The sequence below is a fragment of the Leptodactylus fuscus genome, chromosome 9, assembly GCF_031893055.1.
Source record: "Leptodactylus fuscus isolate aLepFus1 chromosome 9, aLepFus1.hap2, whole genome shotgun sequence".
In the NCBI taxonomy this organism is placed as follows: domain Eukaryota; kingdom Metazoa; phylum Chordata; class Amphibia; order Anura; family Leptodactylidae; genus Leptodactylus; species Leptodactylus fuscus.
This window is the reverse complement of record NC_134273.1, coordinates 68509960-68614581: the sequence shown is the minus strand read 5'-3', so window position 1 is coordinate 68614581 and position 104622 is coordinate 68509960. Positions and strand designations below refer to the sequence as shown.

Genomic DNA, 104622 nt, shown 5'->3' with positions numbered 1-104622 from the left:
CACTTGAATTGGAGCAGGTCTGCTACCAGCCATCCAGTGATGGAAATAATTTGGGCTCTTGCTGATTTTGTAAGTTTCCCCACTGACAGACATGAACGCTCTATAATTTTAAGGGTGGGTCAATTTTAACAGTGAGAGATAGAAGATGAAAAATAAAATCCAGAAAATCGCACTGCAAATAAATTTATAAAATTAGTACATTTTGCATAGAGAAATAAGTATTTGATCCCTCGGACAAACAAGACTTAATACTTGTGGCAAAACCCTTGTTGGTGCGCACACAACAGACACATTTTGTAGGAATTTTGGGCCTCTTTCCAGATGATCATCTATATCATTAAAGGGATTCTACCACTAAATCAACATTTTTTTTTTCTAATTACCACGTCGGAATAGCCTTTAGAAAGGCTATTCGTCTCTTACCTTTAGATGTGGTCTCCACGCCGCCGTTCCTTAGCAATATCGGTTTTAACAGGTATGCAAATGAGTTCTCCGCAGCAATGAGGGTGGGGGGTCAGTGTACTCTCTGTGAAATACACGTATAGTACACTGATCCACAGCACGGTTGTCTGCAACCGGCCTCACTCTTAGCCCTGCACGTTCCCCTGTAATGAAATCACAGGACACACATGGCCTGTTTTGCAAACTATCCCTTCCTGGGGTCTTTGTTGTCAGATTTCTTCAGTCTACATATCTGACCAGATAATAAAATCACTGCAATATCTGAGGTCAATATAAATTGCTTCATGCAACAGCAAAGAGCTCAGCTGTGAGATTGTGTTTGCTGGCTGAACTGCTCACAGGGAGTGTTTAGGGAGCTAGTCAATAAAATGTTAGCTGTTGTCAAATTATACAGGATATATGAATTGGTGTTTTGTATTCATCTAGTTATTTGGCCCATATTTTTTTTTTAACTGGATAACCCCTTTAATTTGACGGGGGGGGGGGCTAGAATTTATTTTTAAGCAAAGTCACAGCCCTAGATGAAACCATTGCTGCAGGTGTCTCCAATTCTTTGGATGTTGTACAAGCACTTTGGATGCCTACACTTTGGATGCCTACAAGCACTTTTTAGCCCAGAAAATCAGAGACCCATGATGGCGCTTATTACAGTCAATGTGATCTCTCCAGATCCATTCTTCTGTTCTGTAGAAAAAGAAAACTAGTACAGGGCCCTTGTGAAGGATCGACTGATTCCAGAGACAGTCTGCGAGAGGAAAGGTCACAACTGGATCCTCAATTACTGGAGTATCAAAGGTAGAGGTGGATACTTGGTGTATCTCATAGCCAAGCTTGGAAAAACGATCCTTGAGGGTTCAGGACCTGTAACTTGTGATATGATAAATTGCAGGTCCTAAACCCTTAATCCAACCAGCAGATTATATTAAACGAATGTGACGAGGACACCTAAGTGACTAATCTGCTTTTTTATCGGCATAAGATCTGTGGTTTTTATTGTATAGTACAATATAAAAAAAAGTGCTGTGCATTTGAACAGACTGTGTTGTCTTCTTATAGAATAGAGCAAATTGATACAACTGCACTTTGGAAATCACCACGTGTCCACAGTTTTTACTAGTGAGCATGCTCAGTACTCCTCAGAACTATAGGGACATACTGCACCTGCGCAGTAATCAAATAAAGATGTCTGCCGGAGCATGCGCAGTCAGCTCTGCCCAAACCCATAGTGGCAGAGCCGACAGCGCATGGGATCGATGCTGAAGAGGTAAGTACACCAAGCAGGGAACCTCATAAATAACAGAGGTGGGGGCTCAGCGTACAGGGGGAACACTGCGCCTCTCCGAGCATCAGTTACATAAAGAGAAAAACTGGCATCATTGGAAAATGGCAGCAAAGACCTAGAAAATAATGGAAGGAGATGAATGGCCTTTATAAAGTCTATGCCAACATGGTGGTGTCACTTAAAGAAGACCGTTCATGGTTTAGGGCACAGGCAGATCTATATACTGCTGGAAAGCCGACAGGGCGCTGAATTCACAGCACTGTCGGCTTTCCTGATCTGTGCCCCGGGTGAAGGGCATTTCTGACAGTCAGTCAGGTACGTCCTTCTCCACAGCAGCGCCTATAGCACTGTACAGTGTGAGCGGGGAGGAACGCCCCCTCCCTCTGCTCACAGTGCTCGTCCATAGATGAGTTATCAGGAGGGGAGGGGGCGTTCCTCCCCGCTCACACTGTACAGCGCGATAGGCACTGCTGTGGAGAAGGACGTACCTGACTTGACTGTCAGGAACGCCCTTCTGACTGTAAAGCGCTACGGTACCAACACCGATAGCTCTTCACCCGGGGCACAGATTGGGAAAGCCGACAGTGCATTGAATTCAGCGCCCTGTCGGCTTTCTAGCAGTATATAGAACTGCCTGTGGCCCAAACCATGAAAGGTCCTCTTTAAAAAAAAAACCAAAAAAAAAACCCCACAATATATGCAATGATAGACTTCCTTCAGTGTATATCCTAGAGATGATATATCAATTTTATCCTGGAAATGAAGGGGAAGGAGGCTAAAAAAAATAAAATAAAGCACTATACTCCTGTACACAACCCCCAGCCCTTCACCAAATCCCCCATTCTGTGCCTGCTGTGAACAGTCACTGGCCTCACATACCGTACATCAGAGATGTCACTGCTGGGGCCAAGGACTGTGGGTGTAGGCACAGAAAGGAATGGGGGTAGGAGAGTTTCACTATTTTTTTTACATAGATTGGTAGCCCCATATAGGGACCACAATGTACATTTTTTTCCCTATCAGTATGTCTTTGTAGGACGGGAGGAAATCCATGCAAACACGGGGAGAACATACAAACTCCTTGCAGATGTTGTCCTTGGCAGGATTCAAACCCAGGACTCCAGCGCTGCAAGGCTGCAGTGGTAACCACTGAGTGTTGCCCCCAAGAGTGTCACTGTATTTAAACCTGGAAAATTAAGATGATCCTATAGATTTATCACGTACATCTATCAGTCATGAGATGTTAGTTACCCTTACCTCATCACCACCTCTAGGGCAGGTTATCCACCAGGGATAAAGTCAGCGAGGACTCTCCGAGTGTGGTGTTAGATTACCCTGCACACATACCCATTCTCCATCTTAGCTCTCGCTCACACAAGGTCCTGCAGAAATGACCCGCACGCCACAAGATCTATTTGAAAGGTTTTAATTTGTGCATTCATATGACTTAATGACTGCAAAAACACTCTGTTGTAGAATGACATTTCTTAAAGGCACATGTAATATCGATGCATAGTGTACCATCCTAAAAATACTCTAATATCCTTACAAAGTGCTTTAGCAGCCACTTACAGCTATAGCAAAATATATTTACAATCTAGAGTTTAAAATCATAATTTGCCTAAAAATAGTTGAAATTTATAAAAAAAACAAAAAACACAACAAAAAACATTCTAAAATTAGTGCTTGTCTTCAGCTTACATGGGTGACATCCCCTGGCTTACAATGACTAGTGATTCCATGAGACGAGCGGTTATGTACATGATGTGGTTTAGCTTGATAATCGGTCAGTTGTGATACTAGAAGCCTTGTTTGCTCGCTGCCGTCTGACTACATAAAACAATCAAATAGAAAAAAATGCACCTCAAAAGCAAAAAAAAGGATCTAAAATAAACATTTAACACGGTCCAAGACGCCTGCTCAGATTTCCTGCGCACATGGAACATCCTCGAGTGGGTCGGGGCCATGCCCAGCATGCAGGCTTCAAGCTAGATAAAGCTGGTTATGGTATTGGTGGCAGCCATTGTTATTAATGGTTCAACACAATGGCTGACCGTCATTTCTAGCAACCAGTGACCTCACGGAGGTCTGAAGGACCTGGTTTTATAGTAGGACATGAAGGACCTAGATTGGATCTGAAGGACTTGTTTTTATAGTAGGACCTGTATCGGATCTGAAGGACCTGATTTTATAGTAGGTAATGAAGGACCTGAATAGGATATGAAGGACCTGCTTTTACAGTAGGACGTATATAGGAGGACATGAAGGACCTGAATAGGATATGAAGGACCTGGTTTTCTAGTAGGACACAAAGGACCTATAGAGGAGCTGAAGGTCCTGCTTTTATAGTAGGACCTGTAAAGGATGTGAAGGACCTGCTTTTATAGTAGGACCTGTATAGGATGTGAAGGACCTGCTTTTATAGTAGGACCTGTATAGAATGTGAAAGACCTACTTTTATAATAGGACCTGTATAGTAGGACATTAAGGACCTGAATAGGTCCTGAAGGACCTGGTTTTCTAGTAGATTGTCACGTGTTGCTTTCTTATTAAATTTGGAATTTGATCACTAGGCCAGGGGCATATTACCGATGCCCTAGAGGGCACAATGGGGCTACTGAACCAGGCCGCACCCCCAGCAAGCCATTTTTATTTTCCTACTCTAATTCTAGGCAACTATTTCTATCTACAACAATTTTTTAGTTTTTTGCACAAATTTGCACCTTCATGATAACAGACCACGAACCAAAGCCTGTGTAATTTGAGCAGTTATACCCCCGTCTAGCTTCTACTTCTTTGTAGACATTCAATAGGAAGTCAGATGGAAGAGTATACGACTGCCAGACTACAAATGGGTTGTGTGTAGTCTGTTTGCATTTTGTAATAAGACCATTCGCACAGTTGCATTTTTTTTTTTAAGAGGATTACAATATGCTGTTAATCTTTTAATGTGACTCCTAAAAGAGATGGGACATATCTGGTTAGTTATATTCCAACTTGAGTCTTTGTTTCAGCACGGCTGCGAAGGGTTACATACCTTCTACCTTGTGATGGTTTCCAAAAAATTTAGCTTTTTCATCTCCTAGCCTGGCCCTATTACAGTGGATGTAGTGGGTATAGCTGTGCCCTATAGATCAGCATCGAAAGCCCTAATAGAACTGCAGCCGGTCCCACTAACGCGTTTCCCTTCCCAATGACTTACTTGGTCGTGTGGAATTTTTTTTTACGCGGTTGCGAGGTATTTACTATGCGTCACAGCTACATTTAGGACAGTCCATATACACAAGGAAATCTGAGCGCAGATCTGGCCGGACACAAAACATATTTACTAGTATTTGATCTCAAAGATGAACAAAAAATAAAATACATGACATGAATCTTTTTCCTGCTGGAAGGGCCTGAAAATCCATGAGCAGAGCCCGCACCAGCCAGGAAAAAGGCTGAATTTTTTTTTACATTTTTTTTTTTTTTAAACTCTTCAGACTTTGAGGTACGGCTACAATTAGTGTTACAATAGGATTATAAAATATACAATATTATCAAAAATATTTATACATTCTGTTACACCATATTGCATTTCACCTCGGATGCGCAGGGTTCAGAAATCCAGTGGCCCGCCTGTTAGTGTATGCTTGTCGCTCACGTGGTCAGTTGAAGGTGGCCACGTGAGCGAAGTCTTATAAATACGTATGAAGGGCATGCATTAGAAGAGCATGGCGGCAGCGGGTATTCCCAGCATAGGTAGGAGCCCCTTCTCAGAGTATAGGGGGCGGTCTAGAAAACACTTCATTTAGGGTTTCTTAAAGGAACACTGTCATATAAGAGGTCGGGATTAAGGGGAATAGTTGTGTAAAATTAGAAAACCACCATATTTAATGTCGACCAGCGAGGAATCTTCTGCCCTGGGATACAGCCTATAGCTTTCCACCATGAGGTCAGGGATACGTAGACAAAACCTGCATTTATAGGGCAGCTGCCTATTTACAATACACTGAAGACCCCAAAGGGGTGGTGTGCAGAAAGCTGGTTGCGATGGGTTACCGCACATGGCGGCGTATTCTGTAATAAGGCATCTAGTGCAGCATTGGTGACCTATATGTGAAATGGACTGGTCAGCTACATAGGTAAGGTCAATGAAATCATGTCGAGGTGGCAGGGCCGTCCCCGTCCAGACCTGGCTCCTAGGATGCTAATGGTGGAGAAAGCTTCACATTACAGAGCTGTATTCCCCATATAAAAGACAATGACAACAAATAGGTGTTTATGGGGTTTTACAGGTCGTAATGGATGACCTAGCCATAGGACAGGTCACCAGTGGAGAATCAGTAGAGGTTTGAGACCCAGGACCCAGCGGATCAACTGTCATTAGAGATGAGCGAACACTGTTCGGATCAGCCGTTCCGAACAGCACGCTCCCATAGAAATGAATGGAAGCACCTGGCACGGCGACCGGCCGCCGGCAAAGTGTACGTGCCAGGTGCTTCCATTCATTTCTTTGGGAGCGTGCTGTTCGGAAAGGCTGATCCGAACAGTGTTCGCTCATCTCTAGCTGTCATGTCCCATTCATTGAACATATGGGCTGTTTGCAGCGCGGTCCAATTTAAGTGAATGGGCTGAGCTACGATAGCAAGCACAGTCGCCGTACAAATGTATGACACTGCGCTCGGTAAGTAGGGAAGAGGCTTTAGGCCCGGGTTCACATCTGCATTTAGAGAGTCGGTTTGGAAACTTATAGCGGTTACCTAAGGAAACCTGCGGACCCCATATATAGTCTATAATATGGTCAGTGTGGTTTCCCCATGAAACATGCAGAGAAGAGTGTTGCTTGCAGGACTTTTCTCTCCACGTTTTGTGCAGAAACCACACAGAGCCCGTTACATTCTGTATGGGGAGTAACCGCTTTTTTTTATGCATATAGGTTTCTGTTCAAGGGGTCCCCGAATAGATTCCCCGAAAGCAGATGTGAACCGGGCTCTTCAAATAACCAATTGGTGGTGGTCCTGAGTGGCAGGTCACTAGTTGAAGATCACTGGGGGTCTCTCTTATCAATAGGTCATCAATTAGACCTGGAAAATGAACAGGTAATGAAATAAGCACAGCTGTCATTGGTACTGCAGCGATGACATCCCGGACATCATTTATGTGACCACTCGGCCCCTCACCCCAATAGGGACACTTACAGTCCATGGGAATGCTGCTAGTGGCTGCAGGACTCATAGGGACCACTTGATAAGGGATTTAACAGGCCAATACCTGCTTCAGCGCCTTTGAAGTTCAGCCTGCATTGTCTTGTAAGGGGAGGAATACGGCTCCATAATAGGATATTGGTTTAAGCAAATTTAGACATATTAACTCCCCCATAAAGTTTCCACAAGAGGCCACGAAGCCCTGACGCAATCATCGGCATAGGAGCCAGAATGCCACTACCGAGCTACGCGGCGTCTAAATCGGGAATGCTACAAGGCAAAGTATTTGGCAAGTGACTTTGGTACGCGGTGTGTGATTCTCCGCTGGAAGCTCACAGTTGTCCAGTTAAGGCATTGCTAGGACATGACAGTGGAAAATGCGTTCGGGGACTTTCATGAAGACAAGGCATCTGTTGCAGTAGATGACAAAACCATGCACAAGATTTATAGGGTGAACTAGGTGGCCCAGGCCGGAGACGATGCATACGAGTAGTGACGGGTGTAACGCAGAGTAGAGTAAAGACCCCATTATGGATTGAAAAATTATTGAAAAAACAAAATGAACATGATGCCCAGGACACAGCACAGCGAGCCATCCTGCAATGGTCGACACAGCGCCCCCTGTAGTGTGTTACCCAATAGCAGTGACTTATGAAGGCACCAGGAGGATTAGAATAGTGTTAGAAGGCCGATGGGTAAAGCGGACAGGATGCGTTAGCCGATCTTACAAAATCAAGACCTTAATAGCAGACATTCTTGTATTGCACCATATTTTACCCAGAATCCCTGTTCTAGAGAACGCGCCGACTGCAGACAGAGACGCGACGGATATAAATAGGAAAAGGCCCTCCCTTAGAGCAAACACCAACATCATGGCTGTCCTTAGAACTGAACTGACCAAAAGTCCGGACTAAGATTTTGTCTCCCCCCCCCCCCCCCCCCCCCCCCCGTTCTGATTTTCGCCCCCCCGTATGACCTGATGAGCTCCGGCGTCGAGAGCTTTAGTGTTGTGAGTGACCAAACATTCCTCACCATACAGATGAATACAAATTTAACAGTGTTCTATTTCTCCGAAAAAAATAAAATCTTATCTACCAAACGCGGGAATCTTGAGCCGCGAGTATCTTTAAAGGATCATTTCATGTCGCCAAATAAAATTGCGGACTCGGCGGGCGGCGTCACCATGGAGGACAGTCTGCAGGCCCTGAATCCTTGTGTTCAATGACCAGGTGTGAAGTTGCGTTCCAGTGCTCAGTTATAAAAATAATATGGGCGTATGTTGGATGTGGCCGCTCTCGTAAGGAGTTCACGTACATACATACACATATATATATATATATATATATATATATATATATATATATAAAATGAAAAGTACTTTAAAAGAATCTTCATGTGTTTTCAAAAATAAAATTAATCTGGAACTGAAGATGGCACAAAGCGGTGAAGATTGATTTTGCTTTTCTGTAGTCATCTTATCGGCCAGTTCTCTCCAGTTTCACAGTGTCCCCCTCCCCCCCTCAACACCAATCTGCAATATAGTCAAAATCTCTGAATGCTTCCTGCTCCTCTTCTGTCAGTAACCTGGGCTCCCGGGGAGGGGTAAGGATGGGGGCTTCTGAGGTAAATTCATCATCAAAATTGCTCACGTCTTCTCGGCCTTTGATTGTGGGTACAAAAGGAGGCTTCACTTTCTTTGCCAACAACGTCTGCCAGTCTATATGCTACAGAAGAGAGGAGGAAAGCGTGTTACTATCTACAGAACGGCGGGGCCCCTACTGACCAGTATCAGGGCAAGGAAAGGGGCCACCACTCGGTTGTCTTCTAGTAACAGGACACGTGCAGATCATCGCTATCTGCTCTTAAAGGGGTTGTGCAGGACGCCAAAAACATGGCAACTTCCTTCCACATTTGTTGGTCACGTGACCATGCTGCAGCTCAATCCCATCCATTGTAATGGGACAGAGATGTGGCTGTGGAACCAACAGATGAGATATCCATGTAAAGTTCTGCACAACCCCTTTAATAATTCCCAAGAGGCTCCTTCCTGAATCTGGCACAGAAAGGAGCGAACAGAGGATACAACAAGCTTTTGGAAACATGGGGTTTTCCAGTCTTATTAATTCATGGCCTATCCTTAGGATAGGTCATCCATTAAAGACTGGTAGAGGTCAGACACCGGCTAGAGAAGAAGAGACTGCAGCGTCCAGGTCCGCACTGCAACGCTTCCACACATGCTAATCCCGGCGCTGTGCACATGTATAGAGGCTGTGCTCAGTATTCACTACAATAGGACTGGGCTCCGATCAGGCCATGTGACATTACATCACACAATGGGCAGGCTTGGGGACTTCTGCAGCTACTTCAACCTACAGATTAAGGGGGCCCAGAAGCTGTACCCCTAAGAATAGGCCATCAAATTAGAAGTCCTGCCAAACCCCATTAACCAGTGAAAGGAACAGTATCCCTGAACACCCCCCCCCCCTTCCCTTTCATGCTCCCAAAAGATAGACACCAATGATTGAGCGAGGCGTTTGTCAACCGGAGGGGCGCTGATCGGGGTTCTGCAGAACGCAGCAACAATATCTGTCCCCGGCAGATAGTAATGGGCAAGAATTATACAGAACTTTACCATAAGCCTAGCTTTCTATGAGGCAGGGCTGACATTAGAGGTGGACAGGCAGCCATATTACATTGAATGCCTGGATCAGTATGAACTGGGGAGTTATTACAGGAGCTACATAGAAGGTTTTGGTGGGACACGAGGCACACTTACCCTAAAGAACGCGTGCTTCTTTACATCTTCTGCGTCCCTCTCACTTGCTCCCAACCTGCGTTCAGGATTTCTTCTCAACAGCTACAAGACGAGATTTAATTACAAAGGCTTGTATACACACAGCATGTATGCACATAGATCTATCTATCAGTATATATAAGTATATGTTTAATGTAAAATAAATATGTTTATATTTATCATGTCACGTCACGATCATTAGTTTCAGCTTTGCGACATAACATTTGGAATTATAATATCACACATCCAGAAACTCAATCTTGTAAATACACCATTTATATCTTGATTTTATCCGTTTAGTCCCACAACATAAGGACCAGCCAGAGGCAATGACTTCTGAAGGGATAAAGCCCAGCCCCATATAAGCAGGACCAGGCATTCTGGATGGCATGTTGTGTGGTTATACCAGGACAATAGTCACTTACTCTTCTCATAATAGAAATCGCTTCTGTAGACAGGAACCGCGGGTATCGGACTTCATCATTCACTATACTGTCAAAGACTTCCTCTTCATCATCTCCAGGAAAGGGGGACTAAACAACAAGATGGCGAGAAGACGGGCTCAGGAAATAGCATTAGGAGCACAAAGTAACATTGCTTAGCATCTATATCTGTAAGTAATATTGGTCCTCACCAGACATGTGAACACTTATTTGGATTTTTTTGCATTTCCCATTCCTTGTGCTGTCTGATCACTGGGAATAAGACAGCAAGGACCCTACTGATCCTCACAATGAACCAACATGGAGTGTCCTGCACAGTCTGTGATCCTGTCCATTTACAGTGTATAGATCGGAATCACAGCTGAAAGGAGCGATGTGGCGATTCCCTGTGCAGCCAATGGCGGTAACCAGCAATGTGCAAAGGAAAAAGCTGAAAGATCCAAAGACTGTTCAGGTCGCCAGGGAATAAGTCTCCAATATTTAAGTCTGAGTCGCTGTTTGGCCTCCCAACTCCACAGACTCTGATCTTGACACCTTCTGTACAATACCATTAAACATAACTAATAGAGATGAGCAAGTACTATTCGAAACGGCCGGAATGAATGGAAGCGGTCGGCACAAAGACTTTGCCGGCGGCCGGCTGCTTAACCCCCTGCGTGCCGGCTACGTCCATTCATTCCTATGGGTGCGTGCTATTCAAAACGGGAGTTTGGAATAGTACTCGCTCATCTCTAATAACTAACAGTTTTATTTTGAAGTCGGCATCGGTAAGTTTTTCTTCCCCCGACGCCACCTAAAAGCCTTGCTCGGAAACCCCTTGTATAGGCCGCATTTGGCCACGCGCTTCATCCCTTGGAATAAAGCTACATTAGGATTCGACTTTCTGTATTGAATTCCTCGATTGTGTCACCTACCTCCCCAACCAGCATCTCGTAGATAAGGACGCCGAGCCCCCACCAGTCCACCGCTCTGGTGTAGGATGTTTCTGTAAGGACTTCTGGGGCCAAGAACTCCGGCGTTCCACAGAAGGTGCTTGTTCGATCCCCAAATCCCATTCCTAAAAGTAGGAGAAGACACAAAACTGCTTTAGATTTGAGCGGTATTTTCTCACAACTCCATCTATGCCATTAACAGTGTAGACGAATATACATGTACGCCATCCTGTAGGCTGAGCCTTGAAGGACTTCATACATTCTGTAAGGGAAGTGAACATAACATGGTATAATACCTGATACACTATGTACTGACCTTACTGTCTAAGAACTAGAAAATTCAAGGGAACTTGGCTGCAGAGCTTACAATCTGAAGATGCAACATAACATTCTCACTGATCCTTAAAGCGCTTTCTGGTAGGATCCCCTGGACATTGGGGCATCACAGGGGACCCGCACACCTTACGCCACTGGGAACATTGTTGTTTTTTACCTTCTTTGCAAAGACCGAAGTCAGCGATCTTCACAAATCCTTCTGTGTCCAACAGCAGGTTATCCAACTTCAAATCTCTGTATTATAAAAAAAAAAACCCCATTGTGATAAGTGAGAAAAGATGCAAATAACCATCTGACATATCTTCAGGAAGAAAACAGCGCACTGTAAAGCTCCTATGGAGTCAGAGATGGCTGCTTATCAACCATAGATGTATAAATCCTACAAAACTCTATAATATACAATATATAAATTATATTCTAAATGAAATCTTATATCCTCAGAATTATACATTTACACCATTTTTGTGACTATTTGCCTTATGAACACATCACATGTACAGAGACTGTACAATATAGCTCAGCACTACGGAGCCTTACACTAAAAATGGAGGTTTTCACCCCCAAGCAGCAATATAAGGGATTCCTCCATAGAACAACATCCAGCGACAGATTATAGACTGGCCCCACATATGGTTATGCACTATGGGATATAGTTCTGTGCAAATAGAGGTTGTAGGACGTTGTAAACCAGTTATGTGCCTGAGACCGAAGAATAACATTATCCCTCATACTATATACAGAGCTATCTCTATATACACATATATACCGCTCTAGCCTCCATGTATCATGCAGTTGTAACTTACCGGTAAACAATCTTGTGCTCATGTAAATACTGAAGGCCGAGAACCACACAAGCTGCATAAAACCTGGTAACAAGAACACAAACATCAACCTGATACTTCAGCAATAGGAAGGTCTTGCCATGGCGGTAAAGCTGCCCGACTAGCGCTCCGATGAGCCGAACTTACAGCAACATCATTTCCATAACAATGCTATTTCGGTCATTATGCTGCAATATTACAGATGCTAAATCTCTGTAACATTACTGCCATCTGACAAAGGACTTAGAATGCAAAAAATCTGGCAAAACCTGCGTTCGGTATTCTGTTTGGGGAGTCTGCTTGACAAGCAGTGAGCTTATGAAAGCACATGGACCCCATAGACTATAATGGGGTCTGTGTGTTTTCCACATGCACCACGTGGATAGGAAAGCAGTTCATGAACCACTTCCCTCTCCGCGTATTCCGTGCAGACACCTTGCCGAAACCACATGGACCCCATTTATAGTCTATGAGGCCCGTGTGCTTTCATAAACTCACCGCTTGTCAATGCGTTCAGTATTCCATTCCCTAAGCGGACTCCCCAAATGGAATACCGAATGCAGATGTGAACCAGGCCTGACATGTAGCTTATGGTGAAGGGACAACTTTGGCAGAGCACTGCAGCTTCCATAGGATTGTATAAAGTTAACTGCGACAGTAAGATGTAGAAGTTACACCAACATCAATGCCAGTAGGGGCTGATGCACGACAAGGGCTTATACACAAGGATTTATAAGACAAATGGTATTGAGCCTGGACTACGCTGAGATTTCCTAACTTTCGACAGGTAGGTGCAGTCTACAAGACTGCATGCAATGTAAAACAGGCATAGATGTGGTATATCTGTATGTATCATTTTTCTGGCCCTTGCACCACTTTAAGTGAAAAGTGGGTGGAATAAGATGGAGATCAAGGCGGACTAGGGGGTCAACTCACCTGTATATACTGGCACAAATGAGATCTGAAGTCTACAACAGTTTCTGACTAGTGTAGATTTCATATCTGGCGCAAAGGACCCGCTGTGATGCACCAGAGCCTCGTACCAATTCTGACGCCCCTCTGTAACCAGTGCATCTGTCTCAAATTCCCCCGACAGATTTCTCTGGACTGCAACTGTGGCTTCATCATCTGCTAGTCATATCCTATCTATGATCTCTACATATTGGTAGGCATTTTGTACATTAGGCAATGCATAACAGATAAGAGGTACCCGGCGGACAATCCTAGGTCACACCGGAGGACTTACACAGCTCTAGGTTCAGAGAAGACATCAGTGTGGATGTGCATCATGAGATCTCCTCCAGCGGCGTACTCCATGACGAAACACACGTGATCTTTTGTTTGGAAACAGGCAAAGAGATTCACCAAGAACGGGTGCCGCACGCTATTCACAGTTTCAAAAATGCGCTTCTCACACATAAGGCTGAAAACGAGGAGGAAAAATAAGAAAATGGTGACGGCGTACGGTGAAAAGAAAGAAAAAGGAAACTTATAAAGAATCGTGCGCAAATAAACCTGTAACCACAAGCAAATCCCAAGAATACTGGGAGGCTTAAAGGGGATTTCAGGGGAAATTTTTTTTTACAAGTGGTTCAGAATGGGTTACAAATTTAGACAGCGCGCCTCATTTACTCCCTCACTGTTACTGTTCTAAGAAGCCTCAAAACACAGGAAAAGACGCAAAAATTTGATCGGTTCTTTCTCTTGGGTCAAGAGGGACTAAGAAGCAAATCGGCAGAAAAGGAACGGGAGCAGAGGGTCAATGGCTTAATTCCTTTAACCCTTTTTTGCACCATTTGCAAATCATTTCTAAAATCCACCCTTAAGCTAAAAGGAACATGTAATAAAACCAGGAAGGAGAAGCCACCAGGTCAATAAGACATATATTAGATTACATTATATTATTATATATATATCTATATATATATATATATATATATAGATAGATAGATAGATAGATAGATAGATATACACACACACTATTCCCCCCACATATGCAGCTTTAATTGCTGATACAAGTCCACAATGTGATTCTTTTTATAATCTCGTCAATTACTTTTATACAACAATTTTACATCTAATGAAAATCCCTTGAAACAACAATATTCAGTTTACAAGCGTCTGTAAAAGGTCTTACTGCAGCCAACACTGAAAAACCAGACGTCCACAAGGGGGCAGTATGCCGAGCGTCTATCATTTCCCTGATATCGCTCAGAACTATGTTTCTATTCTTATAATGCAGTGACATACGATGATACAGCTGGTGTATGTGGTTATTTTTCATGTTTAGACCCAAGTATAACATAGATACCTGTCCACTTCATCGCGGGCTACAATGTCTCCTTTCTTTAAGGCTTTGATGGCAAACATTTCATTGGTGTTCTTATACTCTGCCAGAAGTACCTGGAAGGTGACAAGGAAAGTAAATCCACAATGTACATGTAATAGGTGGAGAGGGAATCAAAGGGAGTCTTAATGTCAACGTACTTTGCCAAAATGCCCTCTGCCCAATACTTTACAGCAGCGGAAGTCCTGGAGACTGAACTGAAAGCGCTGCTGCACTCTGCAGAGAAAGGAGCGAGAAAGCCATAAATATACAGACAAGAGGGAAGGACGGCGAGATTGTAAGACAGAAATGGCTTTACCGTCTGTCCTCTGTTTCTTGCATTGCACTGTATTCCAGATCCGACCCTGTGATCTGCCCTTCATTTGTCAGGTCGGTCGTGGGTTTGGAAGCTACGCTGTTCCTGGTATTTGAAAACTCATAGTTTGGTCCCGTGTCCTGAATGGGAAGAAATAAGAGCATTAAAGATTCATCGAGCGTGGGGAACCGCACTGTGCTTGGCTATTTTTACAAGCACCTATAAAAGTGAATGAACAAAGACCTGTATGGTGGTCACCTATTAAGTCTCAGCAGCCACAAAACAGAGATCGCGACCCCCACTCTGAAACAGAGGCAGGTCCTACAGGGCATTTATTGTGTATAGCCCTTTAATAAGATCTTACTGTACGGACCAATAATAGAGAGGATAAATCCACTGGCAAAATGACTGCAAATGTGGACACCTGATGGCCCCATCATAGTCAGTAGGTTCTGTTGGGATCTGTTGTTGGCAGTCATTAGATTGACCTGTTCTAAGGTTGTTCTGTTCCTACAAAGCAGTGGCGTAACTACCGCCATAGCAGCAGAGACAGCTGCCACAGGGCCCGGGACAATAGGGGCCCAGCCACAGCCGCTACGATTTTTTATTTTTTCTTAATATGCCGTTACCGGGTAACGGGCCCTATTTACTTACCGATCCTGGCAGGGCCAGGATCAGTAAGTGACACCGTGGGCCCCACAAACACTATCATTATACTCGGGGGTCTTTTCAGACCCCCAAGTATAATGATCGGAGGCCTGGGAGAGGTAAGAAACATAAAAAAAAACACTGTTACTTACCTCTCCACGATCTGGCAGGCTTCAGGCCTAGTCATCTCATGACCCCGGCCTGTGTCCTGGGTCATGTGACGTCTGACGTAATTGAAGATGGACTACAGCGGAGGCCAACAGTGTAGGAGCCGGGAGATAGGTGAGCAACAGAGTGTTTTTATGTTTTTCTCCCCCGGGTCTCCGATTATTATACTCTGGGGTCTGAAATGACCCCAGAGTATAATAATTGTTTATAGGTGTCCACAGTGGGGCATAATACTTTGTGCAGAGGCCACTATGGGGCATAATAGAGCGCGCAGGAATGCGTAGGAGCACGTCGGTTGAGGTCTTCGGTGTTGGTCAGGGCCATGTGAAAAGTTCACCATGGGGCCCCGCCATTCCTAGTTACGCCACTGCTACAACGGCACATAAGAATGGACATAAAGGACCTAAGTGTGAGTGTGTCCTTTGCCAAGCTGCCTGGTCTGTCTTCCTGAGAGTGTTTGCATGCTGTAGGTCCTTACCTGAGCTGGTATACTTGGCGCTTTAATCTCTGCCGGTGATGGATACAGATCCAGGTCTAATGAAGATGCCCGAGGTGGAGCAGTCGGTGGTTCTGGTTCTATTTCAAAGTTCAACTTCCCTATAGGAGACTCACTGAAACAAAAAAAAAAATTACATTTCCAGGTTACTTATGAAGCTATCTATGGTTTTATACACTAAAGTGCTTTGCTGACATAAGGAAAACTCGTTCAGTATAAAGAAACTAAAAGACCCCAAGTATTAAAACTTCTTAGACAGCAGATTTCCCTCGCAGTCACACTTCCCTAAGTCTCGAGCTTCTCCGGCATCGCCTCAGGTGACAAAGAGCTTTCTCCTAGCACCCTACCCGTGTCACTGACAAGTATTCAGGGACTGTCTGTCTGACTCAGATCATTAGCTAAGACGGTCCCTTTCTGTCTAAGCTGTCTCTTACAGGAGACGTTCTGAACTTCTGGGACTGAAAATGACAGTACATTAGTAGGAGATCATGTTACATTTGTGAACCACTGAACATGTTTATCTGCAGTCAGATGAACACATTAATACAAGGGGGAGGGGGGGAGGAAAAAAAAAAAGGGGGGGGGAGGGGGTCAGGCAAACCATCTGATCTGGAAATTTTAAAACAATATGCCTGGTGTCTAGATATTGCTGTTATATACATTTTATAGTGACTCTTGATGTATTTTCACTCCCTCTAATCCGACCGATGATCGTGGTCGCACATGCTAAGGGGGCCAAAGCCTTGATCCTCTATGCAGGGACTTTAAATCGCCACATTTTTTCCCATGGTGTTCCATAGTGCGGTGTTCATGCCATGTGGGGTCCCAGCCTTACATGGCTTTTTCCCCCCAGGATAGATTTTGCAAAAAAAATAAATAAATCAAAAATAAATAAAATAGAAAGTCTACAAGTGAAGGTAGCCTTAGGGCCTCGATCTTGACAAAACTCCCTAATTCCATTCAACTGGGCCTAATCAACCGTGTAAAGCTGCAGCTGAATGCCTATGCCCGGCATCAGTATCCCGTCATGGATAGCCAATGTCCAGAAAACGGCAGTGAAAAATTAAGTGGAATCCTCTTCATTTTGAGCCGACAGAAGAGCCATGAAAAGATGAAACTGTTCATTAGCTACTACGTACCCGACTGCTGGAGATAATTCTACATTCCGTGTGTCCACCACTGGTACAGAGGCCGGCACAGACACCTGGGGGCTATAGGTGCCCGAGTGATTTACTGTGGGGATCGCTCTTCTTACTAGTCGCCCCCAAGTGGCAATGTTGATGTTCATCTGTGGGGCTCGGAGGAATGTTTTGCCTGCAAACAAAACAAAAGCAATTTCTAACCAAGTAGAGGAGACAGGGAGCAAATAGCCCAATTTCCTTGAAAAGGCAAAATCGTTTTACCTTGTTGTTTTGAAAAGATCTTCTTTTGCCTCTGAAGTTTTGGTCTTCTCTCAATAACTGGATTGAAAAAGGTAACCTGAAAAACAGAAAACAAGAAAGTTATGCCTACCTATACAACACTAATGGTGATCCTGGCAATGTCAAATACGTCAATGTCAAACTTCTAGGCCTCAGGCAAAGCAGACTGCGCATGCCTGCCGGCCACAAGAAAATGGCCGCTTACACAGTATTGTAAGCGGCCATTTTTCTTGTGGCTGCAGGCATGTGCAGTCGGCTGCCCGAGGCCTAGAAGTTTGAAGCCACTGCTGGAAGAGACGCAAAGAAGACCCGTTCCTGAAGAAGATGGTGGTGGCGCTGGAGAGTTCTCTCGCAGCATTGGGGATGGTTTTTGCATACCGACAAAAACCGAGATTTCAAGTGAACGGTGGGGCAGAGAAGACATCTAAAGGTAGGAGAAAGATAACCTTAAGAAAGGCTATTCCTATGTGTTAGTGAGAAAAAAACATGTTTGAATGATAGGATCCCTTTAGGTACTTGTATCAAGTGTCCGTCTAACTGTATGACCAGGACTCAAGAACCCTACTGGGGTAGGTTCACATGTGGCAGAATTGTTTCAGTAACTTCTGGGACCGAAAAATCTATTCCACCGATGTGAATGGGGTTGTGTACATAGATTTCTGCAAACCCTGTTCACATGAATGGAGAAGTCAACAACATTTCTACAACAAATTGCCAAGTGTGAACTTGCCCTAAGGGACATCTGCCTCATATTCCTTTGCCTACGTCGGCTCATGAGAAGTGTTAGCCGTGGAATCTGTGGCAAGATGGAACACCACACATTTTTTTCCGTAGACTGTTTCGATCTTTGCCTCCTATCGAAATCAATAAGAGGCAAAATCAGGTTGGAATCCACTGCCCACTTTTAGGCGGAATCCGCCCTGAAACCAGCCGTGGATTTGTCCATGTGAATGGGCCCTCTCAGTGACTGGTGGGTCCTAGCAGTGATCCCAGACTAACCTATGGAAGAGCGATACATGAATTTTGAGGAATAACCCCACTAAGTGACTTATGACGTTTATCACACAGGTCTGATCTCTTCACTGAAATCCCCACGTCCTAAATGTCACCTGTGGGAAAACACCTCGAAATATTTCCTACATGTACAGTCCCTTCATTTCAATAGCCTGTATTGGTGTAACTGGCATATTTTGATGGATTTCCTTAAATGAGTCACCTTTCATAGTGAAAGAAACTTTAGGAACAGAAGAGAGAACCATTTGGTTTTGTTTAGTCAAGGAAAAGCTTTAAGGAAAAAAAAATCCCTTCTAAAAAAAAAAATAAAATAAAAATAGTGTCACATTCTCACCTCTGCAAAGAGCGTGCCCTGCGGCTCCAGGTACAGACACATGCCATGCCGCTGGTTGTCCAGAAAGTCTTCTAACCTCAGGAACTTGACTGCACACAGGGATCTCCAATCTCTCCAAAACACGGAGATCTCAAGTTCTCTGGACTGAAAGGGAAAAGTAACAAGATAAGAGAAGACTCTGCAACTATGTGCTAGGTTCACCGTAAGAGTTGTCCAAGGTTTGGCAATTCCTTCAAAAGAATATTAAAAAAAAAAAAAATTGGATTGTACTCAATGTCCTGGTTTTAATGGGATTATACACAGAAGTCTTCAGAGTTTTCTGTTCCTTCCTAATGATGGAGTAAAATGCAAAGTGGGAGGTGGAAGACGCAGAGCCCAAGTGACCACATCTTACTGCTCTCCTTACATGTGTGCACACTGCCCAAACTGAGGAAGCCACAGGACATGCTAGGAGGAATACTCTGAAGCACCAGGTCTGTGATCTCCACAAATTAAGGACATATAACCTGATCACAATCAGAATCCAGTACTAGCTTGTAAAGCATATAGCTCAATGCCTAAGGCCCAGTTCACATCTGTGTTCGGGTCATTCCGTTCCCCTCTCCACATGAAAAATGCAGAGAGAAAACGCCTACAAGCAGAACTTTTCTCTCCGCATTTTTGTGCGGAAACTGAGCGGACTCCATTATAGTCTATGGGGTCTGCGGGTTTCCCGCTTTTTTTGTGCAGATTAGGTTTCCGTTCAAGGGGGTCCCCAAGTAGACTTTCTGAACAGAAACCCATGTGCAGATGTGAACCAGGCCTTAGAGTTCTTCTTAGCATTTCAGAAGTCTCATTCACCAACCAGGAAGTTATCGCCGTCTGCCATGGTATGGATGTAGTGGAGCTGCAGTCTACAAAATCGCTAGATTACAATACAGTTGTGACGCTGGGTGCACATCAGTGCCTGAACTCCGTTTTCAGGTTTCCGTAAACCTGTCATGCAGAGTCTGGCCGTGAGCGCCGGTGAGCGTTTTAGGCTCTCCGCGGCGAAACATTTTTTTTTTAAACCAGACAGAGTCCTGCATGTCCAACTCTGTGTCCAGTTAAAAAAAAAAAACGGTTTTGCAGCGGAGAGCATAAAACACTCACCGGCGCACACGGCCAGAGACTTTTCAAGCCCATACAAATGACTGGGATTGAAACATGCCGGCAGGTTTCCGTCTCCTGCCCCTGTTTTGTGCAGGAAACGGAAACCTGCAGAACGGAGACCGGGCGCAGATGTGAACGAGCCCTTACTCCGTCCCCTATTTTCCAGACATTGCTTGCTATCAAACAATAAAAATGATGCAGATGCTGCTGTAAGCACATGATATTATCTAGGAAATTCCCTCTACAGACAGCTTGCAGTTCTTCCCTTGAGTATAAAACCCCCCAAAAAGAAACAAAAAAAAAAAAAAAAACCACTTAACTTATACCTCTTTATCACTATGAACAGGGAGAAAGTAAAGGGCACTGCAATGATTTTTTTTTTTTTTTTTATAAACTTCACTCACAATGTTCACACTTCTTTCAGTGAACAGCGTCTTCTCCACCGATTCCAGCACAGCTGCAATTTTTCCTCTAGCCCCACCCTTTATTGACCAATCAATGCTAATATGCTATTTAGACTCCGTACTGTCAGGAGGGCGGTGTCAGGCAGGAGCAGACAAGGGGTGTGATTCTCAGATCTGACTGTAGCGGTCTCCGAATCACACCCCCTGCCTGACCCTGCCCTTCTGACATTACAGAGCTTACATAGCACATCAGGCACCAAAACTAAGTGCACGTGTTGCTCAGGAACGGTGGAGGCTAGAGAGAAACTTCCAACTGCGACAGAAACAACAGAACAGCGCCTATTAACAGATACTAAGAAAATGAATTAGTGAAGGTGGTGAAAGGTCCTCCTTAAAGATAACACGTCTTGAGAGATCTTGTCATACAATATTAAGTAGTTACTGTTTTTGTGTAGGGGTGGTGCCAATATACAGAAGAATTTCTGCTTCCTTGCCTGAGATGTGGTCTACTGTTTGTGTGTCCAATTGCAGGATGTAGATTACATTTTAGAGGGAAAAGACTTATAGGATTAGATAGGAGCTGAAGGCCACAGCACTGCAGTAAGATGTATTACTGATAGTAATGTCACTCTGTTCTACTGTTCTGTGCTCGCAGCCTACTAACAGACCCTGTATGTAATCTTCCCCTGCAGTCATGTATTGTTCGCTTCCATCTGCCCCTATTCCTGCTGACCTGACCTACTATCTGTAGGGTTAATCACAATGCATTTGCAGGGTATGTCAGGGGGATGTCCTGATCTATACCACTGACGGTATTATTATATAATAGGTCACCAACCTGACAATGGACAAAAGGACTCTTTTGTCCTCCATCAGGTTGAATGGGGCCTATGGATACAACTGATGAAGCTTTCCTGGCACTGCAGACCCAGAATGAATACACCCCATTTGATTCAGCAAGTGTGAGCAAGGAGTTGCATCCTCTAAGTAGATGCCAGCACTACATACAACCATGCTGTCCTATTCTTAGTGATGACGTAACGCACACAGGGTGTAATGGGCACATTCAGCCTCTTATATCCCACAATGTAATTAATGGCACATCACGTTATTGACCCCTGACAGACGGCGTCTGCTGCGTTCACTACTATACATACTCTGTCCAGCTCTAGTGTAAACTTCTGGTCCCATGACTGGTTCGAAATAGGTTTCCAGTTGGTCTGACCGACCACGGTATTGTCCAGCTTCAGCACAGCACAGACCTCATCTGTAAGGAAATTACACCAACTCAGCTTAAAAGGCTTAAGAGGATTGCAGGAAACAAAAAGCCCCTCTGTTATCCCCCCCCCCCCGACAACAAAATATCTGCTTAAGAAAAGATTAGAGATTTAGGTTCTCTCTTGTAAAGGGCCCAATGTATGAACAGACCAATTGCTTTCGGATGAACCAGACAATTGTAGGGCGAACTAAGCGGCATTTACTATGGATTGTCTTTAAACCCTTAGTCTGTGAGGACCTCAAACATTAAAATGGAGCTTGTCAGGGTATAAGGGGAGGGGGGGAGGAGAAACACATTGGGAGAATTGACTATAATATGGAGTAGATGCAGCACATCCTTGGTGCTTCACTTTTTACCGACAGTGGTCGAGGTGAGGCAAGGGTCAACGTAGCCCAGGATGGGGACACCAGATCCTGCTCTTGCCCTTCTTACTTACAACCCGTAGGTAAGAAGGGCAACACCAGCCAGCGCCTCCCAACACATTTCAAGGCTAAATCAGATGACACAACGTGGAAACTTGAAGGCCTTCTACGAGAAACGTTTTTCCATAAACGTAGCGATCACGAGACGTTCGTTTGCCAAGATCGTGTAAATGGAAGGAGACAATAACAAACAGAAAGTTACTGAACTGGAAAAGTCATCCGTCTTCAGGAGATTCCGACTGCTGACACTTTTAGTTTTACTTGTCCTGCTCATGAAGGACGATCTGGTTTCGCTTGGACTCCAGCCTGGAAGGGTAGCGGTGGCTGCCTTCGACCTGCCAGGGACATTCTCAAGAATGTCCTGGCAGCCCATAAGTCGGACTTCGAGGGTACCTGAGGAATATAGACAATGAGAAAAATGACAGCTACTCCATCCTGATCTATCAATGACTGGAGGTTCAGACTAAACATTGGAGTCAACACTAGGATGAGAATAAGTCATGCAGGGTGGCCTGAAGGCCTTACAGTGTTCACGTGCAGTTCCTTGGGCTACACTATGAAATACATATCTGACAGTAGTATAGTTTCCCAAACCTCAATATACCCACAAAAGCATAGGCCAAACAGATCTGCAGCCGCAATAGATTTTAAAGGGATCTTATCATTTGATACCCTTTTTTCTGACTAACACGTAGGAATAGCATTAAGAAAGGCTATTCTTCTACCTTTAGATGTCTTCTCCGCACCGCTGTTCGGTATAAATGCTGGTTTTCTTGGTATACAAATGAGATGTCTCGCAGCACTGGGGGCGTACCCAATGCTGTGAGAGAATTCGCCAGTGACGCCTCTATCTTCTTCTGCAACGAAGTCTTCATAGCGTCTTCTTACTTCTAGGCCTTGGGCAAGACAATTGCACATGCCCAAGGCCACAAGAAAAATGGTCGCTTCCACAGTATTGTAAGCGGCCATTTTCTCATGGCCAGCGTGCCCTAGGCCCAAGGCCTAGAAGTAAGAAGACGCCGCCAAAAGAAGATGCGGTGAAGACATCGTTACAGATGAAAATGGAGGCGGCGCTAGAGAGCTCTCTGGCAGCATTGGAAACGCCCCCAGTGCTGTTTGAGCGCTGGGGCCTGCCCCCAGTGCTGCGAGAGAGTTCATTTACATACTGACAAGAACTGGGATTGCAAGCGAACGGTGGCGCGGAGAAGAAAAGGAAAGGTAGGAGACAAATAGCCTTTCTTAAGGCTATTCCGACATGTTAGAGAGAAAAAAAAATGTGTTTAAAAGATAGGATCCCTTTAAATCATGCATTTGTGTGTGGCATCCTTTTATTTTTGTTTCACGGACCCACTGACTTTCAAAAAGGTTGAGCTGGTGTATACAGCTCCGCGTTTCCAATGTGTCAAACAGGAGAGCGGCTCCACTTTTTCTAAGATGGCCAGCACTTGGGCTGTATTCACACTACTGAGGTTTATGGCCAAGTCAGCCCTAATAACGTGTATGGGACAAAGCTTTAGTACCCTGCACGGACACTACAAAAAGCATGACGTGGCTCTGAACTCTGCTTGTATTGGGAATGTAAGCAATGAAAAAGCTGCATCAATGGTGCACGTTGTTCTACCGTCATACGAATCAATGGGGGTGAGGAAAGTCAGACCCCACCGATATTACATTGATGGTTTATCCCAAAAATAAGCTACTAAGAGTAATAATGTGCGACTACAATATGGGCAACATCCATTACAACAAACAAGCCAAACAACATTTGCACATAAAATTATTAACAAAATTTGCAAACGACAGATTTTTGTTTTCACAATAGGATACAGTGAACAGTCTGCTTTCCTCGTATATGTGTCGTCCCATAAAATCAGAACTTGACTGAAGAACATCCATTGGGGTCCCAGCGGTGCTGACAATCTACGCCACCCACCAGGCACATGAATACATGCACCAGGACTAATTTAGTCAGACGCCAATTAGAAGCCAATTAACCTACATAGTCTGTAAATATATTACCCACAGCGTACACACTCCGCTGGAGAAACCGCATGAAGCTGCTTATGTCTCTAAAGGCAGATAAGCGGCGAGGAACACGCTGGGTAGAAGCGAAGGAGAGAATTTCTGATACGGGTCAAAACACATTAAAAACAAGCTTTAGACCATTGAGGAGACCAAAGGCGCAATGGCAAAGATTGCTTGTTGCTCAAATACAAGAAAACAAATATATTATTTAGGGCCGTTGATGTCGGATTATTCAGGAGTAGAACAATCTGCATTTATCTGGAGATTTGCAGCCTTGTCAAAACCGTATAAAGTGCTCATACAAACGCGCTGAATTCCAGTCCCAACCACAGATTATGGCGGGGCCGACTAGTCATCTAATGTCAGACGGAGGGGGCATGCCGGATTTCAATGTGCTAGGACCTTTCGTTCTCAGGGAATAGAAGGGGTGTCTGGCAGTTCTTTACCCCTTTATCCATATTTTGCAGGTGATGCTTTCCCTCCCTACCCACAGCACACATGTCCGCCATGACGTTTACCTGTTAGAGCGGCCGGCTTGGATAGGGTACTGTATTGGTTCTGTGTAGAGATCATACTTTGCCGTGGGCTCAGCGTTGGAGATGCCACCATGGAGAGCTCTTCTATGATGATGTTACTTTTCGGGTGATTTTTTGGCAGTTCGCTGAGTCTTTGTTCTAGAGAATATTTTAGTAGGTCAAGCTTCTGACTGGACTCATTAAATCTTGACTGAGCCTGAAAAAACAGAGAAAACCCATTAGAATAATTCAGATTTATGGGGCAGCCAAATAGATTAGCAAGACATATGACAGTGGAATGGCTGTGTACAGATGGCTTTAGATTTTTAACTAAGTATTTGGATCTAAAAGATTTTTTATTATAGGTGTTTATTAGTAAAAAAAATTAAAATAAAACAAAAAGTCTGGACCATTGGCCTCTGCAACCTGCATGTATTAGGGCTCGTTTACACGGGGAAAGAGGGGGCAGATTGTGACGCTGAATCCACCCCCTCACAATGGAGGTCTATGTAGACCGCTAGACTCCATTTTTCCGTGAGCAGTATGTTCCAGGCTCATGGAAAAAAGAAGCGAGCTGCCCTTTCTTCAGGCGGATTCTGTGGCTGAGTCAGCCCTGGCGTCCGCCTCGCGACAGCACCCTCCGGACTAGGCCCATTCATTTAGGCCTATTCCAAAGCGGAAAGTCGCGACTGACGGAAGCTGCAACAGTCGCATTTTTATGAACAAATTCTTTACAACTCGGTGGCTCCCACCTTTGTGCACAAACTGTTTCAGTAAATTAAAGGCAAAAACACAACGCCATGTATTTGACAATTTCCCAATTTCTGGGGGCTTCCTGCATGTGCGGCTTTTTTTTTTTTTATGCTGGGTCTCGCCATGGGGGGGTCTTAGTCTAACTTTAAAAGCGCCAAAAAGGTTGATACGTGATGACGCATTTTAAGCTCCACCCCCTTTCAGGTGAGCCCATCCCTTTTGTGACAAGCCCCTCCCCCACTGGAGGTGTAGCAGTAAGTGTCAGAAACGGTTTACCAAACTTAATGTAATGTAACGCATATAGGCCAGAAGACAAGCCAAAGCTCTATCCGTCACATGCAATAACTCTAGGGGCAGAATGTATTAGTTTCTTTCTCTTTAGCATTATATATATATATATATATATATATATATATATATATATATATATATATAAAAGTTCCTCTGAATATGACATCATGGTCAGTACAATCATAGTCTCCAAATGAAGACATGAACACTATAGCACATAAGTAATAGCCGTGACTGATGTCTCTACAGGAGCCTGGCACCACACCCATGGGGCTGACAAAACGCAAGGTGCACGGAGGCCGATGACTCGGAGATTAGCAATGCAGTAGGCAGGACAAGCTCCCATGTACTGCACAGAAGGTGATGCTACTCCTATAAATAGTAGTTTTACTAGAAGGACATAACTTACTGCCTCTATAGGCATGACCTGAAGAAATGCTGAGGAATCGGATTTCCAATGTAACTTGTCTACATTTCCTCAAGTAATTACATAATGCTTTCTTCTTCTTCCGTGCCGTTCCAGCGAGATGTAAGCGATGCAACCCAGCATTACACCCGTTTCAGTGTATTACCAGCAGGGACCTATAGTGCTGACCAGCAGGACACTTATTCTACTAACATGAATCCAGCCTTACACAGATAATGCCAATAGGGCATTTTTGGTTTCATGGAAAACTTGTGTATTGCCCTCATTTGTCTTTAAATAAAATAAATAAATAAATAAATAAATTGGAGGGGGGAAGGATTTCTGAAACTACAGAAGCTTTAACATGGACTTTAGAAGAAAAATACACGAGAACCCACAGATGAAAGCCTTATGTGCGGCTTCTACATGTGATGCTCCACACGTTAATGCAACTAAAATAGTTCAAAGAACATTCCTACAGCTATTTTTATTTAACAAGGGGCTCTGCATTTGCCTAAAAAACCTGGCATAGAAGACTGTAATTGTAGGATGGTGCACGAGAGTGTATAAACGTTACCCAGGAGTCGATGAACACATATGTGCCCCAGATAGAGTGTACAGGAGCTTTCCCAGGTCTGTAAAACTGAGGACTTAACCTTACAAAGGTCATCAGTTTCAGATCACCGGGGCCTACTGATCAGCTGACTGAGGAGCCGGCAGGGCTCCAGGACTAGCACAACATGTAGTGGCCACGACTGGTACTGCAAGGACAGACCTGTGCAGGAGTTAGGGATGGTAAAAACATTCTGTGCATTAATATTTACTCGCCGGATAAGGACCAGATAAACTAAATACACGTAAAGCCCAAAAACGTGTTTATGCGACACTGAGCGGCTTTCATAGCACGGATTATTTAAGCCTCCTTTTAAAAGATCTTTATCATATGGCCTTCTATAAGAAATAGGAGGGACCTCACCTAGAATAAACTTGAAAAATCAAACACTACTCCACCCAAGAAAACCGCCAAACCCTACTGCACCTGAGCCGTCACACTGACATATCGTGTGTTAACCATGACTAAACCATTCTGTCTCAGGCGGGATGCTGACTATAGAACTATATATCAGGAAAGGCGAGAAGGCTGCAAGATTATAGGGTTACGTCGTCATCTTATAAACAGGAACTTGTCATATCGTATATACAGTTCTATCTGCGGGTAGCCCGTTATAGAGCAGTGCAGATTTATTATTAGTATTAGTTTATATTTTCAATGCCAGGCTTCATATCCCCTGTGCAGCAGTGTGCACCTAAATAAGATGCCGTCTCTGCTGGATCATCATAATCTAGATTTCAGGCAACATTTACCGCAGTTTTCTGGGGTAAATGATAAATTTAGCTGGCCCACGCCATCGGAAAGTGGTGCGGGCAGCACAAAAACGCCAGTTATGACAATTTAAGCACCAACTGGTGTCTAAAACCATTGTAAAATAATAATAAATCCCCCCCCTTCCCCCAGTATACCCAGAACTCACTTCAGAGAGGGCTTTTCTGTCTGTAACCTTCCCAGATCCTAGCAGCTTCATGACGTTTTTTGCACCTTCCGCCACTGCGAATTCTATCCTAAAATGATGCCGTAATTCTTCCATTCGGAGCTCAAGTGGACTAATGACAGGTTTTGCTGGGAAAAAAAAAAGTCAGATAAATGGTAAATAGCCCAATTCCTAATTTACAAGGATTACAAAAGATATATACACACACAAACCCCGAAACTATAACAAAGCTGGAGCACAGTATACCAATCTATCAATTCCTGCAAGCAAGAGGTTACCCCAATCCTCCATACTGATACTTAAAGGGATTCTATCATTAAAATCACATTTTTTTTCTCGATCACATGTAGGAATAGCCTTAAGAAAGGCTATTCTTCTCCTACCTTTAGATATCTTCTCCGCGCCACCGTTCAGTAGAAATCCCGGTTTTCGGTGGTATCCAAATGAGTTCTCTTGCAGTATTGGGGTGTCTCCAATACTGCGAGAGAACTCTCCAGCGCCGCCTCCATCTTCTTCAGGAACAGCCTCTCTGCGCGTCTTCTTTTGCAGCTGGATTCAGACTTCTAGGCCTCGGGCAGAGCCGACTGCGCATGCCCGCCTGGTGTAAGCGGCCACAAAAAAATGGCCGCGCACATGTGCAGTTGGCTTTGCCCCCAGTGATGCGAGAGAACTCATTTGCATACAGACGAAAACTGGGATTTCTACCAAACGGCAGTGGGGAGAAGACATCTAAAGGTAGGAGAAGAATAGCCTTTCTTAAGGCTATTCCTACGTGTGATCGAGAAAAAATGTGATTTTAATGATAGAATCCCTTTAAAAGCAAGTTTTCTGTGACTTTACCATCCTGATCAATATCAAGCTTGGAGCGGAAGCGAGATTCTGACTCCTGCACCCTCACCGGTCACATGACTGCAGGGGCCAATCGCTGCAGACTTTTCATTTCACATAAATGAGACTATACTACGTGTCTAACAATATACTTATGTATACTGCTAGGAGTCGCTACCTCTTGGCTGCATACTGTCCTGTCGTTATCATAGTATGTAATGGAGAGAGAACTAGGATGTTTGGCGTCCATGCCCCAGCATAGATTACAAGCTTGTAAATTGGGGTTTCACACTGCAGAGTCCCGAGACCGAGTCTGGATACGTTGGACACAATACCAGTGGATTTGGTCGGCCATGACCAAACAGAATCAAATCAAACATGGCCACCGATTCTTCAGATTATGGAGACCACTAACACTTGTCATTTTATTCATGCAAGAATCGGGATTATTTTTTGTTTACCAGAAATGACATTTGCTTTACACTAGACTAGAAGCGACACCACATGTTTCTAAAGCTTTACCATTGTCAAAGGACATTTCGTTGGTCTGCTGCATGGCCTGAAGGATCTGCATGCGGATGACTTCAATTTTTGTTTTGCTGTCTTGAAGCATTTGCTGGGCGGTACCGAGCAATTTTCTGTCCTGTAGGGAGAAGTACACACACATTTTACACATTGAAGACACATTTTGTCTTTGTATACTTATGTTGCATCTATTGCTTCATTGATGACGGTTTATCATAATATGGAGATAAGCCGGCCACACAAGAGGCCACTGACCGCCTGGCCCAAAGGACACTAAAGATATCACTTCCGAATATCGATTCATCTTTCTGTATACTAAACCCCCATCTTGACTTACTTTTGAAGGCCCATTGGAGTAGGTCTGGATCATATTTTCCGCTCCTTGCTTCACTTTCAGCTCAATGTCTAACTGCTTCTGTAAAGCGATCAGCCTGCCATTGCTTGCACATGAGCCGGAGTCACTTTTTGGAGTGTCTGGTGTCTTGGGACAATCTGTAAGGATCAAACAAATGTAAGAATGACCATTAAAGTTTCTGTTTGTGGATTCTACGTTACAGACTTTACATTTAGCAGCTGAAGAGGTTAATAAAAGCGTAAAGCGAGTGGAACAAAAAAGAAAAGAAACTGCTAAGTAGAAAGTAAACATGCTCAATGACCTGTTAAGATTTGCCCTACAAGGAGCAATGGACTCTAAACGGACGGCTTAAATCATACAAGAGACAGGTAAGAAAGTGCCCCGGGGAACTAAAAGAGAGACAGGAGCAGGTGCGGGCGATGGGCCGCAGAATAATGGAAGACGTCACCTGCTAGACAGGTAAGGAGAAGGTCACCAGGTGGGCAGAGGAAAGGGAAAGCCTAAAGGTGCTCAGGCATCGTAGACGAATGTCATCCAACTATCTCATGTGTACAAAGCTGTCCTGACGCTCCCCTGACACCAAATAATGGGGGAGGGAGGAATAGTTGGAGATGGGCGCGTGGATTTCAACATTCCCGATGTTTTCAGGGAAGACGAGCTGCAGCTTTTGGAGTCTCACAGTTAGGGCTCGTTCACACGGGAACAGAGGGGGCGGATTATGGTGCGGAATCCACGTCATAACCCGCCCCCTCACAATGGTGGTCTATGTAGACTGCTAGCGGAAAAAAAGAAGCGAGCTCCCCTTTCTTCAGGTGGATTCATTTGGGCCTAATCCGGAGCGGAAAGCCGTGAAGGGATGCCGTGCACTGCCGCGACGGAACATGCACACGTGGATTTTGCTTGTGAATAGGGCCTTACTTACCCTTCTCCCCACTGAGAACACATGCACACACCGCTGAATGCCACGCAGAGCATGTATGTGTATGAGGAGTCTGTAAATAAGTGTCAGAAGATGGGAACAACTGCTGCAGATTTCCCCATGCTGACAATTTCCCCAAATTCTGCAGCAGTGCAGTATTACTGACATAGGTGATGTTCACTGTCACATTCACGGCTTGTTTTTCGAGGGGTTAAAGCAGTGACAAAAACTGCGGCAACTACAGCTTTTAAGCAGCTTTAATGATACCAGATTGTAAAAGGGGGGGACTGACAAATGCAAACTGTGTAGGATGAACGATCCACTGACTGCTACAGTCCGCAAAGCTATAGATAGTGGCTCGCACCGCGGGTTCTGTGGTTGAATCAGCTGCAAAATCTGCAGCAAGATCGAGCCGGACACTATTTATCCAAAACCATTGGAGGAAGAATCGGCACCAACTGATGTGTTATCTGCCTCAATATTAACACTAAGTTTCACTGCGTAAACAGGCCCGAAAAGGACCTTTAATGAAGATGCCAGTGATGGATTTCTATTATCTCATGATAGACCAAAAAGTTGCGTTACTAATAAAAGTCTATAATAAAAAAATAAAATGGTTCAGTCTCATCCTGAAATCCTAGGAAACAAAGGCAAATCTTAAGTATCCACTCATTGATTTCCTCTTAAAGTGAAGGACAGGCATTACCGTGTAAACAGCAAATGAGTCATTTGTACAGATGGCCGAGCTTCATCCAAGGATAATCAACATGTACACAAGAAGGACCTCAGTGTACAGGACAGTATACCCCGGCCAACTATCCGTACTATCTGCTAGAGTCAGGAAAGTCTGTCTAAGATATTGCTGGTCTCCAATTGTGCTGCAATGAAAACACTAGCAATAGCCGTGTGTTCACACCACACACACAGATCAGGCTGAGCTTGCATGTGCTGTCAATTGGAAGAGTCATGTCAGCCGCTGCTAGAGGTCAGCCGCACCGGAGACATCAGACACATGCAACATGCCCGGTCCTTAATTCCCCCAGCCATCTCCACTTATGTCTATGGGGGCACCCTGACTCCTCCTTAAAATAGTCATATTGGTCTGGCCACAAAAAACAGCTATTTAGATTTTTTTTTTCCTCTTCTGTATATGGCGGCCTCTTCACAGGGCACTGCTACCTAGCACACAGCTCTTACAAGAACAGTCTGGAAATGGCCTATCGTCATTTTATGATCATTGATATGAGACATCATGGCTGACGGCTATATCGTGAGAAGAAGAACGTATCTGCTTTCTATCCGTTGTCTAGGACTTGTGTGTAGTTTTGCAGCTCAGCTCTATTCACTTCAATAAAGTTGCAATACCAGACCTAACCCATAGACAACGGTGGCACGGTTCTGTAAAGGAAGCAAAAGTGTTACCCTGGTTCAACCCCTTTAAGAGAATGACTGGACAATATACTTGCATATATGTTTACTCATTAGATGGCTCCTGTTGACAGTTTCATCCATAAGGGGAGAGGAGACAGCGCTACATTATTATTACATAACTACAGATCCTTACATGATGGTGCAAACATAAAAAGTCATTTACCTTACTGATCCCCAGTGACTGACATATAGATAGAAGTCTGATATCAGGACATTAGCACTGCAGCAAGAAGTATTGGACACAAAAGCAGTGAGGGATCGGTAAGGCGTGAATTTTTAACATCAAGGAGAAGTGCAAGTCCTTTCCTTTATAGGTTACGTTCCTTCTCAATCTATTGCCGGCTGTGGCCCTTACAACTGCCTGTGTGATGCCAGCCTAACCTGCCCACACCCCTTCCTCATACTGAGCAGTATACAGCCCTATCCATGTCCGTGTCCTGCATAGCACATGCTTGGGCCGATAAAGAACATGCTGTATCATGATGCATGAATGCCAAGTGGCTGACGCCATGTTTAGTCCTATTCAGAGAATCCACTGAAACACTACATAGGGCACATCTATATACAGTGCCTTGCATAATTATTCATACCCCTTGAATTTTTTCATTTTGTCACCTTGCAACCACAAACTTAAAATCTACTGTATTGAGACTGTAAGTGATAACCAACGCAAAGTAGCAGATAATTGTGAAGTGGAAGGAAAATGATACATGGTTTTTAAAATTTTAGTCAAATAAAAATCTGAAAAGTGCGATGTGCAAAAATATTCAGCACCCCTATAACCTTTCCAACACACACAGCGCTTTGCATTTAGGCCAAAAAGTTCAACTTTGGTCTCATCTGACCAGAGAACCTTCTGCTACTTGTTTGCTGTGTCCCCAATATGGCTCGTGGCAAACTTCACGTCTTAGGTCTGTTTCCACAATGGTTTTCTACTTGACACCAGAGTGACCCTAGGCTTCTTGGCTGCTTCTCTGACCAGTGCTCTCCTTGCTTGATCTATCAGTTTAGGTGGACAGCCATGTCTTGGTAAGTTGAAGTTGTAGAATACCGTTTCCATTTTTGGATGATGGATTGAACAGTGCTCCTTGGGATGTTCAAAGCTTGGGATATGTTTTTATAACCTAACCCTGCTTTAAACTTCATCTCTGACCTGTCTGGTGAGTTCCTTGGTGTTCGTGATGCTGTTTGTTCACTAGTGTTCTCTAATAGAGATGAGCGAGTCCTATTCGAAATGGCAGTTTCGAATAGCACGTACCCATAGCAATGAATGGAGCCGGTCGGCATGCAGACAGGGCCGGCGTCCTGCTGCTTAACCCCCTGCGTGCCGGCTGCGTCCATTCATTCCTATAAGTGCATGCTATTCGAAACTGTCGTTTCGAATAGTACTCGCTCATCTCTATTCTCTAACAAACCACGGAGGCCTTCACAGAACAGGTGTATTTATACTGAGACTACATTACACACAGCCGGTCTCCATTAACTCATTGACTTCTGAAGGCAATTGTGCGCACTGGATATTAATTAGGGGTATCGGCGTACAGGGGGCTGAATACTTTTGCACGTCACACTTTTCAGATTTTTATTTTATTAAAACCCATGGATCATTTTCTTTTCAGTTCACAATTATCTGATACTTTGTGTGGGTTATCACTTACAATCTCAATAAAATACATTTAAGTTTGTGGCTGTGCACAGTGTAATGTTTTATAAACCCGTGTAGTTCACCCATTGTCTTACTGAGTAGGGCTAAATACGACGATATTTAATGCTGTAGTTTGTTATACTATAGTCCTATACAAATCACCCACAGATACACTACACAAAACATCCATGTGCTATGTAATAAAATGAGTAGGCGATGTCAGCCATATAACTATACACACAGGACGTACCTGGCAGATCCTCCGCTTCCCGCACCACAATATGTGCATTGATTTCCTGCAGGCTGTTATGTAGCTCTTCTAGTTTTTTGTTGGACTTTTTTAGTATATTATCCACATAGGCCAAATTCTTTTTATCCGTCGTGACCTTGCGCAGGTTTTCGGCTCCTTCTTTAATTTTAAGTTCTTTTCTAATTTCGCGCTTGATCTGATCTTTTATTTCATCCAAATTTGGCTGATCGGAAAAATCTAGTTTCTGATTAATACCCATGGGTTCGGGAGCTATGTGGCTTCTGGTGTCCTGTCAAAAAAAAAAGAGTAAAAAATGTCAGTGTTATAAAACGTATATGAGAACAAGAGATCATGTACATGGGGTCCTATTACTATCGGACGTGTATGGGATCCTAAAGGATGACCAAATATGTAGGGTCATTCATTTCAGATGGGTGGGGGTCCGAGACCCGGGCCTCACACAGTGTACAGGACTGGAGGCAGACAGCTCCACACACTGCTTAGTGGCCTGACTGTGCCATTACAGCTCAGCTCCCAAATCACGATTGATAAAGGGAACAATATGCAAATCTGTTTTCCCAAGATGCCCTAGAGGGCAGCAAACAGAGGCACTGTTTTCCTATTTACATCTTGGGAAACAGATTTGCATATTTTTCCCATAATCCCCCCCAGTGGAGCGAAAAAGGCTTTTGTAAGTCTCCATACACCTGTGAAGGTGATCTCTCCTTAAGGAGTGATAATATCCCCAGAACATGATTGATAATGGCAGAACTAGGCCATGTTCTAAAATAGCCCAGGGGTTGAATCGTTCCCAATCTCAAACGAATGACAAATCCTGAGGATAATTCTTTAATTAGAAGTGTTGGAAAACCCCTTTAAAATCCATTTACATGGCTCATTCACTACCCAGTGCAAACACGTACAGCAAGAGAGGGGTTGAAGAGATCGCCCTCATTGGTCGCCGATCTTCTGAAGATTCCCACAGAAAGTTCAAGGCAAGAAACTAACACAAAATACCGCAATAGACCAAAGGAAAAAGGAGCTGAAATAGTCAGCCTGGAGGAAGCAGCTACAAGAGCCTGTCACGGTGCCCTGTGCTGTAATCCAATGACCATGTCCGGGTGACTCCAGCCATGAATAGACTATAATTATTTCAGAAGATCGGCCTCTTCTATTCAGCCAGGCCGTACAGGAGCAGCCGATGAAACCTGCAATGAATATTTAATGGCTCAGGATCTCGTATCCCCGGCCTCACATTTCAGTGCATGCTCAGTACGGACATCTCCTCTAACGTAACACAAATCCACCCAAAGCGGAGTCACTGGAGTGTTAACTAGAAAAGGCCTCCATTACTTCTTATACCTAAAATCTCACATCAAACGCTCTCAAGTGGAGCTTTGAAGTAAGTGCGCTGGATATATAGGGAATGGCCGCTCTTATCTGTCATCCTGACCCAAATCTAATGGAGGCTCGACTGGGGGATCTTCAGATTGCCTGCAGCCTTCGTGTTCAGAAGACTAGAAACTGCTGACTGTGTATAAATATACACGCGGCTTGTGTGTGATGGAGATATATATATATTATACATACATAGTGTGTGTACATTGATTGATTCATTACATACCAATCAGGAAAAATAAGAATCATAGGGCTCGTTCACACGGGGCAAAAGGGGCGGCTTTTGCCGCCGAATCCACCTCAGAATCCGCCCCCTCACAATAGAGGTCTATAGAGACCGCGAGCGGTATGTTCCGGCTCACGGGAAAAAAAAGAAGCGAGCTGCCCTTTCTTCAGGCGGATTCAGCGGCCGAGTCAGCCCCGGTGTCCGCCTTGCGACAGCACCCCCCAGACTAGGCCTATTCATTTGGGCCTACTCCAGAGCGGGAGGCCGCGACCGTTGGGGTCACGACTGTCGCATTTTGGTCCTATTCTGACATGGCTTCCCGCATCAAAATCAGGACCAAAATGCGCGGTCACTAGAACCATGTGAACTTGCCCATATTGTTCAGACGATGTGACTGTGTATGTATACTGTAGGCAAAAGCTACATCAGTGCCCATAGAGGCAGTACATAGACACCCTAAAAATAAAATAAGCTGCTCCGGGACAAAATGACCCCCAGTAATGTTTACGTGCCAGGAGCCGCACCGCTCATTCGCCACACAAAGTTTAGCCACAGTTTTAGGGACTGCAGAGCTGCTCCATTGAAGTCTATGGAGAAGTGCTGCGGTACCTAAACCCACTGCCACATATTGTACGGTGACACAGCAGCACCCCTGTCCCAGAACATCTCATCTGTGGGGTGTCAGCCGTCAGGGGGTCTCTACTGAATGTCCTTTTTTCTTTTTGCCAGCACAGCTATAGAAAAAGCAGAAAATGTGAAATGAAATATGGAGATCACTAAGAGACCGAACACTAGACGGGTTTCTTTACAAACAGCTGCAGTCCTTTATCTTAAAATGCTCGCTGCGCGGTATCAGAGCATTAGTCAGCCGGGGCGTAGTGCCGAGGACAGGAGTAAACATGGAGAAACAACAACCCAGTTGTCCGGGAAGTATCTGAACCTGAGAAGTACAACCGATCCACCGCCAATGGTGTAGGCTTACCCATACGGATAGCTAGGCCATATTCACATCTGGCAGATTTCTTAAGTAAAACTGACTTCAATGCAAGTGACTGAGGTTCCTCATGTTGCAGGCTGTCAGACCTGTGCTATTTTGTATACTAATACAAATATATAGTGTAGACTGCAATGCTATTCTATAAGGTGAATGCCGCATGTTACCAACACTCCAGCCTATACTAACCTGTTATATGATGCCCCACATTGGCCATGACTTATTACATAGCGCCAATGATGTACGCCCTGGCGCGGCAACATTAGAGTGATCTATAGAGACCACTGAGCAGCATATGTTACTGCATGGGGCTGCTCCACGCAAACGCTACAGATTGTATTGGGACAGCGCCTGGCCATCTCCATCCATCCTACAGGCAATGAAACAGTGGGGTACACACCTGACACCCCTCTCATTAAACTCTGCCTTAGTGCAGTGAAGAGGAACAAGGGAAACTGGACCCCAATCTACCTACAGGACGGGATAAAAGACCCCTTTAAATTTGACAGCACACAGAACATCCCCTTTAAATTGAAAAAGTCATGCAGTGTTTTTTTTTTTTTTTTTTGCAGGCCAGTTTTAGTGACGCGGTGTTGTCCTTACTATGGCCCTGATAGGGAGGACAGCTGCACTCACCAGGCCGCCACAAGAGCTGACACTCTCTGCTTCACATCATACGGCTGAACACAGGGTAACGTCACCACATACAGCGGATCGCTATCCCTGGCGTAGGGACCGCTCCTCATCCACGTATGCTGAGTAATGTGAAGGATGTGAGGAGAATTAGGAGGTGTCTCGGCAGGGCTACATCATTTCCTTGCCTGTTCCTGTCTAATCTCTTTAAGGAAACCAATCAGGAAGGTATTTTTTTGTTTTTTTTTTAATCATGGGAAGCCGCTCGGTAGGCCCTCACTCCATCGCTTTCCTCGCTTGTTTCCCCCTGTAAACTTAAGATCAATTCTATAAAAAGTGGAACATGACGTAGGAGATCCATCGCTGCGTCCCAAACTTCACCAGTGACCCAAGTCTTACAAGTAACTCTGTACAGCATGAGCCTCACATCACCGTCAGCACGGTTCTCAAGGTTTATAAAGAGCATTATTATAGAGAACTAGACAACTATCGTATTCCCCAAGACATAACCATACTGGAGTCCATCTTACAGCTATTTATTATGGTGGTACTCTGTTATTCCTCCTGGAAATCCATGAATAAGCGAACAGATATGTCCTTAGTCAGCCTTACAGTCTTGGATCTAAATTCCAAAATTAACCCATCAGTAGGTTTCAGCGTGCGGGAAACAGCGACAAACATACAAGCTCCATGCAGATGGTACCCTGGGGTGGATTTGAGACCAGGACACCAGTGCTGCTAACCACTGAGCCACCATGCCATAAGGGGAGTTTAAAGGGATTTCATCATTAAAATGCAATTTTTTTTCTCCCCAACACGTAGGAATAGCTTTAAGAAAGACTATTCTTCTCCTACCTTTAGATGTCTTCTCCGCACCACCGTTTGGTAGAAATCCCGGTTTTCATCAGTATGCAAATGAGTTCTCTCGCAGCACTGGGGGCGGGCCTCAGCTCTCAAACAGCATCAGGGGTTTCCACAGTGCTGTGAAAAAACTCTCCAGCGCCGCCTCCGTCTTCTTCAGGAACGGATTCTCCCTGTGTCTTCTTCCAGCGCCGGCTTTAAACTTCTAGGCCTCGGGCAAAGCCGACTGCGCATGCCCGCCGGCCACAAGATAACGGCCGCTTACACTGTATTGTAAGTGGCTATTTTCTTGTGGCCGGCAGGCATGCGCAGTTGGCTGCCTGAGGCCTAGAAGTTGGACACCAGCACCGGAAGAAGACACAGGGAGAATCCGTTCCTGAAAAAGATGAAGGCGTCGCTGGAGAGTTCTCTTGCAACATTGAGGACGCCCCCAGTGCTGTTTGAGCGCTGAGGCCCGCCCCCAGTGCTGCAAGAGAACTCATTTGCATACAGACAAAAACCGGGATTTATACCGAACGACGGCGCGGAGAAGACATCTAATGGTAGGAGAAGAATAGCCTTTCTTAAAGCTATTCCTACATGTTAGGGAGAAAAATTGCATTTTAATGATAGAATCCCTTTAATGTGTATTGGAGACTCACCCCTATAAACCAAGCTCCTGTAGCTCTACCAATGGAGGATGCAAAAGACTAAACTACAACGACACCACATATCGGTCACACCGGAGTAATGAATCTCCGGCACAGACAATGGGCACTGGCATTACATGAGACTCTGCATATTTCCCAGCTGAGTAATTCCTATTCTGGGATGCACCAGGTTAGAAAAGCAGCATCTGAGGCCGAATTTACACTCAGAGATGTTAGGAACCAAAGCGTTCCGCTCTGCACTTACTGGAATAGCTTTGTTGTCTAAAGACACGGGCTGTGATTCAGATTTAGCTTAAATCCTAGGATTCTGGCGTGAACTTAGTAGACTCATACGTCAGTCTATTAAGTCTGGGATTCCTGCTGCCAGCTATTTGTTCTCGGCTTCTCCAGGCCAATACCAAACCCCAGAACAAAGTGATAATTACAAGGAACGTCCGATGGTTGTCTGCGCCGTGCTGACCTCGTGCCGCACGTCTGCCGGGCAATGGCACACACCGAGGCCAGCTAACACCCTCTACCTGAAGAGATATACTAAAAGAGAGGGTTTGTTTTCCTTGTACTAATATTTACAAAGATCAGGGGGAGACAGAAAGGAGGTTTTTAATTTCAGTAAATGTATTTTATTGAAAAAAAATAATAAAAAAACATCATTTGCAAAGCATAAAGTGAAGTCTATGGAAAATGTACAGAAATAAGGTCCAAAATCCACAATAGTAAACACATGTAGTTTGGCAAGGAATTTGCGGTTGCAGATTTTGGCCAAATACACAAAGATGGAAAACCAGTACATTATATACTGTATATACTCGAGTATAAGCCGACCCGAATATAAGCCGAGGCCCCTAATTTTACACAAAAAAAAACCTGGGAAAACTTATTGACTCGGGTGTAAGCCGAGGGGGGGGAATGCAGCAGCTACTGGAAAATTTCAAAAATTAAAATGGTCGGAGTTTTTGGGTGCAGTAGGTGCTGGGGAAGGGGAGGGGGTGTTTTGGTTGTCCGTCTGCCCCTTCCCTGAGCCCTGTTTTTTTTCCCCCACTTGGAATTCAGCCTGGCTGAATATAAGGGATCTGCAGTGCTCCTATTAACCCCTTCCCCTGCCCTGAATAACTAATATAATCTAATATCTAGATACCAATCTTAGTGTATTACGCACCTAATACTTGCATCTATACGGATAAAATGGCCCCATAAGATTATACCCCCATATATACCCCCCTACATACATATATAGACACGCTATGCCTTGTGCATATATTTTTGCAGACAATGAGGCCCCCCGCTGCCACCTGTCACCACACAATGGATCCTCCTCTTTTAATAAGGAAACCTTTTAGAAGACACCGACAGCTGCTCCTTCACTTCTCCCCTGCAGAGCTTCCTTTTAAAGCTCCTTAGAACAGATGTCCGGCTTACCTTATTATATATTGTAATATTCATAGAGCTGCGGTAATGTATGCACTGCCAGCGACAAAACCAGCTGGCGGTATATACAATACAGTGATGTATAAAGGTCATTCGTTTTACAGGACAGGCCTGTACCCCATCACTTACCATGGGATTAGATTACTACCCGTGCCATGTACCCCGAGCCCCCCGACATGTATCATCCTACGTTCTGCAAAGGGGGATGTCGATATCCCAGAATTTTACTCATATCTTATCAATTGCTTTAAGTAAAATTGTTCACGTCACTTAGACCTTTACGTAGACAAATCCATGGAGAGTGCTAGAGTGACAATGTGAGGTCTAGGGATTTGCTGAGCGCCAGGGGTGTCTGCCAGGCAATTATCCCATTATCCTTATAGGAATAAGCAGGAACGCTCAGGAGATCCCGGGGGAATCTTTCCAAGGGAACTGCCCATCCAATTTATCCAAACGTCACTAGCATTAGACATCGGGTCATGCACAAGGTGCCCGCACAGGGTTAAACCAACAGACCCCACTACACCACTCCCTCCGATCAGAAAGCATCTTCCCTCAAGCACTTCTGCCGTCCTTTAGAAAGCCATAAGTAGGCAGCACTTCAGGAAAAGGAGCCTTTCAGAGTCTTGTGGGAACTATTTATAGGCATCTGAAGAATAACCTTAAAGTGCGACTGTGTCAGTGTATGGCCAGTGAGAGCCATGGCTGCAGCTATAGAGACCTCTGGGAATAGCACTTTCAGGCCACGCTCACGTCTGCATTGAAGTCTCTTTGGAGAGACCGTCGCAGGGTGCGTTAAGAATCGTTGTGCGGAAACGCAATGCAAGTTCATCTCTTTCGTCCGGGAGTTTTAGCTTAAAATAAGGGAGTCCTGACAGATCCTATTATACACAGTCCAGTCATACTAATGTGACCAGCGCCTACTTTTGACGTCAACGTTAAATAACCAATTGCAGAAGACACGTGTCATCAGCCATCTGGGTGCACTCATCATTGTGGAAGGCACGATGGATCAGCACAAGTATGCATATATCCTTGCGGACCATGTTCACCCCTACATGGGAAATGTTTTTCCTCAGGATGATGGCATCTACCAGCAGGACAATGTGACGTGTCATAAAGCTCGCAGTGTACGTGTGTGGTACGAGGAGCACCAGGATGAGTTTTCCGTACTCCCTTGGCCAGCAAATTCCCAGGACTTGAACCCAATCAAGAATCTGTGGGACCACCTCGATCGGGTTGTCCGCGCCATGGATGCTCAACCGCGTAGCCTAGTGCAGCTAACCACGGCACTGGAGTCGGCATGGCTCAACATCCCAGTGACCATCATCACAACATCCCCTCTCTTCCTGCACGTCTCACAGCGGTCCGCTCTGCCAAAGGGGCTTATTCTGGATTTTGACAGGTGGTCACATTAATGGGACTGGACTGTGTAGTTAGTGGTGTCTGTTGGGCTCTGTATGTGTCTGCTGTTATTCTGGACCTCCAATGGATAGGACAACGCTAATGTGATCCTAGCATAAGAATTGTCATATCAGTTACACTACTAGTGCACGCTGCTCCGGAGGAAAGACTGGGGCACTATTACAAAACTCCCCCAAAAGCCATAAAAGAGTTAACAGTAGAAAGAGAGAAGCAAATACAAATACAAGGCTTTTCTGATGTGCCTCAAAACAGGCGGCCAAACATATTCTCCTCATTAAACTCAGCAATGTTATATAAGCAAACAGTACAGCAGCGCAATATACACAGCGGCGGTATACGGAGAGGACCGCAAACATGAAACAACAGGAAGCCAACGCTCCAAGGCATTATACGCCCGTGCGCTGGGCACGTCCCTTGTACAATACCAGTTCTACTATGCGGTTGGTTTACTGGATTTAGGAACATTTCCATCTACAATTCTGCAGACTGTTCACCACCAGCGATGGCTCAGGAGAAAAACAAAAAGGAACATTTTCTTCCCTCGTAAACTGAAACATCTAAGAAGACGGTATATCGATGACATTATCGCAATAAGTAGCATTTCTCTCTATGTAGTGGCTGTGCTGAGTTAGGATCCATTCACATGGAGGAAAATGGTGAGGAATTTGGTGTGGAATTTGCACATAAATCTGGAATCTCTGAATTACTGGCGGCTGTCGTGTCATGAACTCACTCACTTCCACTAGTAGGGATGAAGGCAATTTTAGGGCAAGTGGTGCAAGTTGCAGTGTTAAAGGTTACGAGCCCTGACAAACTAAAACAGGTCATAAAAAGGTAGACAAGTTTTAAAGACCTAAACCCTGAATTTCTCAGGCCACAAGAGAAGAACAATACAAATCAGGGAAATACGGATGTGAGAACACGGTCGCCATCCAATAAAGTCTCCAAAACAAGTTTAACAACAAGTCAGCCGAGGCCGGCCTCCTGTCAATGACTTGTGTGTTCTGAGAACTCCCATCCAAGACGCAGATTAAGTAGGTTAACTTAGTCTCGTGTAAATACTGGCGAAGCAGTGCCAAGTGAGTGGGAACAGCACAGCTGATCAAGTGACAGCACCAGACAAGTGGCCGCACCCGGCTGACAGCACCGCGCAGGGCTCAGCTCACACCTTCACGAGTTCATTAGTATTTAGGTGCAGATCCTTATCAAATCCACGGATATTGTGTATCGAATGCAAGTGGATTGCAGGGATTTTATACCCAAGTCATAAATCGCGGGAAAGTAATCCACACTGAATAATGAATGTGCTGCAGATTCTAGCAACGGGCTTATTACTTACACCCCAAATGTCCAGGAGACAACCCCTTCATGTGCAATGCACTGAAAGCTCCCCAATAAGTCTCATGGACATGGGAGAATTAAAGGGATCCCATCACTGGAGACCCTTTTTTCAGACAAACTCGTAGGAATAGCCTTAAGAAATTCTCCTACCTTTTGAGGTCTTCTCCGCACCGCCGTTCGGTAGAAATCCGGATTTTCTTCGGTATGCAAATGAGTTCTCTCGCAGCACTGGGGGCGTCCCCAATGCTGTGAGAGAACTCTCCAGCGCCACCTCTATCTTCTTCTGGAAAGTCCTCTCCCTGTGTCTTCTTCGGTCCTGGGTTTCAATCTTCTAGGCCTCGGGCAGAGCCGTCTGCACATGCCCAGTCCACAAGAAAATGGACGCTTACAAAGTAAGCTGTTGTAATTGGCCATTTTCTTGTGGCCGTTTACACAGCAAACTGGTGTGAACAGCCATTTTCTTGTGGCGTGGGCATGCGCAGTCGGCCTAGGAGATTGAAACCCAGGACGGAAGATGACACAGGGAGAGGTTGTTCTAGAAGAAGATGGAGGCGGCGCTGGAGAGTTCTCTCGCAGCATTGGCGACGCCCCCCCAGTGCTGCGAGACAACTCATTTGCATACCAAAGAAAACCCGGATTTCTACCGAACGGCGGCGCAGAGAAGACATCTAAAGGTAGGAGAAGAATAGCCTTTCTTAAGGCTATTCCTACGTGTTAGGGAGAAAAAAAAAGGGTACCCAATGATAGGATCCCTTACAAGCATTAAAAGTACAACCTAGCAGATCAGGAGAGATCCCGCACATGAATTCCAATTCGTACACAATAACAAACATAGAAAAAAAATCTCAAGTCAGACCAGTAAAAGCTATGATAAGCTCTTTAAGAGTTTTATGTCTTGAGTAAACTTGGGTTTAGTGTCGTCTCTCTATATTGATGATCTCGGAGTTACTTCCTGCCGTGTCTCTCAATAGCATTAGAACAGGATGTCAGGGGAAAAGTCCTGAGTGCGCAGGATAATGGTTTCCCTTTAGAGCGGCATCGCCTGCTTTACCAACCTCCTTACTGAGAAACACGAGCTCTGAGAACATGATGGACACTCCTGGACGAAGCAAACAAGAAGTCCATCAGCGAGAGCAACAATGTTATCTGCCCGGATCACGTTCCATTCTGGATCACAATCTTCTTATGGGTCTGCCCAACATTTACATAAACAAGACGGTCCCTGCTGCTGTCCAATGTGAAGAGTTGTAAGATGTGACGGACTATTTAGAGTTCAGTCCCATTCAAGGGACCAAGACTGAGTTGCAATAAATAATCATAGCCTCTATACAATGTGCATTGTGCTTTGTAAGCAGGGTTCACGGACCGCTGTGGTCTCTAAACAGCTGATCGGTTGGGGTTCTTGGGCATCAGATCACCACTGATCTAGTCATTATGGCCTATCCTAAGGAAAAGTTAGTAATCTTCGTCGCTTAACTAGGGGTATATTCACACAATAGGCAACTGGAAATCCGTTAAACATTTTCCGCATACTTGTGGACGCTAAATCCGTATGAAATTCCATCATGTGAACACAACCTTAGCCCTTCTTTGCCGCAGCAGGGTCTGCATTGTCCTACCATCGGCAGATTATATTTTCCCCCCAGTGTAGGAAAAAATGCCCAATGTAAACTGGTCCTGAGATAAACAGACATAAATAATGGTAAAAGCTATAGAGACGGCGATGCAAAGAGCAGCAGTCAGCCACCGGCCTGTGATGAAAGGCAAGGCCTGCTGTCGACGGCGCAGGAACACCTCAGCCCCATTAGCGGATTTATTTATATCGGTAATGGATGTCAGTGGGAAATAATTAAAATGCACATAACAAGCAGAAGTCGGCGCTTTCCAGCCGATTATTCCGAATCCTTTTCCCTCGCAGGTTAAATAGTCATCTAAATAAAACATTGCTTTGTGTAAACTCGAAAGCAAGCAGACTAAATACTGTAATGCTAAATAATTCACAAGGAAAAAAAAACACAAATAAAATCATGAAGAAACCACGTCTCTAATTATTCCCAAGGAGGGAAGACCGGGAAGCGTTTCCCCTGCCAAACACGAGTGCTGGGCTCTAAGGCAGACTGGCACGTGCAAAGCCCTACGGCTGCCAGGACGTACCCTTCCGACGTCACCTCCACGTACCGGAGCTCAACCAATATGCATTTAATTATATATAATTATTATTACTACTATTATAATCTATTACTACTATTAGAATCCAAATTTCTTTGCAAAGAATCGCGGCCAAGACAGAAAGTCTTCCTACTTAACACGAGGATAGCTGGCACCTAATCCCGGTATCACCACCCACTCACTTATGCATGTGCCAAATGTCATTTTAATGTGCACAAAATAAAGGTGCTGCTAGGTGTCAGCTCCGAAAATCCTCCAAAACTAGGAGGGGCATAGGGGCTTTTACTAGGAGAAAACATATCTTAGGGGCCACAAGCCGATGATGCCCTGCAGAGATGATCATCTTATTATGCCTATATATAAATAATCCTACAAGTGCACCAGGGGCGGGGCCACCTCACCTACAGACAGTCACAAGTGCTCCTGCACCTCTCCTGATAAAACCGCCTAGTTCGCAGATATCTTCAGGGTGTATCCACATGTCGTCTCTACCGCTACAGATGCAGGCCAAGTTACAGATCCATAAAAAGATAGTTGGTTTCGGAGACATTTTGGATCAACAGACTTATAGGCATCGTTGCCTTTCAAAGAAGTTGCACTATACATACATACATACATTATATATATATATATATATATATATATATATATATATATATATATATATATAATATATAATTAAAAATAAATAATAATTATAATTAATAGACTGCAGTGTTTTTCAATCCAGCCCCATGCCCATAGTCCTCGTACGGTCCTTCATTTGTGTCTATAGAGCGCCAGACAATACACCTCAGGCTTCTGGCGTCCGGCGCTCCCATCCAGGTTGTCTGTGTTTGATGCCAGGTAAAGCATCTGGACACACCAATACAGATTAGATGGTCAACCTGTTGCACCAATATTGGTAGGTTGGGCTAAAGTTCATTTAAAGGGGAACCCCAAGACTTGTGTCATCGATATATGATTGGTGAGGGTTAAACACAAGGACTCCCGCAGATCAGTCATTTGAATAGGCTGTGTTGCTCAAGTGCCAAAGGATCTTCCCTGTGCCGACGCGTCAATTCATCAGTCACAAGTTACATGGTGACATCACAAGTTGGAGTGAATGGGGCTGAGCTGCAATATTAAGCCTAGACCCTATTCATGTACTCTGCTTAGTGATATAGCGCCATCATATTCTATATTCATCTCTTTATAGAGAAATTGTCCGTCGCTCACAATATAAATTCCCCATCAGCGGGTTTCGGTTTCCTCCCACACACCAGAATACTCAGCGGAAACCCACAAACACGGGGAGAACATACAAACCCCTTGTAAATGTTGTCTCGAGCAGGCCTTGAGCTACATTATGTGGATCAGTCATAAATATGTATATGTACGTCCTTTAGGTTGAGGCCCAACGTTTCGGTAACACAACTTTTGTTATTGCGGATTTAGAGTCAAAGCCAAGAATGGCGACAAAAGGAATGGGAAATCTATAGGACATTCTTAGACTTGTACCTTCTGCTCATCCACTCTTGGCTTTGGCTCATAAAAAGGCAGCAAAATCTGCAAAAAAAAAAAGAAAGAAAAGAAAAGCTGCCTTTCCGCCACGTGGGGCCTCAGCCTAAAACACAGTCAGACAACTTCAATAGACAAGAGCCAGTAATAGAAATACGGCTGCACCATGTCTGTCCCTTATATACTTATTCCCTATAATTTTATTTATAACTGAGCGGACTGTTTAAGCAGTTCTCTACCTTCAGAAGATGACGGATGTCCCCCCCAGGTGACCCTAAACCTCAGACATTCCACAACATACATGTCACCTTCGCCATAGTGTAACAGATGAATTCCTGATCTGGTGGGGGGGGGGGGACACGTGTGACACATAGAAGAACGCAGGCTCTTCATGAACAGACCGCCATGCACATCACACTTCAGAAGAGAGACAAGAACCTGAGTATCTACGCTCCGGAAAAATAACGTAGAGCTAAAATATTACCAAAAGTGGTCAGTAAGGGTAAGGTCACGCGGTGGAACTTGTGCAAGCAAATAATATAACTTGGCGATGACGACCCCTGACCTTTACATTTCAGCGCCCATAGGGTCCGGCACATCATATGTAGACAGGTGTTCAGCCCTAGACGTATAGCAGTTGTCAGCAGAATCCGGCCACGATACAGCCTCAATCTGACCCCGGTTAGTCATAGCAGCGTGCGATTTAGGAAGCGTGATCATTTTAGGCGCTTAACAATTCCACTTCACCTCTGGGGTGGACGGCTGCCAGCTTTCTCCTGGCACCTCACACTACATGGCAGCTCCACATCCAAATAATGGCGATTACACTACAACAACTGAACAATATACCAAGTATTAGTGTCGCTCTCTAGAGGTTTAAGGTGGGGGGTGTGCGGCGGATCTGAAAAGTAGCAGAGCAACCTTGCACCAATGTCTCCGATTGTCTTATCACGAGACTCCGATCACTGACTGGTGGTGCGTCCTGACTTGTCTGATGGCAGAAGATGGGGGAAAAGACAATTTAGGGACATAGTATTTACAGAATACCTTTTCTACCCTTTGTGCCCCATTGAGAAAGCGTGCAAGCTCAAGGAGGCCAAGTGTGCACGAGATCAAGGAAAACGGCCATTAGTGACCAAGCACTTGGCCGTCAGCTACAGTGTAGGACCACTGGAGTCCAGGAACGTCAGGCTGCACCTCTGACCTCACCATTCTAAAATCTGGGATGTGTAGAAATCCAGGTACATGGCCAGAAAGCCCCCCATTCACAAAGATGGGACTAGATTTTCACCAACTAGTCTGCTCAAAACCTTCCCTAGAAGAGCAGAAGCCTTAAAGGGGTATTCCCATGACGCTTGTTCACTAACCTGCAGGCTGTTGTGCTCTATTCACTTCCTGCTTTTCTCGGCACATTGGTGGGTGGGGTTTCACGTGCACGGGATTGGTTGTAAATGAATTACCACAGTGTGAAGCTGATGTAGCAGAGCTGGATTTGAGTCAGTTTGCATTACATACAGAGGTAATGGACTCCCTATCTCAGCCCTTATCAGCCAAATTCAATTAAACTGACTGATAAGAGATCAGAAATCCCGCAGCTCTCACCTCCCCTATCTGAGAAACTCGGCTACTTAAAAGACACAAACAACTCAGAGCTGCTCCCAGCCCCTCCCTCCCCCCCCAGAGAGCAGGCAGCTATATCACTTTACACTTGACAAATGAGCAGATAATCCCAAGCACCATAGAAACGGAGTGTAAAGAATGAAGTGAATAAATTAAGATAGCGGCCAAACAAAGCAGTTTTGATAAAGCAATGCATTTAGCAAAAGTCTTAAATCCAAATAAACTAGCAGTATAGATAGGATCCTTGTGATGGGACAACCCTCAGGACAAAAAAGGACTGGCCTGGACCCACTGATATACCTGGTACGGGTCAGCACCACCGTGACAAAACTGGACAAACCCCAAGGAGCAGATTCATAATTTCGGTATTCAGGAACAACAACAAAAAAAATAAATCCAACTTGAATTGACTAAAGTCGGGATCATAAACCTGATGAAACGCCGACCTTAATCCATAACCACCCCTTTCCCCACTCACAAAATTCATATAAAAGCTCTAAAAGAAAACCTTTTGTTCTTGTGTACAGACTGTATTACAGATACCTACATCACAGATCAATATTATTGCCTCTACGCCAGATTGATATTGGGGTGCAACTTTAGCACAAGGCCCAAATGTGCAGCACAGGCCCTGATCCGTAAACATTAGTGCCAGAAAATGTTTATATACGTTACATTTTCAACTATTATATCATCTTAGCTGCCGTTTTTCTGATATTTGCACCAAACCTTACTGTGTACCACATACAATGTGAAGTGCTGCGGAATATGATGGCGCTATATACGAGAGGCAAGCATTATAGTCTATGGGGTTCGTGTGGTTTCCTCAGGTAAAGCGTATATCTTTCCGTTCAGGGGGTGTGGACTCTCCAAACGGAAATCCAAACACAGATGTGAACTGGGCCTAAGCAAATAAATTAAAATAAAAGATAATAAAAATAACAGTAAAAACAAACCTTATTTCACTTACTCCGCGACAAAGACTACTGTTAACCCTTCATGTAAAAAAAGTATACAAATAGCACGAGATGACAAGCACAGCTCTGCTACATCGCTTACAGTAATAGACGGCCTGTCTATATTCTACAATACTTAATCCTCTCGGCTCTGCTGTCATGAGACGTTGACCCCGCTGAACCGACCTCTGCCCCATTGCAGATTTGTCAGGATTCCCATATCATCATACAGACTTACCAGATGACTTTCTTACTGATATCCGCCCCCGTCAGTAAGCCATTACTAAAGCAAATCTCAAAAAAACCTGAAAAATGCAAATAAAAATAAAACAAAAAACTGAAAGCAAAAACAGGAGGAGGTTGGCTTTCTCCACAAGGCCGGTTGTCAGGGAGAGCCGAGGCTGTTTACTGTACCACCCTCTTCCTTACAGTGAGCAGGCTGCCCCCCTGCCCAATGTGCGGCTCCCCCCCCCCCCCCCACATTCCAGGCAGCAGATATCCCACCCTCTTATCTCTGCCCCTCTCCAGCTACATGGCATGGAGACCTGCTCAGCAACAAATACAAACCCTGCTAGATCCGAGGCGGCCAAGTTTCTCACAAGATGACTCAAGGTTACCCTCGCGGCACCCCCTGCTACCTTTTCCTTTTCCAGGACTGTGTGTTCCTTGTGTACGCTGCACATAATGTAACCAGCGCCGGCTTCATATCATTAACCAATATCCTCACGGAGACAAAAGCTGTATTATAGAAGGAAGGCCAAAGTACACGCGACGCAGCACTGGCCTAAAAACAGGACATAGGTTGTGTCTGGAGGCAGAGAGGGTCCTGAATCTAAGTATATACATACTACACGGGTGTCTGAGCTTTAGGGCTCCTTCACATGGGGGGCGGTGGGGAAGATTTTGGCACCGAGATTGACGCGGGGAGCCGCGTCACTCTCGGGTCAAAACCCACCTGCCATGACCGTCACGTTCGCGGCTTTCCCCTCTGGAGTCGGCTCAAATGAATGGGCAGAGTACGGAGGTTGCTGTCGCCTGAAGAAAGGGCAGTTCTGTCGCTAGCAGAAAAAAGAACGCTAGTGGTCTCCATAGACCACCATTGTATGGAGGCAGATTTTGAGGCGAAATCCGCTGTCAAAATACACCTCCTTGCCCCCCGTGTGAACTAGCCCCTAAGGGTAAGTTCACACAAGGTTTTTTGGTACGGAACCTGAGGCGGAGGCCAGACCAAAATACGGGTAGCGCAGTGCACCGGCATCCAGTCACGCACTCCGCTCCGGATTAGGCCTAAATGAATGGGCCTAGTAGGGAGGGAGTGTATTCAGGCCGAATCGTGAGGCGAATCCGCCTGAAGAATGAGCATGTCGCTTCTTTTTTCCGGGAACTGGAACAAACGGCTCCAGGGAAAAAAAAAAAAAAGAACTGACCGGCTCCCATTAATTTCAATGGGAAGCCGTCTTTTTCGTCAGGATTTTGAGGCGGATACGGCCTCAAAATCCTGACCAAAATACCCCGTTGTGAACTTACCCTTACGGCTCCTGCTTCGGTGTGCACCTGTAAAAAACACCGCTGTGTGTATGAGCCCGTTGCAACACGTGTCTATAATTTGCTCCTCAATTGTAAGCCGAAGTATGTTCATGTGCATGAGGCCCTTAATGGGAATGGGTCTACATATGTGCCCTCCTGCAATTTTCACCCTAGCTACTAAGCCGAATAATAGACTGCTACCTACCAATTCTGTAGGGGTTTTGGTAGCAGTGGTCACCTAATTTATTCCCATAAACAACACAGACAGCATTACAATAGAAGATAACACCTCCATAGATAACACCACTGACCCATCATTGCATCCATTACGGACAATAGATGTCACAACTTATCTTCTCCCCTCCCTGAACAGAGCAAGCCTAGAAAACTCTCCCTAAACCTCAATGATTTGGATCAGCTATGCTGTAAAGCATATCGCTAAACGCTGTTAAGAGAGGAGAGGCTCTGATAAGATGGCCGTCCAGTGTTTGGGGTGAGGGGTTAAATCTACAGTCTGAAAATAAAAAGGGAAATTTATGACTTATGATCTGCAATTTGATTTTTTTTTTAAAAAAAGCCTGACATACAGGTCTGCACGGATGTCTATTATATAAGATGTAGGACGGAGCTGGCTCTGTACCCACAATATCTAATACCTACACCTGTGTCCTAGCAGATATTACTCGGGAAGCAGACGGCACACGGCGCTAACCAGAGATTTTCAGGACCACCTTGGCAAATACAAACAAGCTTAGACTCTAATCTGCTGTAATGGGATCCCGTCGGATGTTGCAGCTTTGCGTTCTGAAGCGAGGCCATGTAAATGCCAAGGAAATGGATGGTAATTTAGATGGAAGGCGCTCTCCGGCAGGTGGATGGACATCAAACAGAACCAGTGAAGTTGTTTGTAGTAGATCTCAACACAAGGAGGACTTGGCGGGTAAACTGTATCCCATCAAAGTGACACCCCACTCCAAAAAACAACTGGCACTATAGAGCTCATGTCAACAGCAAGCCGGGGATCTTACGCGTTATTCTGCAGACATAAGGCCACTCGGATATTGTATCCAGGCTCTAAGTAATCTTAAAAGGGCCCTGACCACGAATAACCCCTATCCCCTAAAACATAAGGGATCGTGAGAATGGGAGTCAACAAGCGCCCCGTGTGAATAAAGGGGTGGACACAACTCCATTCACTTCTTAGGGACATGGAAGGAGATCCCCCACTTGTAACGGGCGGTGCGGGACTAGTAGTGATAGCTGTGGTTTCTTTACCACTTCCAAAGCAGAGTCTGAAGATCCACCTCAATTATTTGAATGGGACTGAGCCGCAACATGGCCATGTGACAAACAGTAAGATGTCTGGGAAAAGGAAGTGGATGGAGCTCGATGTCACAGTCCTAGGAAAGGCCGGGCCTGTACAGGATCATGCACTTACCAGTTCACCTTTTTGGTAGCTGAAAAGTAACCGCGCTGATCTCTCTGGGGGCTGCTGGGGGAAGAATCAGCAAAGTGGCACCAAATGATGGGGTCAGGGGTCATGACAGGCCAACTTATTAATGAAATCTAAACCACAGACAGGAGGAGCCGAAAAGATCAACGTACAACTTTTGGTGAAACGCAAGTGACCCCCTATCTGTCCATGACCAGTCAGACCCCACCGATCTGCAAGTTACCCCTTCTCTTTTGGCCACTGAATAACTTGCTTACACTAGGTTCACACTAGTGTTCGGTGACTTCGTCCCCCATTCTGCTTAAAATAGAGAGTATTTTGGCTTGAAATCAGAGGAAACGGGGAGGAGCCAGCAGACCCCATTATATTCTGTGGGGTCCCCGGGTAAACACTTTTTAAGTGGAAAGGGTTTCCATTTTTTGGGACCCCAAGGACGGAAACCCGAAACGCTAGTGTGAACCTAACCTAGGGACCTATAAGAGTCTAGTGGTCAGACCTTCTCAGTGACCGACAACAGAGGATGCACTTATACAGGGAATCAATAAGGTCGGGGGCCCCACGGGCCGGAAATACTGCGGTACAAATCACGGCGTTTTACAGTACTTGCAAAGTGGATGGGATTCATGTGAAACCCATGGGCACACTTTACGGGAAAAAAAATAAAAATTCCAGAACAGACACGCTGCGATTTCCAAAACTGCCTCGGTTTTGAAAAATCGCAGTATGTCAATTATATCTATGAAACGCCGGCAGCTTTCCCGTAGACATAATGGTAAGAGAAAGTCAGCGGAGGAAAACTCTGTGAACTTTTTCTTCAAAGTGCTGCGAGAACCGTGATGCGTTCCCGTTGCGGTGGTTCCCGGCCTAAATCGGACTAACCACTAGACAAAAAAAAAAAAAAATACAAAGTTGTACCAAATCTTTATCTATAAAAGCTAAGCATCAGCCTGCTCAGCTCCTCCTGTTCCGAAACATGGTGCCTGCAGATTGGACCTGCAACGTTTACAATAAAAGAGAATACTACAGAACTCCATGGCCGAGCACATGCTTCTAACAGGCAGGTGACTTGTTATATACTATACTACCCAGCCATGTATATAGCCCTGCAGATGCACCTGCTCCATTGTACGGAGATGACTGTACAGTTACTATAATATGCGCTGACCTTGCTGGACTATAACCGGTGTATTACAGAGAAGCGGGGCTCACAAAACACAAGGCCTATATAAGCAGTACCAGCCGGCAGACAAATTGCTTGCAAACCACTTTGGTTGTAAAGTGATGAGCTGGAGACTTTAGTATTACAGAGACCATGTGTCCATTAAAGGGCATGACAAGCACTCTTAGCACTGGGCAGCCATTCAAGAATGCTATAGCAGAAGTTAAAGACTTATGGGACGCACAGCAGACGGCAATGTTCCCGCGAGCAGACGATGTATAAACTGATTCACAATCCTATACCGATCATAAAACGTCGATAGATTTAAAAAAAAAAAAAATTTAAAGGGGAAAGTGAGCGGCTCCGGTCTGGCAGGCACGCGGCATAGCTTAGCACTTACTGGATTCTTGGCTAACCCTGGCATGTTATTTAAAGGATGTGCTCTCAGCTCCAGAATATATTTTAGAGTAATTAACAGGCTATTAGGTCTGTCTGATGGATAAGGAGCAATATGGACACGCAGGAATAATACAGTATCTGGAGGAACCGTCCAAGATGCTATCCTAACATGTATAATAGATGAGGGATCACCTATAGAGATGAGCGAGTACTGCCGTTTCGAATAGCATGCTCCCATAGGAATGAATGGAAGCGGCCGGCGCGCAGGGGGTTAAGTGGCAGGACGCCGGCCCTGGCTGCGTCCATTCATTCCTATGAGAGCATGCTATTCGAAACTACCGTTTCAAACAGTACTCGCTCATCTCTAATCACCTATAATATCCATCTGATACATGAAGAGGATTTTTACACCACAGAATTGGCTCCTCTCTTCCAGTGTAGTCTATGGGACAATTGGCATCAACCTCATGGGGAGTTTTGCCTTCCTCTGTATAAGCTCACATGGGTTTTTGGTCAGGATTTTGAGGCCGTATCCACCTCAAAATCCTGACCAAAAAGACGGCTCCCATTGAAATCAATGGGAGGCGGTCAGTTCTTTTTACCAGGAGCCGTTTGTTCCGGCTCCCGGAAAAAGAAGCGGCATGCTCATTCTTTCAGGCGGATTCGCCTCGCAACATCCGCCTGAAGACACTCCCTCCTCTCGACTGGGCCCATCCAGTCGCAGCTACCCGTATTTTGGACCGGAACCTGAGGCGGCCAAGGCTCCCGGCTGTCATGTCAACATGACGTCAGTCCTGGAGCTTGCTCCAGGCGCTGGCGATCACCAACAAAATGGCGGTGCCCATGCACCTTTGACTGAGGTGCCGGGGGGGGGGTTAATGTCCCGATCGGTGCAGGCACCGACTGAGGGCATTAGAGCTGGGTGTCTACAGTGTAAAACAGTGGACACCCGGCAGCTATGGATGTCAGTAAGTGGTTAAAGCACACGGACCCCATAGACTAGAATGGGGGATCGTGTGCTTGCCGCGCACTGCCCCCTTGATTATAAGCCGAAGGGGACTTTTCCAGCACAAAAAGTGTGCTGAAAAACTCAGTTTATACTCGAGTATATACAGTATTTATGATCCATCCTTAGAAGGGGCCACCAGTATGGAACCAAAGGCAACAACACCCTGCACCCACAGCAAGCAGCAATCAGGTTCAAATCAACAGTGGTGCTCAAGTGTCGGACCCCAAACCAATCTGCCAATGACTAACCTTAGGGATAGGCCCTCAATATCACATACCAGTAGACCCCTCAAATATGGACAGCCTATCCTTAGACTAGGTTACCAATATCACACTGATGGGGAACAAGCATTGCATCTTCTATCGGCTGAATTTGGTACTACGCAAGTTCTGTCTGGCCGTAGTATGCTGCAGTACCAGGCACCGCCACTACAAACGTTCGGCACTGTGTAAACAACGGAGAGGGGGCAGGGCTCTGCCCCTTCAAAGAACTGATCTGATCCTAAGTCCTGGAAAACTCCTTCAAGTCTCTAGAGCCTCTTTATACAAAATGATCATCTATGTAATAGACTCTATACATTATAATAAAGCGTAGAATAAAAGCACAAGGGACTTCCTTCTACCCCAATAAAGAAGGTGTATAATTCAGGACTAGAATCTGGGAGCTGCGGAGAGGGTGACAACAAATGCTGACGCCCCTCAAGTCCAACTATTAAGACATGAATGAAAATCTGCCTTACCAAATTACTTATATTGTTTGCTCTCTTGAGATTTCAACAGACGACCTGTACAAGGCTCGGCAGAGAATAACTGGTTGGGATGGGTGTAGTCTCTATATTTAGCACAGCGCACTACCCAGCCAGAGCGAGTTCCTCGTCATGGGAGCCCTGCACAGCGGGCCGGCCTGAAGGCTCCACAAGACGTCTCATGGCAGAAGTAAGAGCGCCCGGCATTAGTGTGACCTCTGCAAACTATGGCGTGTGACCTCCGACACTACAGGGACTGCCCCATCACATTAGGGTTTGGTCTCTCCTAACACACCTCGGTTAATTATTATCAGGACAACTACCAAGCAAGAAAAAAACCTGCAAATCTTCAGATCAGTTTTCACTTGTTATCACTGTAATAGAATATATTACAATACATAATGTTACGACTTCTAATAGGTCAGACTGAGGCATCCCCAAAACAGCCGGCCCTGCTCTCCCACTTTCGCACAAAGGGGTGAGTCAGGCGCAGAACGGGGGTTGTGGTACACACTGGGCGAGAGAAAAGGCCGTGTGCCACAATATTACCCTCTGAGGGCTTCTTCACACGGGGCAAGAGGGGGCAGATTCTGACACTGAATCCGCCCCCTGATGATAGAGGTCTATGGAGACCGCTAGCGTCCTTTTTTCTGTGAGCAGTATGTTCCGGCTCATGGAAAAAAGAAGCGAGCTGTCCGCCTCGCGACAACACCCTCCGGACTAGGCCCATTCATTTGCGCCTACTCTGGAGTAGAAAGCCGCAACAGGCGCGTTTTGGTCCAATTCTGATGCGGCTTCCCGCATCGGAATCAGGACCAAAAAACAAAATTCCGTGCCCTGGGTGAACTAGCCCTAAACCTGAAAACTGGCATGGAGGAATTGATAAAGTTCCCTCAATGGATAGAAAATTAAGTAATTAAGGCTGGTCTTAACACGACCGTATTGAATGTACGGTCTGCAAGTTTCTGATCGGCAACATAGACTCCGCAGACGTCCGTGTCCTGCCGCACTCGCCCACAGAGTTCTATGGGCAAGTCTGTGCAGTGCCGCAATTCACGGCCATTACAGACATGTCCTATAAATTGCGAACCACGGTTGCGGCCCGGCACACCACGGATAAAATATCCGGTGGTGTAAGAGGCCACATTGAATATAATGTGTCCGCAACTGAAAACCCTCAATTGCGGACCATTTGCGGACTTAAATTAAGGCCTAAGTTCTGAGATCAGTTTCCCTCCTGCAGATGGTTGGGTATGTGATAACAAGCCCCCAAACTAAAAAGCCGCCACTTTAGCCTGTAGCACTAAGTCTCTGTTCACACTGGTTTCATAATTATTATTATTATTTATTTTTTCTTTTTTTAACAGTTACCAGATCTGTAATGATTCATTTATCGGATCCATTTCCCCCCTCCAGAAAAGCACAACGATCCTTGAGATCCAGCTCTGATCACTAGAAAGTAGACTTACTAGGCCTTCCTAGAGCTCGGGGGAAAGATTTACGTTTACTCGGCATCTTGGTTGGACAAAGTACAGTTTCACTTATCATTCACTACAATGAATGAAAACAGGTTTGACTGGTTAGAAGAAATGGAGACCGTGTTCTTGGGAGAAAGTATATACCCCCCCCCCCCCCCCCGCTCTGGTCACATAGAAACTTGTGTATAACACGGTTTTCAAGATTTGTGATCGTTCCTCAAATATTTAAAAGGGTGAAAAGGATTTATTCCAAAAACAGCGCCACACCAGTTTATAGGTGGTGTCAGGTATTGCACTTAATACCCATTCACTTCAATGAAGATGCAATGCAACCTATGGACAAGGGTTGTGTCACTCTAGGAAGAAAGCCGCCATGTTTTTTCTAATCCTGGAGTCCCCCTTTAACAAAATGTGTAGCATGCAGTGTACGCAACCATGACCTTAACCGCCAAATAAGATTTCTAGACTCTCTCAGCCAAATGTACAATGTCATTGAAGTGGAGTAAGTATTCGCCGTCGTGCTGGCCATCATTCTGGATCTTATAACAGAGACCATTGTGAAGCTGATCTCCAAATACTCAATTGTTCCAGTGTTTTCAATCATTGTGTAAAAGGGGACGACACATTAGATCAGTCTATGGGAAGACTGGAAAAAGTGACATCGAGACAAAGGGAGATGGGAAACAGTTTTTCTTTTGTATGTAGGAACGATACACAAACCAACGCATACATGGCCCAATTTCCAGTGGGATGCCATTTCTTTAAAAAAAAAAAAAAAAGTTTCAGAATAGGTAAAAAAAAAAAAAACACACAAAAAACAGGACATATAGAAGTTTACCAAATCCCCGCCATTATTGCTCCAATACGTACTACGGTATATCCCAATACTTCCTATGACTATGGAAATTAGGGAGAGACAGCGCCAGAACGTAGATACCAAAACAAAAGCCATTAGATCTGCTTAAACCTTACTTACGCCCGGTTCATATCTGCGTGCTGGGAGTCCGCTTGGGGACCCCCTCCAAACGGAAACCTATCCACATAAAGCGGTTACCTTAGACATAGACTATAATGGGGTCCGTGTGGTTTCCGCATGAAAAATGCAGAGAGAAAAGTGCTGCTTGCAAGTTGTATGCCAAAAAGATGCTCAACCCTCCTGCGTGTAAAAACGACAGACACCCGACAGACCCCATTATAGTCGATAGATTGATTACTACAATTAAAAACTACATCCAGTGCTTCGGGGGAATAAAAAAATACCTATGTTATCACAGCCTAAACATACCAATGGCGTATTCTTAGAAAAGGCCATCAATACCAGACTCATGGGGGTTCAGCTCTTAGTACCCCCGCTGATCGGCTATTTGCAAGGTCTGTAGCACTTGGCAGAATGCTGCAGCTTCTTCATTGTCGTCACTTTGTAGACTGGTGGTCTCAGCCACTGACAAAGCAAGTAATACGTTTTGGGGGTAACAGATCAAACAGGCATCCTGCACGAAATGAATGTTATAATATAAATTTCTCTTTAAATACTTTAAAGGGGTTGTCCCATCTCAAGGATCCTATCTATACTGGTAGCTTTTGTCAATTGAAGACTTCCTAAATATATTGCTTTAGAAATTCTGCTTTGTTTGCCTGCTATGTGACCTTATTCCTCCCATTGTTTACAGATTGTTGCTATAACCACGGACCTATAGGACAAGTGACAATGACTATATACACACATCAATACAGAAGTCCAATACCACCTAAACAGTGATATAAAAGCACCACAGACGCAACAATATGAGAAACCAAGTAGACAACATAAACTCTAATTCACCCCCGCTGCGAAGCCACAACAAAACTACTACTTTTCTTTGAGGTTAGTCAGAAGCTCAAGTTTTATGGAGCGACGTACACCACAATGCTATACCACGTTACAGATGGATTGAGTAGACCGACTTCCTACAATTACTAGAGAGCTGTCTAAAACAGGAAGACAATTTATATATATATATACACAAATACATAATATATCGTATTATATAACACAACAAGAAATAAGACAAAGGACATCACAGTATAAATGTATATTTCAATCATAAAACGTTAAAAAATACCGAGCTGTTAAAGGGATTCTACAATTAAAATCAGTTTTTTCTCATTGACATGTAGGAATCGGCTTAAGAAAGGCTATTCTTCTCCTACCTTTAGATGTCTTCTCCACGTGGCCGTTCCGTAGAAATCCAGTTTTTCTTCGGTATGCAAATGAGTTCTCTCGCAGCACTGGGGGAGGGCCCCAGCGCTCAAATAGCACTGGAGGCGTCCTCAATGCTGCGAGAGAACTCTCCAGCAACACCTCCATTTTCTTCAGGAACGGCTTCTCTGAATGTCTTCTTCTGGCGGTGGCTTCAAACATCTACACCTCGGGCAAAGCTGACAGCACATGCCCGCCAGCCACAAGAAAATGGCCGCTTGCACAGAAGACAGACACGAATTGAGCCCGTTCCTGAAGAAGATAGAGGCGGTGCTGGAGAGTTCTCTTGCAGTATTGGGGATGCCCCCAATGCTGGGAGAGAACTCATTTGCATACCAACAAAAACCAGGATATCTACGGAATGGCGGCGCAGAGAAGACATCTAAAGGTAGGAGAAGAATAGCCTTTCTTAAAGCTATTCCGACGTGTTAGGGACAAAAATAAATAATTGAGTTTTAATGATAGGATCCCTTTAAATCCCCCCCCCCCGTCTCACAGTGATGACATCACCATTCATGTGATCACCGTGGCCAATCACTGACCAGAAAAAAATCACAAGCCTTCTGAGGTCATATAACAGATGTACGTACATCACTGTAAGGCTACAATCGTGGGGCAGAAGCTGTGGGGCGTTTAATGGTCAAGTGAGGATAGTATATATATATATTTTTTCTCTCCGTTTCTATTTTATGCTCAGCCATGAAATCCTGGACAACCCCTTTAAACAATTTCATCAAAAACCACAACTTCTTCCTTGTAGGTTCCCATCATGCTCTGGCTATGTGCAGATGAAGTCACCTCTATTATGTGAGTTTTAGGACTTTCACCACACACAAGTACGCTCAGACCAAGGCTTCTTATGAGAGATTAAGGTTATTTGCAAGATAACGTCATAGCACAGTTTTGGAGAAAAAAATATGACCACAAGATATAAAGCAGACAGAAAAACGTACTACAACATTAAGAAATATATTCTAATTCATGTAGGGTTTTTTGTTTTTTTCTTAAGAATTAGCCAAACTTTTTGACCTTTTAAAGTGCATTAGTCATGCAAAAAGTATACCACAAACCAGAGACGGGGTTAAGCCAGATGCCCCGAGGCTGGAACCACAAAAGTTTTTGTGCCTTTAAGATAAAAAACACTGCAGCTGAGGCTTTTTGCACAATTTGCTGTAGATAGGAAGTCTTCTCCTTAGTATAAGGCCTCGTTTCTTAAAATCCAATCCCATACATTGGACAGATTGGCTGGTAGGAATCCATTCTGGAGACCCAGACTCCAAATATCGTAGTGATCTATGATGCTAGGAGGAGTCCCTGCCTTGCCATGGGGTTACTGTCCAGTACTGAATTGTATATAGTATGGGACAGGATCCATAGGAAGGATTCCTAGCATCACAGATCACCTTGATGAAGGAGGTTCGGGTCTCTGGATCAGATTAAGTCTGGGAAATACACAATATATTGTCTACACTATATGGACTGTGTTTACTCATGTGCTGAAATCCGTAAAGTAGGTTTCCAGGACTTAGATAATGCCCTTACCCCAGCATGCTTGAATGGGAACGGAACTGCAGTAACTAAGGACCGCCACTATTCCATGTATGGCGCTATGTACTTCTTTACTGCAGCTTGTACAATCAGCTAATCAGTGGGGGTGGTCTGAACATACTCTTAAAGGGGTTCACATGCAACTGACATTTGTATATGAACATGGTAGGTGATAAAGGTCAGATCACCTGGGCCCCCAAACTATTATAAATTGGGGACCCCAGTTTGAGCAGAGCACCATCCCAGCCATAGTCTAGGATACTGATGGGCACGGCCATGTTCAGAGCATGCTCAGCCGCTACTCCATTCACCCTGAAGGCCTCTCTAAACATTTATCACTCATTCTCACCCTTCATCCATTATTTCATGGGATGTGCCAGCCATGTCGGTAACTCAGAACCGCTCAGCAATGCCAAGAGGGATGACACAATTGCCAAGTGGCAAGGGCAGGTAAGCAGGCAGGAATTCCCTTACGCTGCACCGCCCAGGTGACCACTTCATTCAGCGACTAGATGGAAGTTCAGGCTTACAGTGCATTTGTCTTTGTACAGTTTCACTGGTTTTATGGCCACTAAATGAAATATAACGTCAGCCCCGACAGCTTTCCTGCTGCCAATATAAACTACACTGATGGTCCCTGCGGAAGTCACGTGACTTATCTAAGCCAATCAAATGAATAGCTGTGCTTACCTTGGGACTGACTGAAAAGCTACACGAGTAGCAGCATGGACTCCTGACTGCCTGACGGACTCTGGCTAGTCTAGGGCTACAAATGGCCACCAAGGACACAATGTGGCTGCCCAAAAATGCAGCAGAATTGGCCCTTTGTTGACTGTCGGGGTCACAGTTGCAGCAACCTGCACGCTACAATGTGACCTCAATCGCCATTAGGTGCAATGCCGTACTGCGACACCATGATCATATTTTCTACCACTACGAACCCTGCACTGGTCACTATGAAATACAGGTAACCCCCAGCAATGTCAGGAATCGAACTCGATTTAAGCATAGATTTCATCTAAATCTGGATATAATCTCATGACATTCTGCAAGTGGTTTAGGTGTTTTACAACCAATTCACACACAGCGGAAAAAAAATCTGCATGAATGTGCTGGGGATTATACTGTAGTAACCACTTTGTGCGAGTTATTTGCAGGGATTCTGCAGGGATAAATCACAGATTAGTTCCAATGAGTGTGAGCTCTGCTGGCAAAAGTCACTTTCCACTTTATGGTATTTCTGACCATGTGAACACAGCCTTATACTATGTGCATGCTCCCCTGTGTGACAAGTCAGAAGAGAGCAAAGTATTTTCTCATGGAGTCTGTGCAGCGCCTAGAGAACAGGAGACAAAAGCTATGTAAATTCACAGGTTAGGTTATGCAGCAGGTGCATTGTGCGGGGCTCGGAGCGAGCAGAAATACGACCTGAGTGGGCAGGGGGCCAAACATCACCTTGCCGGTGAGCTTCACATTACAACAGTCTAGCCCATAATGCTGACACAAGGACATTTATGTTCAGTTTCATGTCAAGCCGTTCCCATTGCACAGAAAGTGAAGGCCTGCAGTATACAAAAGAGCTTTCCTAAAATGCAACACTGTCAGTATACGGCAGGCAAGGTTTGAGGTTTGCACCAATTCCCACGCGGGGAAATCACTGATCATCAGCTCCAGCAATTTAATGGCATTCTGTACTTTGCTATTGTGCACAGATTTCCAATTCTATATCCTAGATATACCCCTGGAAGCTATTGTTATATATAAGGCTGAGGCCCCACCTTGCAGAAATGCAGCATTTTCTGTTGCAGATTTTGCTGCAATTTTTGCAGAGGTTTCCGTCCGGGAACTCTGCTTGGGGGGACCCCCTCCCAAACAGAAACCTATATGTATAAAAAAAGCAGTTACCCAAGGAAACTCATAAACCCCATAGACTATAATAGGGTCCGTGTGGTTTCCGCACGAAACATGAGGAGAGAAACGTGACGCTATCAGAAGATCGCCAACTAGGGCTGGGCAATTAATCGCAAATAAATGAAAAATTGGCTCCGTTAACGGATGTGTCCTTATTATTTTGCACCCATGCCATTGGCTAAAGGATAGGTCGCTTACAGGATTGCCCATACATAGATAGTCCAAACCAAAAGGAGTTACACAGCGAGGAATGTAAAACCAGGAGCGTCCGAAGAGAATCGCCATTCATTGTAATCGGGGTAAAAAGTTAGCAAAAATGGTGATCTTGATTCTGGACACAATTGTCCATCCCTACAGAAGGGGCCGCCTGATGGGCATTTACCAGCCAAGTGACCGGCATGGCCATCACCCCAGCTAGATTTAGACTGCCCACCCATCCCCCATATAGTGCTGTCAGCAGTTTTCAGAGCAAGGGTCAAAATTAATGACACATTCTCATTAAAAGGGAACCTGTCATCAGATCTGGGGACCCTAAACCAGAAACATGGCTTAATAATCCCAAACCTGATTATTACCCAGTTTAGGAATAGGTCATCTAGTGGAGAGGTAGGTCCTGGGGTAGCTCCGGCCGCAGGCACATGGCAGGGGACATTACAGCTGCTGACAGACTCCCTTTCGGATAAAACAAATGTCAGGGAATAGATATATTATTTCACATCTTTGCCTTTATTCAGAATAGAAATTCCAGAACCCGCTCACGACCTGATAATGGAAGTCACAGAAAACACCAAGGCCACCAGCCCTATCAGTCAGAAACATATGACACATGGGGATGAGATAGAAGCGATCACACAAGGGGAAACCTCTGAAAACAAAAAAAACAGAGTTCTGCACAAAAATGACATGCGTAACACTGAGGTGGACGATGGAATTATTGGCCATCCTCCACTGATATAGAGAAAGAAGACCGCGCTCACCCAGGGACCAACACAATCTTTATTAGCACAACGCGTTTCGAGCTGAAAAGCTCTTTATCAAGTGCACAGAATAAACCACTCCTGGTTGTAAGTTCCTGCTTACAACCAGGAGTGGTTTATTCTGTGCACTTGATAAAGAGCTTTTCAGCTCGAAACGCGTTGTGCTAATAAAGATTGTGTTGGTCCCTGGGTGAGCGCGGTCTTCTTTCTCTATATCAGTGGAGGATGGTCTTTAATTGGTATTTCCTGACGTCGTCTGGCGTGTGACCAGCTGCTACCTAAACCTGCTCCTACTTATTGTCTTCATGCTATCAGGGTTGTTGTATCCTATACAACCCTGTCAGGTGAGTGGCCTAATTTTTGCTAGCTAACCTTGTCCTTGAACGTATTACTACACATTGGTCGGCTCGGTGCCCCTTCTCTTTTTTTTAATGGAATTATTGGGGAACTCATAAAATTTGCAGATGATACGAAGATAGGAGGAATAGCCAACACTAGAGAGGAGAGAGAGTGTATTCAAAAGGACTTAGACACACTGGAACAATGGGCGGAGGCGAACAAAATGGTATTTAACAGGGACAAATGCAAAGTTCTACATCTGGGTAACAGAAATGTAAAAAACATATATAGTATGGGAGGAATAGAACTAAGTGATAGCAGAGGGGAAAAGGACTTGGGCATAATAGTAGATCAAAAATTCAACATGAGCCAACAGTGCGGTGCTGCTGCAAAAAAGGCTAATCAAATTCTGGGATGTATGAAGACAAGCATTGAATCTAGATCAAGAGAGGTCATTATTCCGCTGTACTCTTCCCTGGTCAGACCACACCTGGAATACTGTGTACAGTTCTGGGCGCCTCAATTCAAAAAAGACATCGATATATTGGAGCAAGTCCAGAGAAGAGCAACCAAAATGGTGGAAGGTCTGCAAACCATGTCCTATGAGGAGCGGCTAAAAGAACTGGGATTGTTTAGTTTGCAGAAGAGAAGGCTGAGGGGAGATTTAATAGCAGTCTACAAATATCTGAAAGGTAGTCACAGTGCAGAGGGATCTCCCCTATTCTCATTAGCACAAGGAAGTACAAGAAGCAATGGGATGAAACTAAAGGGAAAGAGATACAGATTAGACATTAGGAAAAACTTTCTGACAGTGAGGGTAGTGAGAGAGTGGAATAGGCTGCCACGGGAGGTGGTGGGCGCTCCATCAATGGAAATCTTCAAGTGGAATCTGGATAAACATATAGCTGGGATGATTTAGGAAAACCTGCACTCGCAGGGGGTTGGACCCGATGGCCCTTGAGGTCCCTTCCAACTCTACCATAAGATAAGATAAGATAAGGTGTCCTGTCCTTTATTATTCCTAAAGCATTCACTGCAGGAGTGAACAGGGAACAGTACAGCGCCTCCGAGACCATATGGGAACATACAGATGGCATTGCCATATACAAATACTACATATACACACTGTATATGGAACATTGTAAAGGATGCAAATAAACGAGCAACTGTTTACATACACAACAGCGTGTGTGCGCTAAATAGATAGATAGATAGATAGATAGATAGATAGATAGATAGATAGATAGATAGATAGATAGACGGCCTATGGTCAACTGGTCATGGTCGTGCAGGTCTATTTTATAGTAGAACACGTTCACATATCACCCCGGTGCCCCCCGTCTCGCCCATTGATTTTAATGGTGATTCAGCTCCGATGTCATAGAACAAAATGGCAACAGGGCATCAGCAGCCCCTTGTATGGGGCCTAAGGCAGCCATAGTACAAATATTGGCCCTACTAGCAGATAGGAGAGGCGCAGTATTGTGTATGAATGCAAAGGATTCCCTAGATATAAGAGGAGCCGTCACTTCTCCTGACAAGTCTGTTCTAGTAAATACTTAAATTCCCCCCATAAAAACCAATTCTGTAGCATCTGTTCTTACAACTGTGTCACGATCTCTGTTATTCCTCCCGGACACGTACGAATAGACTAAGCTCCCTACACATTCTGGTATTGGCTAAGCAATGCTGGCATGGTGTCCTTAAGCTCTTTCTAACCTACTGATAAGGACATTGATCGGTTTATTTATACTTTGCCAGGAGGACTAATAGAGGAACATCACAATGACTTCTAAGAAAAATGTATTAGAATTGTTATTTTATGATGGATTCAAGTGCTTTCTGAAACGCATGTCAGGAGAGCAGACCAATCCCCTTTTATAGGGCACCTTGTCTGTCATGTCCCTTAATGGTTTGTGCTATATACTGTTGTAAGCGGATATCAGGGCAGTTAGTTTTGGCACAGATATCCCTGCAATGTCCGAGGAGCTGGCGTCATCGCTGGGCAGTGAGGAACCTCGAGCCCTCCCCCCCATCCCGATGGTGCAAAACTATGGAAGTGTACCGTCAGTGAGGTATTCCACACTTACTGAGCTGTACGGTGCAGGGGTATCGGTGCTGAAAGTAACGGCACCGATAACTCTGCATCCACTGAATTCATTGCACTGGAAGCTTTGCAGCAGTATATAACATACTCGAAGTTGTACAGGTGTATTCTTCTACATATGAATTTGGGGGATGCAATAGCGCCCCGAGCAGTCAGGTTACACTTCACTCACCTCTGCATTGGAGTTTCTGTTCTGCCCAAAGAATAGAAAAATGGCCCATCTAGTAACAGACAGCAATGGATTCTGATAGACCCCCATTGACTAAAACAGGATCTGTCATGGGCCCTAGGCGAATAAAACTCGCGCCCAATACCTGCGGACTGTCTTGGCAATCTGATGGCCTAGCGTGCAGGTACATCTCTCACCGCCCCATAGCTGTATGCCTGCACAACCCCTTATATGTGCAGAACACAGTTCTCCTCATCAAACATCAGATCTGAACCTAAAACGCCATTACTAACCACCAGTCCGCCATGTTGTCAGCTACAATTTACCGCATTAAGATTGTACCAAGTCTGTCTATGGATTTGCTGGTTTTGGGCAATTATTTTTAGGCATTTTATAACCACTCTTTCCACTTATAGCTGCCCTTGAAATAAAAAAACCAACAAAAAAAACCTACCTAGAAATAACAAAGCGACACAGACGGGACCCTAGAGTATACGGCTTGAGGAGTGCACTGAAGGACGCAGGACACGCTCACTTACCACGAGCGGCTAAGAGCGAAATATTGACGGGGCCGTCTCCTTCCTTTGAAGCAATTATAGCTGCAATCTCACTAGTCCAATTCCTAAAAGCCAGATGGGAATTGCAAGGCCAGTAACCGAGTAAATCCATGGCCAGTCAGCAGATTTCAGGCTTCCTCCCTGGCAGTCCATTAACTCCTACCTACACAGACCAATATCCTCCTCTTCTGCGGAGGATGATGAAGGAGCGCCACAAAATGAGTCAAATCCAGGACTGTGCACAGCGAATTGAAATACTTCAGCCCTTAAAGGGTTATGTCCGCCACACGCGCACAAAAGTATCCAAAAGTTTGTAGAACAGGCCAACATCTGATTCATGTCATTGTAGGAGTGCTGGAGAAATCTGAAATGCAGCGTAAGCAAATCCAGAGACGGCGACTTACTGAAACCGAGGAGTTACGGTGAAGATGGATTTCTGTATACACCGTCCACTTGTACTACCAAGTACGACGCGGGAGAAAACTACAAAACATTCAGCAAGAGGAACGGAAAAACATTGGTGTGTCGTGTTATTAAAGGGGTTTTCTGGGGTCACAATAGTGATCATTGACTACCTACGGTCGGATACCGATGGGCTGACTCTCAGCTTTAACAGCAGTTTTCTGGGGTCACAAGATGATAATAGACCAACATTATCTGATCTGTGGGGGTCTGACTCTTGGCACCCCCAACAATCAGCTGTTTGGTAGGTCTTCAGTGCTGCAACCGATCTTGTACATCGATCCGACTATATGCAAGTGGTCTGTTTAGTGACAGATTATTATAGCGCTATGCAAGTGAATGGCACAAGGCGAGTCCCATCGTCCCTTTAAACATCTGCAACTGATATGAGGTGGATAGCCTTAAAGGGGTTGTTTTGGTATAGTAACATGAAGGCCCCACATTGTGGAAAGCAGAGTTTTTTGTGTCAAATTCAGGGATGGATTTAAACAGAAGGGAAATTTCTAATGCTTGGTTCACATCTGCGTTCGGGAGGTCTGCATGCCCCCCCCCCCCCCCCCAACGGACTACTGAACGCATCTGCAAGCAGTGTGCAGAGAAAGCACATGGACCTCATAGACTATAATGGGGTCCGTGTGCTTGCCACACGCTGCCTGCACAAATCATGCATACAGGAAAGTAGATTGTGAACTATTTTCCTCTAGGCATGATCCCTGCGGAGATCTGGCAGCAAGCACATGGACCCCATTATAGTCTAAGGGGTCCGTGTGTTTTCACGTGCACACCGATTGCAGTTACGTTCGGTAGTCCGTTCGGGGAGGGAAGGGGGTCCTTATGTGGACTCCCCTGGACGGAATACGAATGCTGATGTGAACGAGGCCTAAGAGCTTCCTTTATATTTCCCATTCCTTTTCAATCCACTACTGTCTGTCTAAAAAAAAAAAAAAAAAAAAAAAAAATGCTGCTTTTTCCGCAACATGGAACCTTTACCATAAATATCCCAAGATGAAAATAGCCCTGTAAAATTAGAGTACTACCCCAAACAGCTATGGTAATGGGTACAAAACATCAGCTAAATGGGCTGCAGCAAAGAAAGCAGTCACGTGATCAATAACAAAGCGAATAGGCCTCAAAAGAGTAGAGTGATCTACATCCTATAACTTACCAAAGACCGGAACTAGTATATACCAAAGATAATTCCCAAAGCTGCGGATGGGTGGAGAATGATGGACCAGGCCAGTCCCTAATGAGAAAGACCTTCATTTCGGTCCTATATTGGCCACAATGCATGGGCTGAATTGTACTCACTAGTTTATTAGACAGATGTAACTCCATATAGTCCATTCATAAAACTCTGCGGACTTGTTCCTGCTACATGTGAATGAGGGTTTTCTAAATCCCCATTCAGTAGCATTGTATTGTACTCTGTATTCCTGCACTAAAAACCGAACTGGATCTGTCCAGGGCTTCAGGATATCAAACTGAATTCCTTATCTTAAATCCATTTGCTAACAGGAGAATAAGATAAGTGGATTTTATGACTCTGGCAAATCTCTGGACACACAAGGCATCCACAACCAGATTCAGATTGTGTTAAAGAGGACCATTCATGGTTTGGGGCACATGCAGTTCTATAAACTGCTGGAAAGCCGACAGGGCGCTGAATTCAGCGCACTGTCGGCTTTCCCGATCTGTGCCCCGGGTGAAGAGCTATCGGTCCCGGTACCGTAGCTCTTCACAGTCAGAAGGGCGTTCCTGACAGTCTGTCAGGAACGTCCTTCTGCACAGCAGCGCCTATCGCATTGTACAGTGTGAGCGGGGAGGAACGCCCCCTCCCTCTGCTCACAGTGCTCGCCCATAGAGGAGTATTATCAGGAGGGGAGGGGGTGTTCCTCCCCGCTCACACTGTACAGTGCTATAGGCGCTGCTGTGGAGAAGGACATACCTGGCTGACTGTCAGAAACGCCCTTCTGACTGTAAAGCGCTACGGTACCGGGACCGATAGCTCTTTACCCAGGGCACAGATCGGGAAAGCCGACAGTGCGCTGAATTGCCTGTGCCCAAATCAATGAAAGGTCCTCTTTATGTCCCATTTTTTGAGCTCATACATACTACTAGTTTTACATTTATATTCTCCAGGTATAAAGGGAATATTAGCCAAGAGAAGAATCCCAAATTCAACCCTATTTGGGCATAAGCAAATACCAGTCCTTTACAAGATGCCCTACACAGTCTACGCGCCATACCCGTGACCACCTTGTAGCCAGCCCTCCTTAAAGGACACCCATCTCCTAAAATTCGACTTTCACCTACTCGGTGATGGCGAATCTCGGACACCACAGCGGTAGAGTCGTGACTGTATACCCTCAAGCGCAGCTTTAACCCTTTATGGTCACTTTTAAGGCATACTGCAACATTAGGGCCAGAATATAGGGTGTACAGTTTTTGATTCAGAGGTTAAAACCGGTCAGTAACTAACCTGTCAGAAGCAGATCTGTGCGCTGCCCAGAAATGACAATGGTGGCGATGAATAGGCTCCTTGTAGACTGTCTGCCCTTTCTGAGGATTACCCTGTTTATGATCAGAGAGGAGAAACGCTGAGAAATCTCCTTTATTTTGTATTTCATTCATAGCGTGATCGTTCCCGCTGGAGAGACGCCAGTCTGCATATGGAATCGGTTTCTTCTGCATATGCAGAGCTGCTAATGTAAGCCAATATTTGTTCTGCTGAGACCAAATTAAATATCAGCCAAAGACTCCCACAGAACAGAGAGCAGAACCGTCCGACAGGAGGCGGATCACACAATACTGCCTTGGCTTTACTAGTAAACCTTCAAAAGGATTGGCATAAATGGTTAAAAAGATAAATTTCTACTAAAGCAGGACTGTCCGGTGATTTCTGCTCCTATCTGAGAGCAGGATATGATGGAGGGAGAGGAGCTGAGCACTGGGATATATCGCTTTATAGGGGGTTGGAGTAAATCCGGACAGGACTCCTAGGAGAGACAGTGAGAGTCCTGGTGATCCCGCCCACACACAGTGATTGACAGCTCTCCCTGTATCGGAGTGTCCTGGTGGCCCCGCCCACACACAGTGATTGACAGCTCTCCCTGTATCGGAGTGTCCTGATGACCCCGCCCACACACAGTGATTGACAGCTCTCCCTGTATCGGAGTGTCCTGATGACCCCGCCCACACACAGTGATTGACAGCTCTCCCTGTATCGGAGTGTACACAAAGGCTGTCAATCACTGTGTGGGCGGGGCCATCAGGACTCTCACTTTCTCTCCTAGGAGTCCTGGCCTGATTTACTCTGCTTTTCACTCAGAAATCTGGCCTCAAGTGCTATAAAACTGTAACTTAAAGGAACAGAAAAACAGCACCGAGCGGCGTAATCCTGTAATAGGGAAAAAAAGGATGTGAGGTATACAAACTATATGTGAAACAGAAGGAATGGTCTCCGAAGAGTGTAGATCAGTTCACATAGAGGAGGCAGCTGCAAGATTCTCTACCTGGAAGACTGGTCTAAGAGTCAGCAAAGCTAGACACAATGTTGGGTGTTATTACATTCAACAAACGCTATGCATTTCAGTGCAAAGGTCCCATACTTCATCTGATGCACTTGAAAAAGGGCGACTTTCTTTGACCTTTGGGCAAGCACAGATTTCCTTTCGTTTATCCGATGGCTACCTGTGACCTGGAAACCTGTGATGACTATAAACCCTGTAGGTTGCAGATCTCAGCTCTCGTCTCTATCAAATACACTGTCTATCAATAAGTATTTGGGCGCCCATGCAAATGAAGATATGTGTGGTCGTGATGTACGTCACGCCTTGGTCCCAGTGCATGATAAACTCAACGCCGATGCCTATTGCACTATTTTAGATAACAGAGTGCTTCCTACATTATGGCGGTTCTATGGGTCGGACCAATGTCACTTCCAGGATGACAAAGCCAGTAGAGATGATTGAGTAGGTATTCGATAGAATACTACGGTATTCGAAATACCCAAAACCAGTCCAGCTTATGAGTTCAGTTCAGCCAAGACACCGTCGGGCCACTAAATGTAGATTACACAAACTACTTCTTTTGCAGTCCAAACACCACTGCACCACTGTCTAAAGTGGCCCTTGGGGTCAGTCCATACAGATTTTGCTGTAGATATCTCTCTGTGCACTGGGTAACATTCAAGGCAAAAAAAAAAAAAAAAAGGAAATGCTGCGTAAGGAAAACCTGCACCATGTGAGTTTACGTGCGGCTTTTTGTTAAAATCTCACCCACTTTGTGACTACTGTACTAGGCGATGGATTTGCCTTATACAAACCTTCCAGCAGATAAAAGCATGTCCTGTTCGGGTAACATAATGGTGTGCCCCTAGGTAGTGTCCAAAGGTCCCCATTCACTGACTCCAAGCAGAGACTGTGAAAATTAGGAAATAATATGGAAAGTATATAGGAAAGTTTTCATGATGTAAAGAACATGGGTTGTACGTAACACAGAATCAATATACTGTCAGAAATGCAACATTCACGAGACACGTAAAACATCCATACATATAGAAAGCTAAACGGCAGTCCTTAAGTCCTGCTGAAGAACACGGACGCCAACCATTGTAACATGACATTGTGCCTGCAGGCAAGTGACTATGTAGAAGAATCCTCCGGAGGCCCCGAGCGCTTGTAGATCCTGTCGATAAGTCTGGGAGAATTTACAACCGCTGCAGATCGGAGCAGGAGCCGCATCTGCCAAGACGCTCGGATTAGCTCATCCTCATACTTTCCTCTTTCTCCGAGTCATCTGTACAGAACAGCCACTCGCTGCCATGACTAACAGACCAGGAATTTTCTGAGATTTCGTCATGCCTTAAAATTGGTGGATGAAGTGATCCGATGTAACAAGTGATTTGAAACTATAATCCCGCCAAATTCTTTGTAGTTCTTCCCTTTAAGGATATTACTTTACAGGCCGACTACCCCAGCAGACCCACAATGTACAATGTCTGAAAAAAAGAGGAAGAGGTTCTTCATGGACACTGCAGAATGTATACAGGAGAGAGGGCGAGACCCTGAGGACATGCAGAAAGCAACTCAGCAGACATTACCCTGTCCTTAAAGTTGGGGGAAAGCTTGCTCGCTGCAGAGGATTACGCTGAGGCTGCCCTCACACCTTCATGCTTCAGTTTTTGGTTGCTTTTTATTTTGTATATTGGCTATTTGTAAATTTGTATATGAAGCCTATAGAGGACAAGCCTGTATATACCTGTAGTTGTAGACCTGTTGTCAGAAATGACGACAGAAGTCTATGCCAGCTATGAGATGACACATACATGACAAGGCATATCCTCCATTGGCACAGGATACAACATATACTATACGGATGGTGACAAATTTCGCCAATACAACCTTAGGATAAGGCCCCACGTTGCAGAAAAGCAGCTTTTTTTGTTACAGTTTTTTTTTTTTGAGTAAAAGACAAGAATGGCTACAAGAGGAATGAGATATTACATATATATATATATATATATATATATATATATATATATATATATATATATGTAATAATACTTCTAGCAGTGGCGTAACTACCGGGGTAGCGGCTGCCACAGGGCCCGGGACATTAGGGGCCCGGTGACGGCCACTACCGCTGCGATTTTTCTTTTCTTAATAGGCTGTTACCATCTGGAGTTACTCCAGATGGTAACGGGCCCTATTTACTTACCGATCCTGGCAGGGGCCGGGATTGGTAAGTGACGCCGCAGGCCCCACAAACACTATTAGTATACCCAGGGGGGGTCTTTTTAGACCCCTGAGCATAATGATCGGAGGCCCAGGAGAGGTAAGAGCACATAAAAAAAACACTGTTACTTACCTCTCCGGGCAGGCTTCAGGCCTATTTCAGTGACATCCCTGACGTCACATGACCGGGGCCTGTGTCCCGGGTCATGTAACGTCCAGACGCCATTGAAGATAGCCACCATCTGCCAGGAGTGCTGCAGAGCCGGGAGTAGGTAGGTAACAGTGGTTTTTATGTTGGTATCCCCCCCTCGGTCTCCGATTATTATACTCTGGGGCCTGAAAAGTTTGCCACGGGGCCCCGCCATTCCTATTTACACCACTGACTTCTACTGTCTGCTCAATCCACCCCTGGCTTTGGTTCAAAAAACCACAACAAAAAAAGTGGCGTTTCCGCAACGTGGGGCCTAGCCATAAGTTGTTATTCTGGGACAAGCCCTGCATGCATTTATCTGTAAAACCACAGCTGCCTAGCTGCATTTTTATCTATACGGAATTTTTTTTAAAGCCATGGCGCTGTAGTAAACCGAATTTTTGTCTCATTCACACGGCAGTATCCACAAAAAAACAGAAGTGGGTCCAAACCACACACGAAGTACAAATCATTCCATTATCCTTTTGCTTTGTCGAGTTCATTCCTGTGTTTTTTTGGCATAAAGATGCAAAATACTGAGCAGAATTCTTGTGTGTGAACATACCCTAAGGCTATATCTGCACTTGTTGTGGATTGCATGCAGAATTTCATGCCAAAAATCCACAGCATAACACAGTAGCATTTACGGTAAGTCAACGAGGTCGTCTTCTTACTTCTATGAGGTTGACAATAGCGTCGGCTTATCTATTGTTCTAGTCGATGACCGTAACATACAGAGTCCCTTAAATAAAAAGGGATCCATCGGGCGTCCAGCTGCAACTAGCAGACATAAAAACCCTCAGACTTGCAGGAGACTCGGATGCACAATCCAATGTGGATGTCAATGTAACCAGAACTGATTCCATGCAGAAATGGACACGTTGAAAATTGTTCCTTGTGAAGATTTTCAACGCAAATTTCATCTAGTAGACAAAAAAAATCTGCGCATACACTTTTACACGTGTAAGGCTACAGCCACACTTGCATAGTTTAACCTATTTTTAATTTATAGGCCAAACCCAGGAGAGGTACAAAACCCGAAGGGAGGGGGGTGGGGACATCTTCATTTTAGCTTCTCTGTAGGTTTCACTCCTGGCTTTGTCTTACTAAACACATGTAGTACTTGGGTCTGCACCGTCTTGTGAGACGACTAGTTACGTCTATAGATTGTCAGCCTGCTAGGAGGAATAAGAGATGAGAGGTGACATATGTGGTGCAGGCAGCTGTTGTACTATCTTCAGGACAGAGGAAAAGAATAGCACAGATAAGAGAAGATAAAGAACACAGGAATGGTACACAATACATACAATGAAGAGAATAGGAAAGCACTAAATGAAATTAACATACCTAAAACTTTTGCACAGTGCAGCAAGGGTGAAAAAAACGCTGCAGTGTAAGAATGATATAGGTTATCTAAGTCAATGAAGAGAACAAAGGGGAACTCTAAATCGCCATTTGGAGGAGGAGTCCTGGAAGTGATGATATAGCCCCCACAGAGCCCTGATCTCATCACCGTCCAGTCTGTCTGGGATTACATGAAGAGACAGACGGATTGGAGCAAGCCTACATCCACAGAAGATCTGGGCTTAGTTCTCCAAGATGGCAGGAACAACCTCCCTGCCCAGGTCCTTCACAAACTGTCTGCAAGTACCGAGAAAAACTGATGGAAGGCAAAAGGGCAAAGGTCACAATAAGTTTCGATGCTAAAAATAAAAGTCTATTTTCGAAAGCATTCTCATTTTGCAGCATTTTTTCCTGCCACGTTTGTCTACGTCTTTGGTACAGTATAGCGTTCACGTACACAAGAACCAAACCGAATGTTGTCATCACTTTTCTACCTTTTACGCCAGTCTTAATAAACGCCCCCACTAGCACAAGGCGTGCCTAAAATATCAAAGGGCTACGGACTCTTAATAAATTAGTCGCACGTCCGTACTGGGGTAGGACTCCTGTATAACTCAAGCCAGAAAACCGTTTCTTGTTTGGTTCCTATAACTTCAGGGTTAGACAGGGAGGTATGGATGATTCAAACGGGGCGCCACGTAAGGTAGGGATAACCTTGGAGGATAAGGAGTGGGGGTATCTGCTCATCAGGAGCCGCCATTTCAGTAGTAATGGAGACGTGATCGATAGAACATTGTGTGTTCATGTAAACAACTTTATTGAAACGGGCCGTTCTGTCATTCAAACACAGACACGCGTCCGGAATCATTTCGTGGTCGTGTTCCGAAGTTTGACACGATAATGAAGTGGGTGAATCACTTTCAAAGAACAGGTTGTTTGAGACCTGGAACTGTACAAGGAGGTGACCGAACGGTACGGACCCCGTAAAACATCGACAGGGTGCGTCAAGCAGTTGAAGCCAGCCCTCGATGTTCAGTTGTAATCAATGCTTTAATTTCTTTTTGTTTTTCTTTGATTTTTGTAATAGCAACATCCAAGCTACACATTGAAAAAATTTGAGTCTCATTGAAAAATGAGTAAGGGCTCGTTCACATCTGCGCCGGCACTCCGTACTTCAGGTTTCCATTTCCTGCCTAAAACAGAGCAGGAGACGGAAACCTGCAGGATTCTCTCTCACCCATTCATTTGAATGGGTGAGAAAGCTGTCTGGCCGTGAGCAGCGGTGAGCGTTTTAGGCTCTCCGCGGCGAAACCAGGTTTTATAATCCGGACACAGAGTCGGACATGCAGTACTCTGTGTCCGGATAAAAAAATCCGGTTTCGCGGCGGAGAGCCTAAAACGCTCACCGCCGGACCCGGTCTATGGTTTCCGTCTTCTAGCATGCAGAAGACGGAAACCATAGAACGGAGACCCTGAACGCAGGTGTGAACCTAGCGTAACTGTTATTTCAAATCATCCATACCTCCCTGTGCACCCCATAGCAGCTGCCATCGGGTATCACTAGGAGTAGTCACTGGCTACTTGCTTGCGAGACTGGTGTGCAGAAAAATAAATCTGCATTACTATCAGCTGGGTAAGTGCTACGGTATGTTACTGAGGGAGAGCAGCAGTAGTAGCAGTCGTCCATGCACTTTGCTGCTCCATGCGAGGTCCATTAAGCAGAAGGAAACTGCCCGGCAATGTATTCAGTGGTTTCTGTCAGATCCGTAAACAAGGATCAGCAGGGTGCATGGTCATCGCAACAAAACACAGGGGGGGTCCTAGCAATCACATTCATCCTAGGAAGAAGCCTTTTAATTTATGTTTCATTGTCCCCATAGTCTGGGTGCCTGGCTCGGCTGAGGAGTCAGTAGGCCAAATCCCCAAACTCTAATCCTTCCCCTGCCTGTTCCAGACCCCTTTATACTGAAACCAGCAAAGAGAAAAAGTTGACCACCGGAGTCCGTATGCGGCCTCTCTGTCTGGAAACAGTTTTGTTTTTTGCACGGACACAAAGTCCTGCTCAGCAAGCTGTCCCCTGTCCAGTTTCCCTAGGGTTTAGGATGGAAACCCCGGGGCGGACTGTGGCGGTAGTGTGAATGCCCCCTTACTAAAAATGGCATTATCTGTTTTGCTTAAAATGCACCATATATTTTGTGGGGGACCCCTTTAAGGCCGGGGCCCCGAGGACCGGAAACGCCGCAAATTGGCCGCAGTGGAGACGCTGCGGGAAAAATCGTAGCATTGTACAGTGCAGGCAAAGTTGCAGAAAAGATCGCAGCGAGGACATTCTGCAATTTGCAAAGCCGTTGCAGCTTTGCAAATCACAGCATGTCAATTATATCTACGGAAACGCCGGCGGCTTTCCCATAGATATAATGTTAAGAGAAAGTCCGCGGAGGAAAACTCTGAACTTTCTCTTAAAAGCGCTGCAGGAAGAACCACAATGCATTCACGCAGCGGTTCTTCTGGCAGTGCTTTAGTGCTGCAGATACAGCCCGTGGGGTCTTAGCCTAAAAGATTTTTCCAACATTTTTTTAAAGCAATAATGGAAAATGATACATAATCCAACCATGCGTAGACATGACTTTCAATTTAATTTTGGTTATTTTTCGATTAATTGCCCAGTCCTACTTTGAGGTCAGAGCCTTTTTAGTGGTTCTGCGATTCCTGGGCCTGGCGGGGAGCAAGTTAAGGCCAAGGCCCCATATTGCAGAGTCACAGAGTTATTTGTTGCAGATTTTAGGGTGGGTTCACACCTGGGCCCGGGTCTCCACTTTATGGGTTTCCGTCTTCTGCCCAAGAAACTGGACAGGAGACGGAAACCTGGCAGTCTGTGTCCGTCCATGAGTGTCTTCTGGTCTTCGTGATGAAACTGTTTTGTTTTTTTTTGTTTGTTTTTTTTTTTAACTGGACACAAAGTCCTGCATGTCCGACTGTGTCCGGTCAAAAAACCCCCAAAAAAACGGTTACGCCGCGGAGAGGCAGAAGACACTCAGGGGCAGACACTTCACAAACCCATTCAAATGAACAGGTTTTCAAATGAAAACTGACTGCCGGTTTCCGTCACCTGTCCAGTTTCAGGCAGAAGACGGAAACCCGCAAAGCGGAGACCGGGCGCAGGTGTAAATCCGCCCTTACTGTGTTTTTTTTTTTCCTCTTATGACATTTCCCTTCTGTTAAATTCACTCCTGACTTTGGCTCAATAAATTGTAGCAAAATCTGCAACAAAAGAACACAAAGTCGGGCTGTCGCCTAAGACTGGTTTAAGAAACCCCCGGATTTTCATCTGGAGCAACATAAGTCAGACACCTGTCGATCAGGTACAATGTAGCTACATGTCATCTATTTCTGATGAACCTCTTTAAGAAAAAAGAAGACAGACAACAAATGAAATGGAAGACATATGAAATGCAACAAAAAAAATAGCATTACAGTCATCTATACCACTAAGCAAGACAGACAAGCAAATGCCAAGGAAATCATAAAGTATGACCACAATAAACAGGAAGAGCTGTCTACTAAGAATGTAAATATCCGGGAATACAAAAAAACAAAATGTACAAGTCTACACTACAGGCGCACTTATGGCTTTACCGTAAGTAAGGGACCTTCCACAAGACTGTCTATAAAGATCGTGATCAATTGGGTCACCACAGACCGTTATCAATGGTAGGACTGTTCCTTAGCACCATTTACAACCGTATTACCATACAAAGGAAATATACAAAAAAAACTTGTTTGTCTTCAGTACTTGATACCTTGTTAATGGTCCATTAAAAAAGGTATCAACTACTGAAGACTAGCAAGTTTTTTTTTTTTTTTTTTTTTTGTATATTTCCTACCCACTGGCTAACACGGTACGAGAACAAACATTTTCCTCATACAAAGGCATTCAAGAGAGCAGCGGATACTTGGGAAAGATTCTTAGGGTGTATTAAATCAATCAGATTGACAACACATCAAACAGGTAAAGCGCCTCACCTTCACAAGACCTTACACTGACCATATAGACCAGGAGATAAAATCCTAAATCCACCCGTTACCGGAATCATATAGGGGGCAGCAAATGTCACACAATACGGGCGATCCTTTGTTTCCAGCTACTTACAATGAGTATTTATGGTGGAGTCAGCCTGTTATGAAAACTACAACTCTCCATATCATTGATCTAGAAAAATTCTACAACCAAAGATGGACACGCAGATGGTCAATGTGAAGATAACTGTGAGAACGATTGTTTAGACTTCCATACTGATCCCATATTGATAACCTATCCTTAGGTTATTGCTGTGGATCAGCTGGTGATGTAGCTGTATAGCCCTGTACATATTGTCCCATCCTCATTCACATGAAAGGGACTTGGCTGCTGCTGTACCATCTGACTGATGAACATGACATCAGTGGACCCTTCTGGTCCCAATGATGTCACATGGTACTGCTCTCACCTGAATGCTGCAGCCTTGACAACCTGCTGATAGGCGGGGGGTCCCGGGTAGTAGAACCCCACCAGTCACATATTGCTGCCCTATACAAAAGGACAGGCCATCCTTATGACAACCTAAGACAAAATGTTAAAACATAGCCTATTATCTACACAGGTCAGATTTACAGACGGGAAATCTAACACTTATTTACTGCAGGATTGGCATGGACTTGACACTTGGATTTCTGCACCAGACGTGCCCCAGATCCACATGAGGAATGATCCCATTCCACAAGAACATATATATTGGATTTTTCCCCCGAACAAGGATCTGTCCGGACAGAACATAACACTGAAGGATTTCCAACAGTAGCAGCAAAACGGATGAGATTTCAACAATCTCAGAACAAATAATCTGCTGCAAATTTAACCCATTTTAGGTGAAATCTGCAGAAATCCTTATATAATTCATGCAGAATTTTTTTTTTTTTTTTTACTAAAATTAAATGGACATAATCTAAGCAGCATGCTACTTTATCCTGTGGTTATTTTTAAGTGGCACAGATGAAAAACCACTATTTTTTCCAGGGCATGTGAAGGGGCTAAATCCCATTTATATACATATATATATTTTTTTTAATGTAGATTGTGAACCCCATATAGGGCACACAATGTACATTTTCCCCCTATCAGTATGTCTTTGGAGTATGGGAGGAAATCTATGCAAACACGGGAAGAACATACAAACTCCTTGCAGATTGTTTTGTCCAGGATTCGAACCCAGGACTGCAGGGCTAACCACTGCGTTGCCCCCCATTTATATACATTGAATGCAGAAAAGGCAGATTTCAGGCACATCAAAGTCCTTATTCCTTCGGCGCTTATAAGATCACTAAGCAGTCATGAAGGCTTAATATAAAAGCTTAGGAGGATTCTGGGCACTGCATCAAAGCCCCATAATGCATAGGAGGTCCAGTAGGTGAATGTCATCTAAAATATCAGACCCATATACAATGTATACAAGTATATTCCCACGTATACTGCATAACTAGAAGTGATCACACAAGATGGTTTGCCCCTTCCATAACATACAGGTGCCAGGCAGCACAGCCCGCTTTACTCTCATCCTTTAATTGAATTTGGTCCGGTGACCGGCTTCCCATTCAGAGCAGATTATCATTTTCCAAAAGCAAGAGTCACACAAAGAATCACCTACAAAACAGCGAAAGCAGGGGGTGATATATGGGAAGCACAACATACAAAACCTGTGCAAGTGACTGAGCAATATGGGGACGTCACCAGGAACACAAATCAAAACAAAAGCGGATTTATTCCTTGTGACATGAGATAAAAAGGAAGAAAAAAAAACACAAACCACCTGCTTAACGACATTTACACCGATTCCTTGAAGAACAAGGAAGTCAACACTCCTATGAACCTGAAGAGAGCATGAGCTGCTTTCTGTATACTTAGAGATATACGATCTATATTATACATCTAATTCACACGCACCTATACCATCATCCCCTGTAAACAAAGGGCAATGCTGCAGCATAAAAGAGTTAATAGGACGACTCACAACTTAATGTATAGGCAGCATCCTGACCGAGATGCTGAGCACTACATTTCCCTATATAAAAGTTTATTATAATCTAATTTCTCTAGGACAGGGATTATAGAGTCACGGACTATGCAGGGCGCCTATAATCTACCAAAAACCAATCAATAACTAGACGTATCCAGAACCGGAATCAATAGACATAATGAAGATTAGAACCTTGTAAGCAATGAGCTGTTTATCCCATAATATAAAATCTTATCATTGCTTTACAATGATCAATGCTCCATAAATCATATGGAAATAAACAAATTCAGCCAATTTTATATGAAATGCTCGATATCCACAGTCAGAATAGACAATGCACCTTGTAATACATCACGTAATACACTGCAGCTGTAATACAGACCCTGGCATGTAATGGTATTATAGCTATGAGACCAGACTTGACAGCCAGCGGCTATCTGCAGCAAAGGGACGTAGAAGTAAATCAGATCAAGTCACCAAATAAAATGGGGTCGTCTTATGATGATGGGCCGGATGGTAACCAAACAAATATTGATTGACATCCGATAACCAGATACAATGTCATTTGCAAAAAGTAGGAGTATTATATACGTTATATACATGCAGTATCACTGTGACTAAGGAGCCAGATGATATGATCAGTATCGATCAGCTGTGATCAATGGATTACAATAAATCACTGTGATCGCATTGTGTTTGTAGACGTGACCCCTGATAACAATGGTTGCTGCATTGATTGCACCGATCGTGGGCTCTCAGCAGATGATCGAGTCTCTACAATCCATTATGGGACACTTTGTCCTATAAGGAGCACTGATATACAGTCTATAAGGAGTCCAAGACTGGCTGCAAGACTCCTTCCCTTAGGAGCAGCCGAGGAGCCGCAGGCCTGTGCCTGTCATTCATTGATGTGCACACAGGCTCAGCTCTCACAACTTGCACACAACTTGCTGGCTGCCCAGTAAGAAACTTTTCCCTTGCTGCAGCACAGGGGCTACGGTCCCTCCCGGAGCCCCAGCACAGTCCACAACAGGTCCCTGTCCGGATCCCGCCCCAGCCCCGGGCCCCCTCACCTGGTAGTCGGTCAGGATGATCTCCCTGTCCGTGTTGGACGCCATTGCGGTTCCGGCTGCTCTTGTCCGAGCACCTGGGGGAATGGAGGGAGGCTCCGAGCGCACAGGGGGAGGGAAAGAAGTCGCCCTGTTCCCCCCCTCCTCACATGAAGAGAGCGCTGGGAAACCGAGAGGAAGCGGGGATACAGGAAACCAGCAGGGAATGGCAGCACCGCCTCCTCCGCCCTCACCCTGCCCCAGCCCGCAGCCCTCTCAGACCCCCCGCTCACTATCGCCGCCCGTACACCGCGCCTGTCGCACCGTTTGCGTGTCACGCTGTCGCACTGGACGACGTTTTGCGACCGTCACGTGATCTTCGGACAGGGTAGTACACAACGACCCGAGGAGGGTACGCCAAGTGCCGCCTTTACCTCAGCTCCCCCTACTGGCGGGCCTTGGAAGTTCGTCTGGCAGAGTCTACGCTGCTGCTGCTGCTGCTGCCGGGATAGCAGAGGAGGACAGTGTAATGTGAAACTGAAAGAGTCCGGACTCATAGTGACTGCCCCCTGCTGTAACCTGGCGGCATGTCCGAATAAAGTGCACTCACAACTGCCCTCCATGCATAGAATAATGGAAAATACCCATATACGTGCAACAGTGCCAAAGTAGTCACAGCCCCGCCCATTACGCCAAACTAACCAGAGGAGCGTACAGGGCAGCCAGCTTAAAGGAACCCAGTTTATATACCCAGCCCTGGAGATTCAGTGGGGTCACCCTGACCAACCTGTTTTTTTACCCTTCACACAGAGTTTTTTGGACCGGATTTTGACGCGGAATCCACCTCAGAATCCAACTCCATAAAACGCCTCCTATTGACTTCAATGGGAGACGTTCACTTTTTTCTGCTAGCGTTTTTTTCCGGCTTGTGGAAAAAAAAAAAACGAGCTGCCCTATCTTGCCGCGGACTCCGCAGCTGAATCTGCCGCTCCTTTCCTAACCACCCAGATGCCATGATCACTATTAATCACAGCATCTAAGGGGATAAGCTACCAGAGTCAGAGTATCCAGACGTCATGCCCTAGTCCCAGCTATGTAATACAGTCAAGACCCAGAAATCATGCCCTCATGACAATGTAATGGAAAAGGGGTAACCCAGGGCCCAGCATATAAATCCAGACCACAGATGGATAGTTTTGGGTCACTCAGTCCCTCCACTGCCAAGATATCACTTTTTTTGTCAACATGCAAATAATCTCTTTGGAGCAATAAGGGCGTTATCATTGCTCCATAGACGTAAGTGGCATAGGCCAGGTTCACATCTGCGCATGGGTTTCCGTTTGGGGACTCCCTGAATGGAAAACTAATCCGCATAAAAAAGCGGTTACCTAAGGAAACCCGCGGACCCTATAAACTATAATGGGGTCCGTGTGGTTTCCCCTGAAAAATGTGGAGAGAAAAGTGCTGCTTGCAGGAGATTCTGCATGTGGAGAGGGGAACGGAGTGGCCGGAACACAGATGTGAACCGGACCTCAATCACACATCAACCATCATTAGCCAAATGTTTGTGGCTCGCAGCCACTCTTTATTTACACACAGCAAGATTGGGTAAATAAGATTGGGTGATAGGTCTACCTATCAACTAGCAGCCAGCGTTGCTCATGTACCGTCACTGGTTCCCCCATTACTTTGGACCAAGTGATCTCCCCAATGGCTCCATACATATTCTGCCATTCTCAGATGTCATGGAAAATACCTATGGCAACACCTAATTTAGCTTTTGGGCGACCATCTTTACATCTGCATAGAGAAAACAATTCTCAGTAATGTCATAAATAGAGATGAGCGAGTACTGTTCGGATCAGCCGATCCAAACAGCACGCTCCATAGAAATGAATGGATGCACCTGGTACTATCGCTTTGACAGCGGCCGGCCACTTAACCCCACACGTGCTGGCTACGTCCATTCATTTCTATGCGAGCGTGCTGTTCGGATCGGCTGATCCGAACAGTACTCGCTCATCTCTAGTCATAAACCCTCTGACCTCTATTAACTGCACTTCTTACATTGGCGGTATAAGAAAACACATCAACATTCCAAGATTAACAATTAAGCAAGTTGAGAAATATCTTTGTGCCTAATTTCACAAAAACTACAGCCCAAACATTCCCAATCAGACTGCACATCATGGACATTCAATTGGATATCATCATAGCTGATTTTACTGGGATTCACCCTATTGTTCGCCTCCCTGACATTGTAAACCACAACTGTCCTATAGTTGTCTGTTTAGGAGAAAAACAACAATAACAAAAAAACCCGCAAGCAATACTGGTATGAGGGCCCCTTCACACAGCGTAAGCGCGCTGCTCATTTAGACACGTATACAAGTGTCCAAGTGCGGCGCTTCAAAACAGAGCCCATTGATTTCAATGGGAAGCGCACGTATAGGCCGATATATGGGCTCTGTTTTGAAGCGCCGCACTGGGACACGTGTATACATGTCTAAATGAGCGGCGCGCTTACGCCGTGTGAAGGGGCCCTAATACTGGTAACACATAAACTAACACAGCCTACTCACCAGAAACTCAACTTCACAGTCCCAGCCAGATAAATCCTCCCAATGCTAACGTTCCCTTTGTTTTTAGTCTGGTGGGTTACTTATACTGCTCCTCTGTAGTGTAAAGACCCTTGGCATAACCTGGCTGCACAATGCACTAGACTAGGGTTCCTTCCCTTGTCCTTATTTGTGAAGGGATTGGTTTAGACTCCCCCGGTGAGCTTCTTAGTTTCCCCTACAAAACCTGATTCCCTGGCTAACCGTTTATCATGCAAATGTTTTCTTTTGTCTTATCCAGCATAGTTTTGGTCAGTCATTTACATGGGTATAGATGCTAAAAAACTGCTTGGTAAGGTCAAGTGTGTCCCTGGGAAAATACATTGCGGTATTATATGTAATGTATTCCTATGGGTTTGCATAACGTAGTAGGTGTACAGTGTTAGATTTGCTATGGCAATCACATAAAACCTATTGATCGCTCACTCCCACCCACCCATGTTTATACCCCATTCACAGGTTAAGAGGATAAGTGTCATTTCACCGGGGGTCTGACCGCTGGGTCACCCATCGGGGACCAAAAGTCCCCAATGCCTCCTCCATCTCAATGAAGTGCCAGTGTTCTTATGTGACCCGGGTGCCAGCAACTCCATATCAGAGAATGGGGTGCGATGTGACTGCTCTGGTGTTTCAATCACATGGGGGGGGGGGGCTTTCAATCCACACCACAAGTGAATCTAGTGATCAGACTGCCAGAGTTGTGACACATCCGCTATCCACAGGAGAAGTGTCTTTAATGGGACAACCCTTTTAAGAATGACATACAGAAAGCCAGTCTTAATAAATTCCCCCCAATATTCCTAATTAAAAAAAAAAAAAACACTTGTAAAAATTGCAGCAGAATATGTCAAATATTTACATGCATGTGAACGCTGCCTACAAAAATACTTGACAAAACCTACATGATTATGAGGGTGTGCCTCAGAAAAGGGGAAATATTTCATACCCCCCAGGGGCAGTAGGGTAATATCTAGGGGCCGGACCTAAGTCCTATGTCGCAAGGTTATTTGAAAGCATTTCGAAAATGTTGCCAAAAATGTCTAAAAGAGACAAAAACAATGGAAAAAAGTCCAACAGGCTAAGCCCTGCCCTCCCACTTCTTTGTAATTCACGGACACTTCTCTAGTGTATATGACTAGGTGTGTACATCTAATGTATATGGCCAGTTTTTATGGAATAGGGAATTTCTATGTATGAGATGTGAGCAAAACTGCCTAAAACTGTCCATATATATTAGGTAATAGGTGGATTGAGCAGGTTTAGGTGGGACAATCTGATACAGTGGTGACATTTACTGAAAGTTAAATATTGCAAACTAGCGCTAAGTTCACACCTTCACCATGGACTCCGTCGCTTGGGTCCGCCAGGGGTTACACAAGGAGACCACTTGACCCTAGTGATTTCAAGCAGAATTTTCAGTGGTTTCTGCGACGGAGTCTATGACAATGAGACTCAGGCACAGATGTGAACTTATCCTAAGACTATTCAGTCTTAAAATGCACCAGATTTATCACAGTGACTAATGCTGAATGATAAATCTGGTGCATCTTTAGAATGACTAGTCAAAGTTTATATCACCTGTTACTCCATTTTTACATGAAATTGCATTAATATTTCTGCATTAATATTCATTCATATGAATGAGGGGTTAGTTGACTGATATTTTGGCGGCCTATTGTATCAGACCGTCTAAATATAGGTTGTTGTCACAGATCCCTCCATACAATGGGGTTGTTGGGTACGGGGTGGGTATGATCGTTCCCACTGTCAATATTAATAACTAAACTCCCCAATCGGGGGCCACATTCTAAGGTCAGGGACATAATACTTGTGTCTCCCCCTGTACAGACACTACAGAGATCCTGGTTTCGACTAAAATGGACAAACACAGGATAGTCTTGGCTGTGGGTTACCAAGACTAAATAGAACTAGACAAAACAGAATTTACATGTGAAGAATCTCATTTATGTAAATCATGTTGTTCTGTTTTGGGATCTATAGCAGTCAGGTTGCTTTTGTATTGAAAACCAGTTTCTGGCTTCTGTGTGTGCAGTAAAGGCCCCTGTATGAAACCCATGTCCTATTCATGTTATAATGTTCCTTTCCCAAATCCCTTATCCCTGCATCCTGTACATTACCATAGTCATTGAAAGGAGTCTCCCACCACCGTCACCATAATCACTTCTCAACCACCTAGTAATATACAATCCTAGCGATCTAACAAAGGGGTGCGCTCTCTGTCGTTCAAAACACCGGAACGCGTTATCTCATCGAATAAAGCTTCTTCCTGTTCCACGTCCATGTTTGTTCCTTGAGGTGTGCGCCACCAGTCTTCTTGCTCACTTTCATCAGTGTATACGTACTAATATACAACCCTGTCGCACTAATTCTTACATTCTCAGAGGACTGTTGGGGGTTGGACGTCTTCTCTATGTGCCACCTTGGATGTTGCTCTGACACGGGGTCTTATGATAGACCCCACTCTGCTCCTGCTGCTTGTACATTGAGTAGAGTGGGGTTGGTCATATGACCCAGTAGCGTCACCTGAAAGTTGGAAGGAATAGACTTCCAGCCCCCACAGCACTTGGCAAATTGGGGGGCCTGGGTGCAGATTAGTAAGTTTGCTGGTATGGTGAAGTGAGTACACTGCCAGAGGGAATCCCCAACTTTCTTCCCCCGGGAGTAGTCTCCATTACAATGGCTGGAGAGTGTTTGGTCTTAAGCGAGACAGGCAGGATGGGCAGTAGATGCAACAAACACCTATATAGACAGGAGGCACCAAATTGAATGTATTTCTCCAGAACAATGGAAGAGGGTCCCTTGTGAATCACATTGGCTTTGGTATCATGTGTATGCTATACCTTTGCCCGGCTGAGAGATGGCACATGTGTGTGACCAGTGGACAGAGAAGCAGGCCAGAAAGGAAACACTGATACGAGTGAGGCCTGGTTCACATCTTCTTTCGGGTTTCCATTTGGGGTGTTTATTTGGGGATCCCCTGAACGGAAACCTATACGCAAGAAGTACTTTTCTCTCCGCATGTTTCATGCAGAAACCAAACCGACCCCATTATAGTCTATGGGGTCCTTGGGTTTCCTTCAGTAACCGCTTTTTTATGTTTATAGGTTTCCATTTGGGCTTCAAGCGGACTTCCCGAACACAGACGTGAACTGGGCCTCAGCTAGCAAAACGTGACAGGCACTACATAAGGAGGTACAAGGTGATGAATTCTGAGCCCAATGGATATATATGAGTGCTATATTATGGATCTCTACAACACATCTGTAAAACAGGGATATGCTTGTGGACTGGTTTACAAAGAGGGCATTGTAAATTGTGTGGAGTTACCATTGAGTTTGTATTCAGGAGCACAAGATTTATGTTATGGTTGTAGGCCCACTTGTAAATGTGTCTTGCAATGCTTGGGTCTTGCATGGGCTTTGGAGAACAAGGGATTGGTCATACTGAAATCCAACATCACCGATCCCGATCTTTCCTGTACAGTACATTAGATTTTTGGCTAACATCAGCAGGTTGTCCTATATTTATCTGATGTCTATGGCTAGCTTATGTGTCCACTAGTTCAACCAATTGCAATGTCTTAGACAACCTCAAGTGCAATACATTGTAAGTCCACTGCGGGCTAAGGATGACACCACCAATGAGAGCTGGAGACTTAATGGTAACATTTCGTGGACAGAGTTCCACTTGCAGGTCATAAGTCAGTAATCATTCAGTCGGTGTTTTCATTATTCTGCATCTGTTCCTATGATGACACATACTTTTATTCTTATTCACACCTACTAACAGGTATTTCCAGCCATTCTATGTATGAATAATTGGGAACACCCTTTATGTTTCAGTAAGTTTCATTTACAACACAATTGTAAAAATGTGATGTCATCATCAGGCCAAATAAGTCCTCAATACATGCTTAAGTTGTAACATTTATTGCTGATTGTTCTTAAGATGTTGAATGCCTCCAAGTCTCCTTAGACCTCAGTACATGCAGACAGATGCCCAATGTATAAGAGCTTGTAATATATATGACTTTAGGTCACTTTGGTTGTATATGAAAGAATTAAAGGAAATACGTCGCTAGAAAATGGCCTTTTTTTTTAATTAAACCAAGTTTTAGGTTAAACGTACAGTGTTGTGCAAACGTTTTAGGCATGCATGGAAAGAATGCAACAAAGTAAGGCTAGGTTCACATCTGCGTTTGGATTTCCGTTCCAGGGGATGCTTGGGGACCACCGAAAAAAAAACTAATTTGCATAAAAAAGTGGTTACCTTAGGAAACCACTATAATGGGGTCCATGTGGTTTCCACACAAAAAATGCGGAGAGAAAAGTGCTACTTGCAGGACTTTTCTCTCCGCATATTTCAAGTGGACAGGGGAACAGAATGGCCCGAACCCAGATGTGAACCAGGCGTAAGGATTTGAGCAATACTAAATTCACGTTTATTCTTAGTTCTCCAAGATGTTTACAACAACTTCCCTGCAGAGTTCCTTGAGAAACTGTATGCAAGTGTACCTAGAAGGATTGATGTTGTTTTGTAGGCAAAGACTAGTGACACCGAATATTGATGTGATTTAGATTTCTCTTTTGTTCATTCACTTCATTTTGGTAACTGACAAAAATTAACTATTAACAATTCTATTTTTGAAAGCATTCTTTTTTTGCGCTACCTCCCCCAGCATCTGCCTAAGGCCTCGTTCACATCTGCGATGGTAATCCATTCGGGGGAGTCCACCTGGGGACCTCCCTGAACGGACTACCGAACGCATTGGCAAGCGGTGTGTAGTGAAAGCACATGGACCCCATAGACTGAAATGGGGTCCATGTACATTCGAACATGCAGACAGAAAAGTGCTACACGATCTACTTTCCTGTTCGCATGACTCACTGCACACCACTTGCCAATGAATTCGGTAGTGCATTCTGGGGGGGGGTGCGGACTCCCCCGAACAGATTACCGACGCAGGCCTAAAACTTTTGATGATGTCAAAGCCTATTTACTCCCTCTCCCAGTATGGATATCTACAAAACTCCCATTGACCTCATTGAGTCAGCTACAGTCTCTTGCAGCCTATAAAAAATAGGATAAAAATTTTTTATAAGAAAATAAAATGCGATTAGAAAAAAAATCTTATATTTTTATTATTTGGCTTTAAAAAGTAAATGAAAAAAATATGATAAATTCCCTTTAAGGTTATGGCAACGGTATAACTTCAAGTTTCAATGCAAAATAAGGAATAGGGCCCCTACTTACCAGGTGCTGTATAATACTGGTGTTTGTGTTACTTAGTGTCGCATATTAATAAGCTAAGTCATGATCATATCGCCCTTGGCAAATCCATTAAATATGCTTTAGACAACTACTTGATTTACATGTACGAGATGGCAGAAGATGCGCACCGATCAACATCTGGTCAAGTCATTCTGGAATGAGGAAGTGAAATATGGAAAAAATAATAATAATTGTAGTGCGTTCAAGGAAATTTCTGCAGTAAAACAGCTCTTAAGATACCCTACACAGGGGTGTATATGGTCACATTAGTGTTATTATAGACCCCCTAAATGAAGATTCTCCAGAGGAACTAATTCAATTTGTGCATTTACATTAAGTCTGCATTAGGCCGACTAATCCTTCTGAGTCTGGATCCTTGAGATGCAGCAGATTATTGAGGCTGTCAGGTGAGGGACGGGTTGTTCATTCCTATACAGTTTGCATTTTTTGGCTTCTCCTCTAGCATCTTTTATGTTGTATGTGCAATGTGAACATCTGGCAAAGAAGCTGCATGTCTGTTCGGATTACTGAGTGGTCGGTAATAAGCAATGGGCAGGAATCGATTAATGTTTTGCTTTGTTAAAGGGGTTGTCTAGATCTTAGAAATTTAAGGTCTTTCCTAAAGCCCCATGCACTCAACCTTGTGTACATCTGATATGGGGCTGAGTTTGCAGCGAAATGCACACAGATGACACTACTGTGCCATTCTGTGATGCTGTAACATCTCTGCCTGTTCTGGTCTCTGCACCACCCTCTGTTCACATGCTGCAGCGCAGGAGGCGTGTGCAGTTTAATAACTTGTTAGAGTTTTTGGTTGCAGTGTCTGAACACTGTCCTATTCCTTCACCTTGTTAAATGATTTTCCACCACTCCCGTCTCCTTCACTTTCATTTCTCTCTGATCCTCTAAGAGTTTTTTGCCTTCCTATCAGGTTCAGGGCGGGTTCCTCCTCCCTATTTATTCTTGGTTCATGTTCACAATGTTGCTTGCTATTGCTTTGTGCGTGCTGGCTTTTTCTCTTGCTGTTTATTTATTTGACTACTCTCTTGGATATCGATTTTGACACTGCATTGCTCGACTGTTACCAAACCCTGGCTAGCTGACCTCCCTTTGTTGTTGTTTGTCTTGTCTGCGTTTTGTGTTTCTCCTACATAGGAAGGGATCGTCTCCAAGTTGCCGCCTATTACATAGGATAGGACTAGGGAAGCAGGAAGGGACAGTGGGGGGGCTTCAGCTTAGGGCTCACTGTCTCTTGTGCCCCTTCCCAGGGTTTCCAGCAGCTACTGGGGAATTGCTCCTATTGCAATTCCCTTACAGATGCGCTCACCTGTATGTGGGCTTCTAAACCTTTCTGTTCTGATATCCCGGATGATTATAGATTGGATGCCTCCATGGGGATGAGTCCGTCACGGACTGCATTCAGATGACACATAGAGTGACATCCCCTACAAACACGGCCCCACATCAGATGCATACTTGGTGCATGGGCTTTAGGCTATATACAGCACAGTTTGCTCCAAGCCCTGTACAGTGGCCATGCACCTACAGTACTGGCACCTGGCCACTATACATGGACCAAAGCAACTGCTTAGGACCATGTTTTGTGTACAGTACAACGTCCCCATACAGCTGATTTGTATGGGTACTGCCTGTTGGCCCCCCCACCAATAACATATTTATCGCCTATCCTACATTTCTAATTTCTGGAGAACCCCTTTAAGTGGAAATACTGGGCAGTCATGGAATTTAACATTTCTGCCATGGATTTCTCCAGCTGCATATGGATTATCATAGAACTCAGCCTACCTACAACTGGCCAAAATTCCGAATTCTGGCCATTTCAGTCGACTATGAATATGAACAATGATCAATGTTGAATTTTCAGCTGTTGATCAGACGAAAATATTCATGCATGGTACACGGTACTTGGCTGAACATAGCCTATCATTTGCCATTTTGTGCAGAATTGGAGCAGGTTTTTCCTAAAGTGCCCCCTGACCAGGCAGTTTAGCTATTTACTCAATGTGTGAATAAAGTCCAACACAAATAATTTTTTATAAATTTTAACAAACTGTATGAAAAGAATAAAATTCCAGCAGTTGAAAACAGGAATATAATCTCTTCAATTATACATAACATAATGGAAGGTGAACTTGTTTACAATGGTAATGATGATTTAATTGCAGACATTTCGGCATCGATGCTGAGCTCTCAGGTCCTAGCACTGGACACAGTTTGCTTTGTTTGTCAATCAATAGAGGAAATACTTTTCTTATTATTACACAGACAATGGCCTTCCTGAAGTATCAGCAATGCAAAACTAATGGTGGACGCCGCATATTAGGAGCCTATCTGGGCTACTGTAATTCTCTGCTTGGTACAACAATCACATTAACATTGCTATAATCCATATAATGTTACACTCAATTATCAATTATATGGAAAGGCAGTAGAGGCATGAGGCCCATAGTATAATAAAAAGTATAGTATAATAAATAAAATTGTATACTTAAAAAACACAATAAACAAGTGAAATCTTTGCATATACAGTGTTGGCCAAAAGTACTGGCACCCCTGCAATTCTGTCAGATAATACTCAGTTTCCTCCAGAAAATGATTGCAAGCACAAACTCTTTGGTATTAATATCTTCATTTATTTTGCTTGCAATGAAAAAACACAAAAGAGACTGAAAAAAAAGTCTTCATAATGCCATGCACACGGTCAAGCAGTCCAGTGCCAGAGGCAGCAAAGCAACCCCAAAACATCAGGGAACCTCCGCCATGTTTGACTGTAGGAACCGTGTTCTTTTCTTTGAAGGCCTCTTTTTTTCCTGTAAGCTCTATGTTGGTGCCTTTTCCCAAAAAGCTCTACTTTGGTCTCATCTGATCAGAGAACATTCTTCCAAAACGTTTTTTGGCTTTCTCAGGTAAGTTTTGGCAAACTCCAGCCTGGCTTTTTTATGTCTCTGGGTAAGAAGTGGGGTCTTCCTGGGTATCCTACCATACAGTCCCTTTTCATTCAGACATCGACGGATAATGACACTGTCGTACCCTCGGACTGCAGGGCAGCTTGAACTTATTTGGATGTTAGTCGAGGTTCTTTATCCACACTCCACACAATCTTGCGTTGAAATCTCTCATCAATTTTTCTTTTCTGTCCACATTAGGGAGGTTGCCTGGTCAGTTTATTTAATGCCTTATTAATATATTTGTGCCACCCACTACCTGGTTGTCATTATTATCAATATTTGTCTGGGGTTGTTCCTCCCTTTTTAATTAATTATTATATGAAATTATTTGCAGCAACTGTTGTTGTTTTTGTATTTTTAATAAATATTTATTGTACTCGTTATCATCCTGTCTTTTTTAGACACTATTTTAGTCAAGTGAAGATGCTGAGCTGTAAGACCTGCCCTTCTGACAGAGAGTAGATATCGGTGCTGACTTTAACGGCACTGATATCTCCAGCACTGGGACGCAGGAACCAGGAAAGCCGACAGTGCGCTGAGTACTGCACATCTATGTGTCTTGCCAGAGTAATCAACTGTTTCCGGATTTTAATTACTTGCAATTCAGCCCTATTGCAGCCTAAGGCTGGGTTCAGATGGGGTTTTTAGGTCCGAAATTTGACGCGGAGGCCGCCTCAGATTCTGTAGCAAAGACCTGGTAGCCGTGACTGGATGCTGGTGCAGTGCACCGGCATCCAGTCCCGACACTCCTTTCCGGATTAGGCCCAAATGAATGGGCCTAGTCAGGAGGGAGTGTCTTCAGGTGGATGTTGGTACAGCCGAAGAATCCGCCTGAAGAAAGGGCATGTCGCTTCTTTTCTCATCGAGTGGTTTGTTCGGAGCTTTTGCAGAGGGGGAATGTATTTCCCATTCCTTTTGTAGTCACTCTTGGCTTTGGCTCCAAAAAAATGCAGTAAAATCTGCAAATAAAAAAATGCTTTTCTGCAATGTGGGGTCTCAGTCTTAGGCTAAGGCCCCACGTTGCAGAAACACAGATTTTGTTGCGTTTTTTTGAGCCAAAGCCAGGAGGGTTTTTTTGATCAGGATTTTGAGGCCGTAATCGATTCCAATAGGGGCCGCTCAGGAGCTTTTTCCGAAAAAAAAAAGAAGCGAGGTGCTCATGCTTCAGGCTGTTTCGCCTCGCATTTCGGCCTGAAGAAACTCCCTCCTCCGGACTAGGCCCATTCATTTGGTCTAATCCGGAGCGGAGTGCGCGGCTTGATGTCGGTGCAGTGTACTGGCCTCCGCCTCAGGTTCCAATCCTAAAAACCCGGTGTGAGCTTACGCTTAGTGTCAGATGTGAGATGTCTACACTCCTTCATAATCTGCACTCACTACATCATTGTGTCAGGTGAATATGAAACCAGAATAAGTCACGTGTTTCCTATGACCTCCAGGCCAGACTGTATATAATATGTATTCTACATATGCATAGTTATGATTTTATGCACAGTGTTTTTTGGAACAATGCCATTGCAGTTTTTGATGTAGTTTTTGAACCAAAGCCAAAGGATTCAAAAGCAATGGGAAATATAAAGAAAGGATATCCATCCTTTTTATTTCTCCATCCTGCTAAATCCACATCTGACTTTGCTTCAAAGAATTGCATCCAAAACTGCAGTGTAATTTTTCCAAAGATGCTTCATGTGAAACCAACCTTATCCCACAATAATATTAAAGAATCATATAGTTTTCATGCAGTTTATATATCCAAAAGTAGGGACGGAAAAGAAAAAATTATTTGGGTCACTGCGGAAACGCAGCTTTTTTTGTTGCAGATTTTGCTGCGTTTTTTTGAGCCAACGCCAGGAGTGGATTGAGCAGAAGGGAGAAGTATAAGAACTTACTTTACATTTTCCATTGTTTTTGTAGCTATTCTTGGCTTTGGCTCAAAAAAACCACAGCAAAATCTGCAACAAAAGAAGCTGCGTTCCACAATCCGAAAAACACTGCGGAAAAAACGGCGATGCTTTTCCCTTCGTGTTTAGTTTTGTCTAATGTGTATGGGCACCTTTAGCATTGCAGCTCAGAAATTTACTACTGTACCAACTCAAAAACCGGAAAGGGAGTTAAAGGGGTATTCCCATGACGCTTGTTCACTAACCTGCAGGCTGTTGTGCTCTATTCACTTCTTGCTTTTCTCGGCACATAGGTGGGCGGGGTTTCACTTGCACAGGATTGGTTGTAAATGAATTACTACAGTGTGAAGCTGATGTAGCAGAGCTGGATTTGAGTCAGTTTGCATTACATACAGAGGTAAGGGACTCCCTATCTCAGCCCTTAGCAGCCAAATTCAATTAAACCGACTGATAAGAGCTCAGAAATCCCGGAGCTCTCACCTCCCCTATCTGAGAAGCTCCGCTACTTATCAGACACAAACAGCTCAGAGCTGCTCCCAGCCCCTCCCCCCCCCTGAGAGCAGGCAGCTACATCACTTGACAAATGAGCAGATAATCCCAAGGGCCATAGAAATGGAGTGTAAACAATGAAGTGAATAAATTAAGTTAGCGGCCAAACAAAGCAGTTTTGATAAAGCAATGCATTTAGGAAAAGTCTTAAATCCACATAAACTAGCAGTATAGATAGGATTCTTTTGATGGGACAACCCCTTTAATAATCCTCTGTGTGAACCTGGTCGGGTTTTTGGCGCGAGTTAATGTTAGGCTGATTATTAGTGGACTAATGAACCTAATATAAGGAGCTATTGTACTAAATCCACCTCCATGTGCTACTCTGTAGTCACAATTCATTTACAGCTTTGTATGTTATAATGTGCCAGTGAAATATGTAATCTCTAAGTGGTCTCTATAAATATTTAGAAGTTACAAGAAAACCTAATAGCCATGCAATTTATACGATTTAATCTTTGGATTAGTCTTCGGAGTGCAAAGAACCCATTAATAAACTTCGATAAAGATATACACTTAAGAATGTTGTAACAATTTATACAGTTCTGTTTTTTATTAGAATTAAAAAAATGCCGAATTGGTTAAAGTAGCACTCCAGCAAAAAGTTTCACTTTCTAGTGTAGTTAACCCTTTGAGGACGCAGGGTAGTTTTGACGTTAGTGGTCGCTGACTTTTTTCACATTTACATTCCTCGCCTTTCAATATGATTAACTTTTTTATTTTTCTGTTGCTATAGCTATAGCGATCTTGCTCCTGAGCAAACCGTCAATAGTGATCATGGCATCAGGGGGGTTAAGTGGTCAGAGTTCGAGTATTTTCTGACTTCGGCAGCAAGTCCCGAGTCCTAGCTGTGAAATACAACCGAGAACCTAGCTCCTGTCCTGGCAGCATGGAAGCACCGTATTATTAAGGCGCTGCGTGCTAGCTATATGGTCAGTGCGGCATACAGCGCAGAGTGGGAAGGCGAACAGGAAGACCTTTCACCACCTCCATCAATGCCAGTTCTTTGCATTATATAATAGGTCCAAAAAAAAAGGGAAATCCAGCAGAGAACCGAATCCAATAAAGCATAACTTTTAATCAGTTCAGCATTTTACAAAAGTTAAAAAATCAGGGAAAAAAGGGGGACAAAAACCCATGTCTATGCATTGCACCCGACTGATGCGTTTCGGAGGTAACCTCCTTGATCATGGCTATGCAGTGAATTCGCTCTTTTGCACGGAAACAAAAGTTGGAAATGCAGGACTTTGTGTCCGTCCAAAAAATGTGCATTCATGGCGGAGAGGCTGCAAACGGACACCTGTGGATTATTTTAATAACCCATTGAAGTGAAAGGGTTTTTAAACGGACCATTTGCTAATCGTTCCCAATCTGTTTTTTGATACTAAGGCAGATTCTCGACATTCAGACACCAAACGAAACATAAGAGAAAGGTGATTTGTTGCTTCTTATATTGTGCCCAAAATTGTAGGGTCTTTGATGTGTGCGCCAAAAATTTGTTCCTTACAGTTTGCCAGGTTAGTTTTTTTTTTGTCTACAGATTTTGTCTACATATTTTGCACCAAATATTTGTCTCATGGTGAAGCTCAACAGATTAAGTCAGATGGTATTTGAGTCAGAATTTTGGAGCTTCTGGAAACATATATTTTTAAAGGATTCGTAGTTTAAGACTGGATATTACTGATAAATCTGCCCCACTGCGTCAGTTGTAGAATCACATTGCTGGTCACATGACATAGCTGAGGACCAGAAGGGAGAAGCTAAGTCACAAATACAACACCAGTAACCACATTATCTTCACGAGAAGTCATAATAAGATGGGGTTGTTTTTAAGAAATCAGCCTTGGCCCCTCATTTCTCGTGAAGGGATAATCTTAATGCTTTAATAGGCCAAGACATTTTGGACTATTGCCTCCAACTTTGAACAGTTTGGAGAAGGACCTTTTTCCGTTCAATGTTTGGATGAATTTAGTGTCGAAGAAGTTGACTGGCCTAAGAGAGTCCTGACCTCAACTCTATGAAATACATTTGGGATGAGCTAGAACGGAGATTGTGAGTCAGGTCTTCTTATACAACTTCAGTTTCTGACCTCATAAGAGTGGAAGCTGTTTTAGATGCAAAGAGGTGAGTAACTCCATATTAAAGCCTAAGGATTTAGAATGTGGTGTCATAAAAGCTCTTGTAGGTGTACAAGGCTAATGTGCACATGGGCAAGCGAGCCACAAGATAAGCCTCCACCATGCATGCTCACCGTTACTGGGAGCCTAAACAGCTTGTGTTACTCTACATTACAGAGTTACATTTCACAAAGTAAAGGCATACTGGGTATATAGGCTGTGTGGGATGTTGTGCTTTATGCAAAGGGTGACTTTGAAGGAGAGTGAAGGGAGATGAGCGGCAAACATCACTTATTGTGAATGGCGCGATTCTCTGTTATATATAGATAATGTCTGTCATTGTAATCCTGTCTGTGATGCTAACAAGATGAATGCTGCAAAGTAATCTTGCGCATGCGCGGTGCACTAATACAGTCCTCCTTGTATAAATCTTGTGCTTCCTGCTCAACCTGCCCTGCACCTGGAAGAGGATTCATCAGGAGGACTGTAATAGTGCACTGCGCATGCGCAAGATGTGGCTGAGCAAATGGTGATGTCAGATTAGCTTTCACTGCACAGGGAAAGCATGAACATGAAAAGAGGTGTGGATTCATCCGCTAGAGCAGTGCTCAAGGACCAAAAGGGAACGCCCCCTGTGCTCCTTTCCCTCATTTGCATAATGGATTAAAGTTAATTTTCTCAGCATCTACAACAGTCTCAATCATTAAAAAAAATATGATATTTTTCAATATTCTGAGATCTATTTAATTATAAGGGTACTATAAATGGGATAGGCAGGTGATAGACTCCCTTTAAACTCTCTAAGTGTGGGAAATAACAAAAAAATACACTTACGTTGTTTCGACAAGCGATAATATTCTTGGTCGTTAAAGGAAAAGGATTTATTTCACAGATGTTTGTGGAAGACCTGACATCACTCATGTATTATAAATAACCTTGTATTGCATTTTGTATGGCGGTTAATAGCAAGCATTCTTCAAGGAGACTTTCTAAGCCTTTGCTGCGGTTGTCCATTAACCACGGTATAATGCACAATTTTTTCTACTTAATTTAAAAGCTTTCCATTAAATGCGCTTCTAATAATTAAGAGGCTGTATATGCAAAGCAGATTTATGGCTTTTAAGTAGAGTTAACACACTCAAATGGTGTGTCCCAGCTCCAACATGGGCTAGAGCATTTACAACAACAATAGGCATCACAAGCAGTCTGGAGAATGGCGACACGTAACGCTAGGTTCACGCTAGCGTTTGGGTTTTCGTCCTTCAGATCCTCTTGTGGACCTGATAGATGGAAACCCTATCTGCTTAAAAAGTCTATAAGGGGGTCCATCAGGTTTCTGCCAAAAATGGCATGACTTTTCTCTATGACAATTTTAAGTGGAATGCGGGACGGAGTCTCGTACAGAGAGCCTTGCTAATGGGAAACTTCCAGCCTGTTTTCTAATCAAAGGAAGTTTGATAGGTTAATAAAGTATGTTACAAAAATGTTCACCTCCCACCCCTGACACAATAGAAAAACTAAAATAAAATGGGAGTTACAATGGGAGGCTGAAGGCCTTTGGAGTCCACGGGCCACTTCTTAGGGTCTTTTTCAACTCTGTGGTAGCATCAGCCATCTTCTTCAGAGTGACCTGCTGGGGGAGTAGCATACCAGCCAGGGACAGAAATAGACTTAACAGGCTGATTAGAAGGGCCAACTCTGTCCTGGGGAGCCTCTGGACCCAGTACAGGTGGTGGGTGACAGAAGGATACTGTCCGTGGTGAGCTCCATGGTGGAGAACAACTCCCATCACATGTAGGAGACCGTGTACTGTCAGTGACCGACTGCTTCACCCCATCCTCCCAACCGTGGTCAGGCTGTATAATCAACATCAGGCTAAGTGAAGATCACTCCGCACAGAGAACTAAATGATCCTGAGTCTTTTTTTCTTCTTAGTTGCTATGACTCCTAGTACCTTTTCTATCTGCTATTCTGAGCTTGTATATGTTCTTTCTTGTAATATATTACTGTATTATTGTAACACACTGAATTTCCCCATGGTGAGACTATTAAAGGATTATCTTCTCATAAGCAGGAGGTTCAACCTCCTACTTGGGAACTGTAGTAGCCAGCCTTGGAGTCTTTTCAATACCAACATCTATGTTAGGGGTCAGCAACTTTCGGCACTCCAGCTGCTGTGAAACTACAACTCCCAACATGCTGCATTCACTTCAGTGGGAGTTCCAAGAACAACAAAGCAAGTATGCATGCTGGGAGTTGTAGTTTCACAACAGCTAATGTGTCGAACGTTGCCTACCCCTGGTCTAGGGCTATGGGAGATCTCCTATTCATAGACAACTGACAGATCTGCAGTATACAGGCAGTGTCACACAGTGTTTTCTGTGTGTAGTCTATTGATATAGGTAAAGGTTTACAGTAAATTCCCTGAAGGACACAGACACGTTCTGTCACTTAGTAATACAGCCATCAGGAAATGCTGCCTTTACTTGAACTGGTCAGAAGGTGCAGCTTGCCTGGCTGGCTAGGACTGCATATGGCTTAAAAAGGACTCACTAAGTGTTTCAGCAAGTCCTTCCACTGCCGACACTGGGCTTCCTGTTGAATCATGGTTTCCTGAAAGTGTATTGCTGGAATTGTTCCTTCTGCTCCTAAGACAGTTGATGTATTCCAATTAAGGTCAAGGGCACATTTGATCTTAAATAGGATGTAAGATATTGTGTGTGAGTATTTTCTCACTACAAAGATTCCCTATTTACATCTAGAAAGTGGAAGCTGCCTTCCAAAATATAGTAAAATAAAATTATTCATCTGGGTGTTAACTTCAGCCTCAACCTGCAATGCAAGAAGATGGACAACATATAGTCAAGACTGTTATAAAGATCTTTCAACCACATCTGCATTGATTGCTCAGGAATGGTGGGGGCTACAGAAGAAAATCCAACTGTGCTAGAATCAGTGGAGCAGCAGCTATTAAATGACGTCAGGAGCTGGACTTGTTGATAGTGTAAAGGTCCTCAGATATGTGCAGTATTATATACCACAAGAGAGAAATACGTATGCTTTCCCGATATGCGTCCCGATGCTGGAGATATTTGGTGGTGTTAGTTTTGGCACCTGTCAGAAAAGTGGACCTTACAGACTCACACCTAGCGAGGTGACTATGTTGGAAGGCGTGCCTTTCTGACAGTGCAGAGATATTGATCTCCAGCACAGGGGCACATAGTTTTTTCAGGACTGGTATGCCCTTAAATTAAACAGAGGATCTGTTTACACCATGTTTATTGAAATTTGTATTGCCAAAACTGGGAAAGTGTCACCAGGAACGGTCATATTTTTAGATTAAACATATTTTTAAAGAATTTTGGGTTATGTCTTTCATTTTCTAAGTTATTATGTACATTTAAAAAAAAAAATCTAAAAACCCTGCAATTCCAACTCTTTCCACTAAGCCTAAAATAATTAGTGACTTTCTCCTGGAGAGGGACCATGGGCCATAGACACAATGGCCTGGAGCAGACCCTACGGGAGAGTTTTTGAGGTACGCTCTGTGACCTCTGCAGAAGTCATTACAAGGGGGTGGATAAGTGGTAAAATCACCTATTGTGGATTCTGTTATCTACACATACTCGTACATGTGGCCATCAGTGTGATGAAGTGAGGTTGCAGCTGCAAAGTATCCTCCTACAGGAACAGGAAGTCTCAGTGTATTAGGGCGGGTTCATATCTGCGCCCCAGTCTCCGCTTTTAGGGTTTGTTTTTTTTAACCGGACACAAAGTCCTGCATGTCTTACTTTGTGTCCGGTTAAAAAAAAAAAAAAAACGATTTTTCCGCCGAGACCACAAAACGCTCACTGGCGCTCACGGGCGGACACTTTGCAAACCCATTCAAATTAATGGCATTGAATAGTGACTGCCGGTTTCCGTCTCCTGTCTCGTTTCTTGGGCAGAAGACGCAAACCTAAAAGCGGAGACCGGGCACCCTTATTTGTCAGAACTGCAGATATTTAGGAACATAAATAATGACATAGAACGTTTTTAAAAACTTCACAAAAATTTCTTTAAAAATATGTTTAACATGAAACTTTTTAACAAAATTGTCCATTTTCTGGCAACACATTCCTTTTAAATTCAGTCTATGTCCAGGAATGGCCAGATAAAGATCTGTCACTGATGGAAAAATTTATAGGGGAACCAATGCTAAAGCTCAGGATTACCAAGGCTGGGGTAGTCAGACTCCAAGGTTCCCAACCTTAATGATATGCCATCAATTTATGATACAAGAAAACCCCTTTAATTATGGCCTGTATTCTGATGTAAGATGTTTGCAGAAATCTCTTGATCTAAGGATAGTTCTGAGACTTGCAGAACAAGAGTGTGATCTTAGGAAGCTTAGTGAGGTGCTGCCATCTAGTGGAAATAATACCTACTCTATTCCATGCTTCAAAAATCTGCAACGCAGACACCAGATTTCCTGTATTAACGCCAATTTTCTAGGATAGTCCAATGTAATGAATAGGACAGATGCAGTACATAGTTATAACGTACCTCCCAATTTTTGAAGGACTGAATGAGATACAGAAGGTGCAGCAGTATGCGCCCCTTGACCTTGGTGGATTTAGGAATAGTAAGCCTAAATCAAGACCCAACTTAACACATATGGCTCCGCCCATTCTACAATTGTCTCTTTGTGCCCCCACACTGTTTATTGCCCCTATAGTGGCCCTGACATGGTATGCTCCCATATTATAATGTCTCTCTCCAGTTGCCCGCACAGTTTAAAGTCTCCCTCTAATTGAGCCCAATTCCTCCTGTTGTCCTTACAGTATACAGCCCCCACAGTATACATTTGTCTCTCCAGTTGCCCCAACATTATACAGCCCCCCATCAGTTGTCCACACAGTGTATAGCCCACACTCCAGGGGTACCCACAGTATACAGCCTCTCTCCAGTTGCCCCTCAGTATACAGTAAACAAAAAACCTAATACTCACCTCTTCTCCTTCCTCTGCTGTTCTTGTTTGTCTCTGACCTTGGAACCTTTAGGGACCAGAAGGTGTATTGTAAGTGACATCACTACATTGCACCTACTACTGCTCCCAAGACGCTGGAAGCAAAGACCAAATAGTGAAGCAAGAAGCAGACGCAGATAAGCTGAAGTCGGGACAAACCTCCCACCAACCACGTTAGCGGGACAGGCCCAGGAATCTGGAACTGTCCTGCTGAACCTGGGACAGTTGAGAAGTATGGTTATATAGCAGGATGAGAAGAAAACCTAGGTCCATCAAGTTCAACTATTTTGTACTTGCAAAACAAGGATTCAGTGGAAGGCAAAAACCATTCCGTTAATGGCAAGGAGTGGAAGGAATTCCTTCTTGACCCTTGCTGTTAATGGAATAGTGAAAACCAAAAAAAGACAACCAAAATAACAGAAAATGGCCCCAGAACCAATCAAAAAATCTACCAAAGAATAACCCAGAGCACAAAAGTATACTAAAAATAATTATAGTTTATTAATAAATATCCAAAAAATAACAGAAACATATACAAAAGACGGGAAGACAAACAGGAGAGGTAAATCTCCCATAATGTGGCAGTTGGTAACCGCAACCCTCCCACGGATGAAGACTAAGTGAACCCCAAATAATAAGGTATAAGTGGCAATCCAGGAACAGCCCAAATACTGGCTAATCCCACCACTACATATCTAATAATCAAATAGATGACATATTATTGAGAAAAATATCCCAATAAGAACACCAGTAACACTAATAGATACCTGTCGGTGCAGACATACTTCCCATTCATAGAGTATGACAATAGAAATATGGGGACACTCAATACATCTCTAGTGAGACAGATGAAAAACGCCTGATGCGCGTTTCACCTTCACTCGGCTTCGTCAGGAGTGTGTGTTGTTACTAAATAAAAGGCGTGGGTACTGTTATTTGCAGTCAGGGCCAGTGTAGATCAAAGTCACCAGACTGCCCTGTTGATTGAAAGTCGCCTAGAACAATTTTTCTGAATATGCGCAATAAAAAGATCAGACTGAAACCTCTTTTGGTCATTTGGTGCCACCTAGTGTGATTATCAGACATTACAAGCCCATAATTGTTTTCTACTAGCATTATACTCTGACAATAACCAATAGAGACTTACGACGTTGATCCGTTCCTACACGGCGTCGTAAACCGAATTTCGACGTAAGTCGGAAACATGTAGAATACGACGCCGCGTAGGAACGGATCAATGTGATTTAGTGTACAGCGGCTCGGAACCGAGGAAGACTGTACCATATACAGTGCAGTACAGTCTTCCTCGGTTCCGAGCCGTTGCAGCAAATCAACACTGGTTCTGCAGCAGGCTCGTCCTTGCTAGTCGGAAGAGAGCTGGCAGCTTGCTGTTATGAGGGAGTTGACTTTTTCTCATAGGAATGAATTGAACAGTGTTGATTGGCCAGTGTACAGCATTCGGCCAATCAACACTGGTTTGTCTGTGAGGAGGCGGAGTCTAAGATCAAACCACAGCAGTCTCCATTGTGGTCCGATTTTAGACTCCGCCTCCTCACAGACGAGCCTCCGGCAGAACCAACGTTGATTGGCTGAATGCTGTACACTGGCCAATCAACACTGGCCAATGCATTCCTATGAGAAAAAGTCAGTTCCAAGCTGCCAGCTCTCCTGACTAGCAAGGACCTACTCACTCATCTCTAGTCATAACCACAAAACGTCGTAACCCGAGACCGTCGTAACTCAAGGACTACCTTTACGTTCTTTTTTTATGACATCATTAACTTTGTTTTTATTATTGCATGATAAATCACATACAATATTTAATAAACCCTAATGGCAAATGATTGGCTCCAAATGGTTCTGCATTATTTCATAGCATTGGGCAACCAGAGATTTCTCTGAATAGTTCAACTATGACGCTATACATATACTGCGTATATATGCAGCATGTATCTTATATTATGTATGTAGCATGTATGCTATACTAAGTATGGAGCATGTACCCATATCTCCCAACTGTCCCGGATTCAGTGGGCCCGTCCCGGATTCCAAGTCCTGTCCTGCTGTCCCGGCCAGGGGGAGGTTTGTCCCAACTTCAACTCATCTGTGTTGAGGATGCGGATGAGTTGAATAAAGTAGTGAAGCAGGAATAGGCTCCTGCTTTACCACTCTGCCCCACTGTGTGATAACGTCACTCACATTGCTCCCTACAGCTCCGTGAAGGCTCTGGGATCTTAGACAGAAGACTGTGTAAGTATGGAGCCTGTATCTTATACTGTGTATGTATGGAGCCTGTATCTTATACTGTGTATGTATGGAGCCTGTATCTTATACTGTGTATGTATGGAGCCTGTATCTTATACTGTGTATGTATGGAGCCTGTATCTTATACTGTGTATATATGGAGCCTGTATCTTATACTGTGTATTTATGCAGCATGTATCTCATACTAGGTATGTATGTAGCCTGTAAGAGGCTCCTCCAGCCTCTTCATAAAGCAGACGCATGCCTGTTCACCAGTATAGAAATCTATCATAGTCAGCAACTGGCTTAGATTTCCAGTATAGGTTGGTATAACTGACGTGTTATAAATGTGTCGGGGCGAGGTGTCCTGGCTCTCCTCTAAACATATTTTCAGACAAATTTTGCATCTTTGACATATCTCAGGGCCTTACACCAAAGATGCGGCACATTATCACACATCGACACTGATGCGTTGATAAATTTTCCCTATTGTGTGTAACTTTGTTCATGTTCACTTCTCTGTTACAATAGCACTGGATTATAGACAAGCCATTGATATGCTGGAACCTTTATC

The 104622-nt window shown here is 44.4% G+C and overlaps 1 protein-coding gene across 3 annotated transcripts; it reads right to left on the bottom strand.

Annotated features, from left to right (window-relative positions):
- Nucleotides 1-7900: 7900 nt before the first annotated feature.
- Nucleotides 7901-81604, bottom strand: PKN2 (protein kinase N2). 3 transcript variants are annotated; one of them, XM_075286544.1, is made up of 22 exons: nucleotides 81378-81580; nucleotides 33709-33997; nucleotides 29446-29600; nucleotides 29106-29226; nucleotides 27738-27883; nucleotides 24759-24972; nucleotides 22423-22608; nucleotides 21672-21781; nucleotides 18980-19123; nucleotides 17614-17689; nucleotides 17350-17524; nucleotides 16193-16325; nucleotides 14902-15038; nucleotides 14744-14819; nucleotides 14568-14659; nucleotides 13503-13679; nucleotides 12239-12301; nucleotides 11593-11669; nucleotides 11082-11224; nucleotides 10150-10257; nucleotides 9707-9787; nucleotides 7901-8654 (listed from the first exon to the last, which is right to left on the bottom strand). In XM_075286544.1, exons 1-22 carry the CDS (start codon nucleotides 81420-81422, stop codon nucleotides 8451-8453), a joined length of 2952 nt encoding a protein of 983 aa, XP_075142645.1. In that variant the 5' UTR covers nucleotides 81423-81580; the 3' UTR covers nucleotides 7901-8450. The 3 variants fall into 3 exon arrangements, with proteins under 3 accessions (XP_075142645.1, XP_075142643.1, XP_075142644.1); XM_075286542.1 differs by lacking the exon at nucleotides 81378-81580 and adding an exon at nucleotides 55193-55261; XM_075286543.1 differs by lacking the exon at nucleotides 22423-22608 and having other exon boundaries at nucleotides 81378-81604.
- Nucleotides 81605-104622: the final 23018 nt, after the last annotated feature.

Bases quoted from the DNA above. Each gene is read 5' to 3' on its own strand.
- PKN2 (XM_075286544.1), bottom strand. From the start codon at position 81,422: ATGGCGTCCAACACGGACAGGGAGATCATCCTGACCGACTACCAG. The intron at 22,609-24,758 runs GTAAACGTCATG...TATATTCCTCAG, and splicing joins CAAGCCGGCCGCTCTAACAG to GTACCCTCGAAGTCCGACTT. The intron at 19,124-21,671 runs GTATGTATAGTA...TTTCCCTTTCAG, and splicing joins TTACACTAGAGCTGGACAGA to TCCAGAGAACTTGAGATCTC.